This window comes from Siniperca chuatsi, linkage group LG2 (assembly GCF_020085105.1).
Source record: "Siniperca chuatsi isolate FFG_IHB_CAS linkage group LG2, ASM2008510v1, whole genome shotgun sequence".
NCBI classification, from domain to species: domain Eukaryota; kingdom Metazoa; phylum Chordata; class Actinopteri; order Centrarchiformes; family Sinipercidae; genus Siniperca; species Siniperca chuatsi.
In genome coordinates, this window is record NC_058043.1 from 26,494,520 (window position 1) to 26,633,232 (window position 138,713).

The 138,713-nt window shown below is 41.8% G+C and overlaps 14 protein-coding genes and 1 long non-coding RNA gene across 36 annotated transcripts in view; 9 read left to right on the plus strand and 6 right to left on the minus strand.

Annotated features, from left to right (window-relative positions):
* Window positions 1-5,109: 5,109 nt before the first annotated feature.
* On the minus strand, window positions 5,110-8,794 carry snai1a (snail family zinc finger 1a). The gene is made up of 3 exons (XM_044220169.1): window positions 8,383-8,794; window positions 7,324-7,842; window positions 5,110-6,602 (listed from the first exon to the last, which is right to left on the minus strand). Exons 1-3 carry the CDS (start codon window positions 8,456-8,458, stop codon window positions 6,418-6,420), a joined length of 780 nt encoding a protein of 259 aa, XP_044076104.1. The 5' UTR covers window positions 8,459-8,794; the 3' UTR covers window positions 5,110-6,417.
* A 1,745-nt stretch (window positions 8,795-10,539) lies between these two features.
* Window positions 10,540-13,212, plus strand: tp53inp2 (tumor protein p53 inducible nuclear protein 2). Its single transcript, XM_044220178.1, has 4 exons — window positions 10,540-10,700; window positions 11,547-11,761; window positions 12,258-12,360; window positions 12,549-13,212. Exons 2-4 carry the CDS (start codon window positions 11,653-11,655, stop codon window positions 12,787-12,789), a joined length of 453 nt encoding a protein of 150 aa, XP_044076113.1. The 5' UTR covers window positions 10,540-10,700; window positions 11,547-11,652; the 3' UTR covers window positions 12,790-13,212.
* Window positions 13,213-13,341: 129 nt separating this feature from the next.
* Window positions 13,342-17,492, plus strand: LOC122887181 (glutathione hydrolase 7-like). Of its 2 annotated transcripts, XM_044220147.1 has the most exons (15): window positions 13,343-13,575; window positions 13,821-14,029; window positions 14,104-14,255; window positions 14,350-14,467; window positions 14,548-14,615; window positions 14,702-14,775; window positions 14,868-15,049; window positions 15,180-15,267; window positions 15,354-15,484; window positions 15,594-15,682; window positions 16,158-16,310; window positions 16,412-16,529; window positions 16,620-16,757; window positions 16,875-16,968; window positions 17,079-17,492. In XM_044220147.1, the coding sequence occupies exons 1-15, from the start codon at window positions 13,446-13,448 to the stop codon at window positions 17,228-17,230; spliced, it is 1,896 nt and encodes a 631-aa protein (XP_044076082.1). In that variant the 5' UTR covers window positions 13,343-13,445; the 3' UTR covers window positions 17,231-17,492. The 2 variants fall into 2 exon arrangements, with proteins under 2 accessions (XP_044076092.1, XP_044076082.1); XM_044220157.1 differs by lacking the exons at window positions 14,350-14,467; window positions 14,548-14,615 and having other exon boundaries at window positions 13,342-13,575.
* Window positions 17,493-18,266: 774 nt separating this feature from the next.
* Window positions 18,267-25,025, plus strand: cyldb (cylindromatosis (turban tumor syndrome), b). 3 transcript variants are annotated; one of them, XM_044220127.1, is made up of 14 exons: window positions 18,267-18,422; window positions 18,857-19,325; window positions 19,638-19,767; window positions 20,257-20,504; window positions 20,595-20,763; window positions 21,947-22,079; window positions 22,267-22,371; window positions 22,631-22,710; window positions 22,830-22,896; window positions 22,982-23,114; window positions 23,226-23,334; window positions 23,461-23,579; window positions 23,683-23,887; window positions 24,178-25,025. In XM_044220127.1, the coding sequence occupies exons 2-14, from the start codon at window positions 18,891-18,893 to the stop codon at window positions 24,381-24,383; spliced, it is 2,139 nt and encodes a 712-aa protein (XP_044076062.1). In that variant the 5' UTR covers window positions 18,267-18,422; window positions 18,857-18,890; the 3' UTR covers window positions 24,384-25,025. The 3 variants fall into 3 exon arrangements, with proteins under 3 accessions (XP_044076062.1, XP_044076069.1, XP_044076054.1); XM_044220134.1 differs by having other exon boundaries at window positions 18,267-18,418; XM_044220119.1 differs by lacking the exon at window positions 18,267-18,422 and adding an exon at window positions 18,448-18,595.
* A 1,272-nt stretch (window positions 25,026-26,297) lies between these two features.
* top1a (DNA topoisomerase Ia) lies at window positions 26,298-39,638 on the plus strand. 2 transcript variants are annotated; one of them, XM_044220191.1, is made up of 21 exons: window positions 26,298-26,470; window positions 26,960-26,984; window positions 29,359-29,455; window positions 29,585-29,693; window positions 30,312-30,364; window positions 30,463-30,555; window positions 30,659-30,728; window positions 30,939-31,030; window positions 31,185-31,300; window positions 31,418-31,539; window positions 31,670-31,792; window positions 32,236-32,423; window positions 32,533-32,677; window positions 32,806-32,949; window positions 34,554-34,739; window positions 34,856-34,924; window positions 35,079-35,193; window positions 35,384-35,511; window positions 37,773-37,867; window positions 37,958-38,107; window positions 38,306-39,638. In XM_044220191.1, exons 1-21 carry the CDS (start codon window positions 26,438-26,440, stop codon window positions 38,406-38,408), a joined length of 2,256 nt encoding a protein of 751 aa, XP_044076126.1. In that variant the 5' UTR covers window positions 26,298-26,437; the 3' UTR covers window positions 38,409-39,638. The 2 variants fall into 2 exon arrangements, with proteins under 2 accessions (XP_044076126.1, XP_044076135.1); XM_044220200.1 differs by lacking the exons at window positions 26,298-26,470; window positions 26,960-26,984; window positions 29,359-29,455 and adding an exon at window positions 29,923-29,953 and having other exon boundaries at window positions 29,602-29,693.
* Window positions 39,639-40,505: 867 nt separating this feature from the next.
* zhx3a (zinc fingers and homeoboxes 3a) lies at window positions 40,506-57,079 on the minus strand. 4 transcript variants are annotated; one of them, XM_044220231.1, is made up of 3 exons: window positions 56,943-57,079; window positions 42,549-45,460; window positions 40,506-41,999 (listed from the first exon to the last, which is right to left on the minus strand). In XM_044220231.1, the coding sequence occupies exons 2-3, from the start codon at window positions 45,260-45,262 to the stop codon at window positions 41,966-41,968; spliced, it is 2,748 nt and encodes a 915-aa protein (XP_044076166.1). In that variant the 5' UTR covers window positions 45,263-45,460; window positions 56,943-57,079; the 3' UTR covers window positions 40,506-41,965. The 4 variants fall into 4 exon arrangements, with proteins under 4 accessions (XP_044076166.1, XP_044076174.1, XP_044076145.1 ...); XM_044220239.1 differs by lacking the exon at window positions 56,943-57,079 and adding an exon at window positions 53,762-53,942; XM_044220210.1 differs by lacking the exon at window positions 56,943-57,079 and adding an exon at window positions 53,574-53,942.
* fam83d (family with sequence similarity 83 member D) lies at window positions 54,226-60,540 on the plus strand. Its single transcript, XM_044220251.1, has 4 exons — window positions 54,226-57,397; window positions 58,987-59,154; window positions 59,303-59,427; window positions 59,569-60,540. Exons 1-4 carry the CDS (start codon window positions 56,912-56,914, stop codon window positions 60,431-60,433), a joined length of 1,644 nt encoding a protein of 547 aa, XP_044076186.1. The 5' UTR covers window positions 54,226-56,911; the 3' UTR covers window positions 60,434-60,540.
* An 18,481-nt stretch (window positions 60,541-79,021) lies between these two features.
* On the minus strand, window positions 79,022-80,881 carry mafbb (v-maf avian musculoaponeurotic fibrosarcoma oncogene homolog Bb). The gene has a single exon (XM_044220430.1). The coding sequence runs from the start codon at window positions 80,596-80,598 to the stop codon at window positions 79,612-79,614; it is 987 nt and encodes a 328-aa protein (XP_044076365.1). The 5' UTR covers window positions 80,599-80,881; the 3' UTR covers window positions 79,022-79,611.
* A 151-nt stretch (window positions 80,882-81,032) lies between these two features.
* Window positions 81,033-90,828, plus strand: si:dkeyp-97e7.9 (DEP domain-containing mTOR-interacting protein). Of its 4 annotated transcripts, none has more exons than XM_044220347.1 (11): window positions 81,033-83,396; window positions 83,498-83,676; window positions 83,819-83,942; window positions 84,244-84,422; window positions 84,618-84,830; window positions 84,941-85,078; window positions 85,221-85,291; window positions 85,696-85,800; window positions 85,920-86,809; window positions 87,063-87,188; window positions 87,405-87,465. In XM_044220347.1, the coding sequence occupies exons 1-9, from the start codon at window positions 83,314-83,316 to the stop codon at window positions 86,043-86,045; spliced, it is 1,218 nt and encodes a 405-aa protein (XP_044076282.1). In that variant the 5' UTR covers window positions 81,033-83,313; the 3' UTR covers window positions 86,046-86,809; window positions 87,063-87,188; window positions 87,405-87,465. The 4 variants fall into 4 exon arrangements, with proteins under 4 accessions (XP_044076282.1, XP_044076290.1, XP_044076273.1 ...); XM_044220355.1 differs by having other exon boundaries at window positions 83,819-83,933; XM_044220338.1 differs by lacking the exons at window positions 81,033-83,396; window positions 83,498-83,676; window positions 83,819-83,942; ... (3 more) ...; window positions 85,221-85,291; window positions 85,696-85,800 and adding exons at window positions 87,842-87,934; window positions 88,032-90,828 and having other exon boundaries at window positions 86,482-86,809; window positions 87,405-87,517.
* On the minus strand, window positions 84,452-86,509 carry LOC122887345. The gene is made up of 5 exons (XR_006380518.1): window positions 86,375-86,509; window positions 85,900-86,036; window positions 85,680-85,789; window positions 84,972-85,069; window positions 84,452-84,700 (listed from the first exon to the last, which is right to left on the minus strand). It is a non-coding gene; the product is annotated as an uncharacterized LOC122887345 (long non-coding RNA).
* A 591-nt stretch (window positions 90,829-91,419) lies between the features above and the next one.
* Window positions 91,420-94,660, plus strand: LOC122887336 (bcl-2-like protein 1). Its single transcript, XM_044220436.1, has 3 exons — window positions 91,420-91,598; window positions 92,298-92,954; window positions 94,013-94,660. Exons 2-3 carry the CDS (start codon window positions 92,430-92,432, stop codon window positions 94,151-94,153), a joined length of 666 nt encoding a protein of 221 aa, XP_044076371.1. The 5' UTR covers window positions 91,420-91,598; window positions 92,298-92,429; the 3' UTR covers window positions 94,154-94,660.
* Window positions 94,661-98,664: 4,004 nt separating this feature from the next.
* Window positions 98,665-103,152, minus strand: gata1a (GATA binding protein 1a). The gene is made up of 6 exons (XM_044220422.1): window positions 103,023-103,152; window positions 101,153-101,388; window positions 100,549-101,055; window positions 99,782-99,927; window positions 99,511-99,636; window positions 98,665-99,371 (listed from the first exon to the last, which is right to left on the minus strand). The coding sequence occupies exons 2-6, from the start codon at window positions 101,364-101,366 to the stop codon at window positions 99,084-99,086; spliced, it is 1,281 nt and encodes a 426-aa protein (XP_044076357.1). The 5' UTR covers window positions 101,367-101,388; window positions 103,023-103,152; the 3' UTR covers window positions 98,665-99,083.
* A 2,272-nt stretch (window positions 103,153-105,424) lies between these two features.
* LOC122887291 (blue-sensitive opsin-like) lies at window positions 105,425-134,750 on the plus strand. Of its 6 annotated transcripts, none has more exons than XM_044220377.1 (9): window positions 105,425-105,735; window positions 108,271-108,397; window positions 108,487-108,705; window positions 109,923-110,048; window positions 132,086-132,470; window positions 132,565-132,733; window positions 132,825-132,990; window positions 133,205-133,444; window positions 134,476-134,750. In XM_044220377.1, exons 1-9 carry the CDS (start codon window positions 105,707-105,709, stop codon window positions 134,575-134,577), a joined length of 1,563 nt encoding a protein of 520 aa, XP_044076312.1. In that variant the 5' UTR covers window positions 105,425-105,706; the 3' UTR covers window positions 134,578-134,750. The 6 variants fall into 6 exon arrangements, with proteins under 6 accessions (XP_044076312.1, XP_044076322.1, XP_044076303.1 ...); XM_044220387.1 differs by having other exon boundaries at window positions 105,427-105,718; XM_044220368.1 differs by lacking the exon at window positions 105,425-105,735 and adding an exon at window positions 107,853-107,984.
* On the minus strand, window positions 110,109-126,309 carry hcfc1a (host cell factor C1a). Of its 7 annotated transcripts, none has more exons than XM_044220263.1 (28): window positions 125,896-126,302; window positions 124,525-124,725; window positions 122,923-123,071; window positions 122,056-122,216; window positions 121,731-121,939; window positions 121,364-121,448; window positions 121,128-121,234; window positions 120,847-121,026; window positions 119,402-119,644; window positions 119,128-119,276; window positions 118,837-119,019; window positions 118,533-118,754; window positions 118,024-118,128; window positions 117,694-117,910; window positions 117,202-117,338; window positions 116,949-117,096; window positions 116,632-116,852; window positions 115,463-116,408; window positions 115,156-115,304; window positions 114,850-114,984; window positions 114,543-114,750; window positions 113,992-114,267; window positions 113,796-113,902; window positions 113,569-113,703; window positions 113,300-113,485; window positions 112,850-113,147; window positions 112,687-112,750; window positions 110,109-112,578 (listed from the first exon to the last, which is right to left on the minus strand). In XM_044220263.1, exons 2-28 carry the CDS (start codon window positions 124,718-124,720, stop codon window positions 112,539-112,541), a joined length of 5,256 nt encoding a protein of 1,751 aa, XP_044076198.1. In that variant the 5' UTR covers window positions 124,721-124,725; window positions 125,896-126,302; the 3' UTR covers window positions 110,109-112,538. The 7 variants fall into 7 exon arrangements, with proteins under 7 accessions (XP_044076198.1, XP_044076242.1, XP_044076207.1 ...); XM_044220307.1 differs by having other exon boundaries at window positions 115,156-115,301; window positions 125,896-126,290; XM_044220272.1 differs by lacking the exon at window positions 125,896-126,302 and adding an exon at window positions 125,676-125,785.
* Window positions 134,751-138,663: 3,913 nt separating the features above from the next.
* The window catches only part of LOC122887350 (blue-sensitive opsin-like), a 2,429-nt gene continuing 2,379 nt past the window's right edge, over window positions 138,664-138,713 (plus strand). The window contains exon 1 of the mRNA XM_044220457.1: window positions 138,664-138,713. This exon is cut by the window's right edge and continues 491 nt beyond it. The gene's annotated coding sequence lies outside the window, so the exon portion shown is untranslated.

Here is a 138,713-nt window from a genome sequence, read left to right on the forward strand (position 1 = left end):
AGCTGTCATATGTACTCTGTGTATGAGTGTGTGAACATGAAGCAGACTGTTGATGTTTACTTGCCATGCATCTGTTCACTGCGTCGAGTCTTCACTTTTCTTTGATCTCCATTGGAACAAATGGGAAGCACTCGACACCTCAGCCTTCAACAGTGACAAACCAAACTCCTATTCCTGCTTCAAACACACCCGTCTCTCATACCGGTGTGGCTTTAAGACTCTGTGAACTTGTGAGGCTGTTCATGGGAAATGACATGCTACAGAAGCTATCATGACTCAATTAGCAATCCTCCTCCTGTCAGTGTGTGCGACACATTTTGTCATGGCAAGATCCAGCTTGCCCGAGTAGGTACCCCTCCCTTTCACACACGGCTTTCTAAGCTTCCGCAAATCAAAACCTTGAAAAGTAAAGAACAAGCGGGGAGACAATCTGTTTCCCATCACACCGCCTCATGCTGTTTACACACTGTTACACCATGACATGTCCTGACAGGTGGGCACAAATCTACATTACCTCTTTCATAATACTCTGTCAAGGCCTCCGGCAACAGCCCAACGTCCTTTTGCACCTTGTCTGGGAAAATATGTTCAGGTGCATTCCGGTGTGGTGATATTTCCTCCACTGTCAGGTGAAGAAGAGTTTTTAGTATGGGCTTATCATGTGAGGATGATGTTCTCTGTTTTTAGCCATGTTAGCAGCGTGGCTCTATGGATGGCAGTGTTGGTCTGGTGTTCTGTCTGTCCACCACTTGGTCCAGACTGAAATATCTCAACAACTATCGGATGGATTGCCATTAAATCTTGTACAGACATGCATGGTGTCCAGATGATGAATTCTTATGACTTTGGTGATACCCTGAATTTTTCTGTAGTGCCACCATGAGCTTGACATTTATAAATAATAATAATAAAACTTTATTTATAGAGCACTTATCAAAACAAAGTACAAAGTGCTTCACAGAGAGAAATAAAATACCACAGTGAATGATAAAATACATAAAAAAAACCAATGGAATAAACAGACAGCTCAGGTAAAATCAGGATATGCTTTCTGATAAAAATGCGTTTTGAGAAGAGACTAAAAAGAAGATACTGACTCAGACAATCAAATTTCTTCGGGCAAGTTGTTCCAGAGCCTCGGGGCCCTGATGGAAAAAGCTCTGTCCCCCTTAGTTTTCAACCTGGACTCAAGAACAGACAGAAGACCCCTGCCTGAAGATCTCAAACTACGTAATGGTTCATAAGGGATTACAAGGTTTAAAATATAGTCTGGAGCCAGGCCATGAAGAGCCTTAAAAGTAATCAATAAGATCTTAAAATCAATCCTAAAACAAACAGGGAGCCAATGTAAAGAGGCTAAAACAGGTGGTTTTTGTGGTTCTATGTGAAATGTCTCAACAGCTATTGGTTGGATTGCCACGAAATTTGTTACACAGATCCATGTACCCCACAGGATGAATTGTAATCACTTTGATGATCCCTTACTTTTTCACCTAGCACCATCATCAAGTCAAAATTTGAATTTGTAGTACTTTGGTTTAAGCCCAAAAACCTGCAAAATCATTGACATTCCACTCAGCCTTAGATGTACTTGGTGTTTAGGGCAAATTAGCAAATGTTAGTATGGTAACATGCTGAACTAGGATGGTGGACGTGGTCAACATTGTACCTGCTAAACATCAGCATCTTAGCTTTGTCATTGTGAGCATGTTAGCACACTGACATTTTTAACATTTGCTTAAAGCACCACTGTGCCTACTGTAAGTACAGCCTCGCAGAACTGCTAGCATGGTTGTAGACTCTTGTCTTGTATGATTAAGAAGTCGCATTAGAACAATGACCATCTTTATTATTCATTCTGTTAAGTCAGAAGAAAAATCTGTTTTGGTTGCTTTTGTGTTCAGCAGACACGCTCCTCAGTCCGCTGAGATGCCACACAAGAATTTAGGAGTAATGATAGTTAAGAAAGCTGGGTCAGGATACTCTCTGAGAATCTCTTGTTTGCTGTCCCAGGGTAGAAGTCGGGTTTATTTTCTCCCTCCTTCTCCTCTCCAATCCCACCAGCACCGTTGTGAGGCAATACCCAGAAGGACACACAGAGGGAAAACAGAGAGCTCAGGCGCCATTCATCCTTCTACCTCTCCCCTCTTCTCCTCTCGCTCTCTCACTCTGCTTCTCACTGGCATCGAGTCCGCAGCAACACATGTCTCTGATCAAGTCCAGCCTGCGTCATCAGTTAGTAAACTCCAGGCTCCAGGAAAACCAACAGAGAGCACATTCATAGTCGGCGACCCTGTGACTGAGTGTGTGATTCATTACTCTTTAATATGCACCCCCTACCCCCATCCCCTAACCCACCCAACCACTTCTCCAATCCAGCCTTGGGGCAACTCCACAGCCTGATCAAATCCATCATTAAGCATACTTGTGGTGTTACCGCTGTTATTAGCTCTGCATTCTGACATTTACATCACTACTCTGAACATTACTGTGTTAAGAGTGAAACAACACTGCAGAAGATCTTCCAGGGACAACAACTGCCACCAAACAAAGGGAAAGTTATTAACACCAAAATATTAGAGAGTAATGAAGTGCTCTTGAGCAAGGTGACAGACATTAAGAGGTGCTAATCTTGGCGGAGGAGGCCAAGGAAGTAAGACATGAGGTGTGAGGTGCTTGGGAGGTACAGTTGAGGATAGGATGATAGCTTCAATGCTATAAAAACTGCACAGTCTTTCTATTATTAAGCATAAAGCATGAGGATGGCTCTGTTTCCATTCCCCCAGACGGCTGCCTTTTCACATCAATCCCAATGTTGAGGTTATATTTTACACATAGCAATTCCCATGTAACAAGGTAATGTGGTTACACTATATTTACATTGTCCACTGCTAATAATCAGCTTACTATCAAGTGACTGTGTCAGTAAAATGGTTTCTGAATTCAGGTGATCAAGTCACAAGTCTATGCATATTAAGTGTCTATGTTATGGTTCATCTTGAGCAGGTCATTGACAGGCACCAGACTGAACCACAGTCTGCAGTTAAAGTGGGTGTCTGACGGCTTTTCCTGGGAGAGTTCTCGCCAGGTCTTGTGTGTCATGAGTGCAGGATGATTCCTGTTTATGAGATGCTGACAGCTCCTTCCTGTCTCCCAGGCCATGAGCTCTAACTGCTGCTGCACCGAAGGCCACTCTATAGTTCCTGGCCACCCAACTCCACCCCGAAAACTTGGCTAAAAGAGCAGCCATGGGTGGGACAGCTGATGGGGGGATGGGACACGGCGCTGGTAGTGGCAAAGCGCAGCAGCGGCAGCAGCAGAAACAGCACTTGAGCTCTGCAGCTCCTCGACCCAGGCTGCTTTTTTTGGGGTAAAGTAGGCCAATGTAAACTCCCACTTCCTGTCGGCCTTGTCTCAGAGGGGGAGAGATGATCCTTCTGTGAAGAGGGAAAGGGCTGCTGCTCTGTAGGGACCGTTTCCACTCACTACACACACACACACACACACACACACACATAAATAGAAATACAGCCGTAGAGAGTGAGTGGGAGAGAGCAAGCGAGTGAGAGAGCGAGGAATACACAAACACAGTGGGGTTCAGGAATGTTAAACACATGCTTTATGGCATAAATAGCAGCCACTTTTGGTAAATTACAGTGAGTGCTCTGGCACTGTAAAGCACACAGCAGGAAAACGCTCTCAGATTTCAGATCCAGGCCCTCCACTCTCCCCAAGGAACAAGAAGGGGAGCATGTTGTGTTTTCATTTCTCTATAAAAGGCAGAAATAAGTACAGTAACTTCTGATGCAGCAAAGATCTGAAATGTATGAGTTTATACTGACCACATGAGGCTGCGGCAATAGTGACCTCATACGACTAGAAAGACAGAAGAAGGCAAGATGTGCTGAAATGTTGATCTATAAAAAAAATAAAACTAATTAAAAACCTATTCACCCACTCACTTATTCTGGAGACACAGCATCTCATCACAGTAGCCCACAAAAATGAGGTGATGAGAGAGACTACGCGGAAGAAAACCATCAGAAAAAGTCAAACAACAAGCCAACTCGAAAATAAAGTAAAGTTTATATGAGGGACTTGTTTCAATTGTCTTTGCTAGCAGAGCTAACACCCTCACCTCAGGACATACCAGCTGACATCATCAAAATAGTCCTGAGCTAACCTCCAACAGCTGAGATTTTAATAGCCCTTTTATCCAAGAGCATCCTGGGTAAAAGACGTGAAAACATAATGGCCAAAGGAACCACAATCAAGGACTCTCACATTAGTTCCACATTGGACCTGGTTAGTGTTCGTGCACAGATGTTTGTGAATCTGAAGCAATTTTGTTTGAAATACTGAGTGTGTGAGGTGAGTCACTGCTACACGCAGCAGTGGTCATCCTGGCTGGTAGCTGTGAGCACATTTCCCTGACTCAGAAGGAAATAAGGAACTGTACCGTGGAACAGCTTACCTCACTCTGTGCTGGCCCAGCTGGGCCTCAGCCCACGCACACCAACTAACTGACTGACTGACTAGTGGCCTGACTTACTGACTGAGAGCAGAGGAGCCATGGGAACCTAAAGCTCCAGTCTGGGCAAACTCTGACTCACTGTCTAGGCAGAGGAAGAGGAGAATGTTGTACTCTCCCTGAGGAAGAAACAAGTATACACATACTGCAATATAGCTTACTAGAATTCCACCAACAGCTGTAGTTAGTACGTTTGAATTAATGTTAAATCTTGGGCTTGTCTGAAAACAAAAGTTCACTTTCACTCTTATAAGTGTACATACAAACACACATTCACATATGCAGCATTGTTTGCACAGTGAGAAGTAGATGGCAGGTGGAAACTGGAAGCAGGTGCAATCAGTTGTTCCCGTCCATCACAGTGTGTTCACCTGCACATCTGCAATTCAGCTTCACCACAATGGTCTGTTCACTCTCCACGCCTAATATCAAGATGCTGAACAGAAATTTCCCAGTTAATGATGAAACAGACCTTTTATAACCAATGAATCGACTGTACCCATTTCCACATTGTATTAAAGAAGAGATAAAACTATACAAGTGTGGATCTTTTATGCTAATGCAAATGATAGAGCAAGTTTTAATAAACATAAATTACTTTATTGAATGAAAATGTATCAGTTACAACATACAAGAAATAGAAGTGAACACACAAGCATGGTACAAAATTGAAATAACACGTCATCTGCACATTGCACTATAAAACACTGCCATAAAATGTTTAGGAAAATTAAAAATTCATCCTTGTACTGTCCATTTACAGGGTTCTGATCACATATTCACAACCATGTCTCCATGGCGTAAACCTTAAAAATCTTTGGTCCCAGCCTTCTTGCCTTTCAAACTGTTTGGCGATGATTTCTACTAATACTGCAATCAATGGTTATTTTAAATCCACAAATACTAACTGAGGTAAAAGAGGCACATTTTTTGGTTTCAAAAGTAATACAATTTCAAGGCACAAATTCATTTAAGTTACAAAATATGGCTTTGGCTGTTATTATTAACACTGTGGTAACCTTGAATACATGGCTTGTATTGTCATCAACGTTGCAGGGGTGCTGCAAAGTGAAGCTTCTTTGGAACATAACAGACAGAACGGCTTTTCCTATCTCTGTAAATCATCAGATTAAAGAGGAGGTTTGGATGTAGTCAAAATAGAGACTTAAAATGATCCCCACTGGTGAAAAAAAGACTAACTGATGCCATTCTTTTGTGATGACATGCTTCCTCTTTTTTCTTAAGCAAACCAAGGGCAGTGGAAGTCACCTGCTATCAACCAGCGAAGGTCATGGCTGTAGCACCTGTTAGCACCTCGTCTATCTACACCACAGTACCAGGGACAGCTGTGTGTGCATTTGCTTTTGTGTGTGTGTGTGTGTGTGTGTTGTGAGGCACGCTGAGAGATTTATTCCACCCACGCACCCCTACCTCTCAGCAGCTGTGTCTAGGCCATGATCCTGAGCTGGCCGGCACCAGGACAGAGACAGGAAAGAGCACCTCTTACCCCAATGAGTTCACTACATATTTGGTCTTTGGAATGGGCACAATAGCAACAAAGGGGCTGATATCAAATGACTGTCGGCATTGCGCTGGTCAGATTTGGTCCAGCCTCAAGACCTCAATCTAGATTGGAATAAAAAAAAAAAAATCTGCTCCTCAGATGTTTTTTCACAAAGCAGAGAAGCTAAAAGGCTTGAAAAGTCAGATCCAATAATGAGGCTTGATTCCCTCCAGGTCTCTTAAAGCAGGCCATTTCATGCTCTTTGTGGCCTTACAGGTCGTCAACAGGCCAGCTGGGCTTGTGCAGACCCCCTCTCCGTGGCCACTAGCCCTCCACTGCCCTGAGCTCTGAGTGGGTCCCCTCTGTCTCTCTTTGTGGTGTCTCACACCGTGGTGGAGCAGCACCCTGAGGAGCTGTGTTTCTGCAGTAGCGACATGCGGCTGAAGGTGCGAGAGCAGATGCCACACTGGTACTTCTTCACCTCTGCGTGGGTCTGCAGATGAGCCCGCAGGTTGGAGCGGTCGGCGAAGGCCCGGTTGCAGTGGGGGCAGGAGAACGGGCGCTCACCTGGACAGAGAAAGGGAGGAAACACAAGTCATATAACTTAACTGGCGCTCCCTTTAGATGTGGCTATAACAGCAGTCCTCCTTCTGTGACAACAGTCAGGCGTCTCTGTGTTCACAAGAGCCTTCCATTAACACCTCACACACACAAACAAACACACACACACACACATTCTGAAGATAATGAAGAAGCACATGGTAGGCTGGTGGGGTCAGAGCATGACTGAATTAGCATGATTCAATCAGAGCCAAATGAGATTAGCTTGCTAACAAATTGCTGCAGGTACTAAGTGCTCAGTGATAGAAGAGAGCCTTCAGGCATTCTTTAGACCTTTTGTCACTCCTGTCTCCCCAATCTGCTGTCTTCCCCAGCAGCCGTGATAAGATAATTATCCGACGAGTCATTGTTGCTAGGACATTAAACACAATGACTGATCAATGAGCGCAGGGTCTACAGAGGGCTTCCCTATGTGATAATGTCTACTGATCAATTGTTGAGCTCATCAAAGTGATTGTCATGGATGTCCTGTGGCCTCGCTTTGCAGCCCAAGATAACGAAGGAGTGACCTGCTGACTCACAACGACAGCAACTCAAATGTAGATTTACAGTTTTACAGCAATACGTATGCTGATTTCTTCACTCATGACTCAACAACCAAGTGGAAATTTAGCAGATGAGGAAGATGTGTAATGTTGTAGAATATCTTTATATTGGTGGTTCTTACCTGTGTGTGTGCGGATGTGGCCGCGCAGCAGCCATGGCCTGGAGAAAGCCTTTCCACAGGTGGTACACACACAGGGCAGGGTGTGTGAGCGGATGTGCATTTTCAGAGCCCCGAGGCTGGTGTACTCTTTGGGGCAGTGTTTGCAGAGGAAGGCTGGCCTGGCGGCTGTGACAGGGACCTCTCTCTCCTCCTCCTCCTCAGGGGGACTGATATGAGGAATAACGCCGGTGCATTTCATCCGCTGGCGAGGGGCATATGTGTGTACGGGTTCGGGGCTGGGGGGGTCTGAGGTGCGCCCTTCATCCTCCTCTCCACAACTGCTGGCGCTGCTGCTGAGGCTGGATGGGGAGCTGAGGTCCAGGGGGCCCGGGGTGGCAGAGGGCTCTGTTTGGGAGGTGGGCAGGTAGAGGGTGGGCAGGACACTCAAGTCCCACACCAGACCTGTTGTGAAGCAGGTGGCAGTGGAGGTGTTGTCCCCTGATGAGAGCTCAGCAAGAGGATACCTCTCCAGTGAAGTGTCTGAGACCGAAGGGAGAGGATGGTTCAAACATACAGCCAGTGTCAGACAGCACACAAAAAGTTCATTGATATTTGATCGAATTATAGAGCAGTACACAGCAAATTCACCATGTGAAATGTAATGTTTTATAAGCTTACACCAACTACACCTGCACTGTCTGTATTTATATTTCGGTGATAAATTCTTGTTTTTCTCAGAGCATTTACTGCCTTAAGCTGGAGCTATGGGAAGGTTTCATGGGCCGTTTCCTCCCACGTATTCACAAGGGGTTGTTACATGAATGGAGCTCTGTCTGGTTGCAGAAAGGGGGGAAAGTGCATCTAACGGGCCCCGACTTGAACGGGGAGTAGCCGGGTTTGTGGTTGAACCAGGCACAAAAAGCACAAAAGTGTATTTCCAAAAAGCTAAGTTTAACTAAAAGGTCGCAACTAGGATACACTTAAGAAAACAGGTGGTTTTCTATCTAGTTTGCGCACTTATGTAAGGATGCTTTCACAATTCATACAAGAAATTAAAAAAAAAAAATCTTCTCAACTCACCATTCTGACATTCCAGTTCACTGTAGTTTGGCTTTTGTTTAGCGAAGTACTTTTTGACCAAGAAAGATCGAGGCATTGTCCTTGTGAGTGTTAAATAATTGTGCGTAAAAGTATCCTGTGGTCACGACGCACAGTTTCTACAGGAATGACGAAAGGAAATCAAATCGTGGTCCCCGGATCCGCAGGAAACAGAAAAAAAGTCCTCCTATAGTCCACAAGTTAGAGTGGACTTGAGCAGACGAGTGTGTGTGCAGCTTTCATGCAGAATGACTAAATGCTGGCCTCTGTTCTGAAATACTCTGACACAGGCGGTAGGGGTGTGCTCGCCCCGAGGGCCCTCCCCACCTCCCGTATCACTGCTCAAATGCGCAGGATGAAGCCTTCATGCTCACACACTTTACAACAACAAAAACACGAGCCTCGTAGCGTTTACAAACAGGAATCCACTGGTTTTGACCTGCAGACAAGAAAAGGTGAAGGAACAGCAAATTATTGTAATCACTGTATGTAAATGACCGCGTGAGTGTCGTGAATTAGTATAATCACATACTGTGGCACTGTGTGGTCCAATTATGCAGATACGTAGATAGATTTGTGATGAAAAACAATTTGCCAGTTCTGTTGCACACAAACACTACAGTCTCTAGTGGGAATACTGATGTAAGCACGCTGGATCTAATGTGTGCTGAGAAACAACCATCAAACTGTCCACAGGACCGGTCGCCAGTCTATCACAGAGCATAGATAAACACAATCACATTCAAACCTACTCAAACATATGATTCATTTAAAGTTCACCTAATCTGCATGTTTTGGGATCACTCAGTGGTCACTAACTTGTTCTCGTGCAGAAGGGAATGAAGTCTAAACATAAAAACATCATGAATGAGCATAATATTTCTACCAAACTGTAGGACACTACGAATCAATTTTCTTTAAAAGTATTGTGCTCAGACTGGCCGGTGTTGGAAGATGATTAGTGTGTTAATTTGAGGGCGTCACAGTGTCATCTGAGCTGCCACACTGTCTCAGCTGCTTAGAGCTCTTATATCGACGTCAGTAGAGCAACGGCGCCATCTTCTGGAAGAAAGTGAGTAATGATGTACGACCAGTTCATATCAATGAACACTGGGCGGCGCTGTTACAGAGGTTCGCAATCACGTGTGGAATGACAGATTTAAAAACAAAAACAAAAGTGAGCTGTGCATGTTAAATTGACTTATTATCTGTAACACAGGCCTCCTTGTCCCCTAATTTGTCTAACAGCTACAGTAGAAATCAACTGACATTTTTCCTCCCACTGACTGTCCACTCCTCATCTTCATTAAAACACTGAGATGTGGACTGCTGAACTGCAATATTGTGAGGAATAATAAATGATAGTAGTCCAACAAGACATTTTAGGGAAAAAAAAGAAGAAGCATCCTTTGTGCAACTCAGGGCGATGCTCAATTCTACAAATCAGAAATGGATTTAACTAGTCTCCCCATAAAGATCTTGTCATAAAGACAAACCTACACTTTTGGGAGTAGTGCAATACAGGCTGCACAGTGGCTCAGTGATAACCACTATGGCCTCACAAATAGAAAGTGAAGGTCTATAATTTCTTGCCCTGATGCTTTTTGTGGAGTTGAGTGACTAATGAGCTCTACTACTACAGTAAGTGAAGGTAAAGAAGTTGGCCAACGTTGAAAGTGATTAAACACATCAATGTTTCTGTCAAGGATGTTTTTTTTTTTGTGGTAGGCCTACCCTGTAAATACAAGACGCTGCTGAACTACACACTCCACAAACATGTCCAAACGTATAAAGAAACATCAGCTTTCAGCGCAGTTATCCGATGAACAGGGCTGACATCTCGCAAACTACTTCCGTCTTCGCTACGAGTGTTTTGTGTGTTCGCCTTGTAAAACGTAATAACATGTTGTAGTTAACGTTCCTGTGGCTATTCTTCAATATTGGACTTTTGACAGCTGGGCACACGTGCGAAGAATCGACGGATAAGAGTGCACGAAACATGAACTGTGTCCGCAGCGGTCTTGACAGCAGTGAATGTCTGAGCCTTACTGGCTTCAAATCAAACCACGAGCTCAGTCTGCGGCCTCTGATTGGAGGTTTACTCGCGGTGGGCGGAGACACGGGCGGGTCCTCTGCTGTCTGTGATCGGTTGAAGATTTGAAATTCACAACAACAGTGTGGTTCGGGTGTAACAGTTGCACGCTTTCATAGGCTTATCAAACATTTTTAAGGTACCTGTGAAATTCTGCTAATTGACACTCCACAGTGGTCTGCGTCTGAAACTGAGGAACAACAAGCAGGTAAGGTCACTGCAGAGCTACAGCTAATTTATAGAAATTAACTACTGCGTAGGCCCACGTTAGACAATAAATAGGCCACCATTATTGTAGTTGTTGACATTAGTTTTACATTTTGTTCGATTACTATCCCAAAACTGGATTTGAAGTGTACTGCTGGCTGTCATTGATTGTCTCAGTTTAGTTAGGTTGCACCCGGATGAAGGAATAACGACATAGTACTGCAAGAGGACTGTATGATCCAAAAACTTGAAACGGTATATAAAAAGGCATTTAAACTGAATTGAGTCAGTGAGGCAAGTTTGATTCAACAAGGAGATGATGTCTGTTGCTGCAGTAGTGTTTTTAAATCCTATTATTTCTCTCGTTACTTCTGTGACGCGTACCTCACTGCATGACAGTGAGAAAACACAACAGCAACACCATCGCAGTTAGTGTTCACTGTAGGACATAATGCAACGTCAGTTATTGATTAAGTGCAATGGCTCAACATAGAGCATGTCGGTCCATTGAAAGGTGCAGACCAGGCTTTGCAATGATAAGGGCGTTTGATAAAAGGAGCCCCTCCCAATATGTCTAGAGACAGATGGGCCCTAACAATGAAGCTCTGGGGGAGTGGGCATCATTATTCAAACCTGTGCATTAAAAGAAATCTCATTGGACATCCTTGTCAGCTGACCCATATTGCTTGAATTTTGAAAAAATAATAATGAAGGAAGGGTCTCTTGGCGTCGCCCACTCCCAAACAGTCAATAGAGGGATTACAGTTAGCATTACTGATGGCAGTAATGATGCTGTGTGAACATGTATATGACTCGATGAGCCAGCATTTTTCTTGTCTTTTTGCAGATAAAGACTCTCACACAACACCTGAGCATCCCGCTGAACAAAGAAGGGAAGGAAGAAACAGCAACATAGACAAACACCTCCCAGAGGATACAAAGAGAAGCCAGTGATGTTCAAAACGATCACCCGCCTGCTTATCGGGGGAGAGGAGGCGACCCCTGAAGATGTCAAGTCTGGAGAAGCCGTGGAAGAAGGGTGGCTTGTTGTCAGTCATCAAGGTCAGTCATGGAGCATGTTATTCTTATATTAAGAATATCTGTAATATAACGATATATATGCAAATATACAGTGTTACAAAAACAGGCATATTTTGTTGATCATTCTGATGATCATTCATTTTCATCATGTGACACTGACTTTTTCTTGACAAAGTAGGGCACTGGCAGTATGGTTGAAATTATTCATAAATCATAATCTGGCATTTTATGCAAAGTCATGCTAAGTAATCACATGTACACTGAACTGCACAGTGATGTCATAATAGACTCATGAACAAACACAACACAAAGAATGACATCTTGAAAAGGTAATGCTTAACATTCTGTATACCTTGTATGTAACTCTGTTAGATTCTTTTCAATATATTACCTGTTATTCGTTTAGCTGGAGAACTGTGCACCTTAATATCTTAATAGTATTTGGTTTTTTTGTCAACAGAAGTGTATATTGAATAATTGCCCAATTATATGACACAACTCCATTTTGTCTCTATAGAGGTGGGTTCAGCAGAGAACCAGGGTGCAGAGCTGACTGACACCCAACCATCAAACTCTGCTATTCATGTAGACACAGTTGCAAACATGGAAAGTGACATCAGGTGAGGGAGCAGGAGGAATCCTTTCTGGCCACATGTAGAATTTCAACATCAAGAAATCATTACCGTATTAAATTTGAAATTGACGCACAACTTTATTCCAATTCCATTTAACTTCACATGTACCTATATTGATGAATACCAACTCTCAAGGTTGTTAGATTCACATACTTGCTCGTGTTTCTCTCCAGTGTGTTAGATCCAGAGCCCACAGTTCAAAGCAGAGGCGGTCGAGCCACCACAGGGTCTGTTTCTCAGCCTAAAGCTGTGGTAGAAGTGACACAGTTAACCTGCACCCACAAGGCTAAGGCCTGGGACGACCGACACCACATGTCTCGTAACGCCATTGAACGGCAGAACCGTGTTCGCCAAGGAGTCCAACATCATTCCTTCCACCTCCAACAGCCAGGACATCGCAACCTCAGCCACTGAGGCTCTGGTTGCACAACTGCAAATGTTAACCAGGAAACACTCTTACAACACGCATCACACTTATTAAACACATACTGCAATACACACATTTTCGGTTTGTGCAGATTTAAGCTATACGGCTGATCTTGACGTAACCCATTATAACACTTGACAGCTGTTACCAGGTAATAGGCAGCTACATTATAACTCGTACTGTATATGAATTTGGTATGAAGAAGTTCACCTCATGAAATGAGATAAACCATGTTTTCTTGTTTGTGTGTGCATGTGAATTTATACACGTGGATGAAAAAAGTGCAGCCTATGCAAAATATATCCTCTTAACATTTTGGACAAAATGATGTGATTTGTGTATCGACATGCATTTACGTCTGTGTACTTGGTTTAAAACCTTTTATGGCAATAAAAATTATGATTTTGCAACTTTGTTTTTTGCAACGTGTTTTATTTATTAGTCAAATTCTAATGTCCAAATGACATTGAACTGCTCAGTTTGACAGAGTCAAATGTTGAGATCTCATTGGTCGGGAGGTGATTGCACCTGCTGTGTTCGATTACATGTTAAGCTGAGGGAAGGGTGCAGTTTATGGATTTTCACAACAAGGAGGCCTACTGTGTTCTTGAATTAACTTAGTCTTAGAGTGAATACAGTGAGGATGGAGGTTTCTCCTGAAACAAAACTTAACCAGCAGTTAACATTCAGTTACAAAAGCTTTGCTGGTTCATTTCAATTGACTGATGGCTCATCACCAAGTGATTTCACCTGTGACTTGAATAAAAAACATGGTGAGAGGATTTACAATCCCAGCTCTCAGCGAACAAGATGCTGCTGTATTTCTCTCCTGATTGACACCTGCTGTGATTTACTAATTCGCAACACTGTGGGTGTAAATCATCTGATTAGATGTCAAGGGAGAAAACAGGCAGGATGTTGAGGACCTGAGCTGAAAACCATTAAATGGCTTGCAAACCAAAAACATTTCCGCTGTGGTAAAGGTTTAAATTGTGTTTCCCTGCTGCTGCTGCCGCAGATCTCAGCCATCTCCCAAAGGAGATCCATCTGAAACAGCTGGCCTCTGGTAGCCCAAATGTGTTTGACCCAAGCCTGTCCAACCTCAAAGAGACCAACAAGGACTTCTCCAATCAGGGCAAACTCATACCTGTCTATGCTGTATCTATCACCTTTGCCATTGGAGTGACCATTGCTCTGATCCTGCATATTCATCTGGGGGAAAGTCTGGTATGTGATGCCATATAACATATGCAAGTATTACCACAACTGCATTATTTAACCTCATTACAGTTACTTCTCAGGTGTTTGTAAAAGGCCTGTTGGTGTCGGATCACGAGCGCTGCACTGCACTCGGCCAGAGAGTCCTTCATGATCGTGGATCCAGCGTGGACGCAGCCATCACTGCCGCCCTGTGTCTGGGTGTTGTGCATCCACATGTGTCAGGTGTTGGTGGGTATGTGACTGACTTATTGTTGATATGCTTAGCGTAAAATATACATAGATGTGTCTGATCACAAATTCATCCTTTGCTCATTCTTTTCCTGTAGAGGTGGGGTGATGCTGGTTCATGATATCAATAAAAATGAAACCAGGGTGATAAATTTTCAGGGAACTGCACCTAAAACACTCAAAGAGGAGATGCTGCAAAATGTTTCAGAACTAAAGGTAATATAAAGGTGGGGAGGGGGCTACCATGAATCATTTTTGATTTTATTATTTAGCATGCATAATCTTTATCCATTCAGGCAGGTCTGCACGTGGGCGTGCCAGGTATGCTAAGAGGGTTACACCACGCTCACAGCCTGTATGGGAGGTAAAAGTTCAGATAAGGTGAAATGTATCTGGTGTTTAGTCTTTCTATCTCCTTTTTAACACCTCCTTACCACAAAATCTCTGCAGTCGATCATGGGAGGATGTGGTCACTCGAGCCGCTGCTGTTGCCAAAGAAGGTTTCAATGTGTCTTTTACTCTTTGTGAGTCAAACCATCCCTCTGTACATTTTCTCACTCAACCACATATAACGTGACAATGTTGCCTGATGTGACTCATTTGTGTATTTCTACAGCTGAGGCCATATCAAGGGTAAAGGGTGAGTGGCTATCGCAACGTTTCAGAGACACGTTCTTCCCAGATGGCAAAGCTCTACGTCCTGGTTCATTTCTGAGGATGCCCAGTCTGGCTGGAGTCCTAGAGGCTGATCTGTCAAACTTCTATGATGGGAACTTCTCACAAGAGATAGAGGATGAGGTGAACGACATCCACACATTAAATGGGTTTGGGGCGAAATTATTTGAAATTTGCTTTTAGTCTGGATTTAGCAACTACAAACATTCAAATGTCAGTGATGTAACAGCCTTTTCTGTGTTTTCTTACAAAGGTGCGAGCTAATGGAGGGGTCCTGAGCACAGGCGACATCAGTAACTACAGTGTACAAGTGGAGCAACCAGTGGAAGGCCTGTACAATGGTAAAAACTTTGTTCAACAACAGACTGAATAAATGCTAATGTATTCTTGATACCTTCATCTCTGTTGTGTTACTCTTGTCTTTTAGAATTTATTATTCAAGTTCCTCCTCCCCCATCGGTTGGTGCAGCACTGATATCAGCGCTCAACCTTTTGGCGGGCGTCCATCTCAATGAGAACAATAACACAGAAAATCAAACAAACCACTGGATTGCTGAGGTAGGCTGCTGGATTGCAAAGCTTAAATATCACTTGACTTTTTTAATATTATGGCCTGGCAGAAACGGTAGTTCTCCTACATAAAATTGATTTATTTCTCCCTGTTAAGGCTCTGAAAGCAACTTTGGCTACGGCCAGTGGTTTGGGTGACCCTAAATATAACTCTTCAGTGACTGAGCTGCTCTCTGACATGCTGAGGTAAATCACATTGAAGAATCCCAATTGTGATTCGGGCTGTAATTAAAGGTTATTTTAATTATTGATTTAATCGAACTATCTCCAGATGTCTTGTTTTATCCGACCAACGGTCTGAAACCCAGCCATTTACTTTACTATTATATATGACAAAGACGAGCATCAAATCCTCACATTGGAGCAGCCTGAACCAGAGAATATTTGGCTTTTTTTTTTTTTCTTGATTAATGACTGAAATGATTACTTGATTATCAAATTAGTTTTCTGTCGATCAACTACTCAATTAATCAACTAAGTGTTTTAGCTCTAATTCATAACTGATAAGTCATATTTTCATATTTAGTTGTCTTACTACTTTTGTGTCATAACTGACTGCCAACTCTACTGCACAACACCTAACTAATGTTAAGTACGTAGTAGTACGTCAAGCATTTCAGTGAACTTCCTGTTAATTTTCTCTCTGCTCTTGCTAAAACAGTAAGAGTCAAGCTGAAGTGCTTCGCCAGAGGATCAATCACTCCCAAACATCTCCACCTGAGTCCCACTCTACTGTCCACTCTTTACAGACAGACCTGATGACTGGACAAGTAGTAGTCATGGGACCAGATGACCTCATTGTGTCAGTTGCAAGGTGATGCAACAAAAGATCTCACCAGGAGATATGTGTGGTATGTGCTGCAGGGCACACTGACATTCTTTTATCTTTATCTCTTGTCTTTTATGATCTCTCAGTTCCTTGAGCAGGCCATTCGGGAGCAGAATCATAACTCGGTCCGGGGTTATTCTCAACAGCCTCATCCTTGACTTCTCCTGGCCGAACAAAGCCAGAGGGCAACTCTTAACCAACGAGGTGCATTGCCATTAGAAATCTCGCTCAATTAAAATAGTCAGTTACAAAGTATTGTTTTTTAAATATCGCTGCTTGCCATTTGTGCTATAGAGAAACCGAGTCCAGCCAGGAAAGAGGCCCTTATCACCTCTCATGCCCACAATAGTGGTGCCAGCGTGGCATAAATGTGGGATCTACATGGCACTAAGCAGTTCAGGTGGACAACAGAGTTTGAGTGTGATCACCCAGGTTTGATCATTTTACATTATAAAGTTTTGGATTCTGATTCAATGGAAGATGTTAGGATTTGGAATGCAAAAACATTTACAATTTTTAGATTTTTTTTTTTTGTATGCTTTACTGTAGGTGTTGATCAGTGCTTCCCATAAAGAGAAAAATGACAGCCTCCCGCTAATGGGACTCCATCCCCATCTTCAGCCCAGCAGACCTCCTGTTGGCCGTAAGACACAGTATTCAGTAGTTGACCTTTTGCATTTATTGCGATTACATTAGTCATTTTTTTTTTTTTCATATTAGTAATTTCCTGCTTTCCAAATTCTCCCTCATCAGCTGAGTTTCCAGAAGAGGGTGTGCAGATTTTGAATGAAAATGGCCACGTAGTTCAAAGACTGAAGACAAACTCTGCTGTCCACGGAATCCTGAGGAACAAAGATATCGTCACGGCCATAACAGTACCACAATTATCTGATAGTTTATCATAGTTTTATTGTTCTCATTTTTTTTGTTTTACTTTTTTCATAAATATCTTCCAAAGGCATATTATAAAATGGTATAAGCTGCTGTTGCACTGTATGATGTGAGTTTATGGTTGTTGTTCTCCAGTGTTTGATTCTCTCATGTTGTTGTGATCACCAGCCAACAAAGGACAACAAGTACTTTATATTAAAGAAGGCAAAATTGTTTATTCATATAAATTGTCTTAAAACCGATTAAAGGAATATCCTCATCATACTTGAGCTCCAATCTGATATTTCGTAATGGATTTTTTTAAAAGAACAAACAAAGGTACATGCTGGTTGAGTTTGCGTGGCCGCTGTGCATGTGCATGCTAAAGAAAATGAGGGCTGTTATGTAAAGCTGATGTGCAGTCAAAATACTGTTAGACATTCATACCGACTGCATCACATGTTAGGACAGGTCACATGTGTTATGCCTGCATGCAGACAAACATGTCACTCAAAACGTTGCACTCTAGGCATTGGTTACTCAACATGTGTTAACACTGTTTCTTTGAGCTACTGGTCAGTAATTTTCCAGCAACGAGAGTTCATCAGGACATGGAGACTCCCCTCGTGTGGTTTTTAAGATGACCATGAAGCCTCAGCAAGCAGAAAATGGAGACTTGTCTTCATCATCCATATTCTGAAAAATTAAGCTGCACTGGAGTTTTTAGGCTGAGGATCTAAATGTCAATGAGTCAAATATGGATAAGTCAGTGTTCACACAATATTTATCCAGAGAGCTATATGCATTTCCCAAAATAAATCCATAGGGAGGATATTTGTAATAGGAAAAAAGACACAGAATCAATGAATTTAATCTAGACTTCATGTTGAAACACAGTTCACTTTTGAGCCACTTGTTGCACACTCATTCACAGTTTAGAGTGAGTGTACTGGTATCTGTGCATTGTCCCCAGTGATCATATTAATGGGCAGTTGTTGCATGTCAATCATGGAGTGTTGCGGAAATCTGGTCGAGAGGACAGTTTTGGGGCGGAGAAATAGTGAGCTGCCATGTGGGCGTTGTCGATCACATGTAGGTCAGTATTAAAATGCCTGCAGGTTATTCCCACCTACTCGGTAGAAGTCAAGAGGAAGGGATCTATCACTACCTGAATCACCTGCTTTTGTGAGCAATTAATTCATGTAGAAACAGTGGACTAACCGGTCAGTAAGTAAACTGTTTATGTTTCAAAGGCTAAACCGACTCTAACGAATGTTAGGGATTAGAAATGTGTAGATTAGGCTTACGTTACAGGTCGGTTTGTTTATTTAAAACAGGTGCAGTAGCCTATCCTAGACCCCATTTTCAAGCTAGCTCTTGCAGGGACTTATTGGAATTATGTAAGCAATATTCTTTACACTATTCTTATACATTATTACAGTTGTATTGCACATTTTATATGCGTGTATACGTTTTGTTTCATGGTGTTTGTATCGTCCATGGCACAGTGAGTAGCCTACTGTTAAACAGGAAATTAGCTAAACTATGTTTTTATTCGAAATTCGTGTGTAATTCATTTCCTTCTAACTTTATATTTAAGTAGCCTACGTGAGCAATTGTTAGCTACAATGTAATATTGTGCTCCTGTTGTATTTCTACAGGATAACTGCTTGTATACGCACAGTATTGGTTTCAATGGAGCCCAAAACTGTAGTAAAGGAGAAGTTTTTCATCGTGATACGCGGGAAGTCGAGGAAAGGCTTCAGCCGAGGATGTGTCGGCCGTGTGGAGGCAGAGACGCAGCGCGGAGAGCTGATGGGGCTGCTGTACTGTGGCGGCAGCAACGCGGGGAGCCCCAAGAGCCGAGGCATCGTGAGGAGGGAGGACATGTATCCTCTGACCCGCCACCAGGCCCAGCTACTGCTCTTCGTGTCCCCCGCAAGCAAACGCCTGGAGCTGCTGTGTAACCCCCAGCTCTTCTCAGCCATCTGTGAGTTGTCTCAGGATGACCTGGTGGTGGTGAAGCACAAGAGGGGACACCTGCCTGGGCTGGTGAAGAACCTGATGCAAATTGGGAGGAAGGAGAACAAAGACGACCTGCACATGCTTGGCTTTGAGGTGGAATTTGTGGTGGGTAAAGTTGTTTTGTCTGATTTTATTATTTGCAGCATCAAACCGTGGGTGTCTGGCATAAAGAACAAGGTAGTAGTGGCATAGTTATAATTATCAGGTTTTCTGAAGCTAATAATTGCACATACACACTAATATAACCTCAAGGAATGCATTGAGACAAGGATGACCATATCATCTCCGGTGATCTGTGTGTCTTTAGGCGAAGTTATCAGTCAAAACATTGACAGAGCGATATGTGGAGACACACGCGCAAGAGCGTTTAATCTGTACATCTGAATACATAAGAGTCTTTCTTTGTCTTCCTTGAAGGACAATGATCACAATTTGTCATCCAAGAAACCTGCTCCACTGCCCCTGTTCAGTGCTGCAGACATCGTCCAGGTGGTCCCATCGTGCTCCGTTCCCCTCGGACTGCACTGGAAAGACGGCCAATGTGGGAGTAAGTAAAGAGGCCAAAGTCGCAGCTTGCCTGCCTCCTTTCAAAGTCAGCATGTGACATTTCGGAACCACGAGATACTTGCTGGTGGTGTCCTGAGTTTATAAAAACAATTTTTTTTTTCTTCTTCTTCTAAATCAAACTGAATCCTTTTTTTAGTTAAAAAAAACAATTTCCATACTCTCCAATCGGCGAATGAAATCCTGCCATTGAAAGTTTTGAGAAAACATTTGTGACTCAGGAGGGGGCACTGAAGAAGCAGTCCCAGTACACAACTGGAAAAACTGGTCCCGTTTCTCTGGAATGTAAAACAGTAGATTCATCACATAGTATTGTGTTTTTGCACATTGTTCACTCTGAGCTGTCTACATACCTCATATGTAGATCTTTATGTTAGCCCGAGGTTAATCTGATGAGGCAGCAATGCACGTGACAAGCCTAAAAAAATTTGTCATATGACTTTCTAACCCCCCCCCCAATACCTATCCGCAGGTCTAAACAGAAAAGCGGTGACACGCATCAACTCCATGCCGAACATAGGATCTCGTGCACGACAAGTGAGAGAGAACCATACAGAGCAGAGTGTCATTCAGAGCCAAAGTTCAAGCACATCTCATGTGCCTTTGGAGGTGGGATCCATGGTGGAGGTGATGTCCAACTCAGGGATCACAGTGTACGGAGTCGTCCGGTGGTTGGGGGTCCCTGGAAAGAGGACTGATGAATGGGCTGGGATTGAATTGGTGAATGACAAAAATTTTGTACAGTTAAGTTTTCTGTCGGCTTTAGGCATATAAGACGCCTCATATCTGATTTGGTTTTCATTGTTTCAGGACTATGAGGTGAACGGCTGCTCTGATGGGAAGTACGGAAGCCAGAGGTATTTCACCTGCAAAGCGAACAGGGGGTTGTTTGTTCCCGTCACAAAGTGCAGCCCTGATAGCAGGTTCGTCTGCTCCTCTACAGGAAGGGAGACCCCCAAACCCACTGACACACCTCCAGGTTAGACACTTCTCCTGGTTTGGCGGGACACGCATACACAAGCAATTCAAATGTACACATTACACACGTTTGTTAAATATTATTGGTATACTTTTTTCCCCCCTCAGTGCTCTATGTGAAGTGTTTTTTTTCAAAGTTATGTAAAATTGTAACAAACATTTTTACCAGTGTTACATTTTACTTCTACAATATAAAATGAAGCATTAAACTTAATCTAACATCCTCCAGAATTGTCTATTCTGAACTGTGGTGGACTGAGTAGTACACTGCACAAAATTGCAAACTCTGAACTTTTGATCAGGGTGCTAGTATTATGTAAAGTCATCACAGAAAGCTTTCGGGATAGATGTTTTGCATTCCTCACGATAGATAGGTAGGTAGGTACTTTATTTATCCCCAGGGGGAAATTTGAATGTCACAGCAGCAGTACACAAACGAACCATACGGTACAAAGAATAGTGCAAAAACAAATGTCAAATGCATACATTTTTAATAGTAAAAATGTATGCAAGGTGTGCAAAATGAATGTACTTACATTTTTTAAACTTATTTCACTGTGCCAGAAGTTATAGAAATGTAACTGCAAATCCAATTAGCGAGTCCAGTAAGACCTCAGCATCCTCCCAGTCCACTTATGTCCATACTGCGACAAAGCGTGGATGAGTTAAACGGTTTGATGGCCACCGGCAGGAACGATCCCCTGTACCGCTCAGTGGAACACCTTTTGGGGTATAAGTCTTTGGCTGAAGGCGTTTAACTGCGATTCAAAATTGTGCATCACACAACCTCACAGAACCAGTTTTGAGGAACTTTGCATCTTCTTGAAGTGTCACACTAGAGTAGTACACAAGTTGGGGGGGGGGACAGTCACAAAACATGATTTCTAATTGGTTTAACTGACTTTATTGTCACACCCTTCTGCCTCTGGCAGGATTTAGTCAAGAGAAATGATGTCAATGACACCCGAAACAATGCAGTTTGTGACATTGTATTTCAGAGGAACTGTGAACTTCCTTCATTGGAAAATCTGATTAATCATTATCCTTGAATGCCTGTGTGATTGGAGCTGTTGCAGACTACTAAGTTTCCTCAACTCTAAAGCTACAGGTGGAATGATGACGTCTGTGTTTAAAATACCATTTAATAGGAACATCTGTTTTGTATGTTGGCTTGCTGTTTTCAGTTCCTCCATTTGAGGACTCAGACGAGGATGCACCACCTATCCTCGAATCAGAGGCGTTGTCTTTGTTAGTGGGGAAAATGAAAGGGATCCAGGGTCATTTCAACTCCTGTTACCTCGATGCCACACTCTTCAGGTAAAACCAGTTCACCACCCCACAGGGCATGTGATTCTCAAGTTGCAAACTCTGCTCAGATTGACTTTAATCTCACATTATCTAAAGTCATTTTATTTAGGGAAGATCATGTACAACTAAATGAGCATGGTGAACTGTATTCATATAAGTACTGAGTTGATAAAACAATGTGGTTATCTCTCTTCAGTTTGTTCAGCTCATCAGTGACCCTGGATAATATCTGCCACAAGCCTGCTGACACAGAGCAACCCATAACCTGCACTCTTAGAAAAATAGTCAACTGTTTACGCAGGTATAAACTCTGTCTTCAGTCTTCGCAGCAGAACATTGACATTTTACATAATCTCAACTGGTAAAGTACTCTCTGTCTTAATGATATGGGTACTCGATATTCACTAGCTAACACAAAAGTGCATATGCTTAAAACTTACTTACATAAGAAGGTGGGTCTTTGTGTTTACTCTTGATTTTTTTTTTTTTTTGGTGTATGCAGCTATTCCAGTATGTGAGTTCTTGTGTTTGCTTACTGATAGCTAATCTGTTTATTGCAGACAAGGGTTTGTGCCTGCTGACAGTGTGATGAATTTCCGTAAAGAGCTTGGCTGCGACACCTTCCGAACAGAGGAAAAAGGTACACACCCATATATTGGAACCGTTAAGCGTTGTTAAGTCATTGCAACATAACATATTGAAGCCTACTTTTACAGTTTTGTATGTTTTTTTTTTTAAAATTGTTTTGCTTCACTGCAGACCCAGAGGAGTTCATCACAGTCCTCTTTCAGAAGGTGCTTTGCATGGAGCCACTGCTCAAGCTCAGGTAAAACCCTGAGCCACCCAGTATCAAACGTCCTGTCCTATTTGACTGCGTGAAGTTGAGTTACGGAAATTCTGTTTCTTTTTAGATCGAGTCAAGAAACATCTCAGGGTGCCTACACCTTTCAGATCTTTCTGGAAAAAGAACAGATGGGGCAGATGCCCACCGTCCAACAGCTGCTGGACACATCCTGCCTGTCGGGTGACCTCAAGTTTGAAGAGGTGAGCTTGTGCTCTTTTTTTTTAAAAGACAAAGAAGCCCTAGTGTGTTTATCAAGTTTTCCTCCGTACGGTCATGTAACCCCAGTATTGCCATTTCTATTTGTCCCTCAGATGCCGTCCTGTCTAATGGTTCAGATGCCAAGGTTTGGAAACAAGTATAAGATGTTTTCTCACATCATTCCCTCCACTGAGCTGGACATCACAGATCTCCTCTACAACTGTGAGGAACAGACATAATTGGCACTGATTTTACGTCATATAGGATGTTATTGGAACACTTCTTTTAATACAGTGTTTTTGAAGAGGTTAAAGATGCTTAAAGATCTCCTCCTATTTTTCCCAACAGCTCCAAGGGAATGCTTCATCTGTGGGCATTTGGCAGAGTATGAGTGTCTTCAGTGTCTACCAGAGCGCAAACTGCAGCCAGGGAGAATCAAACAGTACTGTACTACCTGCAACACACAGGTAAGTCAGATGGCCGTTTTTTAGATGTCGAGTATCGAGTGTCGAGTATTTTCTAGTGTAAAACTTTAACTTTTTTTAACTAACTTTTTTATTTTTCTTTAAGGTGCACACCCATCCTTTGCGGCAGGGTCACTCCCCCAAAGCTCTGGCAGTACCATCAGAAGTAGCCACTGATACTCCTGTGCCCAGGCACACGATGCAGCTGTTTGCTGTGCTCTGCATTCAAACCAGCCACTATGTGTCCTTTGTCAAATACGGCCCTGATCCTCACTCCTGGCTCTTCTTTGACAGCATGGCAGACAGATGCGGTAAGATAGATTTCAGCTTGTTTCATTTATTTGAAGTAATATGTTGTTTCTAGGCTTGAGCAAGAAGTCTTCCATGGCATTATAGAAATACCAAACAATTAATTTTATTCTGATGTTCGTGCAAACTCTGACTTGTTTTGGTTTTTCTATGAAGTGGTTACCCATGACTGCCATATTTTCTGATAATGCAGCCACGACAGTATTAGATAAAGCCACATTCTGACGTCTATGACTGGTCTTTATCTCTTCTTGAGCTGGTGTCTAATCTTAAGGGCCACCCTTCCTTACAGGTGACGATCAATGCGGCTACAACATTCCCGAGGTCCGAGTTTGTCCAGAGCTGGGTGACTTCCTGTCCCAGCCGGAGGAGGAGCTGACTCGGGCTAACCCCTCCCAGGCTCCTGAACTGGTGCGCAGGCTGCTGTGTGACTCCTACATGTTTTTATACCAGAACCTAGCCACGCCGCTTTCAAAGCCAAACTATCCGGAGTCTTAAATGCATGTGAGGACGAGGACACAACATTCCCATAACAGTGCCTTTGTAACCTTGCATCTCTGCTTAATCAGCAAGATTTTGTGTTTCTTACATCCAAACAGCAGGAACTGAAACGGATGCTTTTAACGTCATGGGGGGAACAGTATTGTTGAAGAGCAAAAGAATATTGTAGTTCAGAAATTTGACTTTGATAGTGATTTCAGTCGATGTTTATGTAAGGAGAGAGACTGAGGAGTAAAAATATTACCCTCTGAACTCCTCATTGTTGCCGCCTTATCTCTTGAATGTCTTGCTGTTGTTACACTGTCATTATTTATACCAAGATTATAAAGGAAATTGTAGCTTCTCAGTGATTTTCATGACTTTTAATATACCAAATATCTGGAAAAAACATGAAGTCCACTCAAGCACTTAGTGACACGTTTGTGTGGTGTTGAAAATGTTTAACTCTGGATTGTCAGTTGTGACCTAAAACACTCACTGAAGCCTCCCAGATCATATAAACTACATGAAGACTGAAAAGTACATGTAGGATTGTATTGTATTTATTGTAAACAATTGCACTGTGCGCAGATTTTACTACTATACATTAATGGATCTGTAATATGCTATTTCCATCAATAAAATGTACATGAAATTGCAGTTGGGAATCAGTGAACTAACCCTAATAGAATTTTATTGTACTAAAAATCAGGCAAACAATTATTTCTTTGAGTTTTAATTGCACAGAACCTCCTTAAGAAGATACACCACCGTTTCTGTTTTTAGCAGCCTTTTACAGTGTAGAATAATGCATTTTAATCCGTTCTATCAACTACATCTAAAACCTTTTTTTTAAGCTAAAAGTCTGAACTAAATCTTCTGAGTCAAGATGGACAGTAGTACTTTGAGGTTCTGTGAGGAACAGGTTAACCCTATTAGGTGATATTATGGACTGCAATGCTCTCTTGTGGACAAAAATGAGTTTGCCTAGAACGTCATTCAATCAGATCCACCAAGTCTTATTCATTACCAGTATGTATGCAGGCCTATCAACCCACACCAGTATGGACATAATTCTCATAACCTCTGGGGGAAATATTATTGGCTTTAATAATAGCCTGTAACTAATATAAGAATCATTTTAAAATACTGCTGTTTTTAGATGCTGTCCTGTGTTTCCAGAATAGATGTACAGTTATTCAGTGGTCATCTGTCAATAATCTTGGGAATCCCCATAAAGCATTACACATTTTCATTTATCTAAAGATGATCACCAAGGCCACTGAAACCTACTTTTTAGGACATTTCAGGTGATTATTATTCTGAACCATACCGTTTTAGACTTTCAATTCACTCATTAACTATAGTCTGAACCTCTTTGCCTTTGAGTTGTTATGTGATAGGTAGGCCTGTAGGCTAAGGTTGTGGAGGGCAGGGTGGGCTCCTGTCTGTTATGAGCCACACATTCTAGCCTACACCATTTTTGAAATAACTAAAAGCAGAACACCATTCCAAGGCCTTGAAGGCTGCCTAAGCGCACTCAACATGTATGTCAGTTTCTGTTATTTGTTTCAGGTATGCCATTAGAAAAACTAAGACGTATTACTGGATATGCATATTCACTAAATGACATATGGGTGAGTGAGGTCACGTGCATATATCTGAAAGGACAGAACTCAGACATGATGATGATAATGATGATTGTTAGTATTATTACTAATAATATGTACGAGCTGCTCCACCAGGTCGAGTGAATACAAACAACAAACGGATAAACAAGTATTGCACGGTCTGCACTGATCCTGGAGCAGCGTGTGCTCCTAATACATATGTGTACCTCACTCCGAACTGTGTGACCATCGTGGGCCTACAGAGCAACACGTTTTGTGAAGAGGAGGAGTTACACTGCTCGCTACCATTTAAATTAAGGCACATGCGCGTTAGTGTACAATTGGGACTTCATCGCTTACGCAACTGTGGCTTTTCTTTAGTCTGCCTGCATCTCCTAGCCGGTGTGTGGTAACCCTACACGTTTCACATTTTTGATTTTTCAGTCAAACAACTCATAGGAAATGAGTGGGGACTATTCCCACAGCGAGGACCAGGTAATGTTAAATGTTTTTTGTAATGTCATCACTGGTGGTTAACGGGTACAATTTTTTTGCTACCGTTTTATTTGCTTGGTTTGACAAGGTAACTTGGCTAACTGAATAGTGCCTGCTAGCGCGCGTTAGCCGAGTTTGTTTGTAACCCAACTCATTTTGTTGTTAATTGCGTCTTGACACGTTTCATCACGTTTTTATTTGTAATGTTACGGGAAGGTGATGTCTAGTTAGATTTCATGTTTGTGTAGCTAGGCACGAACTCCAAGACAAAGTAGGTTAACGCTACATTTAATTTGGCGTTAGCTGTAGCCAACGTTAGCCATAGCGGCTTCGGTATCAGCAGTTAAGCCATATTACCAACGTAGCAAGCTAGCCTAGCTAGCTGGGTAGCTAACAAACTGTCTCTGTGCCATCCAGCAAGTTCAAAGTTAGTTAGCCGGCTAGTTAGCTACTGCGAAATTTAACATTCATCTGTTTTTGATTTTTCAGATTGACTGTGGCTCTCGTTTCAATGGTAAGTTTATGACATGACGCTAACAAGTTTATAGGAGGATTTTCCTCAAATTCTGACATGTCTTGACTGATCAACTGTAACGTTACGTTAGTTCTCAGTAGAGGACAGAAATGGCGTCCAGAGACTAAGTCCTCTGTCTCACTCACAAGCGCCTATTGTTCAAAAGGGAGGTCTAATAAAAGCGTTTCCGCAAACTATTTTCTCGATTCGAATCACTATTGGCACACACCTGGAGGTGTTTTATCAGTTTATCGTATTTGAATTTCTTGTTGGTTCGCTTTTAATACCGCATTTCCCATCTGAAAGTGAGGGTTTGGGGGTTGAGGACTTAGTCTCTGCGCCATTTTCTTTTTCGGTGTAGCGGCCTGGCTGTACTGCAAGCTGAACCCAGGCTGTGAAGTACAGATGGCTGTGTGGAGGAGAAATGCGAAGACATAGTGCTTCATTTAGATCCCATGTGGTGACCAAGAACAGTCAAAAAAAACATTTATACGCGGTCTTAAACGCTTTTTCATAGCCAAGTTATTTTTTTTTTTATTATAGCTACAGGGACTTGACATTACCACATGCTAGGAGAAAGTGCACCGTTTTAAGTTGGATCCACATTTCAACAATCAAGACATCATGTCATTAACTTTAATTCGTATTCATATTGCAAGTTAAACGAGGTATTAGATATCAGGGGGTCTTGACAATGTCTTAAAAGTAAGAAGTGAGCACGTTTTTGGAGGTTTTAGTGCTATTATCATTTTGTTAAAGCTCTAGAAACCTAACTCAAGCATAACACACCACCCATATCCATACCAGAAAAACTACATTTTGTTTTTTTTAAGTCCCTTAACCAGGACTAACTTTTTTTTTTCTAGGATATACACTGTAAACACTTAACTACCAAGGACAATTTTACATATGTTTTGTTTTCAGACAAATTGTTCAGCCTTGTTATAAGATACTCTAGCAATCACACATGTAGGATTATTTAACTGAGTTTAAATTCCCGGTGCATCCATATTGCTAAAAATCATCTAGACAACTACCAGTCCACTTATTTGGTTTTTCATTCATCAGCAATGGGAAAACATTTGACTGTTTTACAACCAGAAGTGGAGCCAAGGCCCTTTATGTCTGAGAGTGGCCTAGAATGACTCCATAAGATTAACAAGCAAGGTTGGCTTTTCAAAAAGCATATTAACTAGGGCCTGGTTCAAAAACATTACATCATTTCTCACCACTCTCAACCATTTACTAGCACTTATTGTACTTTATGCGTACATTTTATACTGTATAGCACAACTAGTTTGCTAGTCAATTGCACAAGTCATATATATACTAAATTTATGTATTTCAGCTGTGAACTGTAGAGTGGAGTCTTAACCCTTGGTCTGTCAGATATGCTCCCTAGTTTGTCTTCGGTAATGGAGCGCAAAAGCGACTGTAAATTGAAATGTATCACACAGTGATTTTGGTTTAGATGTGAGAGGACAGCAGAAATCAAATCTGTCATAATGGATGAACAAAGACAACTAGTTTTACAGAGATGGAACAACAAAGGTAAAGCTCCAAGTCTGTTTTGGGTTTAGTGAGTCTTTGAGCCCAAATCACTCACTGATCAAACCTTTTCAGTGTAAACATGCAAGTTGTTTCTTTGTCCTACACTGACATACCAGGGGTATACAGGCAACTTGTTTTTAGGACATGTTATTAGACTTGTTAGCTGTCAGCTCTGCTTATGACCAGGTCTATAGCCTTGAGCCCCTTTTTAAAGCATATGACTTGATATGTTTTGTTGATGGCAATGTTTGGGTGTCATCTCTTAAATTTTGATAAATGCCTTTTTTCCTACACTAAGATACTTTTTAATTATTTTTGATGTGGCTTATGAATTAAAGAGGGTGAAAGCCTACTTTGTTCACTAGCATGTTTCAACCTGTCAGTAGTTTCATATTGTCTCCATAAACAACGAGGCTCATACGGGCAGTAGGAGGTGCTGTGCTACTGTGTAATAGATTTTCAGTCTACACGCTGCATGACATTCATATTTTGGTGCATATTCAGCCCTTGTGTGTAGCAATTTTTAAGTCATGTTTTTACTTAAACTAAACTTAACTCTTGCTAAACTTTACTAAAACTACGTGGGTGGACTTCCTAGGTTGTCGATTGATTAGATCATTGTCTTTCTTAGTCTGTCCACATTAGCACGTTGTTTGTCTTTGCCACTTGTGTATAGAATCATACTGATCGTACTTTGGCCATTAGGAAGATCTTGAACTGACTGTAGGTACACGGCAATCCTACCATTTATTCAGTCCATTGTTTCAGTCAATGGCTTGTTCAGTTTTGAAGAAGGTGACACTGTTTGTCTTTTTTTATTCAGACTCTCACAAGCATAAAGACAAGTATAAAGAGAGGGAACACAAACATAAGGACCATAAAAAGGATAAGGAACGTTTGAAATCCAAGCATGGCAACAGGTATGGTGTGTGCTTCCAGAATCTTCAGAAATGCATGCTTCTGGTACCGGTTACTGCAGTATTTTTTTGCATTGAATAGTGGAAGCTGAATCACCTAAATTAATATTTTTGTATTTGTTTACACCTTAGCGATCACAAGGACTCCTCTGACAAAAAACACCGAGACAAGGAGAAGGAAAAGATGAAGCACAAAGATGGCAGCACAGACAAATACAAGGAGAAGAGGAAAGAGGAGAAGGTGAATTACCATGCAAATAATTCATGGAAGAATACATGTGTGGTTGTGTAGGACGGTTGTTCATGTAATGTTGTGATTTTTAGGGTTCATTATGAATTAATCTGCAATATTAAACTGTCAACTCATGCACTCATTTTCATGACCCTCAGCTATTTAAACCATGAGCAAAATGTATAGCTTAATTTTTGTTTACGTCTTACTGTTTGAATTATGATAAATTTGTCCTTAGAATCAGGACATGGAAATGTTCGTAAACACAGGTACAAAATGGTTAACTACGTGCGTTGACACTTGGGTGGGCAAAGTGAGGGCAACTGGTGTATAATAGACAGATTCTTGGTCACTCCTATCATATGGTGCTATGCAATGGCTTCTGAGTCGATGATAGCTAATTGGTTTAGATGCTCTAGCTTCAACCACTCATGAACCAACTAACTGTTTTTATGCAGAAATGTACAAAAGTTAGTTCATAATTACAAAAATTGGCATTTTATGATTAACCATCTTAATTACAATATTTGGCAAAGACTAGACTATCATTTAGCTTTTATGTGGACAGTCGATTATCAATTTCTATTACACTTTTTATAAGGTTTTTCCTTTGTGTACATGTTTCAGATGAATTCCCTCGATGGTAAAGTCAAAAAGGAAAAAGAGAATGGCTTTGCCAGGTATGTCTGGACTTCCACATTCATCATAAGTGCTGTATTTATACTAATGTAATTTTATATTAATCCATTTCTGATTTTGAATACGATTTCTTTTGCAGTCCTCCACATGTGAAGTCTGAGCCTGAGGATGATTTTTACCACTCTCCTAAACATGAGAAATCTCTAAAAAGAGAAAGGGATGATGATAATGAGTGAGTGGCCTATGTGATTAGACCTCTTACCTCCATTTGTCTGTTTCATAGGTTTAGGGTTTTTTAGTCTCTGTAACCAAATTTGTAACAATGTGTGTTTCAGCTCTGAATTCAAGCCCAAGAAAATAAAGACTGAAAATGACAAGAAGGCCAAGAAAAGGAAACAAGATGAGGTAAGCAAAGGCCACAAGTAGAATCCAAACTTTGAGGGTTTGAGATTTTGTCTAAACAATTAAGAGCCCCCTTTTGTTCCAGTATATTTTGGAAAGCACAAAATGAGGGAGCACCTGAAGAACTAGGGAGGCTTGAGTCTCAACTCATTGTGTTGATACTGACTTGTTTTCTGCGAGCGAAACTCAAATAGTTTCTCTTCCTTCTTTTAGGACATTAAGTCCAAAAAGACAAAAAACAAAAAAGGAGAAGTCAGTGAAGGAAAAAAGAAAGCAAAGAAAGAGCCAGAGGAGAAGTGGAAATGGTGAGTTTTTCATGCCAGTCAGCTATACGATACCTACGTGCTTATCGGTGTGGTGATCAGGCAAGTGCGGATGTATTGTGTGTTGAGTAATGTGGTGTTTCTCTGGTATATTCAAACTCCTCATTGGATGGCATTGTTATTTGGTTGATTCCAGGTGGGAAGAAGAGAGATATACAGATGGCGTCAAATGGAAGTTTCTGGAACACAAAGGGCCCGTGTTTGCACCACCATACGAGCCTCTGCCTAGCCATGTCAAATTTTACTATGATGGTGAGATTGTATTTCCCGCGCGATTACTCAACTTTTACATCAGTCAAGCGTTATACCTTAGACCATGTGTTAGCATGTCAGTGGTGGACAAAACGCATTTACTTTTGCATATTTTAGGTAAGCCCATGAAGCTCAGCCCAGAAGCGGAAGAGGTGGCCACGTTCTTTGCCAAAATGCTGGACCATGAGTACACCACAAAGGATATCTTCCGCAAAAACTTCTTTAAAGATTGGCGGAAGGTAAAATAGGCACTTAAAAAAAAAAATAATCAAATTACGGATGTCAAATTTCCAACAATCTGGGCAGAGTCTTGTGAAGTAATTGTTCAAAGATTTGTTTTTTTGAGCATACCATGTTTTGCTGATGCAGGAAATGACTTCAGAGGAAAAGGCTAAGATCACAGACCTGAAGAAGTGCAACTTTGCTGAGATGTGCGAATACTTCAAGGCACAGTCTGAAGCCAGGAAGGCCATGACAAAGGAGGAGAAACTGGTCAGCTACTACATGTACCCTGCATTATTAAACCAATATAGTGGGCTGCCCAATATATCAACCTTACAGGAGGATTTAACTGAAAACATTGATCAGACAATGTTACCTGTGTTGCTTGCGAGCCACATCAGTCCATGGCCCTAACATTCAAACATTCCCTGATCCCACATGTTAAGGGTCTGAATAAATCAGTTACTCAAAAAGTAAATCCTCTGGAATAGCAGTTCAACCATGGTACATAACAATCAAATAACATTTTGGCAGTGTTACAAGAAAAACTGGCACATTTAAATACAGAACCTGTAAAAAAGCCCCCCCCCCTCCCCTGCACTTAAAGAAATCCTTACTGCATCCACTGTGATTCAAAGCATTTGATACTTCAAAATTATTGGCCCCAACAAGATGGCGTTCTGATGTTGTCGTCCCCCTCCCCCCATTTGTAGAAAATAAAGGAGGAGAATGAACGCATGTTGCAGGAGTACGGCTTCTGCATCATGGACAACCACAGGGAGCGTATTGCTAACTTCCGCATTGAGCCCCCGGGCCTGTTCCGTGGTCGTGGAGACCATCCTAAAATGGGCATGCTCAAACGTCGCATCAGGCCTCAAGACATCATCGTCAACTGCAGCAAGTGAGTGGTGTTTTTTTTTTTTTTTTTTTTTTTTTTTTTCCTTCAATGCATAACTGATGTGTTAAGTGAGTATAATGATTAAATGTTTTATTAATGTACTCCTCATTAGGGACTCCAAGCACCCTGTGGCTCCTCCAGGCACTAAGTGGAAAGAGGTTCGTCATGACAACAAGGTGACTTGGCTGGTGTCGTGGACGGAGAACATTCAAGGCTCCATCAAGTACATCATGCTGAACCCCAGCTCTAGGATCAAGGTAGGCTGATGGGCTGATTTTGACTTTTTATTTATTTTTTTAACCTTTTAGCCCACACAAAGGACTGGCTAAACGACTGCATATTATGCATCTAATTCATTAGTTACTCTTGTCTAATTTCTCTGCAGGGAGAGAAGGATTGGCAAAAGTATGAAACAGCTCGTAGACTGAAGAAATGTGTGGACCGTATCAGAGCCCAGTACCGTGAAGACTGGAAGTCTAAGGAGATGAGGATCAGACAGAGGGCTGTTGCACTCTACTTCATCGACAAGGTGAGGTGCATGATCAATTCTTTGTACATTGTCCTGTACATTTACTGCCAGACTGACTACTTCACTACTCGCCTTTTCCTCTGCACCGCTTGTATTCAGTCATTCTCTGCCACTCGCTCTGTTTAACTATGCACACGCGTGTCCCTGTGACTTGAACATGCAGCAGGGGTGACATAGTCTCGCTCTTTCACCGAAATGCGTTCTCAGGTACTGAAATTTGGCACCGATTTTTGATTTTAACGTGAAACTGTATTCTGTAGTAACGACATACAGTGAATGCGGAAGGTATTCACAGCGGCTCACTTCTTCTACATTGGATGGCTTCAATTCATTCTTTTCCTCAATTCTACAAACGATACCGCAAAATGACCATGTGAAAGAAGTTTGTTTTGAAATCTTTGCAAATTCATTAAAAGGGGGGGGGAGACAATCCCATATTCACAGCCTTTGCTGGACCAGGTTTTCAATCAAGGATTTCTCTGTACATTGCTGCATTCATCTTTCCCTCGACCCTGGCTAGTCTCCCTGTTCCTGCCGCTGAAAAACATCCCACCACGCTTCACTGTAGGGATGGTACTGGACAGGTGATGAGTGGTGCCTGGTTTCCTCCAGACATGACGCTTGCCATTCAGGCCAAAGAGTTCAATCTTTGTTTCATCAGACCAGAGAATTTTGTTTCTCATGGTCTGAGAGTCCTTCAGGTGCCTTTTACTGAGGAGTGGCTTCCGTCTGGCCACTCTACCATACAGACCTGAGTGCTGTAGAGATGGTTGTTCGTCTGGAAGGTTCTCCTCTCTCCACAGAGAAACGCTGGAGCTCTGTCAGAGTGACCATTGGGTTCTTGGGCACCTCCCTGACTAAGGCCCTTCTCCCCCGATAGCTCAGTTTGGCCGGGAGGCCAGCTCTAGGAAGAGCCCTGGTGGTTCCAAACTTCTTCCAATTACGGATGATGGAGGCCACTGTGCTCATTGGGACCTTCAATGCTGCAGAATTTTTTTCTGTACCCTTCCCCAGATCTGTGCCTCGATACAATCCTGTCTCGGAGGTCTACAGACAAGTCCTTGGACTTGATGGCTTGGTTTGTGCTCTGACATGCAATGTTAACTGTGGGACCTTTTTATATAGACAGGTGTGTGCCTTTCCAAATCATGTCCAATCAACTGAGTTTACCACAGGTCGACTACAATCAAGTTGTAGAAACATTTCAAATATGATCAGTGGAAACAGGATGCACCTGAGCTCAATTTTGAGTGTCATGGCAAAAACTGTGAATACTGATTATTTTCTTTTTCTTTTGTAATTGCAGATATTTCAAACAAACGTCTTTCACATTATCATTATGGGGTATTGTTTGTAGAATTTTGAGGAAAATAATTAATTTAATCAATTTTGGAATAAGGCTGTAACATATCAAAATGCGGAAAAAGTGAAGCACTGTGAATACTTTCCGGATGCACTGTAATTCGGTCGGTACCCTTTTAAAAAGTACAGCGTTCAGTACCCAACCCTACTTGCAAGTGGGGTTTAATGAGTGCTACACTAACTGCAGTGAGGGTGATGTCTTTGTAAGCTGGCTTTAATCCAGCTGTCCTGATATGTTCTAGCTGGCTCTGAGAGCGGGTAATGAGAAGGAGGAAGGAGAGACTGCAGACACTGTGGGCTGCTGCTCGCTGAGAGTTGAACACATCAAACTCTATCCAGAGAACGATGGCCAAGAGTATGTGGTGGAGTTTGACTTCCTGGGTAAAGACTCCATCCGCTACTACAACAAAGTCCCCGTGGAGAAAAGGGTAAGGACTATAAAGCAGTGTGGTGGGGTTTTTTTTTTTTGTTTTTTTTTTTGTTTTTTTAATTTCTTTAAGTGTGCAAATACTGCCTCTGTATTTGTGTGTTCTGCCTGTTCCAGGTATTTAAGAACCTTCAGTTGTTTATGGAGAACAAGGAGCCTGATGATGACCTGTTTGATCGCCTGAATGTAAGCAAAACATAACCTGTGAAACAACTATATATCTATAAAATCCTTATTTAGTTTATACATTTATTTTGGTCTTAGACCAGAATGTGTTTACCTTTTTGGCATTCATAACACATTAATTTGTATAATGATTGCGCTCATTGTTTCCCCCCAGACTTCTGTTCTGAACAAGCACCTTCAGGAGCTGATGGACGGTCTGACAGCCAAAGTTTTCCGTACCTACAACGCCTCAATCACCCTGCAACAGCAGTTGAAAGAGCTCACAAGCGGTACGTCTCCACCTGCAGTCAAAAACCACATTTTCACTAGAATCCAGCTTGATTTGTCCCATGTAGAGTTAAATTGAAAATGCAAATGGAATACATCTGAATTACTTTTTTGGCTTTTCATTCAGCTGTGTGACTGCTGTAATGAATAATTCTGCATACAGAAAACTCATTATACTCACCGTCTCTCTAGCGGATGAGAACATTCCAGCCAAGATCTTGTCCTACAACAGGGCCAACAGGGCTGTGGCCATCCTGTGTAACCATCAGAGGGCTCCACCGAAGACTTTTGAGAAGTCAATGCAGAATCTGCAGGCTAAGGTGAATTTTTATACTCCTGGCAGACTTTTTTTGTTTTGCTAAACCTGAGATGGAGGTTAGTTTAGTATAACTGGCTTTTCATTTATAGGTTTCACTGAAATGCCAACTTGTTAATTTGTTAACATTAAAGTAAAACTTGACGTTGAATTGTTAGTAACATGTTTGACGTGCTCTTCAGGTTGGCTTTTATATCCCCAAATGCTTGAATCTTGTTCATTGTATGACTGTGCTCAAAGGGAAATTGGTAAATGTTTTCCTATTCGGTAGCAAAATAATTTCCCAATAACATGATTAAAGAAAAGGTGTAGCAGATTTAAAAATTGGGGTACAATGTGTTAAATCTAAATAACATTCTAAATTATTTTTAGCATATTATGGGAATGTTGAGGGGGGAACGTTCAGATGGTCTTTTTGTCTTGAAAGAGCTTGATGGGTATTTAAATTGTAACAGCAATTTTTACATGAAGGTTTTAATGAGTACCCCGACTCGTAACTTTTCATGTCATGACCTGCTTTGTCAGATTTAAATCCTTGAATTTCACCAAAAATGGCATTAACATATTAGAAAGCTCTTGTAGACAATATACAAGGTCCTGTTGACTGTTAAGGGATAGTTTGATTGTTTTGGTTTTTTTGTTTTTATTTCATAAAGTGAGGCTGTATGTGGTACTTATCCACAGTCAGTGCATTACCTGCAATAGATGGCTCTTCATGCCCCCAGTTTGTAGAAGCAGAGAGCAATGTACTGCTGTGGACAGTGTCAGCAGCAGAGCCACCTAAAAGAAGGCCCACCGGGAAAAAGTCAGTTCAAGTGTACGCTATATTTTGAACATTTTCAGGCTTTACCTCGCGGTTAGTCATTTCCTTTGGAACTACATTTTCTCAACCGTAGGACTTCTGTATTCCTACTCATAAGTGCAACTTGGCTCCACACTGTATGACACAGCTGCAGATCAGCTGTTTGGGTCAGACTTTCAGCGGTTTATGGTTGAATAACCCGGAAAGAAATCCATCTTTTTCTTTTTTCTTTTTTTTTTTTTTTAAATCAAAGTTTGATTTTAGTCAGATCTCGCAATAGCACTTTCTGACCCAAACAGCTGCTTCTACACAATGGGGACGTGCCGACCGCCATCTACTGCAGCTAATACACTGACTACGCTATAAGGACCTCTTAGGGCTAGGGTTGGGTACTGAACTTGGTACTCTTAAGGGTACCGACCGAATTACGTCGGTACTGTCGAGTACCGATTCACGTTAAATCTATCGGTGCCTTATTTCAGTACGAGTAAAGTACAGGGAGAGAGACCACGTCTTCCCTGCTGCTTGTTCAAGTCACAGGGACGTGTGTGTGTGTGTGTGGTTGAACGAGAGCGAGCGGCAGAGGAAAAGGTGAGCAGTGTAGTCGTTAGTCTGGCAGTAAATGTACAGTGTATGTTAATTTGCCAGTGAATAAAAGCTGCAGCTTATCAAGACCAAAAGTAAAGCTCCCGTGTGTTTCCTAACCGCTGGAATAGCGTTGCTATGACGATCAGCTTGGCTTACGTTGAGGGGGTGCTTTCCGTTATCTAAATCACACACTGGGGCAGCATTATGCCGACATTTTTGTTTTGTTTTTCTAAATCCCAGTGTAAAAAAAAAAAAAAAAAAAAAAGCCAAGCAGGCGTAATGACGGCTCTTCTTTACGGCAGTATTGCAGGACCTCTGTAAATAATGTGGTTCAAAACTCGAGGCAGACAACACAAGCCGCAATATTTGTAATGCGAACTGCAAAGCCTGGCCAGGGCAACACGTCTAACCTGAGGAAACACCTGGTCAAACACAAAATGTATCCAAAAGCTGAAGAGGGTACTGTGTTTGATATGTTGAGAGCAAAGTCCCCGCAACAGCAGCTAACGCAGCCAGCAGGAACAAGTTAACTTACCCTCCATGGACGACTAAACTATAAGTGAGGTAAAATGTTCGAAATAAGTGTTGAAATTGGGAAGTTTGGACTTATTTTTTACAACTGAAATTACTTTTTTTTATTATTATTATTATTATTATTATTATTATTATTATTATTTCAGAGTAAAGTACAGAAAACAGGTACTTTACTGGTATCAGTTAAAGTGTGAACGGTACCCAACCCTACATACAGCCCCACTTCAAAAAACTATCCCTTTATGGAATTACCATGTTGCTGTCATTGATACCCAAGTACAATAATCAGCATTTGTAAAAAATTATTTATTTTTAGACTAATCACTGTAAAATTTTCTTAGATTGATGCTAAAAGGGACCAGCTTTCTGATGCGAAGAGAGAACTGAAGAGCGCCAAGGCTGATGCCAAAGTACGGAGAGATGAAAAATCTAAAAAGTAAGTATCTAAAGGTTTGGTATAGACAAATAATTGTTTCCCAGGTCAACCCTGTTCACCACATTTATGTGCTGCTTGTTTCCCCTTTAGGACTGTGGAGACCAAGAAGAAGGCGGTTCAGAGGATAGAGGAGCAACTGATGAAGCTGGAGGTGCAGGCGACTGATCGTGAAGAGAACAAGCAGATTGCCCTCGGCACTTCCAAGCTCAACTATCTGGACCCTCGCATCTCCGTGGCTTGGTAAGATAATATTCTTGAAAATATAAAACAAAAATTGGAAAAACTTCTTAACTCGAGTTGCTTCATCATCACTGTTGACTGTCTCTGCCCCGATCTAGTTGTTGGGGACAAAGGTGCAAAAGTAATACATTGAGGAGCATTGTGCTTACACCATGAACTTTGCCCATCCTAGATTCTGTCTTGTTTTTTGTCTCCTAGGTGTAAGAAGTGGGGCATTCCCGTGGAGAAGATCTACAACAAAACCCAGCGTGAGAAGTTCGCCTGGGCCATCGACATGGCAGACGACGACTTTGAATTTTAAATCCCAGTTTGTGGTTTTAACTATGATACACTCATATTTTTATTTTATTTTTTTTTTTATCGGATACTTGTTTTGTTTTTTTAGCTTAACTGAATTTTGCTCGATGGCCAGACCTGACCTGGGATTTCAGACCGTTTTGAGCAGGAAAAACAGCAACGTGGTAAGACGAGATGAGGCCATAATGAAGTGGCAGGAGGGTGTTGTGGGTAGTCTAAACATCTGATCAGAGATCGGGCATCAAGGCTGAACTATACCCACTACTGAGCATCAAGGCATAGACCCAGTAAATGGAAGACCCTTTTTACCTTTTTCTCTCCCTCCTCGTGGACAAAACCTGACAATGCCTGAACTTTGAGCTCTGTGGTCCTATAGCTACTGTATTCAGCAAAAAAACAAAATGCTTTGTATTGTTTTATTTTCTGTTCACTTGCTCTGTATTTTTGCCCTCCCATGTATTATTAATGAATTCTATATTTTGATAGACAAAGTTAAATCGAATGAATTCCTTAACTACACCCACGCGCCTTTTTAGAGGAAATGGAAATGTGAGCTCTACTTTTGAGGTGTGTGTGTGTGCGCGCGCATGTGTGTATGAGGGGCTCGGCCAAGGAAGCTGTCTGGGTGAATATTTTAAACTGGACTATGTTGAATGGCTTAGCATGAAAGAGGATGTCTTGGCGGGTAAAGGGGAAAATACTGCAACCATGTCAATACTTACTTACTTAAGCAAGCAGAATGTGAATATTGTTTTACAGCCTCCATCAGGGACTTCTTTTTCAGTGTAAATGTGAACCAATCATTTTTATCCTTTTGAATTGCAAGCATCCTCTGAATCTCTGCATAACCCTGTCTACATCTGATTTTAACTTAATTTAACAGTTGTTCCAAGAAAAAAACTTGCGTATCTGTTACTTGAAGATGCTATAATAATGTATTTAAAGTCATTAAATGGAAAGTGTTTTTCTTCCCAGAAGGGTATGTGAGGGATATCAACTTTGCCAAAAATCACCAATCTGTTACAAGTTTTTAATTGTGTAAAGATTGAGGATAAAGTAATGTAACATTTAATGTGAATTATCTGTTCATTTTATTCCACTCTTATGATAGGAAAATTGATGTAAGTAGCTGTAAAGTCAACATCTTATTCCTGTTTTACCTTTTTTGTCATAGCCTTTGATCATGTTTTATGCTCATTGTAGGTTGAAAAATGAATTAAACCTTACAAATTAATCCTGTGGACTTGTGATTTTATTTGTTTTTCATATTTTGAGTGATCAGAGGTTTATTCTTGATTTTATGTCTTAGGAAATTTTATTCTGAAGGCACGTTTTCCTCAGTTTTAAAAACGAGGCCCTTCTCCCTGAGCAGAGACCCCCAGCTGCCTGTTGGTTTTGGACTGGCAGCCATGGTGGTCTTGCCAGAGCTACAGCGTCATCATATTTGCCTCGTCAAACACCTTTTTTGATCACCTTCTAATTGAAGACGAGCTTTGACTTTGTCTGAAAATTCTCAGCAAGTGGCACGTTATATGCAAGGTTTAAAACAAAGGTGAAGACAAATTAACAGTTCCGAGAATTATATAAATGTAATCTTAAATTAAAACAGCTCTCAAAGGATTTTAAAAAAAATATATTTTTTTATTCTCGTTTGGAAAACGAGCCATGCTGTGACTGGACTCATTACAACCCTGTTTATTCCTGTTTATCGTTCCTTGAGTCTTCCCTAGTGCCCTTCTCAAAGGATTTAATTTCTCTGGCAAGCCTGTGCTCCTTTCTTTGCCCACAGTACACATCCTTCATTGAATAGAGAAGCTCTGGTCACCATCTGCATTCATACTAAGTACCTCACACTACACCTTGCAGACAAAATAAATAGGTTGCCTGACGTGAAAACAAAAATCCCCCCCCCATAATTCAGCTCTCAGCACAAACTGTATTGTCAGCTGCTCACCAGTAGGTGAGGCTGTATGCATTTCTCCAATCCCAGTGCCTTACATGTTACTCACATTCATCACACTGTATAATTTGACTGGTATCCATGGTATAATTCATATTCACTCCTGGTGCGAAGTGCTGAGCAAAAAACGAGACGTTCCTGCTTGGTGAGTATTTAGTTTATTCTGTAAAGATTCAGAAGTGTAGAAAGGATGATACAACAGTGCTTTATGATCAGACTATTTAATAAAAGTTTTTTAAGTGATCATAACACCGCAAGTCCAGATTCCATTTATCTCAAACCAAAATAAATTTGTAACATTCGACACAAGTGCATACACTGCTGGTAGGAGATCAACCTCCAATTTCACTTTGGATGGTATAGCACCGTTCTTAGCTATTAGCAGCTTGACAAAGATGCAGCTTAATAGGATTCATGTAGTGACTGTATGTTTATATAAACACAAGAAAATTCAGAGGAGAGCAAAGATCTCCTCATTTGGCTCTCTAGCTAGCACAATATCTCACTCTGTCAGTGTCTAGGGATCAAATTGATAATTTTGCTTTAAACAACATTTTGCCAGTAACAATATTTGATACAATTACAGCTTAAAGTTAAACATCTCAAAGTGTACAGAAAGCAGCACAATATTTTTTTTCACAGATATAGACAAACAGTGACCATCAATGCACTGGCATGTTTTGTTTTCTTTTTTTCAGGACAGCACAGTAGCTGGAACGCAAGGTGATGGACAGACAGGTCATATAAACACATGGACAGAGCTGAGTAAGGCAACGTTAGCGTGACAGGCTTCTCTCTGTTCAGTTTGCAGGGCAGTGTAGTGTATTGATCTTGACGGAGCTGTCAATACCTTTACTGTGGGGCAGTGTGATTTTTAGCATTGCTGTCTTCATTAGTGCATTGTGTATATAGTCTCTTGCGTGTAGCTGAACTGCAAAGTGATCACCAACATTTATACAGATCTAAATAAACCATGTTTGATTGCATCTGGACTTACAGTGACTATAGAAGAGTAAATAGAATTGAAAAACCAAATAACGGAAAAAGTAAAATTCAAGGCAGTGCTGAAGTACTGGTTGCTAAAAAAGTAAAAAATATCACAAAGCCAACAATAACATTTCCTTGACACATCTTTTGTTTGTCCAGTCAGTACAAACCCTTTTATAGTGCAGTTTCAATCATATATATATATTTCTCCCTCTGACCCAAAAACAATATCTCTCGGCCCTATCCTATCTTCGCTCATTCAAGTCAGTTTTCCAGTCGGTGTGCGTCTTTTCTCTTTCTTTTCTTTGATCCCTCGTACTGACCTCATTGTGCACCCTCCCCACACAACCACAAAGAAGCATGAAAGGCTTAAACATCACAGGACTCAAAGGTGAGAAGTTCTTTCTTTTGACGATGGCAGGAAGTGATGGCAGATGGAAGAGGAGGAGGCGGAGAAGGAGGAGGGGTGGGGGGTATTCACAGTTACAGTCAGAGTCCAACGGTCCAGCTACAATCACATCTGCTGTCATTATGAACACTCTTTTTAGACCATGGCCAGGGGAGCAACCAGCATTTAAACATCATGTTCCTCTGGCGAGATTGGGCCTACTTCATCACACCTCCAGCAGCTCCATCCTCAGGCGATCCCTATCAGCAACACAAAAACACAAACAGGCAAACACAACATGCACAAATTGTGAGGACAAGATTGGAAAATTCCTGTTGCATTGTATTACTGTTGTACAAGTGAGGTACTTTTTGGGAGGGAGCACTGTAAAAAGATGCCTGTGTACGGGTTAACTTGCCTCTCGGAAATCCATCTCACCAAAGACAATTGTCATGATTTATTCACATATATTAGCATGCGCTCTCAATCTATAATTCAACGGCCCAGACTCCTACTTATCTAAAAATAGCTTCTTAAACACAGACCTTTGATTGCCTGAATAAGCTACTCAGCATGAGTACCTGTACACACTTCTCCTGCCTTCTTTTTACTGTACATCATGCAGCAACGACAACAAACAACAAGCTGTCATGCTTTCATCACTCCACCTGGCTAATATTGTTTTTGTTTTCTTGATTGATAAATAGCACAAAGCTTGTAAAATGTCACAAGGCACAGTGAATGAGAAGTGTATCTTACTTTAGGAGCTTTTATCACACTTTGTATTTCCAGCATTATGACTGAAGTACCTGGCCTGACTGGCATCAGTCTGTTGTTCAATGAGTGACTGACTGGCCACTGGCTGCTGAGGGTCCTCTGCTCGCTCTGACCAGGGATCCTGTAGGACTCCCATCTGCGCTGACTCCTCAACTTGGCCTCGCTCGACGCTCCCCTCGGACCCCATCAGACCCAGCAGCGGTGAGTATGAATCCTGCCACACAACCCGCTGCCCTGAGTTCAGTCCTGCTTCTCCTTCAAGGTGCTTGTTCATGTCTTGCTCAACAAGTTTCTTTTTGGCCACTGGAGAGTCCTTCAGTGACTCGGCTTCAGTGTCTCCGTGGCCCCTCGCTTCCTCTGAATCTGCGGGCAGTCGTTGATAGGTCTCTAGCCACTTCAGCTGCCCGTTCTTGTGGCTGTACCGGCTGTCGCTGAACCAGCGCACCACCTCTGACTTGGGAAGGCCTGTCTGGACGCTTAAGTCCTCGTACTGCTGACTGCTGGGCCAGCGGGTGTTGGAGAAAACCTGTCGGAGGATGTGCAGCTGCTGGGGGGTCTTGTTGCCTCGGGGGGGTGAGAAAGACGGCTGAGAAGCAGACACCTCTGCTATTTCAGGCTTATGTTCTTGATGTACAATCTCAGATGTAGTCTCTGGTTCGTTCACCTTCAGCCTCTTGAAGTTGATCTTCATGGGGTCAACTTTCAGCTCTGGGCAGCTTCTGTCCCTGGCAAACGGGTCATCCTCCTTAATGAGTTGCTTTAAGATTGACATGCCTTTTATGGGGAAGTCCTTGTTGCCTTTACCCTCATCTAAAATGGATGAGCTGCTTTTTGTAATGACAGTAGTGCTGGTGCTTTCAGTTGGGGATTTGCTGGCATGGTTCAGGTTAGGGACACTGTCATTACAGGTAGTACTGGGGTATTCGTTACTAATACTGCTGTTGTTGGTCTTGTGGATGTAGTTGTTGGGTTCGTCGTCAGGCTTCGCAGCGTGGGCCTGCTCTTGTGGACTGATGATGCCGCTGTTATGATTGTTACAGGTGATGTTGGATTTGCTGGTGTTATCGATGATCACTTGACTTTTGGTACTGTTTGAACCTTCCAATCCGATTGGTAAACTGTTGCTCTTCACATTTGGTTTCCCGTTGGTGTCAGCAACACAGTGCTCATCATTATTGCTAATGGTGGTAGAGCAGGTGGCGATGCTGTTAATGTTGTTGGTCGGGCTGCTGTCATGCACTGATTTCCTGGTGACAGTCTCACCACCATTACTACTGCTGGAATAGCTGCTGATGCTGCTGCTACTACTGCAACTACTGCTGCTACTGCTGCTTCGACTGCTGCTGGTGCTACTGACACAACCGCTGCTTCCAGCCATGTCCAGGCCAAGGCCATTGCTCTTGTCTGGCTCCACAGTGGGTTGAGTATTCTTGGTCAGTACCTTTGTTGTTCTGACTGCAGATGGAAACTTTGGGGGGACAATTGGAGTAGAATACGAGACCCTAGTAACATGGGGGTTGGTTGACATGCTTGCCTGTGTGGCCATGACTCCGACAGGCCTGGTTTTTATACTGCCGTAGGGAACTTTAGCCATCTGAAAGTTTGGTCCTTTTGAGCCTGGATGGGCAGTGACAGTGTGGTGGGTTACAATGTGATTGACGTGCCGTTGTGTAGCAGGTTGCTTTTGAGGTGCTCCACCCTGGAACACGGTGTTGAACATCTTCCTCCTGGCCTCTTCGATCTCTTCAGGAGACCAGCTTATGCCCTGCTTGAGCCTTTGGGCAGTAAACCACAGTTTGATCTGCTCTTCGGGGAACTCTGAGACCACTGTTAGATAGCAGAGTTCAGCTTTGGTCGGGTAGGGGAACTTGCCAAAGGATGTCTTGAGAAAGCTGCTGGTGTCCATGGCGGCATCGTAGGTGGGGATGCTGCTAAGAGGGATCATCACCTTTGGAAGGTCTTTATTGGAATCAGAGGAGGAGGGAGAGTAAAGGGAGGGAGTGTGCTGGTGAAAGACTTGGTTGGACACTGTCGTCGTAATCAAATGAGTGACAGTGGTCCTCGGCATAGCTGGGGCACCAGAAACACTGAGAGCCCCGTTTTGGAGTTCAGGCACATTTGTCAGCATGCTGGGGTCTACATCCTTTCCAGTGTCTATCTTCCGTACCTCCACGGTGTGAGAAACCACAATCTTTTTGTGCTCCCCCTTGGCTTTCATCATCTTTGCAATCGGTGTTTTGGTGAGGGAGATCCCAGATTCTCTGTAGTCTTCTCCGCTGTCCGTGAAGAGGCTTTGCTCCACCGTTGTTACTCCATCCCTCTTGTTGACAGTTAGGGAGGCAGTGACCAAGCCCTCCATTATCTTAGGGTGGGCTTTAGCATTATGCAGAGCCAGAGCCTCAAAGCGGACAACTGACACCCCACAGTTCAGGCAGTAGAAGGTGGGCTGGGCCCTGAAGTCTAAGTGGCAGTTGTGCATGTGATCCAAAAAGTAGTTTAGATCTCTGGACTCAAAACGGCACTTTGGACAGCTGTATGTACCTCCTTTCTGCATCTCAATGCCACTTTCAGATTTGGAGGAGCTATGAGAGAAATGGCCAGACTCTTCTCCAGAGATGCTGAGTATGCTATCTTCTGGGATTGTTGGTAGGAGTTCTGGTAGCGAGCCCAGTATGATTTCCTCACGCACATGTTTGGATTTGGATGGTATCATGCAGGGTACAGTGGATTTCCTCTTGCTGGCCATTGTGCAACTATGTGTAGATGGGAGAGTGAGTGATTGCTTGTCCGGTATGATGAAAACAGAGGGCGGGTGGAGAGTGGAGAGGGTTGAATGGAGTTTAGTGTCATGGACCAGCCACTATGATATCACAGTGTTGCTTCATTCCCATCTGTCATTTTAGGACTCCTGTCACATGGACAAGTTTAACAGCTCCCAGGGAACCTGTGAGGAAACAGTACAAAAAAAGAGAGACATGTAACTCTTTCAGCCCATCTTTAATTTAGTAATTACAGAAAAAGAAATGGCAGTATGGCACCTGAACATCGTCAAAATAAAATAAAATAAAAACCTGTCGTATAGGGTTGTAGATTTATAGTCTATATTAATAATATTTAAGCATAACATTACAATATACGAGATATAGAGGGAGCTAATAGCATCATACAGGGTAATAAGTGTAGGTGGAAATACAGTGGGATAAGTGTAGGTGGTATTTATCAGCAATTCAATTAAAATTAAAGTAAAAAAGTCTAGGCCTTTTCTTAAAAAAAAAGCCTTTTTGCGTTATGCTCATAATCAAAAATGGTTATATTAAATGACATCAGAGTTCATGAAGAAAATTATTATTATTTTAAAATTACATTTGGCTGATTCCTAAATATTGATAATAATTATTCAATAATAAAAAATACTTTAGGGCACTGCACACACACACACACACACACACACACACACACACACACACACACTCCTTTAATCAATGCAGCCTGTCAGTGTTCTGGTTATTTACTTAGATTATCAGACTTCTGTCTAGCTGTCACTTTTTATGAATTCAGAAAAAAAAGCATGAAAATCAAGAGTCCTAACGATATTTGTTGTTTTTCTTCACTGTTGCCATTGGTCTGGCTCTTCTAATTATTGATGCCATTTGTCCACAGAATTATTTTTATTAAAGCTTCATGATATTAACAAAACATGTAATAAAAATGCTGGTTGCCTTTAAGACTAAAGCTATAGTTAATATCAAGTAAATGTGATGTGCTGTGTTTGAATCAGTGTTAGGATCTTTGTTGCCAGATGCCACCTGCGTCCCTCCAGGAAAGAGTTAATATTAGTAAATAAATATCATCCACAGACTACCTTGGGGATTTTGCATCTATTGAGTGGGAAGCACTTCACCACTCCAAATTGATAGTGTCACATGTATCTAACCTTACCAGCTGTTTCACATTGTCTGCAGCAACCACAAATATGCAAAAATATGCACAGGTTTGTGCTCGTCTGCAAATATATATTATACGGTAAAATTCTAAGTATAGGTACTATTATTTTAAATTAGGTGACATTTTACAGGGGGAATGGGGATTTTTTTTTTTAATTTAATATGTAAAAAATTTGTCACATGCTCTGGGTCATGCTGTCCCGTTTGTCTTTGGTTTGATATTGTAAAGCAGACGTGAAGGTTGAATGGCTTTGCTGGTGAGAGCGAGCAGTTTACGTTACGGGACATTACAGCGTACCTTCCCGGCATAATGTAGTGTCAAGAGGGGAAATCAGGTGACTAGTGTGTGTGTGTGTGTGTGTGTGTGTGTGTGTGTCCCAGCAAGCAGTCGGCCAACAACAGTACTGTTAAGGACCTGAAACATTCTCATAAGGTCTGAGAAGGTTACTACAAACACATCTGAAGCCATTTACAAGCAGCGGGCTCAAACCGTCTCATCCTACATGTGTTCAACAAGCAGCATGGTGTCGCATGCATGCATACAAACACAATACACAGATCACTGGGTGCACAAATCCATTAGCAAACCGCATCCACAGTCTTTCCCTTCCCATAACACTCCAGCCATGAGGATGGATACGGATTGTATTTGCAGCCTTCAACATTTCTCCTCTTTCTTCTCCGCATTATGAGGTGAAAAACATGCCTCTATTCTCTCACAAAGCCACAAATATTTAACAAAGTTTGTAGGAAAAGACAATGGATACACTCCCGCCAGTGTTTCATTAGCAATACAGCTGGTTTTTATAGTCATTTTAACACTGGAAAGTACAAAACATGCAAAACAAATGATGAGAAAAAAATATCAAAGTGGAAACGTAGCTCTGAAACCCTCTGCCCTCTGCATGAACTTTTGACACAGCCTCTGTATATCACTCTCGTCTTTCTTTCTGGGACTGGAGAAACGTTGATGTGTGACATGCTGCTGAAAACTAGTCTCATCCTATCATCATCTATCCATATAACTCAGGCTTTCCCTTCTCCTGCAAGCTTATCCTTCTGGGAAAAACATCAGCTGCACAAATTCAACCACCATACCACCCAAAACCTGGATTTCTGTTGAAATCCAGCATACCTCAACATCTCGTACTGCATTTTGTTGGTTACAAAGAAAACTATTTTACATACTTTCAAAGGGAATTTTTTTTTTGTCACGCTGCGTTTGTACACAGTGAAAAGCACTTTCACAGACATTCATTTTACTGCATCCACGTGCATGTTCACCATGGCTGGCTGGATGGTAAATAAAAGATGAACCTGTTCCAGAATTAAAACCCTCAAATGACTGCTCAACGGTACACACTGATCCCAGACAGACTGTGACGTCCTCCGTGTAACTACCTTTTTTTCCCTTCCCATTTCTACTGACGGCTGCTGCTTTCTGACAGAAAAAAATAAAAAATCTAAAACAAAACAAACAACAAAAAAACTAGGTCACCAGCATCTTATGCAGTAATCCCGGTTCACTGCATCCAGACGCGGGCATGTGCTGTATGTTTTGCCGCCAGAGAGGTCATGATATCCTCTGAGGGCACACTCGATTAACCCCTGGTGAGGACACGGCATTCATTGAGTTTGTTCCACTGAATGAGGGATTTAGAAGTCAGCTTTCACGCAACAGAGGGATGCAGACATGCACATCTGAAACATCCGTGTGAGAGATGTCACTATGCTATAGAACTTTGAGAAAAATCAGTGCTGGCTCAGTTTAGCTGTGCCGTAGTGATTCAATTTGTTTGTCCCACAGACAGCACACTGTATGCCAGGAGGTTTCGGAAAATAAAGTGATGGAGAAGGTAACTTGGTCACGGCGGTGGGCTGTGACTGGTGTAGTAGCACTGAGAGGAGAGGGGACGCCAGTCTGTGACGAGAAAGACGCTTGCCTAGTACAGAAGCTCCCCTCCCCGGAATAACACTCCACTTCCTGCATGAGAAAACCCAAGACAAGCCAAAAGTTGAGAAAGGTTACATAAAGAATCAGGTCAAAAGAATGATCAAAAGAATGGGCTGCTCTATCTGGCGAGGGAGACGTGCGATCAGACACAAGACAAGGGCTTCCCAGACAGGGAGCCATTGAATAGTTGCCTGTGAAATGCCTGGCCTTGTGTTTCAGCGGCGAGGTAGACAACGCTCAGACGATCACTGTCCCCAGTGTGTCGTATGTCCTCACACTGGCACTGGCTCTGTGGCACAGGGGGAGGAAACTCTTTTCATCTCAGCGGACCGAGGGAATCGTATCTGAAGTGAGGGAAAGTGGCGGAGCTCTCAGACGTGCTTTCTGAACACCCACGCTTAGCGTAAGCAGAAGGGCCTTGTTCGCCGAACTAAAACCACGTTTGAACCATTCAACTTTTCAAAAACAAGCGTTTCAAAACAAATGGGATTAGGCTAGGTTTAAATTCTGATGAGGTTTATACGTTCCGCCTGATTTAATAGCAGCTTTAAGATTTACAGGAGGGCCTCCCTTATGTGCTCTTACACTGTCATTTCCATAACAATATATAGTTATATTTACATGTCATTAATATTTAATTATATTCTCCATACTTTTACATGGCAAAGAGCTGAGTGCGCTGCTCCCATTTCAGCAAACCAATTGAAAGAAAGCAGCATGTATTCCCTTTCATCACCTCATAAACTGCTGCAGTAATTACAATATTACAACATGAAAAACATGCCCAATCTACAGCGAGCTGCTAGTAGCGGAAAGGGAGGCGAGGCTGCAAAGTGGTTGCTAAACATTAAAATTTAATTCAAAACAGTCCACTGATTCAGACACTCCCAGATTGTTGGGTCACCTACAGTTGACATTAACAAACAGAGATTGGTGTTTTTGTTGTGCTGCCTGTCACATGAATGAGAATGTGAAGGCTGGAGGAGGGAGAAGGACAAAGGAAGACAAAACTCAGACATTTGGGAGTGAAGTGAAAGGATGACTGATGATGATGACAGGCTCTGCTGTTTCAATATTCCTCCCCGCTGACACCTTGTAGGCACACATCTCCACACACACTCCTCACACACTCCCTCCGCAACATTTAGCACCTGCACCGTTCTGAAAATCTTTCTCTTTGAACCGAATAACTGGCAAGGAGTCTCTTGACGCGACAGTGGCACAATAGCTAAAAAAAATAAATCACAATAAAACTGCCATAAATTCTCTCACTCATGACAATATTTGTTTTGCGTGTAATTTGCTTTGACAGTGATCCGCGGCTGTCTTTGAGAGTCTGCTTCAAAAATCTGCCAAAAAATGACCTGGCGTCCGCTGGGGGTTGGGACAGAGAGGGGGAACTCCTGACAGATACATTTGAATGATCAAAAAATCTGTTTAGCGGGAACATTTTCTGCCAAATGTCCATTAAATAGATTAACGTCATGTGATGGATCAGCTGGACACCCAAATATAAGCCAGAGACAGAGAGCAATTACTGTCTTGCACAGAGAAGAGATTGGGAACAATGGTGCCTCATTTATAAGGGAAACGTGATCCAGCACTGGGAGCCTTTAGATGGCTGACTGTCGAATTGCGATTGTTCTGTTTCCTGCGTGTCTCCTGTGTCCATCATGCTGCCAGCGTGGACTAGTGTGGGGGGTTTTATTGACAGTAAGGGTGGACAGGTTTCAGTTTGGGGACATCTTTGTGCGTGAATGGCACTGTACGCTTGCCAGCATGAATAAGTGTCGGGCTCCAGTGTTACGTGTGCTGAAAAACAATTCAGAGTCATCAGGGTCCTTAGCACAGGGCTAATACAGCACATGAGTCCACGCAGTCTTCATCGCCTGTCCAGCTGAGGACATGCCGTGGCTTCAGTGTGTTGTCTCAATCTCCACTGCGGGCTCTACTTTTTTCTTCATGGGTGTGTTTGTGTGCGTATTAGTGTCTGAATGTGTGAGATGCAGGTGTTGTCAGCCATCTCGTCTTCCTCCTCCTTCTCCTCCTCCTCCTCCTCCTCCTCCTCCTCCACACACACACACACACACACACACACACACACACACACACACTCCCCCTTACCTCCATGACTGCAGCCTCGTCCACTGGGAGACCGGTCGGCGGTGCCACTCATGTGTTAACATCGCCATGGCAACCCCTCTCTTCCCCTTGCCCACCACGCCACACACACACACACACACACACACACACAGCGGAGTCACTCGCCCACACCCACCAACCTCAAGACACACACACACACATACACAGGCAGACATACACACTGAATTCCCTGGACTGCATCCGGTGCAAGACAAACTTAATCCACATGCCCCGCCAGCCATCTTTGAAAAGTCCATTCATGGTTCAAGTCTCTTTCATATAACTTTGGGTGAGGTCCTCAACAACAACTTTGCTTTTTTTTTTTTCCTCAATCAGGCTGTAGCGACACAAAAATCCCAGCTCCGCTGTTCTTATGTTTATGACAGAGGTTGATGAAAGAAATATCACAGCTGTAGGCGCTGCGAATGACCTCCTGTCAGTGTTGTTGCCTTGCTAAATCAGTGCAAAGGCTTGGAGACTGTGGTAGTACAGTACATACCTACTGCACTCTGCCTGTCTGAGCAACTTTGTTGCATGGTCCTGTTTTCTGCTAGGGTGAGCGATCGCTGTTGAAATCTTACATTGTTCTCCGAACCCTTCTATCTGTGGCCCAGATGAATGACAGACAAATAAACCATGGTGCGCAGAGAAAAAATTTGGAGTCATGCATCCTTTTACATCACTTTTGATGAATAACTTCTTCAGTTCTGTAGCCAAGACTACAGGCATTCATTTGGCAACTTAAGAAGAAAAAGAAGAAAGATGGCGGCGTACCGCACATTGTACTGTCCATCCTAAAATGGCTGACATCACAGCCTCCTCTAACTGCCAAAGCCTGGCAAATGCCAGCTCCTGCTGACCAAACCTTTCTTGCATGGGACAGAGAAAGTGGCAGGGGCTCTTTCCCCACTAGCCCCAAGGTTTTTTCCCCCGTCAGTGCATGGGCGTTTCTTTTGGTTGGAACTGTGCAAACATGCTGTTTTAGTGAGGCTTTTGAGCGGTCTGGGCTTCGATACGGCATTGGTCCGATGACAAAAGCAATACCAAAAAGGATGAAAGACCCAAATAAATGTGAACCTGTATAGAACGCCGTCCTTTCTGGTGGGGAAAATAGGACTCTGCATTGTGGTTCGGAGAATTTTCTGTGAGGATCAAGAGGTATGGCGCTATCATGAATGCTTGTTTGTATAAAAATGGCTGGAAAATAGAGCTGGTTGGCATTAGATAGTTTAGTTCAGTTTGATTTTCTTCTCTGAACTCAAGGAATGTTATACACTCCATGTCAGCTAAATCTGCAAATCATGACCATATGACCTTCCTCGGTATTCTCTGGCAGGGGATTCATTTTGAGCTGTGGGAGGCACACACAAACATAACATCTACAGAGACTGCTGTTAGAAAAAAGAACACCAAATCCTGAAAAGTAGGCTACAGTTTTCCAGGTATATGAGGGGTGGCATGTGCAGAGACGCTGCTTTGCGGAGGGGGAGGGGGCAGTCTTGGCCCACTACATTGTATCTGTGTATACAAACACTCCGCTGTGGCCATAACGAAAACTGTGAGCTGTGCCTAATTGCAGGGAGTGAGGGATGAAAGGCAATATGCCTGGCCTCATTAGAGCAGTTCCGAGAAGGGAGATGGAAGACCGTTCCCAGGGATCCACAAAGGGAATTGACATTCCCCCAGTGTAAGCGTCCTGCTGGAGTGAAAACCTCCACACACACTGAACTCCACTGGGCCAAGCTGAACCCAATCCTCCGGATCCGCACAGCGAGAGCTCATTTACCTTTGTTTAGCCGGTCATCACACACACACACACACACCTGAAAATTAACTATCGGAGTGCAGTAATGTCCACTGGAGACTGGACTCTACTCCACACTCGCCATACACCTACTCTCAGGAAAACCTCAATGGCTGGAGTGTTGTGCTGTCATTTCCATGACCTACATTATATGTAACAAGCTTACATGGTTAAATAATTAAAATACATTCCAAAAATTGCCAATGATTCATGCCTGTCTAGCTGGCTGCTTGAATATGAGGTTGTCTCTCGTGTTATGGACCCACACATGATCCACAGAGACAACATTAGTCAGCACAGAGGTCCCTCCCCTAAAGGCAGAGGGATACACATGGCATTCAAAGCTGGGTCCATATTTATGTACAGATAGAAAATGTGAACTGATTTAATAAATACAATGCCTCACTGATAATCCACAGTTTTCAAAATATCTGCTTGCTCCTGAAATGAGCAACTCTTCTTACTGTACTGTATATGTTTCAGTTTGTGTGTGTGTGTGTGTGTGTGTGTGTGTGTGTGTGTGTGTGTGTGAGTAAGGCAGCAGCACATGTTGGCAGGAGGAAGAGGAGGAAATGAAAGAAAAAGAGTCCTGTGCATAGACATACAGGCCTACCTTTCTGCTCAGGCAAGAGGAAGACATTTGTAGAGAGTGAGCGATCAATAGATGAAAATTGATACTTGGTGTGCAGTTTGAACATCTATGGACTCGGAGGCTTCTTATATCAGTCGATAAGGCGGCTATAGCACTGTGTTCAGAAGTCTTTCACAACTAAAAGCACTCACAGCACAGTGGGGAAATACAGCGCGTTGTGCAATAAAATAAGCAGATACGCCACATTGTATAGCGCGAGAAAGAGCGCAAATTAAGCCAGACGGAGGATCCGTTGTTGTAACTGTAACAAACTGACGAGTTAACCCGTTTCACTCCATTCACAAGGCTGTGGGGCAACACACTGCCTCGGAGCCTACTTGCCAAAAGCGATCTGGCACTCTATATAACCTTATGCATATTCCCAAAAATCCTCCACCCCCCTCCTCCACCTACTGTCGCCATTTTATACATTGGCGACTTCATATAAACTGCCTTGACTACAGCACCAGATGAAAATTCAATATTCCATAGCGAGGCATAATTTCAGTAAACAACTTTGGAGATCGCACCTCGCCAATAATGAGAGGTATTCGCGTTTTGGAAGAGTAGATGTTTCCTTACCTCAGCAGTCGGTGGGAAAAAATGGAATCCGACATTAATATATAAATGAATGATATTGGATTAGCTCCGATCGTTGCGTTTTGAGAAGAAGAGGAGGCGAGCAGGGGGTGGGAGCTCTCCTCAAGTGAACCCGGTGAACTGGCGTGAACCCGTCAGTGACCACGGCAAGGTACATTACATTACATTACCTTTCCACCCCTCTGCCACACTGTATGGAGACGGCAAAACAACTATGGTCGGCGGTGCAGGACGAGGCAGCTCCAAAAAATTATAGCGAGTGTATTTCCTATGAACACGTGATTCGGAGCGTCATCCAAAATCCAAAAGCCCTTTCATCTAAAATTTTGGAGAGGGGCGGGGATGAGATGGGGATGTGTGCGTGCGTGTGTGTGTGTGTGTGTGTGTAGAAGGGGAGGAGGGGGGTACGTATACTGAGCCCAGTGCACATTTGGGTATGTCGTTATAGGGGTAAGGCAGCGCTCTAACAGATTGGGTTATACATAGCTACAATGGCGCCGCGGAGCAGGCTGAACAGATGGATTGTATTGTGTAAATTTGGGATTTCACAGGAGTTTAGTGATCTGCCGTTTCAGTGAGCTTCATCACCCAAAAGGTCCTCTTAACTAGGTCACATGTTTTTTCAATAGACGGCTGCCGTCTTTAGAAAAAAAAATCTCTTGATGGGTTACTATGAATATTAATCGTTGTGGGAATTGTCATTTAAAGCACAGGCCTATTAGCCTGCCGGCTTAAAATAGACTTTTACGCACACGCGTAATAGTGGTAGAACAATTTACGCATATGCACAGTAAATATAGCCTAGTTGTTCATGTCCGTTTTTATAGTTAAACACAAATAGACATTTTTTCTTTAATCACATTACTAATGTTAGTTATGTCTTATTGTCTAGAATTATAAGTTATATGGCTGTGACCCTCATGACCTTGTTGGCCTTCTGTGCGTAAAAGCGCGCTGAGAAAAGTGCAGAGGCCCAAAACAGACAGAGACAAGTTTAGATTTAGGGTCTAATAGAAAAAATATAATAAGAGAAGAATAATAGACATATACTTTGGAAGGATACTGAGAAAACATATCAACAAGTCATGTCAACAGGAGAAATGGGATATTGTAGTAATAGTACAGAAATAACATTAAGTATAATAAGGTCACTTTAAAACCACTGAGTATTATGGACACATTATATGTCTACTAAATATTATAGTAATATGATAGATTTAGTGTGTTCACTTGGCTGTGTGTATGTGTAACCGGTAGGGGGACAATAGCCAGAGGCCTACAGCATATGCAACATAAATGCAACATCTGCAATGTCTTTTGTAAAGTATGAACATATAGGGCTACAACAGGCCTCTAGTATTTAGGAAACATGGATTTGCTCTTCCCTCCCACTTTGTCCTGACTGGGTTCAGACATTGCCCGTAGCTGTGGCTGTATACAGTCAGGAAAAACAAAGATTATCTATCAGGAAGATGAATCACTCAATAGTAAAACAAAATGCCAGCCCATGGTTCCGGTCTGCGGGAGTGAGACATGTGGTTGTGCATGATCTGGTATGAAAGACATTTGCCTCAAATATGACAAAATGTAACTTTTCTTGTTACAGAAATACATATATGGTGATACTATGTGATCAAGTGATGGACAGGATACCATAACCCTAAAGTCATGTCTCAATACAATATTTGATTTTTTTGCTTGTTAGCATTTTTGTTACTATACAGCATTTGCATTCTCTTGGACAGTTTGGGGGTGAAGTTGGTGTCTGTAGGATTCCTCTGGTTCTGCCTTTCTGGCCCAGTAGGCCTGCGCACTTGACATTATATATGTTGAAAGCAGATTAGAGGGTCCTAAGACAATGTACAGAACATTTTTGTCTTGATTATCTTCTAAATTAAAAAACCATGCTAGTTTGTTTAAGGCTGTAGGTTTACAGTGTATTTACTTCAGCTGAATTTTCTGGAAGGCCAATGTTAGGCTAAAGTTCAACGTTAGCTTATGTAACCTAAGTATAAGGATGCACTTGATGTGAGTGACCACCAGTCACCACAGGGTTTGAGCAAATCCACTTGACAGATCTTCAGCACTCTTCAAGTTTAGATGGCCTGTAAATAGGCCTGCCCACTTCAAGTAGGCTTTTTGTGTATGTCAATTATGTGTAGGCTAACGGGCTGACAGCGTAGCCTATATGAATACGAATTCTTTATTCTTTTCATTATTTTCACATATCAGGACAACTGGTCGTGTATTAACGCACTTGTGCCGTAGTTAAACAAGATGGGCTGTGTTCAAATTTTCTGTAGTTTGTTGTTGAGTTTAAGTTAACGCGCAGCATCCACCAAAAGCAGATAGCCGACTGTTGCTATGGTTACCTGCTATGTGTGCACCTCGCGCGCTGGTTTGCAAAGGTGGTAAACTGTTGACCGGATCTTTCCTGGTAAATGATTTTAAACGCACACTTTTTCTGTGACATTGGTATAACTAAATACCCTTGTAACAGTGTGATACTCCGTTTATTTTATTTTGTTGTTGAAAATGTACTGACTTGTATTGTTTTTGTGATACATTTTGACATTGAAATGCGTCGTGCTTAACGTAAGACGTACTTCGCCTGAGTGTAGGCTACCCCAAGCCCGGAAGCATTTTACAATATAAACCTCAAACACAAACAAACAAAACCGCTGATGAGCTCCCAGCTTCGTGCATTTAAACACGGGATGCTTCACACCATAAACCATAAGCGCTGCTCCTCTTGCTTCGCAAGCTTGGATTTCCTCGCTCTGACAGATGACAGGCAAGCGGGCAGATGGGGGAAATTACTTTCTACATGTTTATGTTCTTCTAAAGTGAAAGAGAAACCCTTACCAGAAAGCAAGCGTTCTAAAATAAATTGTGAGGGCTTTTAGTTTGCGGTAGTTTAATTTAGTTTAGTTTTTTTACTGAGATTAAGGAAAGTGGTACCAAGGAATCACACCGTCCGTGATAGCAGGAAAAAGCGTCAGAGTGAGACCTCTGTGCTCTTCCTTGCTCTCTGCGGTGTAACCGGATCACGGCAGAGCAGAGGGACGTACACGAGGCTTGTTTGCCTCCAAATGAGCCAATGAGACCGGCTTTACATTAGACTGACAGTCTGACCCAGCGAGCCCGGAGACGCCATTCTGGTTTGACAACCGTCCGACAGCCAATACCTATCCGTGACGGACAGGAACGGAGGGAAAAAACAAAATACGAATTTGGCTTCCTGTGGGTGGAAACGTTACCTGCCACCTGCGGTACGTTAGGGTCAGTTTGAGGAGAAGGGGGGAACAACATCCACAACAATGGCTCTGTCGCAGTTCCTGGACGACTCACCTCTTAGGTTGGGTCCAAAACACACCGGGGCCGACGACCTGAACCTGCTGGAGGTGTACAACGAAAGGCACCGGCTGGCTCTGGAGGAGCTGCTGTCGGGAGGGCTCGACAACTTTCTGGACTTCCTCAGGAAAGAGAGGATCCCCAACTTTCTGTCGGACGATGAGATCCAGCGGATCAGGAGCGCCGCCGTGCCCCCGCGGTGTGTGTCCCTCCACGGGGACGACCAGGTACTGGAGCAGTCGCTCAGCAGCTCCCTGGACTGCTCCTCTCTCACCTATTTCCCCGAAGTGTCGGACGTGGAGCCGCCGCTGCTGGAGATCGGCTGGCCCGCCTTCACCGCCGGCTCCTACCGGGGAGTCACACGGGCCGTGGCGCACTTCCAGCCCAGCTACGGGGAGTGCATATATGGCTGCAAGGAGGCGGCGAGGCGTATGATTAAAAGTGCCAGAGAGGTATGCACAAAGACATCTATAAAAAAAAAACACAGCTGCATACTGGTTTAATGAATAACTACCTTTTATAATTCTTTATAATTTGGCCACTTATTCTATAATTTCCTTTAAAGAAACACTATGGTACCAGGCATTGGTACCATATTGTCAGTATTTATTTCTCATTTTGATATTTACTAATAAGGACATATTATATAATATCTAGTTGTGGTCTATTTCTGTGTTTTCTACTCCCCCATTATTTCACTTTGTAATATTAATACAGTTCCTATAGTATTTTCTAGGCTTAAAAGCCACAGTGATACCATGACAGCAGGGATTTGTGTCATATCATCCTAAAATAGGATTATTATTTTGGCTGTTGGTCATATTCAAATTGATATTTTATCAAATAGCTCCCCTGCCACAAATTAAGTGAGTGTGTGTAAACATGTGTGTGTAAACGTGTGTGTGTGTGTGTGTGTCTATAGTCATTTATTAAAACATTTTTGGAGGGAAAATCTTCTTTGTATCATCCTTAAAATACATGCCAGATTGTCCCCATGGAATTTCCTTGATCAGTCTGAAATTTGGAAGTTCAGGTTTTTGAAATCTTGATCAAAAAGGGAGCAATGACCAAAAGGATAAAACAAACAAAAACAGAGCATGAATATTCATGGTGATGTTCCTGACGGGAGCTGTCAGTCCAGCCTCTGGTTTCGAAAAGAAACATTTCAGCATGAGGGGAGTGTGCGGCTTCCTCAGCACCTCAGGCCTGTGTAGGGCCTGCATGCCAGATGTGCCTTGACTTGCTTTGCTCCCCTCCATGAAAGTTTGCATTCCCTCTTTCATTAGAGAGCTTCAAACACTGGATTTCCTCTCTGGTTCACAGCTAAAAGGTGGTGTATACACCGTGTGCTGCAGTTGAAACTTTAGAAAAATATTCTCATCCAAGTTTAACCTTTAGATCGTCTGTCCTTAAATGTTGAACCACTCGCTGCACACAGTCTTTATTGTACAATGGCGCCACCGGCTGTAACAACACACCGTGCATCTATATCGTCACTGGTCAGCTCACAGGAACAGCCTGTTCGTGTATTTTTTGTGAAATTTAACTCTTTTTTTTACACGTTTCCCTAAAAATACGCACCCACACACTATCATCCAAATAAGGTGGGGAACTCCTGACAAAGCTGCATGTGGATAACACCAGTTTGAAGCAATAAATCTGTGATATGTAAACATCCACATCTAATCCTCGACACACAACCTTTACCCCAGCATGTGAAATTCCATTCCTCCTCGTGAAAAAGAGAAATCTCAGTGCAAAACTAAGCTCAGCAAAATGGAGGCAATCCTTACAGTGCACCTACTTGTCTCCTGTATAGAAGTAACTTGTTTGCTGACCAAGCGTTACTGCCGATTGCCATGGTAACAGACCACAGTCAATAGAAAGCTCATCAGCACACATATTACTGGGAGGGTGTCTGACAGATTTGTAGCTCTGTTTGAATAAGGCCTTGCATTTGGTAATAATAAAAAACACGGTCGTGTGCTACATCTGGGAGAGCACGGCTCCATTATATTACCTCTGTAATTTTCCACTGCAGGTGATTGCCATAGTTACAGACTCCCTGACAGACCTGGATATCTTTAAGGATCTTCAGGAGGCATGTGTCCACCGCAAAGTCCCTGTCTACATCCTGCTGGACCAGTCATGTGCTCCTGCTTTCCTCAATATGTGCAGAAATGTCGGTGTTCGCCTGGATGACTTTCGGGTATGTGGTTGGTTCAGTAAAGCTGGGTGTGGCTCTGTGTGCACAATCCGAACATCAGATGGCATCAAATTAAAATATGCTCTGTAAGATTTGATGTGACTGCACTTATCTCTTACTCCTGTTCTTTGTCTTTTTTAAATCCGTACAGCAAATGAGAGTGCGAACCATAACTGGTACAACTTATTACATGAGATCAGGAGCGAGGATTACCGGGGAAGTTCATGAGAGGTTCATGCTGATTGATGGAAACAGAGTGGCTACAGGTTCCTACAGGTAATAGCCTGCTAACCATTTTACCGAAACTCAAATGCTTTAGCTGGCTACATAACACCAATACATTTTTCTTGCTGGGTTTGGATAATTGTAGCTGCTTACTTTCAGTCATGCATGTTGTTAAATCCCATTCCCGTGCAGGTTCAACTGGACTGATGGCAAACTAAACAGCAGCAACCTAATCGAGCTTTCTGGTCAGATAACGGAGAAATTTGACGAGGAGTTCCGCATCCTCTTCGCCCAGTCTCTACCTATAAACACTCGAGGACCTCCAAGTGTCCGAAACAGCAGCACCTACGAGCATCTCCTCATCAAACACTCAGTCACCTCCTCACCTCGCCTGACCAGAGAGAGACCTGTGGAGCCACTGTGTCTGACCAGCACACCCAGCCGCAAGCCCCAAACTTCAGCTGTCCAGCCCCCATGTGAACCCTCAACTCCAGATCGTCGTAAAACCAACCCAGTGTCCGATTCCTCCACCATAGGCGAGGACTGGACGGAGCAGCAGCAGGAGGAGATCCTGGCTGGTAGCACCACTCAGCGTTTCCCTGCAGATCAGCTAGCAGAGAAAGAGCCAGTGACCTCCAGCGCCATCTCCTGCCACGCCTCCACTCAGACCAGCCGGTCAGAGATGGATAGTGACACCCAGACTGACCTCGAGCTCACAGAACACACCAACCGTATCGCACCAACAAGCACAGTGCCAAACCAGGCCGCGTCCCCCAGGCAGATCTCGCCCACCCAGGTAGCTCCAGACAGCACCTTAAGGGACTGCTTCCACAAGCTGACCAAAGAGCGCCAGTACCACTACTCCACCATCCGCTCCAAGCTGGAGCACATGGTGACCGCCCTGTCCCAGAGGCGAGAGCTAGCGGACGTCACCAACATGACTCAGGGGCCTGGCGCTCACAGCAGGCAGAGGGTACACAAAAACTGTGAGCAGGAACCAAAACCCAGACTGCTTGTTGAAAGTGCGGGCATGGGCACATGGCCAAGAGTACACTAGTTTGTCTTAAGCGATTTTGGTGATGGAGGGCAGTGGGGGGAGAGCTGTGGCAAGGTTTCTTGTGGATCCTCTGTTTCAAATAAATGGTTTTGGCTTATGCAGTAGAATTCCAGCTTTCTTCAATTTGTCTTCTTTTCTGCAGTGCCCACTTTTGTCCTTTTCATGCTGTGTCCTGTCCATGTCGAAGCAATTTTTCGTGTAATGGTAATAATGCAGAATTGTAATTGACATTAACATCTTGCAGAAATTACTTTAATAGTGCAATAATCATTTTTTGACCATGTCAGTTTAATGAATATCATTTGCTGAGGTGGTTAAGATTGGATAATATCTGCTGTAGTATGAGTGAAAATGCATTGAAGTGCTCTTTTGGTTATTTAATCACATTTGGCTGCTTTAACTGCATCTGAACAACATTCCAGAGAGCAGCTGGCTCTCTCGGCGCTTTGCTAATAAACAAAGTAGTATTTTGCTAGATAAGTGCTTATTTTTTTGTCTCTTCTAACAAATATCCACCCTTTGTGTTCACTTTCCCCCCCCATTGCAGTTAAAATTGCAATCAAATCCTTGTGAAAGATATCTTAGGAAAAAAAAAGTTCATTGGTTCCAGGACACACAAGGAAGCAAACCATGCCAAAGTGACTTTACGAAGAGAATAAGCACCTGCGCCTTATGCGCTGCAGTGCCTTCATGCAATTAGTTGAGATGGCATCTGTGATACTGGCACCTCTGCTGATTACGTAGCCAATCACAGCTGCTGTCCAGGGTGGATTTGGTGAAGAAGCTCTGTCACAGATTACAAACATAGATTAGGATGAATGCTAATGCTATTATTTTCTTCTTTACACACACAGATGGGATTTCACAACTCCCGATTCCTTGCTGTTATATTATGTATTATATTCATTCTCCACACAGATTCTGTCAACATCATTCTTGGAAAAGGGGATCTCAGATGGCTAAACGCAGAGGGTTGACATTTGTGCAAAGCTCCACCAACAATCTACTTAAAGTCATTCTGAATCTCAACATAAACTGAATCATGGTTTAACATGGGCACTATGTGCTGCTGAGCCTGGCACAAACAGGGTTTCAGCCTTCATATCTCACATTTATGCGATATGAAGCACAAAGGTCCCACTGTAAATGATCAAAACACGCCAGTGTCTTGGCTCTGGTGGGAAGTGTGCTCCGAATGCCCTGAGTTATAAATCTTTTACTCTGAGCGTGATTAATGTTTAACTATATTGAGGAGATGAGGTGTAACTATCTGATATCAAGATATACAGATAGCTTTATTCACAAAGGAAGGAGACCTGTTGGATGTGGTTTCAGTACATGATAATAATAAATAATCAAGTTATTATTATTACGATGGCGAACAGGAAGCAGTAGGCGATAAAAAGGACTGGGTTTACAGATGAACAACTTAAGGCTGTAGTTAGAGTTCAAGCACGTTTCTTTTCTTGCAGTCCAGTAGTTTTAAATGTAGGAAACAAACTTCCTGCTATTTACTGTAGAAACATGGCGTTATACATAGACATATAGAGACACAACTAATTTGAACAAAAGAATATATACATATAGAATATGTATTTTTAATTTTGATACTAAATTCCATTTAATATAACTCATATAGCGAAAACATTTGACAAAGGTTTATTGCTGTGTTGTATTGTAGAACTTGTGCTTATGTCTACGTCTCAAAATCAAGTCAGTCATTTTTATGATGGCTTATTATTAATTTATTCCAGTGGTGGAAAGTAACTAAGTACAACTACTGTAGTTAAGTACAATTTTGAGGTATTTGTACTTGAGTATATTCATTTTATGCTACTTTGTACTTTTTTTACTCCAGTACATTTATTTGAGTTATAGTTACTTTACAGATTGTGATTTTATGTACAAAATATGAGATGATCTTAAAAAATAAGGGCTGCAACTAACGATTTTGTCTATTGCGCATTAATCTGACGATCATTTTCTTAAAGATGACGCCTTCAAATGTCTTCTTTTGTCTGACCAACAGTCCAAAACCCAAACATATTCAGTTTACAGTGATTTAAAACAGATTTATGACAAATCATCATAATAGTTGCCAATAAATTTTATGTCAATCAACCTATCGTTTCACATCTAATATAAAATGGATTGTTTCACACAAACTACCCAACTGCATATAAAGTAGTTAACCTAGCTCCACCTTGAGTGATAGGGGATGGTTAAAATATATTGATAGGGGCCATTCTGCCTTCATAACGTACATTTAGCAACGTACATGTACTTTTACTAAAGAAACATACTGAGTACTTCTTCAACCACTGATTTATTCATTACCTGCTTGTTCCTATTAAGGGCCTCACAGATGGCTTACCCAATATCAATTCATTGATTGGTTAACTGTAGTTTCATCCATATTGGTATTGGTGGTTATTGGGTGAAAAAAGTTATTACCTTGTTTTGCAGAGAAATGTACTAAAGGTCATAATAAAGCATGATTATAACCACTAATTATAAAAGATTTTTTACAACATGACATTTTTCATTTACAAGATGCCACATTATTACCATCCAGACTTCAATTCAAACTATTACATGGCATTAAGGTAAGAACAGCAGGCCCTTCAGCAGCTCCTCCTGTGGTGCGTGCATCTCCTACCAGGCAAACACATCAAAAGCCTCTGCATTCATTATGTAAAATGGCGCAGCTGAAGGGAATTGATCTACAAGTAAATACAATGGTGGTAATATGTGAGAGAATGGTATTTGATTTTAATTGGCTGCTGCAAAGCAACCACTGGCTGTAATCAAGGAAGCAGTGGGGGATCCACAACACAACAGTCTGTACCTATTAGGCTCTGGTAAACAGAGACGCTCACATATTCCACTTCACATGTGACAATTAAAAAACTATATCTATGATTTACTTTTTAATTTGTTTTTTGTTCCTGGACAGAAAGTGCCTATTTTTTACTCATTTACTGGGATCCCACAGCATTAGCTGTAACACTAGCAGGACTCAGCCACCAGAGAGAGCCCTTAGCTAAAACACGCACACTGGCTAATTTTTGAAACTCTGGAAATACCAGTGGTTGATTTCTTAGAATGAAACAGCACCATATCAGTCTTTTTCCCCACAAAGACTTTGCAGAATTATCACGATTGAATCCAAATTTTAGATATATTTGTTATAGATCAATTCTGATGGCTGTCTCAGACTGTCTTTAACTGTAAAATCTTCAATTTCAAGTTTGAGGTGAACATATTTAGAGGAGACGCCTCATGATGTCCTCTTCAGGTCACTTATGATCCCTGGAGAATTGTAGTGGTAGAACATCTCCTGCTGCGTGCTGGGTAAAATCCTTGTGGATGTCAGCATATCTGATAGAAGGTGTAACATTATATCTTACCAAATATTGTGTTATGGCCTAATCCAGTTAGTCAGCACACGTGTGCTATTTGGCATAACGACAATCACACCCATCCAGATGTGAAATAACCTCTTTATTTCAGGTAGAACCAGGGACAACAATAGTGATCCTTTGTTTTAGGCGGTTATAGTACATACTGAATGTCAAGGGGATATAAATGTGAATTTCTTTGCAAAAACTGTAATGTATTCATTACACATGCATGTTTGTGTGTGTATTATGTGTTTATTCCTTTGGAAAATCCTGTAATTTTTCATGTATGAAATGTAGATTTGAAGGCCAGGAGTTGTGCAGTATTTTACACTAACAGCCCCTCAGAGTCCCACAGGACATAACGGATCAGGATGATGCAGACAGACAGCAGTCGTCATACAATTGATTATTGGATTTATATCCATCACAGTGTACATTTATGTAGGCTCCCTCTGTGCCTGGGTGTGAATGCACAGACTGGACTTCTAACTGTGACACTATGTATTTGTTATGGCATTATGTTATGACATAAACTGAATGAACAGTCAGAGCAGTAGATTTTGTGTCAAATGTTCAGATTCTGGCTCTGGCTCCTGGAAATAACAAACATCAGGTTTGGCTTCTGACACTGACTGACTCACACTGACTCACACTGACTCAAACGGCTCTCCTGGTGCTGAACATAAACCTTTTAATTACTGCAAACATGGTTGATGAGTTTGAAGCTTGATTACTTGGCCTTCATTAGTCAGATTGTGAGCTATAGTGACTCCCAGAGGTGCAATTTGGCATCTCCAAACACTGCCAGCCTCTGTGTTTAGCAATTACATTTACCCTACAGTACACCCAAAACAGGTGCGCGCAGCCAAACACACGCACACAAACAGTAGCCTACACTCACTTTTTATTATCAGCTTGAACAAGCAGGACTGGTTGCAGGAATTTCAGTCTGTGTTTTAATTCAGAGAAAGAACCTGACTAAAAGAAAACACTGATAAAATGTGCTTAGTGTGCTGAGTCCTACTTTGTTGAACTCTGCTTGTCATAATGATTTCGTGTTTGCTGTGCCATCTTGGCTTTGTTTTCCATCAGGGCGGGCGGTGGTTGTCACTACACCGAGGAGGGAGCGTTCTGCCTCAGGCTACGACACACTGATAATGAATGTTCAGCGCATTGGAAAAATAAAGTGTGTCTGAATTATGCGGTCGGGATCTGGCCGTTGTTTGGGTGTGTGAGTCAGCCACAGTGACATGCGCAGACGTTCAGTTTGCGCATCAGTCACTTCCTGTGTTGTAATTCTGATGTCGGACCACAGTTAGACTAATGCAGGTGGAAGGTATTGTTGATAGGCTCTTTGTGCTAAACTGCATGTTGAGCTTTAACACGCTGTCCGGCAGCAGCCTTGCCGCTATTTATAGATGAGTACAGCTGCTCCTTAGCACCCACCCTTAAACCAGCCGTCCACCAGAGATTTATGGCACAAGCCCTCGAGAAACAGCTGTAGTGTCTTGCCAACTTGCATGTCCAAGGAGTACAAGCTGAGGTCTATTTAGAATTATATTTATTTTGTTTAATATGATGCCTATTCACAACAGCTGACACCAGTGTTAAATGTAGTGATCAGTTGTTGAACGTTAAAACCACAAGTCTGGAGCGTCCGGTGCTGCAGCGATGAGTCAGACTCTGGTCACAACAGCACCTGGGCACAACACAAGTTTCAACACTTGTAGCGAACTGCTCCCCCACAACACCATGTGTCCCTGTACGTTTGCTCAGCATACTGTCTTATATCTGAAAAACAACAATATAGTTTGTTTGGTGAAAGTGGCTCTGTGTTTGCTCATACGTCCCTGGTGAGGACAGACAAAAGATTCCCAGGACTTTGTGTTTTGTACAAAAAAACCACAGATTTGTCCTTATGTTAATTTTCTGCCTTACTGTTCCCTTGATACTGTATCTACTGTCCAGTTCACCACAGCCTCTGTCTGACCAGAATTGTCACATGATTCTAGTTGTGTAAATTGGCAGGAAACTGCTGTGGAGCTACAGTAGGCAGAGAAATTGGCCTGGTGGTGGCTGAGAGAGTGAGAGAGAGTCTACAATCCTACAATTATTTATTATTATCTTACTTATCTGCATATATTTTAATAGCACATTTCTTCAGTATATGTTTTTATTTCTCACATGCTTTGGCAATGTCTGTTTCCCATGCCAGTAAAGCCCCATTGAATTGAATTGAATTGAGAAAGAGAGTGTGTGTGTGTGTGTGTGTGTGTGTGTGTGTGTGTGTGTGTTGGGGATGGGCACTAAATATGCAGCTCCCTCAGTCACACTATAGCAGCTAAGCTGAAGTTTAGCTTATCACTGACAGTTTGTTGTCTCCATTATTCAAAAGGACACCTTATCAGCCAGGGCGACTCATATTAGCCGTCTCCACTGTGTGCTCCACACAATGATGTTCTACGCTGTTCCACATTAACTCTGGTGTCTATTTCAGCAGCTCTCTATCCATTTATTGATGCATGTCTTCCATTGATCCCAGCATTGATTTGCCATGCAATCCATTAACTATCTGTCTGTTTCAGAGGGCTTTTAAATGATTTGTCAGATTGAGCTATTAAGGGGAGTAGCGGGGAAGTCCAAAGGTTGGTGATACATTCAGGGAGAGAGGGGTACTCTGTGTGTGTGTGTTTGGGGGTTGGGTACAGGTGTTGTCAGGCATTAAGAAGTGTGCTCCACAGTGACATGATATTTACAGTGTATTTAAGTGTGGACCTCATAAACACAAGTGATTATAGAAAAATCATCTAAATTTAGGGTAGAAACCAAAATATGTAGTGCTAGGTACTGAACCTCAACACTTTTTTGGCACTAACCAAAATGTGTGTGTAGCAGAGGATGAAAAACTGTCAAGTACAAATTTGTCCAAGTTAATTTCATTTAACTTAAGTCAGTTGATTTGTGTTCTTATTTTCTGTGGTTATCTTGTTCTTAATTTTTGTATACTTATAAACCAATTATCAAAAACAGAACTGACATGTACCGAAAACTGGCATCAAATATCTAGTCTACAATTCGTAATAATGATAATATCTGGTTTAAATCAAAATGTTGCCAATTTTAGACTATTTTATTTTGTCAAAGTTCTTGCACCTGTTTGTTTTTATACAGCATTTAACATTTGTGAACTGATTTTGGTAAATTAAAAGGGGGGTTCTTAGAGAAACATGTTTACATTTGTCATAGTAAGGTATCAAAAAAGAATTGTTTTGGTAATGGTACCAAAACTCTGGTATCGTATCGCCACTTATATAAAAACAAAATTAAATGGTAACTAGCCTCAGTTAGGAGGGGATTGTGATTTTCCTGTTTTAACTTAAATTTAAAGGAAGCTAACTATGAAGCTACAGCCAGGAGATGGTTATCTTAGCTTAGCACAAAGACAGGGGAAAGCGGGGGGAAACAGCTAGCTCTGTTCAAAGCTCAAACATGCACCTATCAGAACCCCTAAAGCTCACCAATTAACATGTTATATCTTATTTGTTTAATCTGTACACAAACTGAAATATGAAAACAACAATTTGTAGTTTCACAGGGAGCTACATGCTGAAACTATTTCTTGGCCGGAGCGCAGTGACTTAGCTACAGCTAAGCTAATTGTCTCCTGGCTCTAGCTTCATACTGAATGGACAAATATGAGAGTGATATCAATTTTCTCATCAGACTCTAAGCAAGAAAGCGAGTAAGTGTATTTCCAAAATGTCCTCGAAGAAATTCTATAGGCCTGAAGCTCATGAAAACCTTTCAGAATTCGATTGGATAAACTTAAAAATGCTTGGTCATCAAGCTAAAAAAGACAGGTTGTGTTTCTTAGTTCCAGAAAAGTTGACATTTTGGAGGTTTTCACCTGACAACAGCGATATTTAGGAAAACACATCCTTCACACAGCACTCTCCCTTAAAGTTCTGGAAATTTATTTTACGGGGATCATTTTTTTTACACAGAGAAAATTGTGCATAGATTTTTGATGTTTCATACTTTTTTGAATTATGGGCTGGGTTTTTTAGGGTAACACTTTAATCTTCCTGTAAGAACACACTTTGAGGAAACAAAGAAAATGCCACCAGCCAAACATAGATGTGGGGAGTTTCCAGATTGAGATGCAAGATGGATTCATATATATTCATGAATTCAGTCAGAAAAGTCAAACGGAAGCAGTATGATAATCTTGCAGTAATTGCATTTTTCCCTCCAACTGTTTTTGGCAGAGCTGAGAGCCACATCCTGATACATGCGACGGGGAATACAGTCCCGAGGAGTGTCACAGCGGTGAACAGTGGATACACTCTGACCCTGTAACTAAGGCCACTCAATCCACAACGGGGTCAAATGGTGGTTATGCCAAATCCATTGGATTCATGGGTAATGGGATGGCTATCATTAGTCCTTGGATGGTCAATTATATGTTTAATTAAGCAAGATAGACATCAGATAATTGAACTATTGACTGGTCTCTCCGAGTCACATCTGTCTTCTGATTCAGGCAGGACATAGCTGAAGTCATTTCAGATTTGTTTGGCGGCATGAGATCCTGATGAGATTGGAAATAAAATCCAGTCCTTTCATTTACTCAACAGATTCATTTGATGTCCTGACCTCTGACTGAAGAACTTTTTGGTTTGGTTTAATTTTCTGACTGCGCACTCTTTCTCTTCCAGGCCTCAGGAAATGCTATTATAAGCTTACAAAAAAAGAAACATCCAAAGGACCATATTTCAAACTATCAAGCTTTTTTTCATACTCGTCAGTCTGCTGGATACATGTCAGCAGCCGTCTGAAAAGTGCTGACATCGCTGCCCTCCTGTCCGGCAGTCCGCTCCCTCTGTGTGAACTTGGATTTAGCTCAAGGGTATAGCCACCCTGCTAATGTGATGTAGCTCCAAGAAGGAAACAAATTGGCCTGACGTCTCATACACTGCCTTGTCTTGATTGTGTGATGGCTTCTACTGCTAATGTGTTACGATGGGTAGACCTGCACGGGGAGGGAGACGGGTGTGTGTGTGTGTGTGTGTGTGTGTGTGAGAGAGAGAGAGAGAGAGAGAGAGAGGGAGAGAGAGGGAGGATGGGGGAAGGGCCTCAGTCTGCAAGATCAGCACAAGTGGAATTGCATTGATTCAGTTAACTGCAGAGTTGGAGCGTGATGTGGAATTCTGTTTATCAAGGGTGGAGTTTACACGATCGGCTCCATTTTGATCTTATTCTCTACATCGCATTCATAATAAGTCTCTGCTCCCTTAATTCCAGCAATAAAATATAAGATCATCTTTGTACATATATTTTAGCCCCACCTGGAGTTTCATATGTTCAATAAAATGAGCAGATATGTGTATCTTACTAATTTAATGTCTTGATTTAAAGGGACACATAATGTGTTTCCCAGTGTCTTTTGTACCAAAAACATAACTAGAAATGCTCACACAGCTCAGATGTGATGATACCGGCAGATACATACTGTAAACATCATCATAATCTGTATTAATCTACAAGATCAGATGTAAACATCTGACATCATGTTCTGTAAATCACCAGGAAATGTGCCGCATATTCCAAGTAAATACCGACTCATGTTTTATATTCAAACCGTAGCCACTGACCCAGAAACAACATCTGCTGAATCTTAACAAACTGCTAAATGAATCTCAAACATTGTATTAATTATAGGGAATAAAGCACAGAATTGTAGCTTTGTAATTAGCTGTTTCTTATGAATGAGGAGTGTTTAGTGGTGATACACACACAACACTGTGTGCAATTGTCAGAAAAAGATGTGATATATTTATTATACTGAAAGTACAATATAGAAAGTACATTCTTAAACTGACTGATGTTCTGTATAATAAATCTGTTTGAGATAAGATATGATGATATACTAAAAAAACAACAACATTGCTGGTGTTTTATGTGTTTAAAAGCCATCTATGTGCAGTCTGTCAATGTTTTTGGCATTCAGAGAGGATACACGTATTGTAAATTAATGAGGCTCTCTCTTAAACATACATTTAAAATGGGCATGTTGCAGATGCATATTTTCTTTTCTCTCATACCTCTCTTCCTCTCTCTTTCCTCTCCTCATTTCTCCGTCTAGCTGTGGGGAATTTGTCTCTAAGGGTTTATCATGACTGCCTCATATTTCCCCCCCTAGTTTGTCATTTTGCTGATCCAGACGCTTTTTCATATTTCAGTATTCTTATCATCCACTGGCAGTAAGATGATCCATTTCACTTATTTCTTAGAAGTGTGACTGTAGCCTAAGTCAATATCTACAGAATGAATTCAGTGAATGGAGGGTTAGCCGAAGAGGGGCAGCTAGTTAGTGGCTGTGGTGGTGGTGGTGGTACTGGCGGTGCAGGACAGTTTTTTTTTATCCAGAGTCAGCAAGGGTAAAATGTCAAGCATTTCTTAGGGAAGCGGCTCCATAGGATTCCATTCGAAGCTTTAATCTTAATTGAGAGCATCGCACATTGATATTCCATAGGCCTCTTTGCCCTTCGCCTCTCAGCTACTTTCATTTAGAGGACAGCCGTACTGCACTAGAGCATGGGGATTGCTTTGTCAGACAGCCAAGAGGCCAAAGGCAAGGTCAACCTCTCTTTGTAATGGTGGCTCACTACGGAGTGAAGGCGTCACCTCTTTGATGCTGTCAGGACTTTTGTGAAACATTTCGGAGTCTTCCTAAAGTGAAGCTGAATAAAATGTATCACATTCTGACCTTATATTGGCATGAAATATTATGGAGGACTCGTTTTTTTTTTTGTTTATCATTTCACAGGGGGTAAAATTGAATAGTTTCACAGCCCCCCCCCCCCAAGATTATCTAAAATAATCGTTTGACTCTAAATACGGAGTCTTCACAGAGGAAGAGATATGTGCGTTGTCCGTATTGGAAAGCTCCCAATGTAGTGTTTCTGAGCTCACAATGGATGCAGTAGCATCCCCTAATCCTCAAACAAAGGGGGAAGGACTAACTGGCCCGGCAGATGCAGCGATAAGGCCCATGTCATCAAGTAAGGTGAGGAGAGGAGGAAGGTGCGGGACGGCAACGCTCTTGCCACTCCTGTGGGAAGACTCGTCATGCCACCTTTCCAGAAGTGATGAAAACAGATGGAAATAAAGACTCACCACACACACACACACACACACACACACACACACACACACACACACACACACACACACACACACACACACACAGAGAAACCGTTTACAGCTGAGTGCACAGCCCCTATCCGTGGGACTGAGGACCGAGCTCGCCTCCATTTCTCATGCTCCTGCCTCAGCCTGCTGCTGACACAGATATACTGTAAAGAGATAGCAGCACAGATAGGTATGCACGTGCATGTCAAAGTAGCCCCGGGGGTAAGCCGGTCTGAAAACACAAAGAGTGAAAGGATAACATACGATCCACCTGCCACACTTTTCTCATTAATCTCAAACATTCATGTGGCACTTTAAACTGATTTGGGAAGCACTGTTCGAGATAACAAGTTTAAGTCTTTGCAGCAAACACAAGTGTTTCTTCTGCTGATGAAACACTGAATCAGGATTAAAGGATTAGTCCTTCAAAGATTTGTTTTACTAGCACATACTATGAATAACAGGTTCCTATGGAGGGACTGCAGCTTCTGACAGATTTATCAGGTGATCAGGGCTTGATAAAGCTTTGGAGAAGCTGCTCCTATTTCAAAGTCTTCTCCTCTGGTTCTGTGGGAAAGCCTGATGCTCCTGCTTTCCACTCCTTCCACCAATCAACCACAGCAGCCTTTACTAAACACCTCAGCTGCCACTGACGAATCAACACAGTTAACCTCCAGATCTATCCAGACAACAAAGCAACTGAACTCCTCAGCAGGACATTGGGAAAGAATCTTTAAAGAAAGGGTTCGCTTTATCGCATGGATCAATAAAATGTATTCTAACCAGGCAGTGATACTCTTTTCCAATAATATGCAACCTACTTACTAACTTATCAGGGGGACATGAGAACATTGTCCAAAATATAAATGTCTTTCTAAAGTTTTTAAGATTTAAATTGCCCCTTTAGAACTGCCCGTTATTTCAAAGGTTGCTGTTTGACAATTTTTGCTAATTCAGCAATAGATTACACAATCAGTGTCTTCAAATAATTATTGTCATTAAGTCATATGGATGATGGCAGTTTTATTTAGGGCTTAACTTAACAAGAAGAGCAGTTTCAATTTTTTTGTGCGGAAGGAGGATGTGCATGGTCTACACATGAGTCAAGGCTGTTCCTCTCCCTGGGATTTAAATATAGCCCCACTCACCATTACTGCTGTCACTCACAGACTTATAGTGACCTTTTGACCTTGCCTGTACAAAAGAGACTTCAAGCTGACATACTCACTCCAAATGCTTTTCACCAGAAGCAGAAAAAAACGGAGGCAGAGACACATTTTAAGATTGCTTTTTTTTCTTGGCTTTGACGTGATAGGTATTGTTTTAACTCATTTGTGTGATTTTGTCTGAAAGTTTCATCTCTGCTCCAGAAGACATTGTAAACGTATGGGAGGCAGGCAGAAGGGGGGGTTCCCACAACAACTGGACAGTTGAACGTTTCTCAACACCTGATGCTGAGGTCAGAGTTTGTTGGGTTACAACTCAGAGGCCACCAACTTGTTGTTGTTGAACAGCTTGGACGTGCAGGCCACTGCTCGGCCACGTGTGGGCGGTGTGTTCCTTCACACAATTCACTTTCTCTTCTCTGTCATTGTGTCTGTGGCTTTTTTAAAAATGATTTGCTTCAGTGCGTTCATACCAATTATTTTTTGCCTTGTAAAGGCTATAAAGACTGTGAAGAGACACAATATGATGCAACCCAGCACAAACTACAGCTTCAAAAATAACTTCAAAATAAAGTTGAAAAAACACATCTCTGGGACAGTCGATATTTTGACTACTTTGGTCCAGACTGAAATATTCCAACAATAATTGGATGGAATGACATTTTGTACAGATATTCATGTTATATAGAGATTCATGTCCCCCTCAGGATGAATTGTAATAACTGACATTTCATCGAGTGGCATCACCAGGTTGAAATTTTAAATTGTCGCCAAACTAAGATGGGGAACATGTGGATAACATTGTACTTGCTAAAAATCAACATGTTAACATAGTCATTGTGAGCACGTTAGCATGCTGACGTTAGCATTTAGCTCAAAGCTCCACTGCGCTTTAGAAGTGCATAGCCTCACAGAGCCGCAAGCATGGCTGCTGGATATGTAAATAAGCAACTGCTAACATGTTTGCCATATCAACTTAAAGGAATAGTTCGCGAGCTACTGCGAGGTTGCCAGGCAACTAGCAGAGACTACAGGAAGTCACTGCTCCCAGCCAAGAAATAGAACTTATATAACAATTATTAGTATTTATTGCAACTTCATCATTTACAAGTAAGCATGAGAAACGTATTTCCGTTTGCAAAATAAAGACACGAGAAGCCGATTTATGTAACTGCTGGTAGTTTCAAACAACGTTTGTCTCACAAGTGAACTCTACCTTAAATTCGGTGGGAAATGTAATCACACCCTCCATAAAATTAGTTGTTTACTTGTAACCTTTCATTTAATTTTTTTGAGAAGTCAGGGTTTCTTTTTTTTTTCTCTCGTTAAATCCCAGAACAAAGTACTTCCTGTATCTTGACCACAAAAAGAGCAAACAAGTACATAGGTTCACTGTAGTACAAAGCCCTGTATCCCCTTAAATAGATCCCTATAAGCTCTGTGTTGGCCAATCACAAGCTTCTCTCCCTGACAGTCCAACCACACCACACAGGCTTAACATTGACGATGATGACGAAGATGGCCAAGGAATCAAAGAATGGGCGTGTGAACACTGTTCTGCCAAGTCCTCCAGCTGAGTAGAAGGCAGAGACGGATATGGCTGTGCTAAAATCAGATGACAGGAAAAAGACTATGGCTTTAAGTTCAGCATAGTGCTTCTGAGAAACATAACAGAAGTGTTATGACACAAGGGAGATGTTAACATGACACATTAGTGGGAGAGTGACACACCCAATTCCATGGAGGCTTGCTAGACTTTACCAGAACGCATGACACCGTTGCCATATTCTCATGTCAGCGACACCACAGGAACTTATGAAGAAGGGTGTTGAATGGTATATGTGCAGCGACAACAGTAGTTTCAATTTCAAACCCCATGATCTGTTCATATCTACTTTTCTTGCTCTTTTTGACGGAATCTATATTTAACCCAGAGTATGTCAGGAACATTTATGTCTCCAACACCACCCACCCACCCAACTAAACCTAATCAAGATAATAGTTTTTCTGCAGATACATCTCTGGGACATATTTTGCTGTTCTCACTTTTTGGGCCATCATTCATTTAAACTCACAGTGACAGAGTAACATCATCCCAAAAACATAAAATGATCTATCTCAACACACACACACACACACACACACACACACACAAATGCTCAATTTAAAACCACCAAAAAGCATCCTTTCATCTCTTTAATTTCCTAACAACAGCAAGAACGGTTTATTTTCTCATCTGCGGTGCCACCAGTCCCACCATTTCTTTTCCTGGATGCTTTATACCAGAAACATAATATGGTCCCAAAGGGCTGGATCTGCTGTCCAGGTTGTAAACTCGCCAGGGTGCACATGCTGGTGTCTGAGCAGGAGCTGACCCTTAATCAGCGAAGCTCTGCCAACAGCAACTGAGAGCCACAATTATCTGCCCTATAGATAGGTAGGTATACTGGGGGCCAGGGGCTGTGGAACGGGAAGAGGCTGTCGGGGGGGGGGGAGCCTGAGTTAACCTCTGTGGCTCGTGTTTCTACTGTGCACTAATGGATGCCCGTCATCATTATGGACAGAAACAGGAGGGCGCCTGCCAGCTGCATGACCCCCATAAAACAGAGCAGGAAATCCTAGCAGGGAATGAAAGGGAAAGAGATCTCTTCTTTTTTTACTCTTCTCTTCTTTTCTCTTCTCTTTAATGATCCTTCCTCCTCTCTCTGGCCTCTTACTTATGCCACAAAACTGCAGTGTCACTCATGAAACAGGAGGATATATTGTATCAATCATGGGAAAGAAAGTCAAGGTGTTCAGGGCGCGGTTATTGGACTGTATATAAGCCACTTTCACATCAGTTGCACAGCGCAGCTCATTTACCCCTGTTGTGAATGCCAGTAAAAACCCCTCTGTTTTTCACCTCTGGTAACAGCTCAGGCTGTTTTATAATGTTTCTGTCACACTGGGAGGAACCTGTATAATCATTACATACGTTGGTTCATCCTTTGCTCTGTAACCAAAGTCCAGGGTCTGTAATGTGACAGGACTTTGTCACACTTCTCTCAGTGGTGTCCACTGAAACGTGACAAGCACTTTATCAGAGGGCCTTCCTATCAGATCCCCAGGAGTTCATGCACACAATGAACACAACGTCCCCAGGAAGCCAGATTCCTTATTACAGTCAATAAGATAGCAAGACAAGCTTTATTGTAGTTCTGAGGCTACACATTAATCCACTCTGTTGGAGCCTGCAGAGCCCATCATGTGATAACTTTAGTCATTACCAGTAGTGCAATCATAATTACAGTGGAATCAGGATGTGGCAACAGGAAAAAAAAAAAGGCCTTCATGGTCCAATCAGGAGCTAAGGTAATCAAAAAAGAGAGAGACACATTTCTGACAAAAGACATTGTCACAATCACATGCTTTTATTAAAATTATGTGCCTCCGTGTGAGAAAGCAAGAACATGCACATACACAGGAATGTCTATATTTGCATACGCATGTCTGCGCGTGTGTATGTGTGCCATGTCCATGGAGATGTCTGTGTGCGTGTGTGATCACTGCATGATTCACAGTGTCACAACTGTGCGCAGAAACGACTGGACATCCTGAGCGGAAACCACAGCCGCCGAAGCTGCGTTTTCCTGCGACATACAACCTAACACTCTCACAAAGAGTCACTTGACTGGACCCTCATATAGGAAGTGAAAGAGGAAGCCCCACGTTCATCCTGTCCTCCATCCTAATCTCTGCTCTGCACTTCACGTGAAGCCACTCTTATAGACGATCACCAGTTTGAGCCTTTAGTGTTGCAAAACAACAGTGAAAGAACTGGCTGAGGCTGGAAAGGGCTTGCTGTTGGGGGTCAAATGTCTGCTCTGTTAACATTTAGCCACAGAAGATTAATGACAATCATCATTGTGAATGCAGAATTCACTGATTGATCAAGAGCATTTGTTTGAAACAAAAGAATATTTACTCAGCTGATCAACTAATTCTTATTTGATGGGCCATTTTGTATCTAATCTCTGACAGTTTTTGTGACAGTCAGTCAGGATCTCTTCAACAAGATACTCAGTGTTTAGACAGTCAAGCTGGACCAAACCAACACTGTCCAGAGGAGATGGGTATGATATCACAGATGGAAGTGGTGAGTGATGTTTGACTGTGGGGTCTGTTGGCCCTGGCCTTCCCTCATGGCTCGAGGCCTCTGGCTGTGTTCATTGGTGACAGTGTACGTAGCCTGGCAGCCTGCATTCCTCTGCCTCTCCCCACACAATGGTGAGTATCTGCAGCATTCCTCTGTCTGTGTCCGCTGTCTGAGACGCAGCCAGGCCTTGGCGAACCCCAGCACTCAGCCAAGAGGTTGGCATCGCGTTTAACTGATTCTGATGGACAAGTTTGAGTGTTTTCACTGAACCGCAGCCATCATTCAGTGATTCATATAAAAATGTCATAGTTAAATCTAGAGTGAACATCTTTCCATATTAGTACTCAGTGCGTATTAGTCACTATGTAATAAAAAGGAATCTGCAGAAGACATTTTGAAATAATTTAAGAGATGATGATGCTTCCTCTTTAACCTGCTTTATCATCTCGTTCTGACTTTCCCCCACCCCATGCAATCTCCAACTCTCCATCTGTTTTTAAAAAATGCAAGCATGTCCTTTCTAAACCGTTCGCACTGCTCTTTATCCTTCTCTAGCTATTTTGCTTTCTCTCTTGTTCTGATGCCACAGCCGTGCAGACACCTTTCCCTCCTGCTGACTCAGTAGCCAGCCTCAGGCGCTGTGGGCTCGGGGTGTTTGGTGGTGGGGAGGTGGGGGAGAGGGGGAAGTTCGAGGCTCCCACATCAGGCCCACCAGCCTATCACATGCGAGGGAAAAGAGCTGGCTAATCGTTTCTACAATGGCAGCCTGCACACTGTCACACAGTACCACAAACCGCTCTTCTCACCAACACTTCTACTGTATTATTCCGCTGTTGCTTAGAAATCCACATGTGATGTACAGTGCTCAAACATATGACACTGAACAAAGAAATGCTCTGTTTGAAAAACCACACCTACTAAAATCCATCAGTGTATGCAATGTAAAATATATGCAAGTATACACATACATGAACACCTTTCATTTTCTCCAATATTGCATTTAGGTAGTTTAATCTAAAATGCTGTATAATTTTGGAAATTTTTAGTTGATGTTAAGGAATCAGCATTTTAATATTTCACCTGTCATTTACAAATGACGTCAAGTCATGTAAAATTATATAAATTGGAGACAAAAAAATCAAACTAAACTAATCTAATAACAAAATTCTTCAATAATAATTGATGGTTACTCTCTACGCAGCAGTCATCTGGGCAGGTTTACTGTTAATGAGTATATTTACGAGAGCACTTTTAAAATATTAGAAACCTCATTTTAAAATGAAACTGTGCCTGTAAACACAGTCCTATGCCATATACAAGAGCCACTGATTAATGAGCCCTTCCCAATAACATTGAAATATAGAGCAGCATTATTCATTGCCATAACCATCTGCTTATTTTCTGCTACATCCTTGAAGTTCACAAACGCACTCATCTACGTCATGTACTCCCAGTGCAGCGAGCCGACCTTCAGGGATTAGGTCTGTTTTCAGAAGGAAAGGGCTTTTGCACCTGTGGTGTGATTTTAGAGCTGCTTTCCCTCAACAGAGGTGTGAGGTCAAAACTCTCAGGGGCCAAACATGAAAAGAGAACCTGGTTTCCAGGCTAAAGGGTGGCGCCATTAACACAGCCACCTGCCTAGCTGAACTCTCACAGAGGGGGAACAGAGGGGGAACAGTGAGAAAGTGTCCTCTGACAGTGAAAAACGTTCAAACATTTTCAGCACACAGGCCATCACAGAGGTTATAAACTCAATTTACAATGTGACCACTTATCTCACATTATCACAATGGCCTTGGAACTATTACGGTCATCCAAATATTATTGTAGTCCTGAACTGAGAATGATCTGTGTTCAGGAAATTTGCTTGAGGATTTCAAAATGTAACAGGGCAGAAAAAAAAAAAAAAAAAAAACACATTTCAAGTGAAATAATTCCGGCCGTGTGTGTGTGCACCGTGGTTGTTGTTCCTCTCTTCCTCTGTTAATGAATGCAGAGGTGATCTGTTTGTCTGAGGAAGAGAGCAGAGGGGAAGCCTGATTTCCACTCCATTTTATCTGTGCCCCACAGCCCCTGCCAGTCAGCCCCCTGTGCTTTCACATGCCGGGGTCCCACAGGAAGCAGCACTCCATGAAGGGCAAAGGTCAGGGAAGGGAGAGAAAGCCAGTCGTCCTTTCATTCACCACCAAACCAACAAACACACAGCACTGAGACTGTTACTGCGCTCCTTCCCTCGACCGCCTAACAAAATACTTAGAACATGATAATGTTATACCCTGTGATTTATAGGGTCATATTATAATTAGTAGAGTAGAACTTTATAGTGGAGTGGAGACTGTTTTTTGTGCTTGTAGTCTTAGCATCTGCACTACACACAGAAATTAGTCAATTTATATATAATGAATTATGTATTATACTGACTGAAAGACTTCAATATCATACTTCTATGTAGTATGCAAAGATGTTATGTTGGATGTATCAATTTTTATGGATTCGGCGGAAATTTAAAAGCATTTTTTTCTTTGCATATTGTGTGTCCATGATTATTAAAAATGTTGGAATAGCTCTCGTAAGTGTAACAAATTACAATACCACGATGAAACAAAGAAAATTGCGCACGTGAGGTAAATGTTTCACTGTATGGACAGTTTTTTTGTAGGATAGTGATTCCATCAGATATGAGACACAATTTTAAAAAGTCACAATAGGTTTATTGATCCATAGTAAATGAAAAACATAGTAAATGAAAAACAATTTCCATAATTATATATTATCTTAAAAAGAAAAGCAAATACAGAACACGTCTGTCCAGCAGAATCAGCTTCATAAAAATAATGGAAATGTCATTTCTAGCATCATTCTTTTCAGTATGTTTTCTATTTTAAGAAAGCACAAACACAAAATATAATTTGAGCTACAAAAACTAAGCAAAGCAAAATCACCAAAATTAAGACTGAGCAGTAACTGAAACAGAAGGATTAAAGTTGTATATAAATGAAAAGGGAATATTCTCTGATTTCAAGTATCTTCTTTCAGACAAAATACAGATATGCCTGTATAAAATAAAAACATCTCATACATGTCCTGCATGCATGCTTCATTGTAATTTTCATTCATAACTTGTTGCCTAGTTGTATCTATTACAATTATTTGAGTGATATCCTTATGTCCATCATTAATTAAAATGAATCCATGGGATTGTTTGTAAAAGAGCAAGGCGAGCTCTCAACATAATGTCTCCCTATGGAAAAGAATCAGTTCTGCAGGAAATTAACAAACTCACATTAAATACTCGGGTGAGGAAGGATTGTCGCTGGTAGACCCAGTTTCGTGATAACAGTTTGCACCGGACAGTTTCTCACATTTAAGTTTGTATGCATCCCTCTCCCGGATCAGCCTGTTGAGTTCATGTTTCAGCTGCTCGACCTGTGACACCAGGCTGGTCTTTTCGTGCTCCAAAATGTGTTTCTGCTGGACGCGCTTGTAGCGGCAGGACTGTGCGTAACCTCTGTTTTTCAGGGTCCGGCGCTTCTGCTTCAGACGCATCACTTCGTCCTTGCTGAGGCCCCTGAGGAGCCGATTGAGCTCCCTGACGGACATGGACACCAGCTGGTCGTCTGAAAAGTGGGTCTCGGCGTTAGATCGCCTGTCGTGGCGGCTGTGCTGCTGCTGGAGATGGTGGTGTCCACCGTGGACCTGCAGGGCCTCCGGTGACAGAGGGGACGCGCTCTCCATGTCGTCTTTGAGATACTGGTCTTGGCAGTGACTGCTGGGGATGCCTTGCATGTCGGGGTGACCCGAGAGTCCCGGGTAGTGCTGGACAGGCTCGTTCAGGTGGCCGTACCCTTCGTATTCAGCTTGGAAAGGTGGCGGATGGTGGCCGTGGGGGGCAGATGGGTGTCCCTGCTGGGCTGTGGCGCCGATTAGGGCCTCCATTGCGTCCTCGGGTGTCAGACCGAAAGCTTGAGGGTATATTTGCTGAGGGTAACCCCCGTTGTTGGGTATCCAGAACTGGTCGGCCCCGGGGTTATTTCTCTGCTCGTTTGGATTGAGGTTTGGTGATGAGGGTACCGAGTTGCAAGGTGTGCTGCCAGGGGTGGAGGAAACAGAGTCTGGTCTCTGGAGCTGGCTGCATGGCCCGATAAAAGAGCGGTCTATCCCCTGCATCGTCTCCTTCTTGACGCCGAACTTCATCAAGTCGAAGTCGCTGACGAAATCCATGGAGGTTTTCTGCAGTCCCAAATGTGAATGCGCCTCAGCGGTCATATTAAATGGCAAGCTGGTCTCTTCAAAGAGCTCCAAATGTCCACAGCTATTTCATGCAGTCAGTGAAAGCGCGCTTACTTCAGAAAAATAGCAGTACTTCCAAACTTTGATTTCAGCTCAGAAGGGGGAGGGGAGAAAAAAAAACCATGCGTGAGCATAAAAGCCTCCCACCTTCAAAATCGCTGGTGATTCTGCACGGCGCAGCCTGCTTGGCTTCAGCAGCCACACACTAAAAGTCCACTGATGCCAGAGGACCGGACGCACCTCTGCCTGTTCAGGAGAAGCGCACTTTCTTCATAAAGCTGCATTGGCATCATGTCACGCCTTCCAGACTACACCTCCACGCTCCTCTCCAATGAAAACACGCCGAAGAGGGCGATTTGCATAAAAGCCGCTCCGAGTCTGTTCGTGATGATCATTTGACCAAAACCTATAAATGTCTGCACAGCGGCACATTATCCTCTGCAATATGTTTTTTTTGACCTGTCCTCTATTTTACATGTAGTCCTATTTATCCTACTGGGGTGTTTATTAGATTTATCTCAGTGTGTTTAAGGCCCGGTCAAACACCTATACTATACTATTCACTAAATATATGGGATCACTTTTGCCTACTTTAAATCTATATTAATATAACTGAGCTACAATTTAAAGTTTTCTTTCAGCGTTCATTTGGTTTATATTTATGTCTGAATTTGTGGTGATTTATACACGTTGTCATGGCTGCCCAATTTCACTCAAACAACAAAAAGGAGGCTGCAAAACAATTCGTTTGACACTATTGTTGTTGCTTTGGTCTTAGTTAGTACACATGAGAATACTGTCATCTTGTGGCCATTAGTCGCCGCTGCACAAGTCCCAATCTCAATATCCACTCTCAGCTCTGAAGTCTGAACCGTCACATGCTTGCATGAGTGCAAGAGGGAGCAATTGTATTTCTGCATTTTAGAAATCATCATCTCATCACAGAACCTTCCAGCTCCTTCCATGTTCTGTGTTTTCCTAATTGTATGTTTTTGTATGTTCCTGTTTTGAAAGTTACAATGCTATGAATTCTGGGTTATTCTCACAGTCTGAAGGATTGTGCACATATGGAACATGTGCATACGGGGCTCAAAACATCTGTGGGCGAGCCTTTAGACGGCCTTTGCTGATTTTACTGCAGGCCCGACAGCCAGAGAGGTGGCTGAAGGTTTTAAAATCATGAGCTCCCTGACAACAGCTCAGCAGCATCTCTGACACAATGAAAACCTCTGGCGTGTTCCAGGATCTGCTATCTGATTCAGGGATGTCACCACGAGCGGTGTCCAGAGGTGACACAACTGCACAGGATATCAAAGGGTTAAGCGACGTTCCTGCCCCTAGGTGACCCTCTCGGGCAGTGCTTACTCCAAAGATAGTGAAAGCTTTGCTGACAAGATAGAGGACTCAAGCCAAAACCAATAGAAAAGGCTGTCTGACAACGCCGAGGCATTGTTTCAGTCAGTTTTAGTAGCTGGGAGTAAAGGAAAAGAGGAGACGGTGTGACTCAGGGACACATATAAGGATTCCTGGCAGCAGGGCAGGGTCACAGTATGCGGAATAACTTATGCTAATGATAGGATGCTAACAGCCTAAGTGCACATCGCCAGCAGACACTAAGATCACATTTCGCCACAGAAACACATGTACAAGTAAAACAGTCACACCTCATAAAAAAAAAAAAAGAATTTCTGCACACCAGTATAATCAATAATTGTCATCATAACATCGACAGCTCTTGGAAACAAGGCTTCACTTTATTTGCATCCAAGAACTGAGACAATTACGCAGACATGGATATGAATTTGATATTAATTCTGTGTGCCAACCCACCTACAAACTCCACCAATCATGTAGCTTCTTTATATGTAGTTAAGGTTGAGGCTAAAGGTAGTTGGGGTTTAGGTCTGCCAATTCTATTAAAGTAGGCAGGATTTATAAGCAGCCTGAGAGGCTGGAAGCACGGATGCTTTCACATCCCAAGGCCCACCTTCCATGAGCTGCGTACCACATATCACTAGCATGTTTTTTTCTGGTTTAATGTTGCCAGACAACCATATGAGGACCTAATTCAAGTTCATCTAATGCTAACAGGCTGACGTGTAACGGTGTGTAACATCCATACACACCCAAATAATCCTGAGTTTCATCTATTTTGTGTTGCAGATTTTTAAATTTTTGAAAATGATTGCAAAATGCTTATGAAGTGCTACTTTTAGTGCCGAATTCTACACTCAGCTGAACAAACCCTTAAAAATCCATTAACTGGCTGTGCCTGGCTAATTAGCAAAGATTATCATGTGGATATCAACAGTCATTTATTTCTCTCATAATACTAATAAAAGTGACTACTGGACAACAGGGGACAAAGTCAAAGATGTCTTATGTACTGTCAGAACAGCCAACACGAAAACTGGTGATAGCTTCAGCCTTAAGAGAGGATAAGAGAAAACTGAAAAACATGAATTTCAACACTGGACTGTTTTCTTGTCACTGTTTTCTTTTGGCGGATGCCTTCTGTCTGTGGCATCCTGACAGAAATGTACCATGTCTTTATCTCTCTTTCTTTCTGTATACACAACATCTTTCCCACATGGCAATGGGGTTCTGTGTGTTTCAGTGGCTATTTTGTAAACACAAAGGGCCATAACGAAGAGCTAGCTTCACTTACTTTCTAACCCACAGATAACAAACATGGAGCGAACAAGTAGCATTAGGAGAAAAGCCATGGCCAGACAACATAAAGGAGAAGTCATGATTGCGGGAGAACAACTCAGGTATTAAGGGAAAGAGGAGGAAATATGACATGCTTATGGTCAGGCTTACATATGGCTGATTTTAGGTTTCAAGTTCAGGATTATTTGATTTTAATTTCAAGGTTGAGGCTTCACGATGGAAAACTGATCAAGGACAGGCGTTACCACCTGCGTACGTATCCAAACTGCTTTGTGGCACAGGAACTCATAGACTGGCTGGTGAGCCATAAGGAAGCTCCAGATCGAGCAATTGCTGCTTGCCTCATGCAGCACCTCATGGATCATGACATCGTTCACCACGGTAAGAAGGAAGCAACAACACAAGTTTCAGCAAGGGGACATTCAAAGACCTTTGGCACAAATGAAACAAATGTTATTGTAGCTTTATTTAGAGACTCGCTAATTTCCAAACTTATTTGAAACTGTATGTTGCCTTTTCTTAGTCTGTGATAAGAGGCCAGTATTCAAGGATGCCAAACTGCTGTACCGTTTCCGCAAGGATGATGGCACATTTCCCTTCAATACAGAGGTGAAAATCTTCATTCGAGGACAACGAATGTATGAACAGTAAGAGCTGCTGTTTATTTTGTGCTGGGATTCTCTTGTTTGAGCGGGAAAAGCTGACCTTGAAGTGTACTGTCAGTCATAGCCATGATCTCACACACACACACACACACACACACACACACACACACCAATATGATTAATAGGCTGAGGTTAAAATTTCACACACAGCAACACAGTAATCCTTTCGTCAGATATATATTGGTAATTGTGTCTGTTGAAATGCTCCTTCCAGCATTTTGTAAAAGTAATTTGCATGTTGTGACACATCTGATCTGCGTTTTCATGTCTCGTGTTTCTTCAGTCTCATAGGGGACAAGAACTCCATTCTGAAGGAAAGAGAGGAGCATGGTGTTGCATATCAGCGCTCCTTTCCTGGCTGCCAGCTGATCGACTGGCTCCTTCAGAACGGCGAGGCAGAGAGCCGGCGTAGGGGACTGGAGCTGTGCCGCGCATTGCAGGAGCATGGCATCATTCAGCACGGTGAGGGGAGATCCTCATTTGCCCTTTGATGTACGGCACCAGGAATGAGCTGACTGTCAGTGGCTGCTACCAGTGGGTGGCCAGCTGGGACTTTTACAGTCTTAAGCAAATGCACCAATTGACACTTTGTGAAAAATCCCATTAATTGTAAAACGTGTTCCACTATTGCTCTCTCTCTCTCTCTCCCACTCCTAGTGGCAAAGAAGCATGGCTTCTTTGACAGTGGACTGCTCTATCAGTTCTGCATCAATTTTCGCCGCCGCCGCCGCCTATCTGAACTGTTAAATGAAAGTGAACAAGACAATGAGGAGGGTGTGGTTGTGTCGACAGAAGAGGACAACCGTCCTGATAGTCCATTTGTTCTGCGCAAAAGCTCGCCTCAGGAGGACACACCAGCTTTCCAGTCTGGTAAAAAAAACAACAACAAAAAAAACATTCTCTGCCCTTTTTTGCACTTTATACATGTTGTTGTGAATGCTAATTATGGCATAGTTATTTTACTACTTATTTAATTACAGTGAGGTCGAGTAAAGACCTGAAACAGGTTACCAGTGGGCGTCGAGGCAGCTTAAATTCCCTTGAGCTTCACTCTGCTGGATGTCCACCTCTTGTCCAGCTGGCTTCAACCTCAGTGGTGAGATGCAATCCTAAATCAGGCAAGTGTGTAATTAATATTCATGTGACAAATGTTTCAAAATGTCTTTAAAGACTAAGTATTTGGTATATTGAGGCTTGCTTGTGTTTCATCGTCCAAAACTTGAAAATGGCGAATGGTGACATCTTTTAATGATTTTACAGTACTTAGAAGAAATTTTACACGTGAAGAGTTATTGGCACCTGGCGCACCCTTCATCAAGAGAGTGTTGACGGTGAGTTACTGTAATGACTTAACCTTGGCTATATAAGAGCTAACATTTATGTCATCTCTAGGATTTAACAGCATTAATTCACAACAGTCCGCCAAAGTCTAAAAGTGGATAATTAAAGCATTTATCTGTGATGCCAGTTAGGGACAAAGCTAAAATACTCCTTTAAAATGGAATTTATGATATCAACATAAAACCATTCTCATCTATTATCCACTTTAAACAAAGCAGTGCCATATTTAGGCCCCCTCGTAGTTAACATTAGAAACAAGACTCAACACATTCTTGGAGAGATTATTTTTCCATGTGGACTAACAAAGTTGTATCTCACCAAGTAAACTAAACTATATAGATTCCATTTAATTTCTACAGAATGTGTAATTTATCTCACCCTCCTGCCATCACAGGTGATAGGAGATGCCTTGGGCTGGGGCTTTGTTGTCAGAGGCACGGCTCCCTGTTACGTGCAGGCTGTTGACCCTGGAAGCCCTGCAGCAGCAGCTGGAGTTAAGGTTAGATATATGTTACACACATAGCACAGAAAGAGAAAATGCAGAGTTTGAAAACAGCACATATTCGACTCTGAGATAAAAAAAATAAGACCTATGTACCTCACATCACTTTTCTTTAGGTGCGGCAGTTTGTGTGCCAGGTGAACGGACAGTGTGTTCTCCACCTGGACTATAGGACAGTCTCCAGACTGGTGGTGACAGGAACTCGCACTGTTGTACTGGAAGTTATGGAACCACTAGAATGATGACGACAACAACAACTGTCTTAAAGTGTAGCTCTTTTTTTTTTTTTTTTGGACACAACTGCATTTGCTGGAACTGAAATATAATATTAAGAAATATCTTTTTTTTCAATTACAGACTAGTATGGGCAGAGTTCATGTACTCATTTGTGGGAAACAAAAAAACAATAAAATCAATCAATCAAAATGGTTATCTTGGTTGCAGCAAGAGTAAGTTAACTACAAAGGGTTGTGCCTGTGGTGTTTTCATGAACCTGAATTTCTTAACAATGAATGCTGGCTTTTTATAACTGAAAATAAAAGTGTATTAATACGACCACAATGATTACTACATTTGGGCCATCCAGGCCATGGATCCATGAATCGGCCCATAGAATGTATGATCCAGCCCCTGCCCAGCTCCCTGCTACGACTTCCGTCGTTTTCTCGTCGCCATTTTGGATTGAGAGTTGGCTCTCTTGGAATAGATAACGTTAGCAGGCTGTCTTGACCACCGGTGCAAGTACAATAACTGATTAGAGGACACTGGCTGGTCCTGGCAGTCAACTTTTTTTTTAAGTATACTATTTTCATGAGATGTGTACCACTCTGTCCTGCCTTTCGTTCCTCCAGCTAGCTAGCAGCTGCAGCAAAGCAGATGTGACTAACGAGTTAGCTAGCTGTGGAGCTGAGCATCAGCACCGGCTTTGAGGAGAGCGAACATCACCACCAGTCTGCACGTCCCGACACATTAATGTAGTAAGGCTAGTCCGTAGGCGTATCGTTAGGTGAGTAAAACGCATCGATTGATTTCGTCAATGCAAATAAAGAAACAAATAACGCTAACCGGCTATGCAGCGCTAGCTTAGGTGCTAAGTAGGCGACCAAGCCGACGAGAACGGGCAACAAAGCTAATGTTGGCTAACACATTAACGCTAGCCAACAAAGCTAACAACATGTAACGTTACTGTAAAACTCTGATTCCCGAAATCACTGGATATAATGGAGCAACAAAAGTCACAGATATGCTCTCTGTTTCAGTATATCTGGTCAAACCAGCACTCAGTCAAGCTAACTTGAAGCATGCCCGCTGAAACAGTAACGTTAATGGTACTGGGCCCCTGAAGAAACTGAAGTCTTGAACACAGATAACGTTATCCATTCATCGTAAGTAAATATGGTGACATTTACTGAATGGAGACGAACGTTGAAAGGGCGCGTCGCCTGTATATGAAGTCAGTCTCTTATGATGTTGGTGATTATTGATTGAACTATAAATTAGTGTTAAATTCCAAAATATTATGTTGAAGAATTTGCTCGCTGCGATTAGGCTTTAAATAAGCCTACCTCAAACTAATAAGCAGTTTATTTTCTGTTTTTCAGGAGAGATGTATCAACTCCCAGTGAATAACCTTTCAAGAATCCGGAGAGCTAGGAAGCAAGTGAAAAAAGCACTTGGAGACATTGGACTGGAGTACTGCAAGGAGGCAGCAGAGGTGAGTGTATTAAATTGAGAAGCATGACATATTATAGAGCTTATGAATGATTATCATTTGCGTTTCAAAGCATAGTTGTAAGTGTGTGGGTGTTTATTTTCAATCTCAGTGACAGTCTTAAAGGTCTATTTAGATAAGATTTGATCTAGAATGTGAAAGAAATAGCCACTTAACTTGATGCCAGCTCAGCAGAATTTGTCCAAAGCCAGTGTAGCTAATAATTACAAAGTATTGTATGCTGTCAAACATGCCAGACTGTATGTAAACTAATACTTATTGTATATTATAACAAAGAAGCCTTAATCTCTTCAACCCTTTCCACAGGAGTTCAAAGAGTTTTGCCCGAATGAGCAATTTGTAAAGGGCTCTTATTGCCTTGATATCTGTGCATGGGATCCATCATACTCTAAAACACAGGTAAATCTTACTTCTGTGTCCAAGGCCTTTTCAAATGCTTATGCACAATTCACCATATTTGTCTTAATGCCATTGTTTTTTCCCTGATGTCTTTTAGGAATACCGATCAAAGCCATTTTGCTGCACAGAGTGTCCATTTTCTTCCAAATACTACTCAGGCTACAAGAATCACTTCCGCAATGTACACAGGAAAATCTTTGAGAGTAAAATTCTGCTCAACTGTCCATACTGCACATTCACTGCAAGCAAGAGAACTCTGGAGACGCATGTCAAAATATTCCATATACCCAGTTCAGCACGGCAGAATTATGGGAACTCACTGGGAAAGAAGGACAAAGCGTATCTTGATAGAGCCAGACAGGGAGATGGTGTGGAGAAAGCAATGTACTTTTGCAAAAAATGCACGTTCAGGGACACACTCTACAATGTTGTGAGAAGGCACATCTACAGAGAACATTTTCAGCATATTGTCTCACCATATCTTGGTATGGTGTCTGAGTCATCTGTCAAAAATGGCGCTAATTCTGTCAATGGCAACAACATCCTCTGTAAACGCTGCCAGTTTTCCACTCGTAGCTACGAGGCATTGGTACAGCATGTTATAGAGTACCACGAGCGCATTGGTGCTCAAGTTACCACTATGATTGGACATGCTAATATTATTGTCTCCAGGTCTCAATCCTTACCAGTCACATCTCAGAAGGCTCCTCTGATCGTTAACAGGGGCCACACACTTAGAGCTGACCCAATAGCACAACCAGTAATTGGCTATTTAAAGCCAGTGGCCCCTGTTGTTAAAAATCAGTCCTCCATCGCAGCCAGTCAGGTGCGTGTGTCAGTTCCTGGCAACAGCACTGTGGCTGAAAATAATGCTGCTGGTGTAAACACAGCACAGACACAGAAGTGGAAGATATGTACGGTTTGCAATGAGCTTTTTCCTGAAAACCTCTATAATGCTCATTTTGAGAACGCGCACAAGGCAAAGAAAGTGTGGGCACTGGCCAAGTACATCATGAAAATCCACAACTTCACCAGCAAGTGTTTGCTTTGCAACCGCTATCTGCCCAGCGATACACTGCTTAACCACATGCTAATCCATGGGCTCACCTGTCCACAGTGCCACTCTGCTTTCCACAATGTTGAGAAAATCATGGAGCATGTGGCCCAGGCTCATCCTGATGAATTTGTTGGACCCCCTGGTGCATCCCCTCTAACCTTTGATCTCACCATTAAACAAGAAAAGTCCAGTAACGTACAGCTTGTTGTTCTCACTTTTAACATGAAGGAATCTATCAATGGTCAAGATCAGCCTGCACCTGCTCAGAATAGTGTTCCACCTCTGGTCAAAGTAACCGCTCCCAGAATGATTGAGAAGAAGAGCGAACCACTTGCTAGAAGTTTACCCTCACCGACTCTCAAGAGTGAGGTTGGGAAGACTCTGTGTCCGCTGTGTTTCACCATTCTCAAAGGTCCCATCTCTGATGCTTTGGCCATGCATCTGAGGGAGCGACACCAAGTGCTCCAAACAATGCATCCTGTTGAAAAAAAGATGACCTACAAGTGCATTCATTGCTTGGGAGTGTACACCAGTAACATGGTGGCCTCCACAATCACGCTGCATCTTGTACAGTGCAGGGCTGTTGGTAGGACCCAGGCAAGCCAAGGCTTCAAGTCTGCCTTGACTCTCAACTCATCCGGGGCTGGCTTCCTCAAGAGGCAGCCACCAACGCAGGCCACGCCCAACTCCAAGAGGATAAAACTGAGCAAGGAATCAAAGATTTCCTCCACAACCGTTGGAAATCAGTCCGAATCTGATGACTTTGCGCTGGATCCTAGAAGCTATGAGCACAAGACGTATGAGGCCAGGAAGAATTTCCTGACTGCCTACTTCAACCGGCGACCATACCTTTCTCCTCAGGAAGAGGAGAAGCTGTCTGCAAGTCTGTGGCTGTGGAAGTCCGACATTTCTAGTCACTTTGCAACCAATCGAAAGTTATGTGAGAGACAGTGTGAGACCAAGAAGGTGTCTGTGCTGCTTGGCTTTGACATGCACGCTGTCAAGAAAGTTAAGCATGACTTGATCTTTGAGGAGAGCAAGTTTGATGGCATCTCAGTGGGGAGATCTGGAGGCCTCAAGTCTGGTACTCCAAACACAGACCAAAACAAGCGGTGTGAGACACTAAACTGTACCTTAAAACTCAGTACATGCACAGAGACCATTTCTATTGACTCAGACAGTGAACCAGAAACTGAAGATAGACCTTCTGAGAATGGAAATGTTGACACGAACCAACATGAGAATGTAAAATCCCAGGAGCCAGCAAACCTGACAGAAGAGACAGAACCTGTGAACACGGATGAGCCTTCTAGAGAGAAGGAGAGCTCTTTGCAAGATGGGAATGCAAATGCTTGGATGACTTTCTGTTAGTGTCCCTGCTTAGCAGTGTGCCTTGGTTGAGAAACGGTTCAGTTTTACAGGAGTGTATCAATTAAGATGAAGAAATAAACAGGTCTACAGACGTTACAAATCACAAATATTTGGGCAAATGGCATGGGTCACTAAAAGTCTTCAATTCCAGATTTCTCATTGACCTCGTTACCAGTGTTAGAAAGAAGGAAAAAAAGTTACATTATAGTGCATAAATATGGCATATGTAAGTGACATTGTGTATATTTTAACCATTGTTCTTTGTTAGGTTCTTCATACAATCTGTTATTCACCTTTTAACAGTCACAAGATTTATGAAATGATTATGCCAACTTGTCTACTTCCATGTTTTTTTCTCTCAACTGTGACAAAGAAAAGTATCATATTGTCATTTCACATTTAGAAAGTGTAGGATATGCTAATTGCTTATGTACACGTTTTAATAAATATGTTTGTTTAATGAAAACATTTAATATTTTTTCCTACACCAGCCACTTCAGTCTGTGACAATTATCTTTTGTGCCAGGTGCTACGAAACAGCCATTTTTCAAAGTGTGTAGAATGCAATGGAGCTTTAAAATTTAAATAATTGAGCAGTAAAATAAGTTCTTAGTCTCACTTTTTAGTTGGATAACTTTATAGGATGCAGTTGGAAGGAGAGAAAATTATATCAAAAGTATTGCAAATACATGCTTTTGTAAAAGTACATTTATGTAAAGTGGATGTTAAGATCAACCAGTGGTCATACATACATACACTTTTTATTCACCACCACATTTTCACATTAAGCCACTGTTAATTCATACTTTCAGAAAACAAAAAAATAAGTATGCTTAAAATATATCTCCTTAGCTAACAGTCACATCTTTAATAAAGGTACCATACTGTTGTAGTATGAGAATGAAACAATGAAAGCAGGTTTGGAGCCCGGCCATTTAGATTTGTGGATGTGAAATTGACTCAGAACAAACGGTTATACTCTTCCAATGATTTTGCTTTCATTTCACGGGCCCCTTAATTTCCGGTCTCTCCCAGACGTTGATTGGTGCGGCGGCAGGAGGAGGTGGGACTTCTGGCTGGTACAGTAGCGGAATTGGCCAACCGCCAGCGTGCATCACTGTTCAGGCCACAGAGTCTGCAGCTGCAAAAATGTCCATATTGTGTCTGCATTCACAAGTACAGCTTTTAGTTACTCCATAGCTGCACTCTCAAAAGGAAAACAACATTTTAGCAGTTGTAAGTATAACTGGCAATAATTATTACCTCATATCAGTCCTGTGGCTGTAGTTTGTAGTTGTTTTTGATGCGTGTCCCATGGACTGTTTATAAACAGCTAGTTAGCACATAAAGCTAAAACTGGTAGTATCTACGTTATTTGTAGCCAGAGCTGTCAGCGGTGGCAAGTTGGCATCTAGACGCATATGGCTTTATATACATCGTATGTTACTGCATTTCATAATGCTGAGCCTGTAAGGCTGCTATTAAGCTAATGTTTGTTAGCTCTAATTTATTGTCAAATGTTTGCTATACTTTTCGTTTTTTGGGTACATTTTTTTTTTACCATTCCAGTTATCCATTAGTCTCCATTCATTTCTGTAGAATACGAAAAGTCGTATCAGCAGATTGCTGCAACGTGCAGAGGACATTTTACAAATGATCATTGTGTGCTAATGCAGTGCAGATATTTCAAATCAATCTGCAATTAAACTGCATTACCCAGCAATGATAATGTGGCAGACAAAAATGAATGCATATCTGAAGTTCACTGTGATGGATTACACAACTCAATTAAGTTTCAACAGCCTCCTGATAGATTTTTACATCATACAGAAATTAATGGAAACCAATGGATGCTAAGACACAGCAGCATGGGTTGCAAAATATTTGCTCACAGGAATTAATGTCATTTTTTTTCTCGTCCCTGTATGCTTCCAGACTGCTATCGCTAGCTCCAACATAAGGTGAAGAAGCTTTAATGTGACAGCTGACAGACTGAGAGGAATGGCAGGAGAAACCATGGGGTCTGATTAGGCTGGCTGTGTGTTGGAGGTTCACAGTGTGGAAATAATGTCGTGCAGTAACAGAGAGCTGGTGGAGTTCTTTATAAGCTACAAACTTTCTCAGAGGAACTACCCAACCTCCTTGCTGAGACCCGAGGATGCTGGTGGAAGGACTGAGGGAGACAAGGCCAACTTAGCTGCCGGTAACGGCTCGCTGGTCAACAGCAGGAACGGGGCTGGCCAGCCGGTGACGTCGTCATCCCCGCGTGCTGCCATAGAGGCTGTAAAAGCAGCTCTTCGGGACTCAGCAAATGAGTTTGAATTGCTCTTCACGCAAGCGTTTAGTGACCTTTCCTCGCAGCTTGACATCACTCCTGACACAGCCTACCACAGTTTTAAGAGCGTGATGGACGAGGTGTTCAAGGATGGAGTCAACTGGGGACGTATAGTGGGCCTGTTTGCCTTTGGTGGTGTACTGTGTGTGGAATGCGTGGAGAAGGATATGAGCGAGCTGGTTTCCCGCATCGCAGACTGGATGACCATGTATCTGGATGAGCACATCAGTCCGTGGATCCAGAGCCAAGGAGGATGGGTGAGTCGACAGGGGATGAACTCAACACGCAGTTTTATTTATGGTGCTGTGACTATGTCCAGGGATGTGTCAATCCAATACTCACATTTTTGCAGCACTGCTATCAGATGACTGCGAATACCCCGAGTTGACACTTTGGAATTCTCTGGAGTGAAAAAATTTGCACAATAACTGCATCACACAATTTAAAAGAAAAAGTCCACTGGAAATATACTCATATAGTGTGTATCTCATACTCACTGCCTAGAGGCTTGAAAGGTTGCTCTGAAAAGTTTGTAGCCTGATTTTCAATGGAGGACAGCAGCTTCAGGCAGCTTGGAGTTATAAATTATGTCAAGATGACACAAACGACACAAAACGTCCCTGAAAACTTCTCAAACTACTCCTGCAGCGTCATACACTGCCGTTGATCTGATTATTCATGCTTGGCTTGATTTAAATTATTTCTTACAACTTCTAAAAGGTACTGAAGTTTTAATATTATCCAGTAATCATAGAATTTCAAAAATCTTAAGATTAGGGTTTGTTTGTAAGCTTTCTTGTTTTGCAGCAAACCAAAAAAATTTCAAATGTCATCAATTTTCTGGAAGATGTTTTTTTCTTCTTTTTTGTGAATAATATATTGAATTTTTCCTCATTTATATAGGGGTCACATTACTTTTTTAGATTACAAACAAAAAATGTATATTAGGAAAAAAGGGGGGAAAAATAATGAAAAATATATGTACACATGTGCACATACAGTACATAAATACATATTTAAAGTAAGTAAAGATATATTTACAAGTTAGTACTAGCAACTTATGTACTACACGTACTGAAGACAAACAAGCACACATGCTAAATGAGTATCCGATATATTGCAGTTTTGTAGGAAACCACTTTCATATATGAAAAACAATTTTTTTAAGGATGCACATACATACGTTTTCATGCAAAGGTGCAAAAGTACCAATATCTTCAGGCCACAACTGTAGATTTTCAGTGGAGTATTCCTTTAATGTGGATGGAAAGCATAATAACAAAATTTCTCTCCCTCTTATTTATTTTGACTCCAGGACTGCTTTGCTGAGGTTTTCGGGAAAGACGCCGCTGCAGAAGCGAGGAGATCTCGGGAGACTCTGAGTAGGTGGCTGCTAGTTGGAGTGGCGCTGCTAATGGGAGTAGTGGTCGGTGTGTTCATCGCTAAGAAACGGTGAAGGTGCAGCATCTCGTTCACCATGGCACACCATGTGTATTGATACGCCAACAAAAATAAAACTAAATAGTTAATGTTTACAAAAAGCCCAGTCTGCTTGTGCACTGACAGAATGTGGATTGGCCAAAGCAGTTTGTGGGAGTATCCATAATATGTAGCTTGGTGAGCTGTTACACCTCTCACCCATGCTTTGTCCTGTGTCTTTTATTTTTTTAACACACAGCAGAGATTTTCAGTTGTTAAAGGGTGTTACTCTCCAGACTGGAAGTGCTTTAAAAGAACCTGATAAGCTAAGAGACAGTGAAACTGATTCAGCTGGTTTGATGAGATTGCTTATTTTTAATTTTTCCTTTGTGCATTACCCGATGACCATTTTTTTACTACTTACAAACTGACAGCTGACAGAAAACATAAGTTATATTTCCTTTTCACTGTGTAATGCTCAGCTCCTTTTGTTGGCTTAACTGGAGTTTTAGGCATGCTTCAAAAAATAAATATATTTATGTTTTTCTTGTGTCTTTATTTTGTCTGTTGTATAGATTATCTTAAACAACCAGTGTAAAAATACACACACACCTACAATATATTGTCATGCTGAGTCCTGAGTCCAACAAACTAATTGTGCCACATATCTCCAATAGGCTTCACGGCACTGTCATATGTTCCTTTTAAAAAGCCTTTTAATTACATTTTTTAATTTATTACATAAAGAAAAGTGCTAGCCTGATTCCAGACCTGTGAATCGCTGCTCACATCTCACATTTATTCAGCGATTCAAATTCATAGAATTAAGTGAAGCAAAGTGACAATTCTAAAAGATTGTAATAAAACAAAAACAACTGATGCTTTATCTCACGGATCAATTCATATTCAGCATAGATGAAAAGAGTAATGCCTGCACACTGACTCCAAACCACACTTTTATTTACATATATAATGTTTACATCCCTGACGGATCTTCGTTGGGTCAAAATGTTGAAAAATGGTTACCAAGGCGATATACAGTATATACCAATAAGCTGATATATACAGTATGTCAAAAATATCAAGTATAATAAAAATATCTTAGTTATATCAAAAAGATCCCGGATGGTCATAAGTTACATGAAAGGAGACATTAAAATCTTGTACATGATGGGATGCATAAAAAATTAATTTAATCAGATTAGCTCCACTCGCATACATAATATTCTTTCTATTAACATACACTAACATCCATGTATGTTATCATCAAGACTATACATGAAGCTATACCAAAAATATGTCTAAATTTACCAGTACCAGTACATAATATGCATCAACAATGTACATGACAATATGAACTGCACACAAATGCGTAAATGTGTGTTATCTCTAAACTGCAGTGTGTGCCGAGTTTTACATCCTGTGTCAGTTGGGGAAAAACTGGAGCTGCAGTGTTGTGTTCTTACCTCTTGGGGGTGCTCGTGTACCACATGTTTCAAAAGGAGTTTCCTACACATCGAACTGTGGTAGTTGCATTTACTAATCTTTTATTTCTGGCTGTAGATGTAACAGTGGAGTGTTGACATGTGCTCTGTTAGTCAGAAATGCATCTGTTTCCTCCTTCAGGAAGGCTGTTGTTTGAAATTTCACACAATCAAAACATGAATTTGCCCAAGGATGGTTATGATCTATCTTATATAGTCCCCCAGGCTGTTAAAGATAAAACAACTCATTATCAAATCACTTGCTTCCCTGTTACAATAGTTTCTACGACAAATACATTGCACAGCTCTGCAGGATAAAACAGGCTGAATGGGAAAAGAGAGAAACACTGAAGGAGCAAGAGAGAGAAGGCCACTAACGGACGGCCTCATGAGTGAACTGGAGCGGGCCTGTGGTTGCTAATCTATCCCCAGCATTTGTTGCCATTTCCCCAGAGCAGAGCTGGCGGCTGCAGCAGATAAACAGCAGATAGAGACAGTTAAGGAAAAGAGTATAAATTATGGATGGGCTTGCCAAATCATCTCAACTTTTTACATTCCATGTCGTTTTTTTTACACTTAATTCTTTGTCTCATGATTGTTTTACTTATTCTGATCATTCTTGAGGAGGGAAACAATGTGGATTTTGAAGGTGTCTCTGCTTTAGTGTGATTTAGGGTAAAATGAGGGTGAATTTGAATAGAAAACCCCCACGTCTCACTCTGTTACTTCACGGGGCATCTATACATTAAATTCTCATCATCAAGGTCCTGGGGGAATCAGGGGAGTTATGCATTGCAATGGTTGGCTGTTTATGAAATTAAGCTGCACTAAGAAGAAAATATCAACTCTCTTTTTCTACTCAGGTGTTGAGGTGATAAGTAACTCAGGCAAAATTAAAATGTGTGCCTCAGAGTTGGTTTATCACCAAACTACTCAAGTGGATTAATTGTGTGTGTGTGTGTGTTTGTGAGCGTGTATTACGCATGTTGTGGGGACATAAATCGGTTTACACAGTCACATTGTAAGGACTCGCCTTCCTTTTGAGGACAATATGTCCCCATAACGTAAATCATTTAATTTTAAATGAAGAGTTGGTTTAAGGTTAGGGTTAGGGTTAGGCAGGTAGTGGTTATGGTTAGGGTAAGTCTCCGGGAAATGAATGTAAGTCAATGTAATGTCCTCTGAAGTGATGGAAACACGACTGTGTGTGTGTGTGTGTGTGTGTGTGTGTGTGTGTGTGTGTGTTTGTGTGTGTATCATGCAGTGTCATGAGTGGGTGGCGTGCCCAGATGTTCACAGGTCCATGCTCAGTAAGCTGAAACCAAATGCATAAATGAAAGTCTTATTTCTCCCTTAAGTCTGCAGTGAAGCGTGTGCAAAATCAGCTATGAAAACGCACAGTGATGTGTGTGATCATTTATAGATTTGTCTCAAGTGAGGCGTGTGCCCACAGATTATGAAACCTGGCTGGATTCATTTCACCCAAACATGACATGACATGACAACTCTTGGAGTTCATGCAAACAAATGGATTTCATCTATTGGCTTCAGATGACACCAATGATATATTTATTTGTTTGCCATAACTCTTTCTGGTGTTACGTTTAAATGCCTAAAGTGTACATGGTGCCCCTCACTGACTAACTGACAGACAGGGAGTGTGAGTGTGGCGGTGCCAGCAGCAGGTGGATGGTTTGGGGTCTGTGGCCTCAGTGATAACCTATCAGTCATCCCCCACTCCTGTGTGAGCAACCCCAGCCCTGCTGCTCAGCATAAAAACATATTCTGCACATACATACCACTGTTCAACTGCCTGAGGAAATTCTAACAAATTGAATGTGTTTCTTTGCATTGAAGGATTTTCATTTGTCTTTTGCAGCAAAAGTCTGTCAAAGAACCTTCCCCGAATGGTCTGATCTCATCAGTCACTAAAACATGGTCACAAGTTAAATCAATATGAAACAGTTTTCTCTGGTTCATTGAGTGTGATTACCTGGATACAAACAATCACAGTATGTCTGAAAATGAAACATCTGCTCTACATAGAAACTGTGTGATAACGTAAGGCATATTCTGAAAAACTCAGTTTTGAGTATTGTACTCATTAACAGTGGTGGAATGTAACTAATTACATTTACTCAAGTACCGTACTTCAGTTGAGTATGTTCATTTACTGCTACTTTATATTTCTACTACACTACATATTCACAATATAAATATTGTACTTTCTACTCCACTATATTTCTTTTTCAGCTACAGTTCCTAGTTACTTTTCAGATTAAGATTTTTCAAAGTAAACATATGATCGGCTAATAAAATATGCAGCTGAAACTACCCAACAGCATATCGAGATCCAGCTCCAACTTTACCAGTAAGCAACATTATAATGCGTCTTACATGTTTACGCATCAGTAATAATTAACCTTTAATGTATTATATAACTCTGACAGGGGCCATTTTGCTTCATAATAAATACTATATTATGCACTTTATATTTTGCTGGTTATACGTTTATACGTTCACTTAAGTAAGACATTGACTGCATGAAAATACTCCATTACTGTATGTATGTACTCAGCTTTCTCACTTCTCTGTCTTTGGCCTCTTTGGGATCTTTTGTAACTTATCATTACTAAGTTACAGTATGTTCTTTGTAGCCTCTGACCTTTGCATTCAAGCATGAAAGTGGAAATTTTATGCATGAAAAAACTCCCCCTTCATCAGCATACAAACAGTGATGATAAATATAAACGTGACCTTATGAATGTGTCTGAGCTTGAAGCCCTGTTCATCAACTGGCAGTGCTGGTCTAAATATAAAAACCCAGGCGCAAGCGTTGCACTTTAGTTATGTTATGTTTGTCACTTCTGCAGAATGGAAAATTTGCATACATGTACAATTACACTGTCAAAGTGAAGCGCTGCCTGTACAAAGAGACTATTATACCTGAGCAGGGGAGTACAATAAAGCCACAGAGGAGGCTTTACTGAGGTCAGTTCACTGAGCGGATGAATTGAGAATTCAAATGACATCAAAAACAGAAGCTTTCATAACTCCAACAGAATAAGTCTCACATTTTATTATTTTCTCTGTAGAGTTTCAATATGGTAATATCGATTTTGCAAATACAAAACAGACCTGTATAACACAAAATCAAAATATAATGTCACATTATGAATAATAGAAGAGGGATTAAGACTCAGATATGGCAGTCAAATCAGATTTGTGTTTGTTTTTACAGCTGAAACAATTCCCTTATCGGTGCATTCATACATGCAGCAACCTCAAAAGCGTGATTTATCTGACTTCAAACAAGCACTTGATCAAGATAATATTGGTGCATCCCCCTAAAATACAGTGAACATAAACTTGATTCACCTGACATCTGATGTGGAATCCAACGAAACACATGTACAAATTCACACAAATGACTGCGTGCTGATTCCTAAATATACACAGCTGTCAGGTACCTGTTTTGTCATTTCACACCAGTGTGGGCACCATGCCAGTGTTGAGGTGGTGTGTGTAGGGTAAGGAGGCGGAGGGATGCAGGGTTGATGGTGTTGGGATGAGGTGTGATGTGTGGCTGTAGGCGAGGAGAGTCCCGGGGCCGAGGGAAAAGGGCCCACCGTTGCCGTCCAGGGAGGGCTGCTGACTCATCTCTGAGTACGGCTCAAACATGGCAGCCTTCTTGCTCTTCTTGTTCTTGTTGGACACTTTTCTGTTGCGTGTCTGAATGCCGTCCTTCTTCATGGTGAGGGGCCGGTTGACCTGGAAAAAGAAAGAAATGAGCTTCTCAGAATTTGTATTTACAAGCAGATTTTGGGTGAAATCTTGTGCATCAGTTTATGGATTTTTTTTGATTTTTTAAAGAATATAGTTTTGAGTTTTATCCAGATGACTGACTCACATTGTGCAGTTTAAAGTAGAGTCCGCACGCATTACACACAGGCTCTCCATTGGCGTTGCGTCTCCACAGTGTTGTAGTGCTTGTGTGACAGTTGGCACACAGTGTACCTGCCCGCTTGCTGACAATCTGAAACACAGAAAAGACATGATCAGGGTTTTAAACTGCTTTGATAACGATTTATTATTTGTTGAATATTTCACAAAGCAAACTCTGTGTCCTTCTAGTTAGTCACCCAGAGAGGTGTGTTGGTGTGTATCTCAGTGGGTCATACCAGTCTCTTCTTGGGTCGGATTAGTGGTCTGTTTTGGCCATTCATTTTGTGGTACAGTCCACAGGCGTTACACAGGTAGTGGCCTGTACCATCCCGACGCCACAGAGGGGTAGCTGTGGCTCCACAGTTAACACACTCTCTGGCCTCTATTCAGAATCAAAAGCACAGAGTTGTTACTGCATTCTGTGGTACATAAAAGGTTTATTACAAAATGTTACATGTACATTTGAGAGACAAATTCTCCATGAAATAAATCAGGCAATATTTGGTCTTTCAATTCTGTCTTCAAAAAAAATTAAAAAATTGTGTGCAAATGTCTTACAATGACTCATAATACAGTAAATATGGGGATTGTTAATATCTCATTATTGAACTAAATTCTTTATGTGACAAAACTATCTCACCACATTTAGTCCATTTATTTGTTCTTCTGGAGCTTTTAATTATATCACATGGTCTTCCTTAGCAGATGGATTTGCCCGTTATAGATGTTCAAATTGCCATTTTTCTGACCTAGAAAGTTTCTATTGCAACTGGGCAACTCCATCTGCTGATGAAGGTCATGTGAGATGATCAAAAGTTCCAGAACAGCCACTAAATGGACCTTATGGTGAGTTGTTTTGCCAACTGCTATTTCCAAGGTTAAGAATGAAGTTTCAATCTTAAACGTATTTATTTTTTAGATTGTTGACTGTTTGTCCTATAATCGAATTATAGTCCTAACAAAATAAAATCAGAGAAAATGACAAATCTTAGTGTGTTCTCACCTGGAGTGGATATCCTCATCTTATTGTGGAGTTTAGGGGAGTATGAGGGGCTGATCCATGCTCCAGGGCTGGAGTAGGGGGCAGAAGAGTTGTAGTCTTGTGGACCCGTCATGTACGAGCTGTAGGGGCTCAGCATGTGTGGGTGGGAGTGAGACGACGAAGTGTACACACTCCCAGCAGCAGGAGTCAGATTCAGAAAACTGCTGCTGGCCCCCGACCCCCCCAGCGGGCTCAGACGCTCAGCCTTCAGGGCCTCCTGAAGGCGGGGGCTCTCCCTGGCCTCTCTGCACGGAGACGAGTATCCGTCTCTGGAGGTGGTGAAGGAGGAGGTGATGCCGGGGGTGTAGAGGGAGGTCGGGGTGTGCGGGTGCAGCTGAGTCTTGCTGAGGGGGCTGCTGCTCCAGCTGGAGACCGGAGGGTTGTAGGGTGAGCCCAGGGAGTGGCCGCCCGGCCCGTCCAGCAGCTGGAGGTTGCTGAGGAGGCTCGGTGAGGTGAACACCTGACGAACTTTGGAAAGTGGGACAGAATAGACAAAGTCAGATCATGATTTGGAGGGTGGATGAGAAGATGGATTTGATGGGTCACGATGGGTGGGAGGACTGACCCGAGCTGTGTCTGTAGGAGGATGGTGCTCGGCTGTGGCTTGGGTTGGAGAAGAAGGAGGGCAGGCCGGTGTAGTCTGTGTCCTGGCTGGAGAAGAAGGTCTCCCCGTCTTCTCCTGGAGGCAGCAGGCCGGGCTCAGACGAGAAACCGGCCAGCGGGTCTGAGCTGAGCAGAGCTGGAGACACCCAGTGGGACTGCTCTGATGAATCCTCCATGCTGACACAAAAAAACCTCAACCTAAAGCCCCACAATAGTAGGGATGTGAGAAATATACAGTGCTTTTGAGATTTGTGTCAAATGCATCCACTCAAGATCATTCAAGATTTAATATTTTTTGCCCCCCGTGGAAATGCATGCCACAATTAACTGTATCTGATTTACTGTAACTTTGATTGAAGCAGCTACATTATCACCACGCTCTTCACTTCATAACAACCAGTGAAACTTGAAGTTATCGGGGACAAGATCTCTCGACAGCAGGCTTCATTAAACTTCCTTTTCTAGGATCCTCATTTGACTGTGGCTGAAAGTAAAAATAAATGGGTCTATAATTGTAGTGATGGAGCTAGTGACCAAACGGTTACTGAGTGGCCCGTCTACGAGAGGTGTACCAGTTAGAAGAATGCAAAAGATATGCCCTCAGGGACGCCCCACAGGGTGGAGAAACAGCACAACACTCCAGCTAAAAAACGACATCTGAGTTGTGTTTGCGGGCAGATTTTCTAAGTGAGAGTGTTAGCAGCAACCTCTGTCACACTGCTGAGAAGATTATGTGACATTTTCCCACCTAAATGTGTCTTCTAAATGTGTGGTGTTTTTTGACGATTTTTCCATTTTTATTCAAGAATAACTTGTGATACAATTTTTTGTCCTTGAGATGCAAAGCCCATTTGCTGCCCTTTAAAAAACAAATCTAAAATTACTCTTTAAAAAATTATGAAATTGAAAAAATAATGAGAGCACAGAATGTTAAATCTGTATTATGAGAACAAGGCTACTCTCACTCTGTATCTTTAGAGGAAAGAGAAGAGGAAAGAGAAGAGGCTGATAGTGTCTGATAAAGTCTGAGAAAATCTGATAGACAGCATTATTATAATGCTAAATATATCCAGCTCCACCGATACAACATGACCCTAATCTCATCTGATTAATAGAAATCTGTTAGACTAGAAATGTGACTAATGTAAAACACAGCAGAGTGAGACAGCATGTTGTGGAGAGCCGATCAAATTAGACTGTACTGAGAAATTACAACGGGCGGCAATAATCACATTTAGATTTCATTTAATTTAATCATTTTAAGTTAAACTGCTTTTCAGATATGAGCTTCACACAAGAACATGGTTAATTAACTTACTAATTATTAAATTACTATCCTAATGGAAAAGTTAATAAGTAGGCATTTACTACAGTTATTTATATCAATACATATGCATACATTTAACATTAAAAGGATGAGATATTTCATTGGATATAAATTAATTTAGCCCCAAATCACCTAAAAGCACGACGATCATGATGATGACTGATCCAAATTAATTTTATCACTCAGTTACATAGACCCACGGTAATATGTTGAAGGAAACAATGTTACAAATCTAAATAAAACACTTCAGTTTAAGAGAAGCTGTCCATTTCGTTGAGAAGGAAACAGAATCTCTGTCAGCCCCAAAGTAAAGTCCTCACCAACTCACTCAACTGCAGCAAGCAATAAATGGCCTGAGGTGATATTAAACCTCACCAGTGAAAGTTTCAAATGCGTTAAATACACTTTTATAAGCCAAATAGTCTTTATTAAATCAACTGGATTATATTCTGGTGTCTACTGAAGAACAGACCAACAGGAGACAAAGAGCTGAGGGGTCACCTACCTGAGTGGATGTCACAGATGAGTGATGTGAGCAGCAGGACTCAGTATAGGCTGATGGCAACAAGAACTACTACTCCAACCACCAGCGAAGTTTAGGGCTAAGAGACAGTCCGTGGGAGGGGTTGGGGACAACTTTTTAAAAAGACACACCTCTTTGGTCCAGAGAGAAAAAACTTGTATGAGGGCAGATGTAACTTATTTACAACTCTGAATGTAAAATGATGTCTAACTGCGTAATTAATTTACAAATGGTACACATAATGTTTGTCTTATCAAAGGCTTTTGGCATCTGAAGCAAGTGGGAAAGGTGAAGGTGTCAGCTTTAAATCTTCCCTCTGCTCTTCCTTTATGGCCGTGTGTGCTGGTAGTTTAGTGTTGATAACGTGTTTGTATCTCTGATGATTTCCACAGAGAAAGCATCACATATACAAAGCATATCAGCACCAAAGCATGGCTATTATCAAACAATTAGGTCTAGCTGATGGATAGACGTTTATCACGCATAAATGAAATATCATCCAGCTATGCAGGCAGGGCAGTGAGCATGCAGGATGGGTACTTTTTGTCTGTTGATGAAATGTGCATACAGTTCCTGATAAGGCCAAGCCCACATGGAAAAGAGTCGACAGACATTTGAACAAAGCAAATATAAAATGCAAAAACTCAATTTCTTTGTGGTCCAGCAAAGCTTGGAGTGGAACACAGTAATGCAAATCGGGAAAGGAGCTGCAATCATGGGGGAGAGATATGGTCTGAACACGGCCTGGCTGCGCACAAGACTGTCACTGTCCCAGTCATTTGATAGTCAAAGCAGCTCCCCGACTTTCCTCTCTCTTTGTTCATTTACAGTTTTCAGGGAAATCAGGGGAGAAAAAAGAAAAACAGTTAGGAAGAATTGAGGCCTTTTTTAATTTGCAACACTGGGCCTTTTTCTGCCACTTCAGAAACCGCAGCGCTTCAATTAAAATGACATCCTCATGAGGTAGTGACAGCCAGATAAACTGTATCCATCAGTTGAGGCAGATGCAAATCAATATATAGGTCATGATAACTGTGACACAAAATTGTAATTGTATCACCTATTTCCCTAAAGTTTCTCTCTTTCTGCAGCTGCTTGGCCACAGAATGCCCCCCCACCTTACAGGTTCATCCAAGATTCATGACCTAACTATTTCTAAAATCGTTGCTACTGTCCTTTATGAGCAATTTAAATGTATTCCCACTAAGGAGAGTTTCCACTTTAAACTTGTATTAACTCTGGTTGATATATATACTGCATGATTTCAAGGAGGCTGTTTGAATATTATTTTAGGCATTTTTGCCTCAATTAGATAGACAGACTATTGACAGGTGACAGGAAATGACAGGACAGAGATGGGAGATTGCCCTTGTGCCACTGCTAGTTAAATCAAACTTTATTTATAGCACATTTCATAAACAGGGCAACACAACGTGCTTTACATAAAGTGACAATGCAATTGAAATACAATCATACAAGTGCAAGTGCAAAAAAAAAAAAATGCATCTCAACACTGTTACTCAACACAATACTATTTATTTTTCATGCTGGTTTATGGATATTGGCTTATTGTTGGCACCTGTGTCTCAGTAAGAAGGCCCTGGGTTCAAAGATGTGTGTCTGACAGACTGGCAACCTGAGCAGGATGTAGCCTGCCTCTCGCCCAGTGCATGCTGGGTGTGCTCCAGCTTGCCATGACCCCGAACAGGATGAGTGGAAATATATGGAAGGATGCTTGGTGATGCAAATGCACGCTGCTCACACGGAGCGCGCACCGGTCTGGTGTGTGTGTGTGTGTGTGTGTGTGAATGAGAGTGATATTATGAGAGTAAGAGTGAAATGAGGTCTCTGTGGCAGTGTTGGACAGCTGGGCAGGGATGTGGCTGCTGCCGCTGTGTGAGCGGGCTGCTCTGCTCTGATAAGAGGTTATCAAGATGAAAGGAGGAGGCCAGGAATTACAGGCCCGCCGCTCGCTGGCATACAGCCGCACAGACATTACAGGACATTGCAGCATGTCCGTGGTCGTGCCATGTAGCTCATAATTCTGCATAGGCACATGCGTAGGCAGGCACACACACAACATGCCTACTCTGTTGACAGTATCTCGACAGAAACAGCTGGAGCTGACAGTCTTGTTGGACAGTTGGGAGGTTGGGTGAGCCCGTTGTAGCTGGGTGACGGATGGTGTTGTGTGTCACCAGTGGACAGCTTTCTAATTCCCAAGAAACAGGCTTCTGTTTAGGCGGTGGTCTTATCTGTGCCATGCAGGGCTGCAGCGACATACCCAGGAGAGCTATCTCTCTCTCTCTCTCTCTCTCTCTCTCTCTCTCACACACACACACACACACTCACGCGCACTGTCCTCTCTCCATCGCTCTTTAGTTTGACCCTCTTTTCTCATCAGTTGCTCACATTATTAGTCAACAAAGAATAACTAGTATCCATGTGGCTTTCTTGGCACACGTCTCTGATCTGCACGTGATGTTTTGTGCATCAGGCACTGTATGAGTGTGTGTATCTGCAATGACTAATAAAGTCATGTGGCTGAGTGGCCAAAGCGTGGCAGTCTAATGGCACTCACGGAGATATCATAGCTTTTTATATTGCAGATTTTGTGGAATCTCAGTATTCTGCTGCACCTCTGACAGTCTCAACAGGACACAGATATGCAAAAGCATGTAAGCATTACCTCAGTGTATGTAACTATAACTGCTGTTCTCTTTTTTTTTTACTTTCGTATTGATTTGGTTGTAGCTTTTTTTAACTTTTGCGCAGCTGCATGTTTTTATTTCTTGTTGAACTTTAGTGTTTTGTTGATCATTTTTGATGTTTCTCTTTACTTTTCACCCACCTAGAACCATTATTTGTACATGTTATGTATATTATATCTCTTTATGTCCATGTCTGTGACTGTCAATAGTAATCTTTTAGTGAGTTAGTATAGTATAGTAAGTGTTTTCCTTTTTATTTCCCCTTAAGTAGCTTTAAGGTTAAAATCATATTATCAAATATTCCACTTTATCTGACAGTCATATGCTGTGTACTTTATTGTTCCAGCTCTTCACTGAAGCTATAGGATTTCTACACTGAGTGAAACATTCAAATCCAAGACTCCATGATTTTATTTTTTTTTGTCAGCATCATTACATCAAATGGAAATATTCTAGATGACACATGCATCATTTTATCAACCTTTTTTCCAAAAACGTTGGAGTCTCCACAAGAATTTAAAACAAAGTCCTGTGGGTTTTAACAATGTTTGGCTGCAGAGTTTCCTGTGGTCTGCGGTAATTGTTAAACCTACAATATTTTCATATATATTTTAAAGCTTTATTGTGATATTTGTGTAGTGTTATTCTAATGATTTAAAAGGCTGTTACGTGTATTTTATGAAGGCAGATGAATCTAAACGTTGAGCAGCTTTTAAGCGTTAAAAACACAGCTTCACATTGAAAACAGATAGTGGAAAACAGTGACTCATTAGACATGTTGTAGATAACACCACCTGACAGAAACAACAGAAAGGAAATCCTGGAAGAAAGGTGAATCACCTGAGGCCTATACTGCCCCCTGGTGGTAAATAAAGATATTATCCAATATCATTTACAGTAGATCACATGTTAATTGATTTTAGATTTTTAATTCAAAATGACTATTTTACAGTGAAGTTAAAGAAATAGAACAGATGGCACTCAAATAGGTTACAAATAGCCTACATCAAGAAAAAGAATTACTTTTTCTTCATTTCTGCAGCACAGCCACTTACTTACTGTCTATATTCTGTCCCAACTTTACTGAAAAGCATAATTCACAAACAGTTAATGGCAAGTTACCACATCCATACACATTGCAAAACAAAACGAAACGAAAAAAGAAGAAGATCAGAACAGAAACACATGTATCATTTTTATCATTTTACCCCCGTCACTGATAACCTTACATCTATCGATCCATCCATCTGTTTTTGCATTATGGAGGTATTATGGATCATTTTTATATTCTCTGATATATATATATATATATATATATATATATCATTATATATATATATATATATATATATATATATATATATATATATATATATATATATATATATATGTTTCCGGCCTATTCCAACTTTTATTGTGAAATCAGCTGTGTCATCGGTTGTGACTCAGACCGGACAGAGATCAGCTACTTGCCACCAAACCAAAGCGGCTGTCACATGGTGCCTTCAAGGGCTGTTAAAAATACTGTAATTACAATCAGAGAGAACATGAACAACGAAGCAAAGTGACAGCTGTAAAGCTCAGATGGCTTTGGACACTCTTGTCTCTGAAATAAAGCATTAGCCACCAAAATGCTACATTAGCTACATTCTTTTTTTTCTATGAAAAACATTGAGGACACTGACATTTCTGGAGTTTTAGGAAACTACATTTCAGGAAAGTTACATATGGTGGACATTTAATTGGGTCATTCCAGTATTTTTAGACTCACTGTGTTTAAATTTGACTACTTTTAGGCCAACAGCTAAGGTTCACTATTTCCCCACCAACATATTATTCCCGGTATTATAAAGAGGGCTTTGAAACAGCCGTTGGACTTTCATGTTAGGAAATACATTTTACGTAAAATACAGTTGAACAGTTAAATAAATAAAATCAAAAGAATATATAGAAATAATAATAACAAATAAAAACAAAATTGACATTCCTTTTGGGGGGGAAAAAGGAGGGCGGCGGCACGTCGATCCATAACCTCTTTATTTCTAACATCCTGGCTACGGCCCAGATTAAAAACACTTTGGCCTACAGCTACTGTGACACACGTTACATTCCCAAAAGGCAAAATTACGAGGAGCACTTAAAGGCAGCTGCAGCTCGAAACCACAACAGACGTGAACATGAACGAAGGAAGAAGTCCGGTTACACTGAAATTAATCCTCATAGGAAGCTCCGGGTAACGCCAGATAGCTTCTTTTTTAAACTCTTATTTCTATTGTTCTTATATCCATTATTACTATTGTAAAGTTTTGATTTCCTGCACCGTCGACAGTTGTTTCACTTTCATTTACTCTGTGATTTAGGCTACTGTAAGACTGAGGCGTAAATCCTAATGGATATTCCCCGAAGTCTAATTAGTAGGCAGTGAGAAAAAAAAAGGTTAATGATAATTGACTCTGGAAGCAGAGAGAGACTTTTGAGTGTGTTGTTCTTTGACCTGGTGTGTCTGGGTGTTTACACAGGGTGGGAAAATCCTCCTTCACCAACAGATACGTGAATCACCGCTTCACCAACATGTATCGGGCCACTATAGGGACTGACTTCCTCTCCAAAACAATCAACACAGATGGGGACACAGTCACCCTGCAGGTACGTCCTCACTCCACCCGTCCAGCCACAGTGAAGGAACAGAGCACTAATACATAAAACATAAATCTCCAGTATTGTGTGTCCCTCAGATCTGGGACACAGCAGGTACAGAGAGGTTCCAGTCTCTGGGCACGCCTCTGTACAGAGGAGCCCACTGCTGCATGCTGGTGTTTGATGTCACATCCAGAGCTAGTTTCTCTGCCCTGGAGGGCTGGAGGAAGGAGTTTCTGATCCAAGGCGAGCCTGAGGACCCATCTGACTTCCCCTTCATTGTACTGGGCAACAAGACTGACCTGAGCAACCGGGAGGTCAGTGAAGGTGCCATCTTGTAATAAAGCATCAGTAGATGTAAAATAGTGAAGCACAGATACAAGGATTCAACTGGTGTGTGTTTTCTTTAAAAACTTAATATGAGTAACAGTATTTTTACACTCAAGTGTTACTCTTTCCAGTCAAACACCCTTCGGGTCAATACGCTCCACTGAAATCCAGACTGAAACTGGCTGGTTTTTTGAGATTTGACATGTAACTGTGACCAAGTCAACCTCAGCAGTACAGATGTTGAGGGAAAAAATATACAGCGGATAGTGTACACGTTTGGCTGTGCAGTAAAAACGGATACTACCTGGCCTGCAGCTGAGCCGAAGCTTTATAAATGACACTTTTTGTGAAATGTTTGTGATCCGGTCAGTCATGCAAGGTCGTTGGATATCTGAAAGTTAAAAGCAGATGGAGCTGCTGTTTAATTCTTGAAGATGTTTCGCTGCTCACCCAAGAGACATTTGACTCAGCACGGCTAGATGTGAAAGAGTAAAATGACGCATGTTCGGTGTTGATGTGGGTGCAAAGTAAAACACCTTGTATTTGGCGTCATCATTGCCGCACAGGCCTCGAAGGAAGGAAAGGATATTAGAACAGTGTATTTCAGTAGAAATACAGTTTACTGACTGAGGCGCCACAAAAGTAGAAGAAAGGTGGTGTTTTGGAAACGACACCTCTTTGGAAGAAGAATGTTACATGTAGCCTCAGATGGAGTTGAAACATTGAGTTTATTCACTGATCGAGAGAAAATGAATCAGCAGCTACTCAAATAAGTGAGTCATAATTGCAAAAATTCTAAAAATTCTCTGGTTTCAGCGTTTCCAATGTGAGGATGCTTTTTCTGTTTCATATCGTTTGAATACACTACCTTGGGAATTAGGACATTTTCCACTATTTTCTGCCATTTAATAGATTAACAGATGAATCCATTCATTGAGAAAAAAGTTGACAAGATTAATCAATAATATAAATAATTGTTGCTCAGCCAAAGTGAGCTCGATTACAAATTGACTTGCGTACAAAACACATTTCCCTAGCTATAATTCTTGCTGTTCCAAAAGCAGTTGAGAACACTACTTGGATTTAGAATGTATCTGAAAATGACAATGACTTAAGATTTTTGTTCCATTTTATCCCACATAATGTGTCATGTCAGCACTGTTTGATGTCTGTGCTATGATTAGATGATTGTCTTTCCTTGCAGGTGTCTGGCAGGCAGGCCCTGCAGTGGTGTGAAGAGATAGGAGCCGAATACTTCGAGGGAAGCGCTAAAGAGGATCTAGATGTGGAAAAGCCGTTCTTGAGAGCGGCTCAGAGCGGCTTACAACAGGTGATTCAGTCAGCTTTTTTTTTTTCTCTTTGTAGTGAAAAGAAGAACACAACATTTCTCTATGTTTAACATGTTTATTTTTTGATGATAAAAGATACATTACTCCCTACAGTACAAAAAACACACATTGGAAAATACAGGACATTTCCAGATAACCTGCAAACAGCCGAGAGAAACTCGCAACACCTGTGAGTGCTGAGAGCAGCACTGTGGGAGGGAAAGTTCAGAGACCTCGGCACTGCTGATGACCTATCTAACGAGGGTGCAAAAATAGTGACCCAGCAAAGGTACTGTGGAAGGAAAGGACACAATTGTATACCACATGGAGAGAGGAACAAACTCATTAAATGTTTTTTCTTTTTTTGAGAACCTTCAGCTTATGGTCTAACTTAAGGCATCACTACTAAAATACACTGCTTTTGCATGCATGTCTAGTTTTGTTCAACAGACACACTGACACGCACAAAAATTATGAATGCATATGAAGAGAAAGTTCATTTCTAGAAAGAAATCGGGAGACACCACAAACAGAAACCAAGGTGCCAGCAGGAGAAAAGGCGGCAAGCGAAAACCTTGGCTCTTATCTTCCCGGCCGTTACCATCGCACCTGAATCCGCCCTTACAAAGTAGATATACACTGTCATGTCCAGTCAGAAACCAACTCCCTGTACAAGTTTGTATTGTAATGAACCTAGCAGTGATTCAGACTCCTACAGTGAATCATCTTGACAGAAGCAAATTAGAACAATCAGGGAGACTATATATATTTATATATATATATATATTTGTTTCTTTTATAAGTAAAGACACAAAAGCAATCAAGAGATGACCAACATGTAAAAACCGTTTGTCACAGGTAATTATATAAAAGGCCAAGATGTTTTTTTCGTTGTTTGTTTTATTCTTGCTCGATGAACGAACTAATTTACAGGTGAGTACACTCTGGCTATGTAAGCTTTCTTCCAAAAGACATCCCCCATTCAAAAGACATTCGGGTATACACGTCACAGTTAGCTTGCACACCATCTGTAGTCTGAAATACAGAGCCGTGGAAGGAAAAAAATTAAAATTTATTAAATGGATTCACATACATCAATAGGATAGGGAAAATATGTCTACTAATATAATTTGCCTTTCTAAAAAAAAATTAAAGAAGAGGTGAGACACCACATTCATGAGCATAAAAAGCATAGGACAACTGATGGGGATATTAAGGGGAAAGGCATGAAGAGATCTGATGTTATTTTTCCTCATACCCCGTGAAATTCCATGTTTGGCAAACAAAGCAACACAAGCATTGAGTAACAAAGTCAAAACTCTTCTCTCCCTGGGTCCACTTCAAAGTTCCCTTCAGTCCTATAACCTCTGCGGTTCTACTTGGAACAAATACAAAAAGTCTTTCTCGCTTTCATTACCACCTGTTAACAACAAGAACATACAACCAACTGAATGAAGATTTTTAAAAATATAGTGGCAACCTCAACACAGCCACCCATCTTCCCACGAACACAAACTATGGGGATGAACAACAGTTAAAAAAAGTGATGTTTTTAAAAATGCACACAACATACATACACACAGGAGAAAAAAAAAAGCTTAAAAAATACAAAAATAAACTACACAAAAGATCTGCGTCATTGCTTGCTAATTTTTTGGGAAGATTTTTGAAGATTTTTTTTTGTGTGTGCTGCAAGTCTCAGTCCTAGCAAAGTCTGTCATTCATTCTCTACAGATCTCTTCCTTTGTCATTCTCTTTTTGTCCACTTTGAAGTGTCGGCCACCAGTCCTCATCTTGGGGTTAGAAGCGCACAGTGATGACATTACCAGGAGACTGGAGTCCAGTACGATGACTATAGACTTGGTTCTCGATGAAGCAAATTTGTTTTGAGCAAAAAAGAAAGGAAAAAATTATGTCCTCTTTCGTCGAGGACAAGTGCTTTATTTGTTTCCATACCAATTTTTCCTCTCATCTAAACTAGTGCCTCCACAGCCTTTTTCAACACTGTACATTTCATGTAGTCTCTCTCTACATCCCCCCCAGGATTCACAAAACAAAGACAAAAAAGAAAAAGAAAAAAAGGAAAGGTAACATTGCGCTCAGGCTGGCTCCCAGTTTGTGAAAGATGTAAATGCTTCTCTATACTGCTCAACTATTGAAACAAGCCAAAAATAGATGTTAAACAATGGAAGGGGGTGTGACTGAAAAAGATAATGTGCTTCTAAGTTTGTGTTGCTCTAAAAATAGTACGACCAACAGAACGAGGAGGAAGGAGGGTTTTTTTATCTACAGAAACATCTCTCAGATTGACTTTCATCTCGGCTTCATACGGTTGTTCTGCCTCCATTGCTGTCTTGATCTGAGACTTGAGGGTGGAGGATGAGATTAGGATGAGGATGAGAAGGTGCAGGAGGGGTGAAGGTCAGTCTTCCTGATAAAAGGACAGCGAGTTGAAAAAAGGACAAAAGACTGGGAGGGGTCTCTGGGCAACCTCACTGGTCCGTCCTTGCTTTCTTTGGACCAGTAGCCTTACTGCAAGAGCACACATAAATCCAGAATCAGTATTGCACGTTTTATTCATCAGTGCCATGTGAAGGTCGAGCCTGTATGCATAGTATGAAACATGCACACTGTACTTACGTATCAGGGGAGGTGCCTGGTCTTTTAGGGGCCGGTTTCGCAGAGGCGGCATCTTTGCCGGATTCTACAAAGCAGAAAAATGGTTAACATATATCTCTTTATTCACTAATGAATTGCTCACTTACTAATAGTAGAGCATTAGTTTGTGAATCTGTGTGCTCACCTTGCAGCCATCGAACTTGGGTGGCAGGACCGTAGCCCTTCTCATTGCGGGCGGCAATGCGGAAGATGATGGCTGGCTTGGTGGTGTAGTCGATGTGGGCGTTGGAGAGGCTCGACGACTGCACCAAGCAGGAGGGGTTGGGTCCACAGTACACGCGCATGAAGGCTAGCTGTGCCGGGGTAGAGGCCTTGGCTTCAGCTGTCTGGTTGCTCTGGATGGCCAGGTACACAGAGTACTCTATGATCTTCCCCGACGTCACCGAGGGTGGCTCCCAGGTCAGGTGGGCGCCATCTGGGCTCTGCAGAGGGACAGTGGACGAATACTACTCAGTGCCTGAAAGCATGGCTCACCAGAACAGCTGGTTTTATCGTCATGCTTTACACACCTGTATGTCAAATCCCCAACAAAATAGGAAGAAAGCAAGGGAAAGGGCTTTACTGGTGAGTTTACCTTGCTGATTTTGATGGCGCAAGGTGCCCCTGGGAAGCCTGGTAGGCAAGTCTTGAAAGCAGATATCTCTGAGAAAGCTCCACGACCACAAGCGTTGATTCCAGCAACACGGAACTTGTAAGCCGTTCCAGGTTGCAGCTCCATTTTCTTCATCTGGCTGTAGTCTGGCATGATGCCAGAGTCATCCTACCAAACAAAAAAAGCGATTAGAGACTGAGGACACTAATGTACTGTCATCTAAGCATGAAAAAGCCTCCTAAGACACTTACATCTCCATGAGAATCATCTGCTGGCACATAGAAATGGGTGACAACCATATTTGTCACTTTAACGATTCCAACATCAAACCACTGGTTCTCTTTCTTTACAACAGGTTTCACTGGGGTTGGCTGAGGGCCTTGTTTCTGTAAGAAAACAAAATAATGCACAGTCACATTTCTTCTCTCTTTGACCTAGCTGAACCAGCCAGATGTTCAGTAATACTACACTGACTCACCTCTCCCTCGATGCCATTGGCGACCTCTGCTAGAGCGGCTGCTGCTTGCAGCTTGGCTGGACTCGCCACCGATACAGAGGGTGCAAATGTGCTCGATGGAGCAAGTGCTGTGAAATGAAAGGAACAATACAAAAAAGGTCAATCTACAGTACAAAAAGACATCCAAAGTAACTATCAAAAAAGGAAAACGTCTTACTCTCAGCAGTGGTACGTGGCAGGAGTGACGCCACAGCACTGGTGACTGCGGCAGCCATCTCATTGTGCCCATTGCTCTCGACAGAGGGGTCGTTGAGGCTGTCAGCAGGGGCGAGGCCCTCAGTGGGCAAGCTTGTGTCCACGGTGGCCTGCTGTGCAGCAGCCTGCGCCTCCTGCAGCTGCTGCTGCTGTTGGACCAGCGCTGCGAGCTCCTGCTGGGTCAACATGATGGGGATGTTGGTGGGTTGCTGGCTCTCTCCAGTGGAATCGCCCTCATCTGTAACAGAACATATTTAAAAATTCATACAAACTACCACCACGACAACATCATGAGAAACTGTAAAACCATAGTGGAGGTTGCAGTCGTTACAGAGCTAGAGCCAACTACTGCTGTTTCTGCTGAGAAACTGCTGTTAATTGTTTGGAATTCCTTCCATGCCTTTTACCCTATTAATTACAGCCTAACCTTGATACATGACACTACGGTTCAAAATCAAGGCAAAACCAAGTTTGCAGAGAATTCTGACTATACAAGACCATGGTTGAACTCACTCATTACGGCTTGCTGAGCTGCCTGGAGGACAGCCTGGATAGCAAGAGCCTGGGCTTCTTCAGTGGCTGCAGCCTGAGCGGCGGCCTCTGCTGCTGCAGTCACAGCCAGCTCCTCGTCCGACAGCCCCGTCACCATGAGCGTGGCTGCCTGACCCTCAGACATCAGCTCTGAGGGCAGATTCAAGGCTGTTGCTGCGGCTGCTTCTCCCTGAAAGACCACATTACAGGTCATATACACACGTAATATGTATTTGATTGAACGGTCAAGCTAACACTGGCTCTTTGTGTGACATTACACTGAATTTACCTCTGCTTGCGTCTCCATAGCGGTGGCTCCCTCCTCTGCAGGTGCAGCTTCTGCTGATGCTGTCTCATCAGTTTGCATGGGTTCCTCTGTGGAGCTGGCAGCAGTACTCACACCCTCTGTGATTGATGAGATCGACTGGAGAGAAACAAAGATACAGATTGATTACAATGGGGAAAAACACGTTTCTCTTACATAATCAGATTCAGACATGCATCCTTAAAACAGACATCTGCCGAGATTACCACTACTCAGTAGTGGTGATTGGAGTATTTGCTAATTCTGCCAGTAAATTAGTGCGTTTCTTACAGGTACAGAGGGTCCGGGGGCTGGTGTAGACTGGGTGACAGTAGTGATGGCCCTGCCCTGGGTGGTGGTAACCATGCCAGTTGCTGCAGTGGTGGAGGCCACTTCTGTGCTGCTGGTACTTTCTGCTCCCTCCTCTGTCTGCTGGGCTGCTTATAGATACAAAAACATCATTTAAGTCTGACTATGTACCAATACATTTCTTTCACGTCCTGGATGCAACACAAGCATCTAGCATGTGGCAAATCAGCCCTTCTGGACGTGAAACTATTTTTGCGGTTTCTGTTACAAGGGTGAAAACAAAATATACCTGTGCCTTCGCCTGTCTCCATGTTGCAGGTGGCAGTGGTGGCTGTGTTGGTGGTCCCCGTCTCGTGTGTTTCGCAGGGTGGGTTGGAGCACACCCTCTGGACCAGGCCTGTCGTTGTGCTGGTCTGGTCGCCTCCCATGCTGGAGGTGGCTGTGGATGGGGTGCTGGTGGTCCCCGTCTCGTGTGTTTCGCAGGGTGGGTTGGAGCACACCCTCTGGACCAGGCCCGTCGCTGTGCTCGTCTGGTCGCTTCCCATGCTGGATGTGGCTGTTGATGGGGTGTTGGTGGTCCCAGTCTCGTGTGTTTCGCAGGGTGGGTTCGAGCACACCCTCTGCGTGGTGCCCGTCTGGCCTGTGTTCATGTTAGATGACGCCTGGGTGGCTGTGTTGGTGGTGCCTGTCACATGAGTCTCACAGGGTGGGTTGGAGCACACCTTCTGGACTCCTCCCATGTTAGCCGATGCTGTGGTAGCTGTGTTAGTTGTCCCAGTTTCATGGGTCTCACAGGGTGGGTTGGAGCACACCTTCTGGACTCCTCCCATGTTAGCCGATGCTGTGGTAGCTGTGTTAGTTGTCCCAGTTTCATGGGTCTCACATGGTGGGTTGGAGCACACACGCAGCGCAGACATATTTGAAGATGCAGTTGTGGCTGTGTTGGTGGTGCCTGTTTCGTGGGTCTCACAGGGCGGATTAGAGCACACCTGTCCTGCTCCAATTGTAGCAGAGGAGGTGGTGGCTGTGTTGGTGGTTCCGGTCTCGTGGGTCTCGCAGGGCGGGTTAGAGCAGACCAGGGTGACGGTCCCAGAGCCCTCTCCAGCTGCTCCAGCCTCAGTGGAGCTGGGCTGCTCAGAGGTTGGTGAAGCCAGGATGGACACTGGTAGATCCTGCACTGGCTGAGCTTCTACACCACTGGGGGTTGTGATCAGAGTCACCTGGGTGGGCTGGTTCTGGGCAGAAGAGCGTAAAGCAATGTCATTTAAGTCATACAGCATGTTTCTTACACAAAAATAAATATTTTTATTTTATCTCTCTCTAGCTCGTATCAGATACATTTTTCATAAGCAATAGGCATGAACGCCCTAACCGTTGCATTTTTTTTTCTTAGGTTGTAATTTAATGTCCTCTCACTAAAATGCTAAATACAACCTGATGGACCACGCAGGGTCTTACCTGCACTGTCATGGTAGAGGAGGGCTGTGTGGAGGCAGAAGTCAGGCTGGTCTGAGCAGCTGACACAGTTATGGCAGATGGGCTAATGACCTGGCTGGACAGGGTAGCGATGGTTCCCAGTGTCGTGATGGGGGTAACCAGAGAGGCGTTGGAACTGTCCACCGTGCCTCCTGCCAGGCTACTGGAGACCGTACCAGTGACTGTCCCAAGAGTGGTGACACCTGGAACGAAGAAAAGTGGCATTAAAAGATAATAAGATAAGGATCATCCAATAATAAATACTTGAAAACAAATCACAAGAACATAGTTATTCTTACCAGTAGTCCCCTTGACAACCAGAGTGGTGACAGTGGGCTTAACGGCAGACACTGTCACTGGTGTAACAAGTCGAACACCACCCACTGTGCTCATGGGCACAGTGCGCAAAATAGTGCCAGGTTGCCCAGGAGCACCCTTCAAAACCACCTAGAGACCCAGAACTCAGAGTTAGTCTCCTCAGGTGCAACATTAATGGACAGCACAACAAAGATTATATCTATAAAGACCACCACAAAAACAGAATCAGTTTACCTGTGTCAGACCCTGTTGGCCAGCTGCAGTGGCAAGTTTGGGCACTGCAGTGATGATTTTACCAGGAGTTCCAGTAGTCATCACCTTTGTGGTAAGGATTGTGATAGGCGTTTTCATGCCTGCACTGCTTGTTACACCTGCAAGGACAAAAGCATGTATGCCTGAAATCAATTTGTTAATTTACACCATTCTTTGCATTTGTTTTTATTCACGCTAATTGCCAAAATGTTTAAGCTGTTGCAGGGAACAACATTAAAAGACAATCAAACTTTAGGCTTCATCATCACTACTTCTGTTGTGGTATATCATCACCACTCATCTGGAAATTCAACCAGATGACAACAAGCACAGCAAATCATTTGATCTAGATGTTCATACAAAAAACCTGAACCAGATGAACATCACTTATTTTGAAGTACTGATCTCAGTCATAAATGTACAGGCTGTTGTGATATGTAGTTGTGACAATGTAAACGTGAGTTGATTTTAGACCTGTAGCTCCAGGCTGGGTCATGATGGCCGACATGGGGATGGTCTTAATAATGGTGGTGCCCTGCTTGGTGGTGGTAGGAGAGACACCGCTGATGTTGAGGATAGTGGGCTTGTTTCCTGTGCCCCCTGCCTGGGAAGTGGTGATGATGGTTGTGGGCTTGCCATCTGCGGAGGTCACCAGCTTCAGGATAGTGCCAGCTGGGAGGGGACCCTTTGTCTGGGGAGAGAGGCACACGTTATGCAAACCATTTGGAGAAAGACATCTGGTACCTGTCTCAGGAGTTTTAAGCTACCTCCTGTTTTTTTCCTGCACTCATGCAGATAGCTGACCTGTATGATCTGTGTGAGAGGGTTAGTGGAAGCCTGGCCTGTTACAGCTGATGTCTGCACTGGCTTGGTTTGTACCACAGACATCATCTTGCCAAGGTTGGAGATCTGCCGACATAGGAGAGAGACTCAAGTTCATGAGTCACCAGAAAACATCGGACAGCACAGGGAGTTCAGTGGGAAGGTGGACCACCAAACTGGTGGCTCTAACTGACCGACAGTCATGCAGATCACTAACATCATGCTCCCTGTTTTCTTAGTAGAGTTCTCCAACAGTCACTGTAGGCAAACCTTTACTCCCTCCACTACTGGTTCAAGCTCAGTGTATTGATGTCACCATCTTGTGACAAGAAATAAATAACAAAACGCACACACCAAGTGTGAAAAAGCAATTTACAGAACCCATGATTTTTAGCATGCGTGTGAAAGCACCAAAGGGTGCTCTCAGAGGGTCAGTGTTTCAGTATTACATTATCACAATTTCATTGTGCTACAGAGTCCTGTTTTCTTACCAGAGTGCCACTGCTGCCCATGGTGAGGGGACTCTTGACCAGAGTGATGGTCTTGGTGACTCCTCCCACCACAGTGGTTACAACCTGGGCCTGCTGGGCCACTGTGACTGCGCCAGACTTGTGCACAGTGATGATGGGTCTGGTGGTGGTGGGAGAGGAAGCAGTTGCTGTGCCCACCTGGGCTGCAGCAGTTTTCAGCATCCGGGTGGCCGGGTTACTGACCTACAAACACAACATTATTTTAAGAATTGACCTGTGACAGACAGAATGCACACTATGTTAGAAATGAGAATGTGATCTGTACCATGACTGGAGAAGCCACTTTCATTGTGGTTGTGCCAGGGGAAACAGCTACTGTTTTGAGAATGGTGGCACCTGCAGGAACATTGAGGACAGTGCCTGCAGAGGAGGGTGGGATCTTCTGTGTTGCTGCAGCTGCTGCAGCTAAAGCTGCCATGCCACTCATCTGAGGGCTACTGCCAATTGGCTGAATATGTAAAAAGTAAACAATTGTTGAACACATTTGCTCATCTGACAATGATATATACTTTACGCCAAATTTTAAACAAGATAAAATGTACAAAACTGCTCATACCGATCCTTGGGTGGTCTGGGCGGGCACTACCATTCGAACACCTGGAGGAAGGGATGTCACGGTGACAGGGGATTTCCCAGGTTGGCTGGGGCGAACTGTGACAACGGATGCACCTGTGGCAGACTGTTGAGCTGCAACCTTCAAAACAGCTGTAAAATAAGTGATTATTAGACTTTATGTGCAGTGGTTTTGCAGTTGTTGAGCTTTCTGATGTAGTGACAGCAATCAATAGGACGAGTTGGAAAAGAGGGATCATTGGTCACTGCTGTAATACCTGTCTGTGGTAGGCTCTGAGCAGAGGGTGCTGCAGCAGCTGGTGCGGGGCTCTTTGGGGAGTTCACAGGCAGCGAGGGAGTTGCACTCATGACTGGTGAGGCTGCAGCTGGAGTTGCAGGGATGTCATATTTCTGCAGCTGCAGTAAGTAGGTGTCAGCAGTTGAGACGGCACCCCAGCTCACCTCCAGAGAGTTTGTGTTGGCACGGACTAACTGCACCCTGGCAGGGGCATGTGGCCGCTCTGGTGAGGTGGAGAACAAGAAATTTAACAACAATGACACTATTTGACAACCTACGCCACTTAAGTCACTTTAAATGACGAAACCAATCATGTAGCAGCCAGGGCTCCATTCACCACTATCCTGGAACCGCCCCAAAAAACAATTTTAACCGCCTCGAAGTGAATGTAAACCGTCTCAAAATCAAAATGTTGTTTCTTTACTTTGTTAGTATCATCTATAGTTGTTAGTGGCATAATGAAAACACCATTAAAATGTTGCGGAAATAAATAATTATAGTTATTTTCCATTATCTCCAGTCAAAGAAATAGGTTTAAAACAAACAGAATTTTAAAAATGAAATAGAACACAATTTAGTAACAAGCGTTTGTCATCACGACCACATGGCCCACGCAAACACGTTAAGGTAGATTGATAAGACAGAACTGATGCATGTCATTCAGGCTTACATAAAATCATATTGTGAACATTACTGTCCATGCTGGCAATTACTTGTCAACTAGGAAAGCTACCATGGCTTTCTCCCTGTAGGCCAACATTATTGTTTGTTTTGTCAGCTGACAATTACGTGTTGCTGCTGCTGGCTGACAGATTACACTCCATTTAAACAGTTTTCCCAGCCCTCGCCGTTAAGCGGTGCATGGCGGGCTGAAATGGAGCGGACCCAGTGCTTATCTCTGCTAGCTGTAAACACACCTCAGGACTCTGCTGCCCACCAGCTGCTAACAACTAACTAGCTCTCCTCCTGCCGATTTCAACACGGGTTTGTTGTTCACAATGTAGCATTATCAGGGGAAAAATAATACTCACAGCCAGGGTAGCACCTGGCTGAAGTTAGCTAGCTAGTAGCGAGCAGCTGGCTAGACTGATTCCATCAAATGACATGCTGAATCTGTAACCAGCGCAACATATTTGCGCGGTCCTGCCAGCAAGCCCTTTGTGACTGAGGGGATAGATGGACCGGTACCGCAGGAACATTTCAAAATCTTCACATTTTTTGTGGGTCTCGTGCTGAAGACACGCTCTGCTGTAGTCAGCGCTCGGTTCAGTTTGTCATTTGCTAAGAGATAGTTACACATACATACACACATACAAAAATCCTTTTCGCCCCAGGGAAGATCTCTGTTCTTCCCAAACACATTTTCTATCATCCCTGGGACGACAGGACACTGTTAGTCTGGAGCCCTGGTTGCAACACACCTACCTGTTTCCAGGTACCACAGGTCTTTACAACAGACTTGGTTGTTCCAAGCTTTACGATAACCGTCACGGCCACTCCAAACATAGAGTCTGGAATTGATGGCCACAGCACAGTGGCCAGCACGGGCCCTGGGGATGTTGTCTTCAAGAGTATCCATCAATACTGTCTCCCAACACATGGTGTCTACAGCCAAACATATGGTACAAAAATTAACAACAGAGAAGCCCATTTTATTCAAACTTTTTCAAATTGAAATCTTGTAAAATAAATACAGTTACACAAACCAAGATTTAGGCAGGCAAGAGTGTTTGTGCACTTCCACTCCTTCTCGTGTGTGGCCACTTTGACATCATCCATTACCAAAGGAACCCATCCTCCAAAAACATACATCCTGCACAGTGAGAAAATGAAATCACAGTGAGATGCTGCTACCAATCACAGCCGGCTCTCTACTGGGAATTGAAACATGATTAAATACAACATTCAATATGTTATTGCGTCAGTGCAGCAGTTGTCTCACTTGTTTGTGATGGTGGTAGCAGAGTGAAGACTTCTGGGGAGCGGTGCTGTTCCATTTACTGATGGTTTGTTCCATGTCAGGGTATCTGGAGACAATGACAAGCAATAGGATGTTATACAAAAGCCCCAATGTATTCTGACAAGCAACCAGATAAATTAAAGCACCACAGACGAGGCAAATTCACACACATAATTGTCAAATATTGACTTTTTAGTCCTCTCTGAAAGTGTGGGACTCCAAGGGTAATGATGTTCAATCTCCTTTGGTCTGACTGGGTGTTAATAGCAGCACTGTCTCTGAGTGGCACCAGCAGGGCATTTAAAATGTTTGTGCTGTCATTTTCCCATTCACACTTTTAAAAACCCACCAATATCAAGTGTCCACAGATCTCCAAGACGACAACCACTCATCCCTCCATAGATTATCAGGCGAGATTTCCTGCTCGTCTTTTCTGTGTATACAACAGCAGTGTGGCTCTCACGGGGAGGAGGCAGAACTCCATATGTGATTGGAATATCCCATCCAACCACACTGGAACCTGCACGAAGCTCAAGTGTGTACAGATCATTCAGGTATCTGAGAAATTAAAAAACACACAACATTAGTCACACTCATGTTGCTGGTTGAACAGGAATCTCAAGCAGTTGTGTATCAAAGGGCACTAATGGTTCCTGCTGGAAAAACATGGGTACCTGGGAATGTTGTTTTTTGGGTCCTCACTGTCATTGGCTAGTCCACCAAACAGGTAGCATTTGTTGCCAACCAGGGAAAAACTGTGGCCAAGACGAGGACAAGGAGGGGGGCCATTCTTCGGGTTTTTTGCTTTCAACTTTTTCCATTCCCATCTGCTGGCCTGTAACAGAAACCATGGTCAAAACAACAGATTGATTGATTAGGTCTTATCAGAAGCTGTAACAAACAAGTCACAAGTTGACCTCATTGACAATCTAATAAGATTTTGTGTCAAAACTGTGACTGGAACAATACATACATATATATATATATATATTTATATATATTTTTTTTTTACTATTTTAAATATTGCATTAATTTATTCATTTCTTAAATTTCATTTTATATTTGTCTATTCTATTGACTGAAAATTCATCTGGATTGGGACACAGGCTACCTACTTTATATCATAACCAGAAACAGAGCATATTTAACTTTAACTTCCTTCACTGTGCACATAGTGAAGCTTTTACAAGTAGGAGAACACAGACGTGTTTTTGGCAGGGCACTTGTCAGGATTGGTTAATTATATCTGGTTAAACTAAACATAATTAAAGAGCAGAATAATTTGAACAGAATAACATTACCTCTTAAGACATCCCCTTCTTTCTCAAACTGTGACTAGTAGTTTGTGTTGTAAACTTATTTGTCTCCATTTGATACTTACATATGCTACAATAACAGTTATTTCAAATAAAACTAACATATCTGGAAAGGTTAACTATATTTAAATTAACCTAATCCATCAAACTACTTTAATTTTGAAACACACATTATCTTATTGTGCAAATGTGATACAAAAATGGGTCTTATTTCCCATAGATTACCTGTAGTTCATAGAGATCGTTGCTGTACTTTCCATACTCCACCATGCCACCAAACACCAGCAATCTTGTGCCATCACAGACAAAACCATATGCAGCACAACCAGGGGGGATATCACCACGGACTGCTGGGATAAACCACTGGTTTGTCGCTAGAAATTAAAAACACAATAATGACAGTGATGTTATCAGTTTACCCATATCAAGTCATTCAAATTACAAAGGATGTTTATGTTATGAATATGGGTGTAAGCGCTTTGTGTATTTGCCCTGAACCGTTCGGTACGGTATGTGCCTTCCTCAGTTCGGTACGCCCTGTGACCAAAACTATTACTGTTAAAATAGTCTATTAATGTCTACTACTTGCATGCATGGAACAGAAATTCTAGAGCGCGAGTTTTGCCCGGTTTTACTAACATTTTAGCAGTGCACCAGTTGCTGTCTATCAGCTGTAGCATGCTAGTCGGCTTAGCCCGGTTAGTCAAGCTCATGTAGTATCGCTGCCTCTGAATAGTAAACAATGAGAGAGTTGGAGGATCCTCCCTGACATTTAGATCCACTGTATGGGAGCATTATGGTTTCCCCAGTTAGTTATGATGGGCAACTATGAGAGTCAAACTGTATGCCAACATTGTTTAACTGAACTTCTCCTCACAGCGTCCAGGCAGCCTCTACACTTCAGATTCAGGCCGTGCCAAAACAGTAACTAATGCTATAGGAGTATTTATCGCTGCAGATATGCGACCATACTCGTCGTAGAGAATAAAGAATTTAAGAATATGGTCAAAGTGCTTTAGCCCCGCTACAATGTGCCTTCACGTGTGCATTTCAGTCAGTCCCTTGTGCCTGCCGTGTATAAACCAGAAGAAGCTGCAGTTGTTCAGGAATTATCAACAGAGTCTTACAATGGAGCATTATTTCTTCTTGACAATATGACAGTATTTGAGTGCATTAACTATTACAGAAAAATTCAATGAGCAACTGTCAAATGTTTACATTTTTCAAAATAAATTACAAAAATACATTTTTGGATTTCCCTGCTGTACCAAAAATGTACCAAACCCTGACCCTAAAACCGAGGTACATACCGAACCATGAATTTTGTGTACCATTACACCCCTAGTTATGAACTAAACAAGCCTGTGAATTACTGGCTAGTATAACCTCTAAACAACTCTATTATTAACACTGGAACATAAACCAAAATCTGCATTTAAGGAAGGGGACACATATACCAGATCTGCTGAATTTGTCTGTCCTTATTGGTTTATGTGCATGAGAGTGGGGTAGAGGATATGCTTAAACCAACCAGCATCATCCATTTTATTTTAGCCCGCCTTTTTTATCTTGCATTTAAACCATTTCTCCAGCAGAGGGGGACAAATGTATTAAGACACGGATCTCTTGGCCTGCTGAGGCCTGTACGCTACTTAGTTCTGCACATCACGAATTGATCTTTAGAAATAAAAGAGAACTGCTTTAAGGCCAAGACTTAATGTGAAAATGCGTTGTATGTTATTTCGCATTTGAAGATTTTTTTAAGTAAAACATTATGGCTACTGCAAAAAACAATCACTAAAGTTATACATGCAAAGTTAAACTTACCGGTGTTGTATACATGTAATTCATCCACAATCCCTTCGTTTCCACCGCCAAAGACAACCATAAGCTCCTTTATAGCCACAGCTCTGTGTCCATGTCTGGGCCGGGGAACAGGACCGGACCATCCGAGGACCCGTTTCCATCGCGGCTGCAGAACCGACGTCGTGGTCCCAGACACCGCGGAGCCAGGGGCAGACATGACTTCTGTCAGTGGGAATAATAAAGGAGCATTTGTCTTAACTGTTGAATTAACCGTGATATTTTCACGTTAACGACTGTATAACCTCAACAGCAGCATCTGACCGTGCACTGCAGCTAACTTCTAAAACAGTTTGTGCGTTCATAGCAGCTGAGAAAGCTCTATAGTTAGCAGTTAGCTTTGGTTAATGAACATTCAACACAAAAAAACTAAATCGGAGTAAGAGCATTCGAGCAACTGCCGGTTCACAATCCTTGATATAGATTTGACGCTGCCGTTGAGCTAAGAAATACATTACTTTTCCAACACCAAAGTTTTGTCTTAGCTAGTTGTTTCTAACCATTGAATTCAATCTATGGAAGCAGCCATCTTGCAACCAAACAAACCCCCGCTAACGCTACTGCCAGTCTGAAAAATGGCGGAAGCGAATGAGAAAGAAAAATACATGATAGCTAGCCAACTACACCAGCAAACAAATACACTGAAATAAAAAAAGCAATAAATTAATAGCAGGCCAACAAAGCAGAACAATATATAGTTGCAAAAAATAGTTAATAAACAGTTAGAACCGTTAGCAAGAGTCGGCTATTTTCATGCTTCTCTGGGAGTCGCCATATTGTAGCTAGCTAGCTTAGCATTCTCTGCAACCCCTTTAACATTGTTATTAACATTAGATCAACATTTGAAGCTTACGTTAACAGTCGCAACAGTGTGAAACCACGTGTCTCAAGTTCCATCGAACAACTTACTGAAATATACTAACGCGTAAGTGCAATCGTTGTATTCAAATGGATTCTTGCGTTAGCTATACTCCGTTAGCACTAGCGGCTACTTGCTCAACCTAATTTGCCCAAGCTAACAGCGTTAGCTGGACGGCTGGCATCTGTCAAAGCGTCGCCAGATTTTACAATTAAATGCAATGGAATTTCGTTTTATTCTGACATGCATATTTTACCTGATACAAATGTAGTTGCAACACCACTCTTAAAACGCAGCTAAGCGGAGTTAAAAGGCATAAACAGAGTGTTATTATGTTTCATGCCGTCTCTGGAAGCAGCCATCTTTTCGACAATCGGCCTAGTTCTACAGCTCCCACAAGAAAAATGGCCGGACGGTATGCCACAACAAAACATAACAAACCGAAAAACGTGCATATGTTTTAAAATTTTACTTACTTATTTCGATGCAGTAATCGCAAAAACACGGGTATGTGGTTTTATTTTGCGGCAATAATCCAAATTCATTCGATTTGTGAAGAAGTATTTCCTCTCATGCCTGCCTGGAAGCTGCCATCTTCTTGACAACCAGAGGCGGAGGAAAATGGAAGAGAGTTGGCGTCACCCAAAGTAAAGATGGCGACAGAGACCCGCTCGCGAACCGTTTCAGATAGAAACGTATATACCGTTTTTGTTATTTACCATCGTGAACAGGCGAAGGATACTCTGTATGGTGAGGTGCTTCAAAGAACACTTGAAATCTATATAAAGTAAACATATCACGAGTTTCACCAAATTACAATAAGTTGTGTTATAGCACTAGGCTTATTGTCCCTTACTAAAGATGGCGACATCCGTGCTGGAACCACTTTTATTTTAATATTGTAGGTGATGCTGATTTTGTTCAGCCCGAAACCTATTTAGATATGCACATACATGCACAATAATAGTGTAAAAGCACTAATTTACAGATTTAACGCTCACATATATTAATGTTGCCACGCCCACATCCACAATTAGTGCGCCCTCCACTGATACAACTACTGCATTACTAAAATACCATCCACATCAATTAGCTACCCAATTGTCCCTCTTTTCAAAACGTATACGGTCAGTCACATTTTTCTGCTAGACTCATACTGAAAAGGGCAAGACAGTGCTCTAATATGGGGAAGTGTTTTTTTTTTTTATTAATTTTTTTTTTTTGTCAGCAGGTCTGGTTGTAGCCTACAGGTGTATTTAACTGTTGCCCAAACTGAAAAGGCAGTCTGTTTCACAAGATATTCCCCATTAATTTTAAAACTGGCCTCTTGAATACAGATAGGATTACCAATGACACAATCTAATTAGGAGCATTATTGTACAATATGGGGATGTGGGTTTAGATTTTACACATTAGCAGGATCAGCATCCCCACTACATTTCACTGGAAGAATGCACTTAATGTTTCTTCCAGGATCAGTGGGATAGGCTGTTTCCTATTATGTAATTACATTAAATTTTTCAATAAATGAATATCATTGGCTTTGGTTTAAAAGCCTTACATATCCTATTTTATAGTTTTCATTGAGGGTTGATGCCTGTTTGATCATCCACTAACTTTATGAAATATTGTTATGTGTAGCCTGTGCATACTAGTTACTACACCATATTTTTTATTTCTGAGGCATACAGAATGTTCCCATGTGCTAGACACTGAAGCCCTGTCAGCTTCAGTGTAGCTGAACCTGACCTCTAACCTTCCTCTAAAGGGGAGCAAAGAGACAACTTTACAATTCATATAAAAGAAATTGTATATTATTATTTATAGGTTCAATGACAAATATGAAAAAGTCATCTAAATACAGCAAATAAAAACTAAATTTTGCAATACACTATATGTCCATTAGATGACAGACTTGCATTGTTTATGTTTTGTTTGTTGTCTGCAGCTTACAATGAACAAGTTATGTAGGAATACAACAGTAGGAAAGAAGGGGATTTGGGTTCTCATCATTCACATATTTCGTTAATGATACAGTGTGCTGTCCCTGTGCTGGAATGGGAAAAAAACAAACACTTATATTTCCATATGCAAGTCATAGAGTAAAGAACCCTAATTAGGCCCTGCACACCCACACAGGAGTTCTCGCTATTCTATCTGATTGAACCTCTGCTCAGGTTGAAGATGCGCTGAGCTGTGCTGGGAATTACGTGAGATCCAGACTCCATGTGCCAGTAACAATGATAACTGTGTAATTTGTCCCCGAGAGTTGGGGAGATCAAGCACAATCTGTAGACGCCCACGCAGCTGTGAGAAGAGGTCTAATCACCTCTCAGTTAAAATCACCTGTGTGGGTATACCATGGGTGTGCAGGCCCTTTAAATTTGGTTGTTTTAATTTAGTTATGAAGCCATAATAGCACAATGCCAAAGCACGTCACAATTAATTATATACTGACTGAAAGATGAAAAGGTCACAGTAAAAATTAAGACCAGACACCACTTAAATTTCATCAATTTTATTATGTAATTTTATTATGAGTGCAGCCGCTTTTGGTACCTTCTAGCACCCATCTCACAAAACCAGTGAAGAAAATGCTGACACTTTATTTTTTCACTTTGTGTTACGTTATACTAACATAATGTAAACTATTTTGTGTGGAAGTAAAAAAAAATGTATATCTACAACATAACATGTAGTTTTATACATCATTCTTTGTTAACCTACAGTGTGCTGTTTGGGATTTCTCCTGTGCCAAGCTTCAAGGTGAGCACTAAAGCAAGCGGCTCAGGTCAGAGGTTGAATGACATTCCTTGCTAATGAGTACCACAACATCAGGCTGCAGCACTATAGCTGTACAGCGCCATCAGACAGGGAATCTGTTAAAACTCATACTCATACTTGTTCTATCCTTCATCAATCAGAAATAAAACTATTTCAAAAATGGCATACCATAACCAGTATATTGATTTATATTCTGAAAATAGATTTTCCTAAATTATTTCAGAGATAAAAATGTTAATAGATCAACTTTCCAGTAAGTTGGCACACACTCTTGGAACATGTAGTTCTATGCAGTGTACTCCTTTTTATTAAAAATCTATTAATTGTTCCTATGTGGGTCGATGCCTTGGGCTCTCATTTCACCCAACTGTCCGTATGTCTCCCTGCAGCACAGCGTACCTGTATCAGAAAGGACAAGAGAGGGCAGGAACAAGAAACAAACAAACACACTTTAGAACCATTGGTCAGTCATTGCCCCATTTCTCACTTAAATTAAAATTAGTTTGTCACAACAGTTCAGACATGATGAATCTACATTTATTTCAGGTATTTAATTTAGTTTCCGTGTTTCCACCATGCCACATACAATTTGTGTCTCCTTTTCAGTCTTGTAGCTGGCTGATTTGACCCCAAAACTGTGTCCCCAGATCCACCGACTGAGTCAGTGTTACAATAATCATCTGGTGTGAGACATGGTACAAATTAGGTCTTGCCACAAAACCAGTTGAGAACCCTCACTTCTTCCTCTTTGATGAGCGATATAATTTGCCAAACGTTTAGTTCTGTGATGTAGTTTGCTGAAAGTTGTTTTAATTGAAGAAGAATTCAAGAAAAGCAAAAGTTGGTGGAAACATGTCAGTGTGCTTCTTATGTGCACTGCAGAAAAGGGATTTATTGTGATGTCATGGCAAACACATTAAAACAGATTGGAGACTCATTAGGCACGTCATTAAGATAGTGATTGGATAAATGGATGAAACATTCCAAGAAACACAACCTAAGTTGAAATGGTCTACAGCAAAGAACTATATTCAGAGATATCTGAACTTCCAAAAATAAAAAATAAATAAACAAAAAAAAGTGCTTACAAAAAAAGTTTACTTTTTTAACTTAAATATGCTAAGTTTTTCTCTGTACTACTCTTTAACTTTACTTTTTTTAAGTGAGCAGTCTTAAAAACACCTTAAAACCTTCTACTCCAAATCATTTTTAGGCTCATAATCAAACAAATGTCATAGTCTTTACGATTGATTGGATGTGGTGTCTACTGAAATTGCTGATGAATACTGAAATCTATTTGGGCCACAAAAGCAAGCACAGCATCAGGTTAAACAGCTCAGTGGAGCTCAGGCCAACACCGTGACCTTCCGTACTGCTGAGCTGCTGGTAATGGATTACACACAATAAGAGTCTTAGGGAACGGATGGAGAACTGGACTTTTGAAAGCCTAAAGAGATTATGATGTTAAACTCTCATAAGTGACATGGATCAATTATGGCAGCAGGAGGTAGAGGTTTTCAACCACCAGAGGCATCACAGCAGAACAGTGTATCAGCCCTTTTTTTTTTAAAGAATAATTTCTTGTGTGATACAGTGCTATCACATCTATCAGTTTGGATTCAAGAATCCATATTTTGTTGGCATATGGTCAAATGTTGGAAGGGATTTGCCACAGATGTGTCACATTTGAAAGCACACAAGATGACCTACGTTGTAAAACCAGAAGTCTGAACAATTGAATCATTATTATGCAGAAGTCATGACATCCAGAGTCTTGTGAACACACTACATGAACCTCAACAATCAGCTGTCCACTTGTGGATACAGATGTATCGAGCACCTGCCTCAAAAAGTATTAATGATTTTCTTTTCTGCCAAACGCTATATGTACAGCGAAACTTTACGGCACTTACCTGTCTAGCAGTGATTGGCGTCATTGTTGCTGCTTGCTGTGCTCCTGGCATTGTGGCTATGTAATTAGAATCACAGCGGTATATACACCACATAAACTGAACGACTGTTTATAATGAATGAATGAACTCCCATCCTAATGCTTTGTAAGCCTACTGTTTTCTTAGTCTCCTATTCTAAGGGCCAATTATCCTAATTGCTTGTGTCCTCAAGCAGTTTGAGATGGCGTCATATGCAAAACCCCATTAACCTGCTGAAACAATTAAACATCTGTTAACACTGACGATTGACTGATGTTTTTTCAATTGTGAATATCAGTAATGAAATATATAAAGTTTTCTTTTAGGGCCAATAGGAATGGACACTATTGTCTTAACATTGTAACATAATTACGTAAATTATATATACAATTATTTTAAAGTTTTTGTCCACATTATGAACAACTTACTGTAATATTGTTCAATGCTCATCGGTTCCCTCTATCAGCGTTTCCCAAACCTTTGTCCTGCATGTTTTAGATGTCTCCCTGCTCCAATACAGCTGATTTAAATGATCAGCTTGTTATCAAGCAGCTTCAGGAGTTCTTCACCACTTGATCATTTGGATCAGTGTTGGAGCAGGGAGAGATTTAAAACATGCAGGACAAAAAGTTTTGGGAAACACTGCCCTATATGTTTTTTAACATTACCTCTGCTATCAGTATTAGATTTTAATTTTCATTTGCAGGGGACACAGGGAGTTTACTTTGCATTTTTAGTCTCTCCAAGACTTTATGCAACAAAGAGATTAGGACCACTTCTGGCTAAAACCCAGGATCAAACCAGGGATCTATAGATTTTCAGTCTAAAACTCTCCCAAATGAGCTATTTCGGCCTCATGACCCTGCATGCCGGTCAGGCCCTGCGTGACAGACTACAACAGCACTAATAGTAGCGATAGCTAAGATTAATAATATTAACTATAATAATACCACTAATAATAACTAATATAATACATACACTTAAATATGTATGTATTGTTTATCTATGTCTTTTGTTTCAACTTTATAGCTAACTCTGTTACAGCAGAGCATTTTTCATAGAGTACATCTCCTCTACACCTTCCTGTGTCAGTCCTTTATAGCCATCTTTCAAAATAAAGCAGGCAATTTGGGCAAATTCCTTGTACACCTGTCACATTATTATTTTCAGTGCCATATTTTAAAGTCACTGTCCTGGCTCCATATTCACATCCTATGAAACAAAAGTGCAGACTTATGGTCACAGAGTGTCATACAATGTCTGATTCTGATATGGAAAAATGTAAATGCTCTGCTTTGTCCTGAGATCCACGCTCAACACGGGGTTATCCTTCCTTGATCCTGATACGATAACGATGTATAGAGATCATCCATCATTAGAAGTTGTAATAGCTCTGAGACTGGATTATCTGTCTATATGACCTTCCTTCTAGATTGGATCCAATTACACTATCTTTGGCACTATGAAACTACACTCAACTAAAATGTTTAATTTTGGGTGCATACATGTTTACATCAGTCCATCTAGCATTTTTGTGTGTGTGTGTGTGTGTGTGTGTGTGTGGTTGTGTGTGTCAGTGTGCTGTTTATCATTGCTTTTGACCTGAAATAGTGTCTCAGTGATTAGATAAGAACAGGATATGACTGATAATATCCTGAAATATTGTATTGGCTTCTGGCCTGGTATTTAATCCAACGTGCAGCATGTTTGTAGATGTTGTATTACTTCCTGTGATATTCCAATCTCCTTGACCAAAGCTTGGGGTTTCTTTTGCCAAGTCAGTCATGCAATTAGTTATTCAATTAATTAATTAAGTATTTAGTTAGACAGCCCCTATAAATGTACTCCCAGACCTCTGTATTGGACTGCCATAGACAAGTGCACCTGCAGGAGAACTTGAACTGACCATCACATGAAAAGCAAATTTTAATTTTTTTTTAATAACATACAGGGCAAAATGAAGCACAACCGTGCCACGGAGCTTCCAGAGGATTTCTGGATCCCCGTCGCTCTGGACACGGACAACATCACGTCTCTGAGCCCCTTCCTGGTCCCCCAGGACCATCTAGCAAGCCCAGGCACCTTCCATGCAATGGCCGTATACATGTTTTTTATATTTACTGTGGGCACTGCCATCAATCTGCTCACAGTTGCATGCACCATCCAATACAAGAAGCTCCGGTCCCACCTCAACTACATCCTGGTGAACATGGCTATGGCAAACCTTCTCGTGTCCGTTGTGGGCTCCTTCACTGGCTTTTGCTCCTTTGCGTCCAGATATTTCGTCTTCGGCCCACTAGCATGCAAGATTGAAGGTTTTATGGTAACGCTTGGTGGTAAGATAAACTTTGAGACACAGATACATAAGATCACAATCCTTGAGTTTTAATTAGTTAAAAATGTTTTTAATCCTACTTAATATTCTTCCAGGTATGGTAGGCCTTTGGTCTCTTGCTGTGGTAGCTTTTGAAAGATGGCTGGTCATCTGTAAGCCACTCGGTAACTTTATTTTCAAGCCTGACCATGCTTTAGCCTGCTGCTTATTCACGTGGGTGTTTGCACTGATTGCCTCAGTTCCTCCACTGGTCGGATGGAGCAGGTTAGTATTACTCACACACACCCTTACATTTGCACGGATCGAACTGTAAAGCTGCCATGTACACTCAATGTGCTTGTGATCATCTCTCCAGGTATATCCCAGAAGGCCTGCAGTGCTCCTGTGGTCCAGACTGGTACACCACAAACAACAAATACAACAATGAATCCTACGTGATGTTCCTTTTCTGCTTCTGCTTTGCTGTTCCCCTCACCACCATTATCTTCTGCTATGGTCAGCTCCTCATTACACTGAAAATGGTGAGGCAAAGTTAAAAGAATGAGAATGTTTTTTTTGTCTAATGATTGTGTGACGCTGCTCAAAACGGTACAAGCCAGAGAGCAATAACATGTGCTGAAGGGGAGGCATAAACAAAATGACGTCTCCTGTGTGATGAAATTGTTTGGTACATGGAGCACTAAACACGCAGAACCCAGAAGTCATGAGACTCAACTCACTTCTCTCACTCAACAGGCAGCAAAGGCCCAAGCTGAGTCTGTCTCCACCCAGAAGGCAGAGAAGGAGGTGACCAGGATGGTGGTCGTCATGGTGCTGGGCTTCTTGGTGTGCTGGTCACCTTACACCACCTTTGCTCTTTGGGTTGTCAACAATCGTGGGCAGCCTTTTGACCTGAGATTCGCTACTATACCGGCCATCTTTGCTAAGTCCTCTGCAGTCTACAACCCAGTTATCTATGTTCTCCTCAATAAACAGGTGTGTTGGATGTTTTGTGAGATTGAAAACACATTACAGTTATAGGCAGGCACTGTGTAAATGATTAAAAAAGACAGCTTAATATGCTTCATGTTTTGGAGGCAGAACACATTAATGCAAGGTTCATGCTGCACTTGGGAAGTACAGTTTATGGTTGTTCCTATTTGTCATTTCATTTGTCAATTCCTATTTGCTTGGAAGTGGAAATAGACAACTTTTTTGCTTTAACTTATCATTATGAAGTAAATCTTAATTGGACAGTGTAATGAATATAGAATAATGACATTAGATTGGTTCCCTATAAACCTAGCGTTCACTATGCTGTTGTGTCTGCCACCTGGCACAATTTTTCCCGGAAAAATTAAGGCTTGATTTACAGCACAAAGTGCGTCAACCATTGCGCAACAAAAAGAGGAAGAGGATAGGTTTTCCCCAGAGTGGAAACACACCATTATTTCCAGAGTGGTGGTGTTAGTTTCTTCAAGGAAACTTGGAAACAAATGCAGTGTGTCCTGTGTTTTTGGTAGTTGCTAGGCTCTGAAGAAAACAGAAAGCGATCCACTTGTCTTCGCGGCAGCGGCGCCAACAATAATACTACTTGGAAATGCTAGGGAGAAAAAGTTGAAAAGTCTATTTCCACTTTAATAAACCACACCAAACTAATATAAACTCACAGCAATCTTAAAGGAGCAGTTTGTAGGATTTATTGGCATCTAGCATTGAAATTGTAGTTTGCAACCATTTGAAAACTTCTCGCCTCACCCTCCCATACTAAGTGTGTAGGAGAAACTACAGTGGCCGTGAAACTTGCGAAAAATGCGAATGGCCCTATCTAGAGCCAGTGATTGGTTTGTCCATTCTGGACTACTGTAGAAAAAAGGCGGTGCAACATGCGACCTCTGTGGAAGGGGTACCTGCTCCCCTACAACTAAATATAAACAATAACAATATGGTGCTACATGCCCAATAATTTAGCTTTTTAGCAAAAAGAACAGTATTTTTAAATGAGTTTTTCCTTTGATGTCTTTCAGTTCCGTTCATGCATGATGAAGATGCTGGGGATGGGTGGAGGTGAGGATGAAGAGTCGTCGACACAGTCAGTGACCGAAGTCTCTAAAGTTGGGCCTGCTTAGACTACACATCACGACTGTTGACCTCTCTGCCACTAATGATTTGTGATTTGTAAATAACAATAAATGTAAGTGTTTTGTCATATGAAAAAAGATATATGCAATGTTACAATTCGAATGATAAAGAAATCATAAATAATCTGCAAAGTGAAAAATAAAAAAAAAATACAAACATGTATATGGTGTCTTTATGTTGTTGAAACTGGGAAACAACACATTCCCTAGTTTGGAGTGTATACAGTTTCCTTATATGGGTATTGCGTTGAAGGAACATATTCACTGCAACATGCAAGAGACTGTTACACAAGCGATTCAAAAATGCATTCAAAATCTTTTTCTGTTTTTTCAATATACTGCTGTACAGGCGACTGATCATTTGTGTATTATAAATATGTACACATGATGCTGTTTTGTGCAATAAATTGCATAGATATTAAATGCCCCCTATAGGGAATGATTAACACAATTTTTTCCACAGCAGAGATAAAAAACATTTTTAAAATGTTTCAGATCAAGGTGTTCAGCAGTACCAGTTTAAAATTGTCGTTTTTTATGATTACGTTGCTTTTAATGTCTCTATTCTCTATTTAAATTCAACACAAACATTTTTATTTGTTCATTTCAAATTCACCCTCCGGCCTCTGTAATATCTATCACCTTCCTCCTCGGACATACTGATGTACAGTATAATGTCCTTCTCTGTACTGGGTTGTTGCAGTTACACTGTGTTCTCATCGTCTCATGCATACTTTCAGCTCAGGGAAGGAGGCAAAATGCCAAAACGTTAACACAGAGCTTTAAACCAGCGGAGTGGATTAAAAAGTGCGACAGCGCATGAGATTATCAGATTTAATGTTGTTAGAACCCAGATTAGCAGGCAAAGACCTGCTGCCCTCTTTCTTAAGTACCCAGAGAGCAAAAGTTGTTAATTCAACATTGAGTTATGGTCAGAAAGGTTGGTATATGGTTGAGGTTGAAAAATCTACTTTAAATCAACATTTCTATAGCAGTTTTAATGTTGAAAAATGCCACTGAATCAACATTGTATTTGAGTCTTGTTTCCAACATTGAAATACTAACATTTAATCAATACTATCTCAATGTGCCTACTGCCAACTTTCCCGCTGAAATATTTTAAATTAAACAAGGACTGGGGAACAACCATTTTAGGGATGTGTGTGACACTTTTGTTTTAAATAAAGTACTTCTCTTCACTTCTTCAACTTGTGTGGTTTTAGGTGACAAAGAAAACAAAAAAATGTATATGTAATGAGGAAAACATCTTAAAATCATTTTTGGAGCCCTCCCCTAGACAAAATGCTATTTTCAACTGCTCCAACTGCCCAGAGTTTTAATCATTTCTCACCAAGCTGTGGAGAAGGACGTAAGTTTTAATCTTTTAACTAAGGAAAATGCTATGTCAATTCATAGCTGCATTATTGTCTTGGCAAATTGGTCCATTGATTATAATAGTTGTAATATTTTAAGGTGATCTGGTGGGGAGCAAGCAAACAATAGGCTAGTTTGCTCAGTAAAGAAAAAAACAAAACAAATGGATATTAGCAGAATTTTCAACGTCCTGCTATTTTTTTTTTTACAGCAAACATTTGAACCAGTGCCAGTATCGTGCTGTCTTTACAGGTTGTGTAATGTTAATGGTAAGTAAATTAACTATTGTAAAGTGGTCATATTTGCTGTTAAAAAAATTATGCCAGCTAGCGTTAAGCTAATGTTATGTCATGCTAATGTCATTTGCAGGTGTGATGTTCACTCTCATTGACCCCAGCAAATACCAGGCTTCTGCTTAAATATAGCCTCTTTTATGCTGACCAACTAGGTGAAGACAGATGTTGGCTAGGTTAATAGCAAAAAAAAAAATTGTTTAAACTTAAACTTACTGAAGTTAGCTGTACTATTAAATGTCACCTTTGCTGGTGCTCAAACTAGTAAGATTATATACATCCATTTTTATTCTTTTATACTTACTGTAAATGCTAACCTAACGCATGCAAATGGATGATTCTTTATTAAAAGAACATACAAGATTTATCAGGTTAGTTTGACTTCAAATCCTTCAGAGAAACAGAATCCTTCAAAAACATTTTAAAATCATACTTTCAGTTCAAGGGAAACTTTCTGTGGGTTCCTTTTCAGGATTCATGATAACAGTATTTCAAGCTGTTTTGCTGACACACCTCCTTTGAGACTGGTGAGAGCTTCCTACATAACTTGCACCTGACATAGGTAAGTGAAATGAATTTTATGAAATGTTTCACAATATCGTATTGCTGCTTGAAATATCCTTTTTTGCCAGTAATGCAAAGTCTTTTTTTGTCTGGGCTGCATACTCAGTCACTTACTACTTTACTACTAAGTACTGGCTGCACTCAGGAGATACTTTATGTATGGTCATTTCTGAGGCCATGGTTGTTGGTATTTTTTAATGGGATTGTATTACACTGTAAATTGTTATTTTGTCCATAAGCACGCACTGTACATTAAATTTCAGTCAAATACAACAATAACAAATGCAATGTAAGTGCATTACATATTGGACAGATGTTATTTTCTGTCCATCCCCTTAGTCACGCCAACCAACCACTCTCTCAAAGTTGGACTGCAAGGTGATCTACAGAAAACGTCCACCACGGTCTATCGTGAACTGACTGCTTTTTTTCTTCAAATTAATTTACATGTTGAGAACAATATCATGTTGTACAAGTGTATAAATAAAGAAAATGTCATGAAAAGTTCTGGTTTCTTGTAGTTAATAAGTACAACATTGTTTCAATATATCGAAACCAACCAAAATTCAGTCCCAGGCAACCTTTTAGATAATGGATTGATAATTGATAATTGATTCACTAACATTGTTCAATATATAATCAGCTAAAATGTAGCTGCCGACTGACTTTTAGGTGACGCTTGAATCAATATTCATTCATTGTCAGATACGGTTGAAAATCTGACGTTTATTCGACATCAATCATAACGAGCGCTTTCAATTTGGTTTTAATGTCAGGCGTCAACGTAGATTCAATACTTCTGCCTGACGACATTTAAATGTTGTTTCAATCTGATTTTGCTGTCTGGGTAGGATAAACCTGTTTAACCAGGTTTTGGAGAACAAGTGTTCATGCGTATCTAGACAGGTGCACTGTGTATACATTTATACATGTACATGCATGCTTGTGTGTGTGTGTGTGTATGTGTGTGCGTGTGTGTACCTTGATTCAGATACCTGTAGGTAATGTTTCTACAAAAGACAAAACCTTGAAATACTTATTATGAGCCCATTACAGTGAGGTTCTTAACAGCAGGATGTGTGCAACTTTCAGAATTAATTTTCATAACTTACATCATTGTCTTACGGTATTTATGGTAAATAAACAACGAGCTCTTGCAAAGATCTACTGTGTCTCTTAAGTAGGAATTAGATAATGAAATGGAGGGTCAGGGACCAGGTCAGGCCAGAGATTAAATCTGGACCCCTTTCCAAAACTTGTACCAATGAATCAGAGTCTGAAAACACCCAAACAGAATCACTGGAGAAGGTCAGAGTTGATGCAGAGTTTATTCTTTTACAAGAACCAGCTCTGGAGTTGCTTCTGGATACAACTGAATCCCAAAGTCTTTTATTGTACACAAACAAATACTCAAACAATATACTGAGTGCACAGGTTAGCTGGTATGTAAGATTAATAATGTCATGATACATATAGCACATCTATGGAAGATTATAATGACATACAAATGCATACATGCTTTCCAACGATTAGCACATGCAAGTGTGCATATTTTCCAATAAAACACTTAATAATACATTTTCGGCATGTGGCAACTGGTTGTTGTTGTTTTTTTTATGAACATATGGCAGAAGTCGTCCTGAACCCTTTACACAAGCTGTAATGTCAGACACACATCCAGGCTGTAACCTCTTTGGCAGCACAGAAAGAAGGGGAAATCACTAAATGACTTACACCAATTAATGAAAACCTCAGTCAATCAGTCAATTATATAATCCATTAACCTTTTAATGGGATTAAATAGGGATAAAAGTCACTCCTCCACAAAGGATTAACATTAGAGACGTTGGGACTGCAGACTTCACAGCTTTCATGTCTGCCTCTTAAAACTTC

Coding starts and splice junctions, on each gene's coding strand:
- LOC122887181 (XM_044220147.1), top strand. CDS start 13,446: ATGGAGGTTTCTCCTGAAACAAAACTTAACCAGCAGTTAACATTCAGT. Junction 16,311..16,411: donor CTCATTGTGTCAGTTGCAAG/GTGATGCAACAA, acceptor ATGATCTCTCAG/TTCCTTGAGCAGGCCATTCG. Junction 16,758..16,874: donor GTTTGAGTGTGATCACCCAG/GTTTGATCATTT, acceptor GCTTTACTGTAG/GTGTTGATCAGTGCTTCCCA.
- zhx3a (XM_044220231.1), bottom strand. CDS start 45,262: ATGGCCAGCAAGAGGAAATCCACTGTACCCTGCATGATACCATCCAAA. Junction 42,000..42,548: donor ACTGATGCCAGTCAGGCCAG/GTACTTCAGTCA, acceptor TGTTGCTGATAG/GGATCGCCTGAGGATGGAGC.
- cyldb (XM_044220119.1), top strand. Junction 22,711..22,829: donor CTTCCGAACAGAGGAAAAAG/GTACACACCCAT, acceptor GCTTCACTGCAG/ACCCAGAGGAGTTCATCACA. Junction 23,888..24,177: donor CAGCATGGCAGACAGATGCG/GTAAGATAGATT, acceptor CCTTCCTTACAG/GTGACGATCAATGCGGCTAC.
- gata1a (XM_044220422.1), bottom strand. CDS start 101,366: ATGGAGGATTCATCAGAGCAGTCCCACTGGGTGTCTCCAGCTCTGCTC. Junction 99,928..100,548: donor GATGAGGATATCCACTCCAG/GTGAGAACACAC, acceptor GATTCTGAATAG/AGGCCAGAGAGTGTGTTAAC. Junction 99,637..99,781: donor TCCGACCCAAGAAGAGACTG/GTATGACCCACT, acceptor TCTGTGTTTCAG/ATTGTCAGCAAGCGGGCAGG.
- mafbb (XM_044220430.1), bottom strand. CDS start 80,598: ATGACCGCTGAGGCGCATTCACATTTGGGACTGCAGAAAACCTCCATG.
- snai1a (XM_044220169.1), bottom strand. CDS start 8,458: ATGCCTCGATCTTTCTTGGTCAAAAAGTACTTCGCTAAACAAAAGCCA. Junction 7,843..8,382: donor TGAACTGGAATGTCAGAATG/GTGAGTTGAGAA, acceptor CTTCGGTCTCAG/ACACTTCACTGGAGAGGTAT. Junction 6,603..7,323: donor CCACATCCGCACACACACAG/GTAAGAACCACC, acceptor TTCTCTGTCCAG/GTGAGCGCCCGTTCTCCTGC.
- LOC122887291 (XM_044220368.1), top strand. CDS start 107,929: ATGAACGAAGGAAGAAGTCCGGTTACACTGAAATTAATCCTCATAGGA. Junction 107,985..108,270: donor ATCCTCATAGGAAGCTCCGG/GTAACGCCAGAT, acceptor GTGTTTACACAG/GGTGGGAAAATCCTCCTTCA. Junction 132,734..132,824: donor CCACTGGTCGGATGGAGCAG/GTTAGTATTACT, acceptor TCATCTCTCCAG/GTATATCCCAGAAGGCCTGC.
- tp53inp2 (XM_044220178.1), top strand. CDS start 11,653: ATGTTCAAAACGATCACCCGCCTGCTTATCGGGGGAGAGGAGGCGACC. Junction 11,762..12,257: donor GCTTGTTGTCAGTCATCAAG/GTCAGTCATGGA, acceptor TTGTCTCTATAG/AGGTGGGTTCAGCAGAGAAC. Junction 12,361..12,548: donor AACATGGAAAGTGACATCAG/GTGAGGGAGCAG, acceptor GTTTCTCTCCAG/TGTGTTAGATCCAGAGCCCA.
- top1a (XM_044220191.1), top strand. CDS start 26,438: ATGAGTGGGGACTATTCCCACAGCGAGGACCAG. Junction 29,456..29,584: donor AAATCCAAGCATGGCAACAG/GTATGGTGTGTG, acceptor TTTACACCTTAG/CGATCACAAGGACTCCTCTG. Junction 38,108..38,305: donor CCTCGCATCTCCGTGGCTTG/GTAAGATAATAT, acceptor TTTGTCTCCTAG/GTGTAAGAAGTGGGGCATTC.
- LOC122887336 (XM_044220436.1), top strand. CDS start 92,430: ATGTCGTGCAGTAACAGAGAGCTGGTGGAGTTCTTTATAAGCTACAAA. Junction 92,955..94,012: donor TCCAGAGCCAAGGAGGATGG/GTGAGTCGACAG, acceptor TTTTGACTCCAG/GACTGCTTTGCTGAGGTTTT.
- hcfc1a (XM_044220263.1), bottom strand. CDS start 124,720: ATGTCTGCCCCTGGCTCCGCGGTGTCTGGGACCACGACGTCGGTTCTG. Junction 121,940..122,055: donor CCAAAAAACAACATTCCCAG/GTACCCATGTTT, acceptor TTAATTTCTCAG/ATACCTGAATGATCTGTACA. Junction 112,579..112,686: donor CCAGGCACCTCCCCTGATAC/GTAAGTACAGTG, acceptor GTGCTCTTGCAG/TAAGGCTACTGGTCCAAAGA.
- si:dkeyp-97e7.9 (XM_044220338.1), top strand. CDS start 87,410: ATGTATCAACTCCCAGTGAATAACCTTTCAAGAATCCGGAGAGCTAGG. Junction 87,518..87,841: donor ACTGCAAGGAGGCAGCAGAG/GTGAGTGTATTA, acceptor CCCTTTCCACAG/GAGTTCAAAGAGTTTTGCCC. Junction 87,935..88,031: donor CATCATACTCTAAAACACAG/GTAAATCTTACT, acceptor GATGTCTTTTAG/GAATACCGATCAAAGCCATT.
- fam83d (XM_044220251.1), top strand. CDS start 56,912: ATGGCTCTGTCGCAGTTCCTGGACGACTCACCTCTTAGGTTGGGTCCA. Junction 59,155..59,302: donor TTCGCCTGGATGACTTTCGG/GTATGTGGTTGG, acceptor AAATCCGTACAG/CAAATGAGAGTGCGAACCAT. Junction 59,428..59,568: donor GTGGCTACAGGTTCCTACAG/GTAATAGCCTGC, acceptor ATTCCCGTGCAG/GTTCAACTGGACTGATGGCA.